The 116617-nt window shown below is 30.1% G+C and overlaps 3 protein-coding genes across 6 annotated transcripts; all 3 read left to right on the plus strand.

Annotated features, from left to right (window-relative positions):
- The first annotated feature begins 5808 nt into the window (after positions 1–5808).
- On the plus strand, positions 5809–21126 carry LOC107451868 (uncharacterized). Its single transcript, XM_016068135.4, has 2 exons — positions 5809–6352; positions 20768–21126. Exons 1-2 carry the CDS (start codon positions 6079–6081, stop codon positions 21067–21069), a joined length of 576 nt encoding a protein of 191 aa, XP_015923621.1. The 5' UTR covers positions 5809–6078; the 3' UTR covers positions 21070–21126.
- A 22535-nt stretch (positions 21127–43661) lies between these two features.
- On the plus strand, positions 43662–96478 carry PAPLA1 (Phosphatidic Acid Phospholipase A1). 4 transcript variants are annotated; one of them, XM_087155010.1, is made up of 18 exons: positions 43752–43935; positions 44181–44413; positions 49281–49634; positions 52176–52439; positions 53895–54076; positions 57886–58026; positions 58391–58547; positions 58654–58795; positions 65652–65860; positions 71130–71335; positions 71413–71496; positions 78198–78346; positions 80111–80246; positions 82136–82147; positions 82222–82312; positions 87279–87461; positions 89878–90007; positions 95931–96478. In XM_087155010.1, exons 3-18 carry the CDS (start codon positions 49298–49300, stop codon positions 96343–96345), a joined length of 2838 nt encoding a protein of 945 aa, XP_087011136.1. In that variant the 5' UTR covers positions 43752–43935; positions 44181–44413; positions 49281–49297; the 3' UTR covers positions 96346–96478. The 4 variants fall into 4 exon arrangements, with proteins under 4 accessions (XP_087011135.1, XP_015923520.2, XP_087011136.1 ...); XM_016068034.4 differs by lacking the exon at positions 44181–44413 and having other exon boundaries at positions 43663–43935; XM_043051591.3 differs by lacking the exons at positions 43752–43935; positions 44181–44413 and adding an exon at positions 46582–46719.
- An 8114-nt stretch (positions 96479–104592) lies between these two features.
- On the plus strand, positions 104593–105810 carry LOC147801879 (zinc finger MYM-type protein 1-like). The gene has a single exon (XM_087154525.1). The coding sequence runs from the start codon at positions 104593–104595 to the stop codon at positions 105808–105810; it is 1218 nt and encodes a 405-aa protein (XP_087010651.1).
- The last annotated feature ends 10807 nt before the right edge of the window (positions 105811–116617 follow it).

The raw sequence follows: 116617 nt of genomic DNA on the forward strand, positions 1-116617 counted from the left end.
CTGCCTCTCTCTCTCTGTCCCTCAGGCTTTTGTCAGTTATTCTCCCAGTAAAGAGGGGTGATTATCCAGCCCCTCCTCAGTTCTCGAGAAAAAAGAATAGCAGTTTGAAAGATAAGTTTCCAAGAAAATCAAGATGTGTTTGAGGGGAAAGGATTTCTATGGGTCTTCGAAAAGTCTTCAATTTCAACCATGTCTAATCGCATCCGGACTCTAGTTTAACAATGTATGAGCAAAGTTAGGAGTAGTGCAGTGCAGTGAAACTACAATTACATAGAATTTACAATATATTTTACTAAATTTTGTTACTAATTCTTAAAAATAAATAAATAGAAAGTCAACTACAAAAATTTTTATTAGGCATTTGTAAATGAATTTTTGACATTTTTTAGAAAAAAAAATTTGACCAGTATATTTTCCCGACGAGACTTTAAATTTTTCCCGATGGGGGGGCTGGCCATGCCCGACGGGGGTGCTCCTGCCCCCCCTGACCCCCTACTGGCGCCGCCCTTGAAATCAAACAATGTATTAGCGCAAATAAATAAACAAAACGAACCCTCTTATATCAAACAATTGGATTTTCGCAGGACTCAATTCGAATGGTTCGAGAGCCTAACTTTTAAGTATGCGAAATAATTAGTGTAGTGTAAGAGTAGACGATATAAAAAGTCAAGAAATTTCACGAAAATGTACTTGCTTTGAATAAACATTTTTCTCTCAACGTATGCAGATTCTTGACCCTTAAAACAATGGGATAGCCGCAATCTGGAAAAAAATGGTCCCAACAATTTAGTCAGAGCAGTTAGAGTCTTCTCATGTTTGCGATTTGCATTTTTTAGTTATACGCAAGGCTGACGATTCTAAGGTTGTTCAGTAATCTTTTAATTTTTTCCTTTTTTTTTTTTTGTGCGTCAGACATAATTTAATACATTTTTTGTCAGTATACCTGACTTAGTAATTACGATTTTTGTCTGACTTGATTTACTTTCTATATTTAGTCATGTAATATTGAAATGCATTTTCCTCACATTTTTAATTTTCAAACTTCGTAGTTTACTTTGATTTTTTGTTAGTTATTTTTAAAAATATTTTTTTCTTTTGATTTTAATTTTCTGTGTAATAATTTATTTTTCAAACACTTTTAAGCTAAATGGGAATTTTTGTTCATTTTTGTGATTAATTTTGTAACCCGTAATTCTTAATAATAAAATAATAAATCATACTAAAAACTATGTAATAATTTTTAATAGTATAACAAATTTTTAAGATTTAGTTTTTGTTTAATTGTAACAATTTTTTTAGAATTCATTTTTATTGGATTTTAGCTTTTACGTTGTTTATGTAAATAATATTTTTGTTAATTGTTTTCTCTATATTTTGTTAGAATAATTTAAATTCCTTAAATATATTTCAATCAATTTATACTTGAAATTTTTTAAATATTTTAAAAGTATATAACATAATTTCGCAATATCATTTGGTTTTTCAAAAGATTTTTTAAAATTTTCATTAATCTCCTTCGCTATCCAGTTATCCAATTTTGTTTCGAATACCTATAATTCGAAAAATAATATTACATTGTTTAGTAAAAGAAAAATAAAATAACCATGTAACCTGAATTATACAATGAAAGTTTGATTATAATTTCACAATTAACGATGTGTTTAGATTATACTTCTGTAAATAAGAAACTTATTTAAATATGGCACCCTGGAAGTTAGTTACATATATATATATATATATATATATATATATATATATATATATATATATATATATATATATATATATATATATATATATATATATATATATATATATATATATATATATACATATATATATATATATATATATATATATATATATATATATATATATATATATATATATATATATATATATATATACATATATATATATATATATATATATATATATATATATATATATATATATATATATATATATATATATATATATATATATATATATTTATTTTACTTTGTGTATTATATTTTTCCTTTATTTTTAAAGTAATTTTTACCTTAGAATAAACCAGAGAAATCACAAGACTTGTTAAAATTCAAAGTCATTTTAAAATAAGATTCAATTTGAGAAATCAATCTCTTTTACGCCCTCTATTTGTTTTAATTTTTTTGACCTTGTGCTTTGTCATTAAAACTAAACTAAAATGATGAAGTTAAGTCTCCTTTTTTTGTATTCTGAAAATTTATATTCACGATTAAATTCAAATCTTCTATGTCAGAATCAAAAAATAAATCACAAATTATTCTTGATTCAATGTGTTTTTGAGGAGCAAAAAGCCATTTTATGTCATTATGATAAAATGTATCTATAAAATGTATTGCTCAGCATTAACAAATTCAAAGGAGTAGAAATTACATAATTCATTAATTAACACCCCGTGTAGTAAATGGTGACTGATGCGCGTTAAATCTGTCGAGTCACAAAGTCCTCCATGTTTCCATAATAAATCAATACCTCTGGGGGTACTGATCCAGGAGTTTCCTTGTCTTCTGGATTGGTTAAAATTACAAGGCTACGGAGTTGAACTTTAGTAGTCATAAACCCGAAAGTAGGGTCAGCTGTACAACGACGTTTATATATATATATAAAATTAATTAATTAATATTTTTAAATTTTAATGCACTTTTTTTCTTTTCAATTTGTTCCCGATTGATAAAAAAAATTTTTTTGTTAACTAATTTGTAGGTGCGAATGTAATAGTTCACACACACATCACAGTCGTCATAAACAACGGAAATAATTTATGCAACTATTACAAATATAAATGCGATTAAATGTTTCGGATTTAAAATAAGAACCATTTTGATTTACAATATTAAAATTATACAACTAATTTTAAAATATTAAGTCGAGCAAATTTTATGACTTTGCATAGGCTCGCCCCTCCAGTCAAAAAAAAGTTGACACGCCACTGATGAGGATTGATTATAAATGGATTCGTAAATGTTATAATTAAGATTCATTTTGCCGAAAGTTATTTGTGTATTAATATATTTCTGTTACTTAGAACTCTCTTTCCTTATTTGGGTTTTCTTTAGTGCTAATTGACGCCCGGTGGCTGAGCGGTAGCGCTTCGCGCTGTCGTGCCACAGGTCCTTGGTTCGATCCTTGGGCCGGGCAAGGCCGACTCAGCCTTTCATCCCTTCAGTGGGTCGATAAAATGAGTACCAAGCATGCTTGGGAACTAACATTGGGGGTTCCGCGTTCGGCTGACCACCTGACCGGAACATATGCTCCTGCACCCCAGAGCCCAAAGGTCAAGAAAACTGAGATGGGCACAGTCGGCCTTGGCCCTCTTAATGGGCTGTCGCGCCACTGAGTTAGTTAGTTAGTTAGTGCTAATTAATTTTCTCTAAAAATTATGGTTTAATTTGAAAGTTTTTTTAGTACCTTTTATTATTTTAAAGATTAATTATATACAATTTAAGAAATCCTCTCTGTACATATACAAATTTCAAATAACTATTTCTTTATAGATTTTTTCTTTTTATTGAGATTGTTTATTCTTTTATATATCGAAAATTATAATCAAGAATAATTTATTATCTAGATTGTTTATAAATTTCTTTGTATATAGAAAATATAACAAAAGGTAATTATAAATCAATTATTTGTTGGTTTTGACCGATTTTTTTTTAGCAGCTGAGTTCCCAAATGTTTGTACGGAGATGCTGACTGCTCCGGATTGGACAAAATATTTTAAAAAACGGTAGAGAAGTACAAACTAAAATTTGCATATCTTCGGTCAATTTTGCTAATTTTTTAAAAGACTCAACACGCCATTGAAGTTCCGTGTAATCTTTTGAATTATTTAAAAGTAGTGGTGAGTAAAAACTCTGAGAATAGAATTGACTAGACCAAGAATCACACATTAAAAGACTACCACTCGATAATATTTATCCGCTGTCCGGAGTAAGTTGGCATCTCTGTTTGTATATTTAATGTCACGGATAATTACTTTTCTTTAAGATTATTTTACCCTATAAAGTAAATTTTTAAATTGCGATACTTACAAGGATGAATTTTTTGAAATTGTTGCATGTAGTAAATTATTATAAAAATCCTTTTTTTTTCTTTCTGAAAATAAGAATATTCGACTATCATTGAATTTTTATTAAGCCTACTTAGCAATGTGATAAACGTAGACTTATAAATTACATTGAATTAAACTTAGTTAAATAAGTTAATAAAAAAGTGCACCATAATAAATCCATTAAATGTTATCCTATAGAAGTCTTGTATCGTAATTGGTGTAGTTTTTACTAATTGATTTATTTTTTTGTTACATATTTTCAACTGCGTCTGCTTGTGCATAGTGCCAGTAAAGTTAAATGATAGCTTACAATAATATTATAGATAATTTTATGATTATTCATAGTTTTAATCAATAATTGATGAAATAGCAGAATACATATTACTATTCTGTATCTTTTGGTGTTTCCGATTTATTTTCTTTTAAAATTTAATTTCTTCGTTTGGATAGCACCTTAAACAAGGCCAAGGCCAAGGCAGTTGATTTTTGAAAATGCCTAAATGCTGAACCTGTATAATTTCCTAAGCAGTGAATGTGCAAGCAATACTGTGGAGAAGTGATGCACTTTAGCGATGAACTACGATGCATGATGGATGAGTGGGGCTTTAGTACGGGAACTTGTTTATTATTTTGGTCTTTTCCTTCTATTGCCCTGCGGTCAGTGTGCAGATGGGTAACCACTTGGATCAGTCTGCGTAGGGTCCGAGGGTGTGCGGTATGGGTCCTCGTTAAACTGTGCTACCGTAAAGTGCTCGACTTCGCGTGCAGGTCGTTGGGCTGCTGAAGCAGGGGTGCCATCCCCTCTGCAGAGGATCAAAATTGTGATGGCATGTCTTCGGATCATCCTCAGGGATGTTTCCCAGACCGTCGCCAATAGCCCATTGTGCAGCTCTAGTGCTACGTAAATGAACTACAACCATCAATTGCCCCTTCGCAGCATCTTTTGATTTCCACAAACATCTTTTTCAAAGTGGAATTCTTTGGAATCTAATAAGATAATGGGAAGAAAGTATAATCTGTTAATAGTTTTTATTTACATTCAAATAGTTATTCGTCAGCGTGTGGTTTTATCTCACTTTGTGTTACTCCTAAAGTGTCCATATTAGGATTCTAAATGTATATATTGAAGACTGTCATTACGAAATACTTTAGTTCATCTCTTTTCATCCGAATAAGAATTTCTGGTAAAATTTTTTTCAATTTGAAAAAGTAACTTTAAAATACTTTTTAAAAGAATGGTTTAAATAATGAAATTAAGTGGTTTTGTAAAGTAAATATTTTTTAGTTATTTTTAATTTAGCTATTGAAACTTAAAAACATAAAATTAAAGCGGCTTTACCGACAGCAGTGATTTATAAGATTAGTAAAGTTTAAGAGTGTAAATAAAATGTTTATCTCCTGATTGTTTATTCAGTCAGCTTTAAATAAAGTTTTTAGAAAAAATACAATTCATTATATTTCTTTATAAAAGAATTCCGCATACGCAAGTTAACAAAATTTGCGCATAATATCTTTATTTTGTTCATTTTTCCCCATCATAACGGTTTTTATATTGCAATCGAACTTCAAACTCAAATACTTTCTCTAAAAACAATTGAATTTTCTGCCACCACTTAAACTTGAATGATCTGAAGAAACTTATCTTTGCACCCTTACAACTCATTCACTGTTAAACCCCCATAAAGAAATATCTGCTTTGAGCAAACACAACTATTGTTGAAGCTGATAACACTCTTCTCATAGTTCTAATCAATACCCACTTAAAATCTTATCGTCTCAACCATTCTTTTATAATTTTTTCCCTCCCTTTTTTAATTGTACTTTCAGGGGCGTTTTTTTCTAGAAAATAACGAAAATTAAAAACATAATATTCTATTCGCAAGCAACTGTTTCGTATATTTGAATCATTATTTAAGAAAATTCAGAAATTTTTATGAAATTTATCTAGCATCAATTGAATGTATGATTGAACATTCAAGAACAATTTAATATACAAGATGTACCATCAGACTTTTCAAAATGCTTATCAAAATTATTTTTGGAGTCACTCAGATTTCACTACGGCTAAATACAATTTGTCCAGTGAGAATGTAGAAAACAGAGGAAAGACTGAAATCTGGAGGCCATTCGAGACTCAGCATTTATCCATAAATAAACTCAATCATTCAACCTCATCAGTGTTCGTCCCAGTTAAGAAGAAGTTTTGTTCGAAATGTTCAGCTGTATTTTACAGTAATTTGCAGCTAATTGCTCATATGCAAGTACATACAGGTAAGTCCATCATTTTAAAGAAAAATTTTTAATTGATTCTATTTTTTGGACAAAAATATCTTCACATATTCTTCGACTTTCCTTTCATCTCCCGAGACTCAATGTGGACATAAATATTCAATGATCTCATCACCATTTTTCTGTAACTCTTATTATTAATTACTCTATATTCCTTAACTCTTTCTTTAACCCTTATTATTTGTAGTAAAAAAAAGTTTTAATTTTCAGTTAGTAACGATACATTTTCTTGCTCATGTGAATAAAAATTTGTATCGGAGTTCACCTATGAATTTAACAATAAAATGCGAATTTGTTTTTTTTTTTCAAATGTAAAACATATATATATATATATATATATATATATATATATATATATATATATATATATATATATATATATATATATATATATATATATATAACGTCGTTGCCGAGTGGAAGGATTAAAACAGGTCATAGGTCGGGAAGGAGGGTACAAAATTTATTTATTAATTATTAGACAAGAGCAGTCATGAGAATGAGTGAAAGTGCACATGAAAAGTTGCGTTCCTCGGTTATATGTTAGGGAAAATCTTGCAAAGTAAAATCCGTAATATGTCTTCATTTAGGGAAAGAGGGAAATCTTAGTAGTTGCAATTGGTTTATGAAATAGATCGAACGTTTCCCACACAAGAGCAAAGGGAAAAATGTCCTGCTTTTAATTAAATGCATACTTGAGACAAAAATAGATTTAAGAACAGGATGTGGCTTTTAAAAGTGTGAGAAAGTATTTCGATTAGAATAATTAATTAGGATGAAGTTTTATAGCAAAGAAACTAACATAAAAAGATTAATTGAAGCTTTTTATGTTACATCCCCCTTCGCCAAAATTGTCTTATTAGAATCCAAAAATTTTGAAATTATCCATTTGCAAAATCTTCCCTATGGTAGAAGTACAAATAAAATAACCAAATTTGTAATGGTAACAATATATAAAAGTAATATAACTTATAAAACATTTACATATGTTCTCATTGTAAAAATTTTAACACAATTAAAAACCAGTAGTAGCTTTATCAGCAAATTTAAAATTTTCATTTTCAACAGTTTTTTTTTTTCTGAATTAACAGCTTTTTCAATTTCAAAAGTATTTTGTTTAAAGATCACAACACAGCTTTTTCACTATAAGAATTCTTCATAATAATACAATTTAAGTTAACTCTTCAATCAAGATGACAAAAATTTATAAACATGTGTTAGAAATGTGTAAGTTAAAATGTAAAACACAAAATACAAAAAGCAGTTTCACAGAAAAAATTTAATTTGAAATTAGATTTGAGTATTGTTTACTGTGTTCGAAAACAAAATAAAAAAAATGACACAGTGGTTGTTATTGTCAAGTCCAAGATTTCAGTATTGTCTTTATTTCACTTTATTTATTATTTACCTTACATATTCATCACTTTAATAGCTAAATATCCGAAAAAAATTTCTTTTTATTTTATTTTTTCTATGTCCAAAATTTGCCTTCTGTAACATTTTTTCTTTTCTTTTTCTTTCTTATTTTTCTTTCTACTTTCTTAATATTTATTTATTTATACTTTTCTTTCTTGGTATTTTTATTGCAATTATTAACCCGGATTTCAGGAAATATGTAAAGACAAATTGCTTTTATAATCAGAAAAGGTGATCAGTCTTCTCAGATTTTGCATTACAACCTGTTTAACACAATCGCTAATTGAAATCCAAAATAAACCTTTCAAATTTAATATGGTATTAAGGTAAATCAGTTTTTAAAATTTGACTGACTTAGCTATTTTCCTTATTTTTAATCTGAAGTGCAAGTTAGGTTTATTTGCAAATTACCTTTAATTTCTTTCTTTTTTTTTTTAATTATTTATATCTTTCTTTCTTTCTTTTTGGACATAATTTTTTTTTTTTCAAAAATTTTAGTTCGGCCATTTTTTAAAGTAATTTCTGTGCAGAGATCTTAATTGATAATTTAATTTGTCACAATTATTAGGGAATTCAAATATTTTCATTTCTATTTTAAACGTGTTTTTGAAGTGTATTTCGTTACTAAATTTTTCAATTTGTGTTTGATCATTTTCCTATATGTATGCAGGAATTAAAGCTCAGAAATAAAGAAACGATTTGTTTATGGAAATTACTGAGCTAGAACAGAGCTATGAACTAATTACCAACGTTGGACTAAAGCATTAATGTTTGGTTACTCTTCAATTTAAATTCTAACAACAAGTATTTTATTCATTTTTCCAAACTATTTGTATTAGTTTTAACATTTTTTGATTTAATTTTTGCCACACCGTAATTGCATTTATATATTAAAATTGAATTTCAATAATTATTGTAGTTGCAGTACGAAGAGAAAAATATTTAAATAGCATTTTCATCTTAATCCTAAACACTACAGTAAAACAAAAACATAAATTAAACTAATCAATAAATCATAGAAGCTTAACACATAAAACAATAAATTTGAAAATAATTTCTCGAAACAATTCTTATGACAATCAATTCACTGAAAATAAATATTTCAAGAAAAAAAATTTCAAAAGTAAACACGATTAATATATAAAAAATAATTTTTCAATTGAAACATCAAGAATGAAAAAAAATTTAAATAATAATCAATAAAAATTCAAAAAATTGTTTTATGAGAATTGTAAAAAAAAATAAACACAAAAGGATACATGAAAAAGTTCGAATTAGTCCAAGATATTTTGAAAATCACAACATCAGAGATGAGAGTGCGTTGAAATTCCGTGAACACAATTCCAAAACCAAAGACGAGAGCTGCTAGGGAAAAAATTTGTTTCTTCGTTAAGATGAATCGTAAATTAACACCAATAGTGACGGAGAAATTGAAGCTTATTTTTCTTTTGAATGTCGAACATCTAAGGAGACCATCGTAAATTATTCCGGGGTGTGAAAACAATTCATCGACGATAAGATCCAGCTCAGCACTTAAGAGTGGTAAAATCAACGCTTTCTCAAAGGGATAGGGTTTCAATAAAACATTTTAATTATCAGGAATTCGATGCAGTTATTCTTTTTAGTCCAAGGAAGGAAATTGAAGCTCAGCTTTCTAGTAGTCTCAGGAACGTAGACAAAATATGCAGCTTAGACATATGGAAAACCGATGATCGTTTTGTTCCACTGTGCGTAGGTATCATTTATAATAAACAAAAAGTTTTGAAGAGTTTATTTTTTTTGATGAAGATACTGGATGAATTAATTATTGCCATAAGTTGAAGAAGAATTTGACTGCTTATTTACTAACTGTTCATTTGAATAAATGATTTGAAGTTATTCCATATTTTTGATGTACCCTCTTCCGAAGTTGATTTATTTATTTTCAAATGAGATATTTAATATCTTTAATGTACCGTACGTACTGTACCCCTTCCCGACCGTACAATCCTGGCGACTTATAACGTCGTTGCCGAGTGGAAGGATTAAAACAGGTCATAGGTCGGGAAGGAGGGTACAAAATTTATTTATTAATTATTAGACAAGAGCAGTCATGAGAATGAGTGAAAGTGCACATGAAAAGTTGCGTTCCTTGGTTATATGTTAGGGAAAATCTTGCAAAGTAAAATCCGTAATATGTCTTCATTTAGGGAAAGAGGGAAATCTTAGTAGTTGCAATTGGTTTATGAAATAGATCGAACGTTTCCCACACAAGAGCAAAGGGAAAAATGTCCTGCTTTTAATTAAATGCATACTTGAGACAAAAATAGATTTAAGAACAGGATGTGGCTTTTAAAAGTGTGAGAAAGTATTTCGATTAGAATAATTAATTAGGATGAAGTTTTATAGCAAAGAAACTAACATAAAAAGATTAATTGAAGCTTTTTATGTTACATATATATATATAGTTCCCTCTTTTTCTCCAATAGATCTCGATAAATGATTAGTCAAAATTTGATACCACTTTTTTTATTTAAATATAAAATTACGTGTTTTAATCTCTTCGAGACGCATTTTCAGGGTAGTGACAATCACGGTGAAGAAGATAAAACTGGTAATCCAACTGTTTTTATTGCAGTTCATTTGTGGGCGGGATAATAATATTTTTCTTTATTAATATCACCAAAACTTATTTCAAATAAAAATCATATAGTTTCACTTTTAACAAACATAGATTGGATGTATTAAATTTAAAGTGAAAGCAAAAATAAGGTTGTCAAATTAGCCATGCCCAAACTTAAGCTACCGCTTTTTATTTTTTCCACCGTGTTTCTGATTCCATACGAATATATTTATGACTCGCCCGCCCCGAAAAGGTTAATGTCTGTCTTTTCGGAACTCCCTGTATATAGATTTCTAGAAAAGAGAAGTTTTATTTTACATATTTTACGTATGTATTTTTGAATGTGTAGTATAGTAAGCGAAATTTACTCAATTTATTTTCAGAAAAATGTTTACCTGACTTTTTTAAGTTGTCGATTTAGATGAGGGTGTCCTTGCTTATTGCACGACATTCTTGACCAGCAATACTCTTTCCCAAAGCACCCTATGCATTTTTAATGGGATTCAGATTTGGTGAACGTGCTGGCTATACGAGGCGTTAAATACCCTCGCACTGTACACATTCGTCGACAGTGTCTGTTCGATGACATGTTGCATTCTCATCAATGAAAACACATTTATCATCGATAGCACTGTGGAACAAGCGAACATGAGGCAGCAGAATATCATTAATGTAGTGTTGGCCAGTCATAGTCCCAGATGGAAGCATATAAAGGGATATACGGCCATTAATCATAATGCCAGCCCATACTATGACACTACATGTAGGATATCGGTCCCTTTCCTGTATGTTAAACGCTTATACGCAGTACCAATCTTACGTCAGATTCGGCGTCTACAATCACACGAGAGACTGAGTCTACTCTCATTTGAGAATAGTACTAAAGCCTCTTCGCTCCAAATGTGATGCTGTAGACACCATTGCAAACGGGCGCTACGGTTACGTTTAGACAATGGCATGTACGCAACGGCATGAAACTGATTTGCTTCCAAACTAGCTGTACAGGAGCGGCTCCTTTTTGTCGGTAGAAGTATGTAAAGTGAGCAAAATAAAAAGGATATCACCCTGATTAACTTTTGTTCTAATGATCCGATTTTCTATGGGTCAATCTTAATGGTTCAAGGGGATGGTCTTAAATATGCTAAATAATTAGTACTAACTATTAATTAAGTTACGAAATCAGACACAAACACGTACTTTATCTGAAGAAATATATATATATTTTTTTACATATTTGGATTCTTAAACATCAAAATATAGGGGTTAGCCGCAATCTGGGAAATATGGCCCCCGTAGTTTAATCAGGAGAGCTATCCAAAGTTCGGACTCCGTAATGTTAATTTCACTTTTGCGTTTTTAGTCATATTTCTTAAAACTAATTGAGCAATTCAAAAAAACATTTTTCTCACATATGAAACCCAATTACCCAAAGATAATTTCATGCAAAAAATAATTTTTAATAATTATTTATTATTTTTTATTATTTAATTTATTTGTGGATGAAAACATTTTGTATAAATTTTTTTATACCATATTAATCTACGTACTTTTCTATTGCAAAATCTAAAGTTTCAACTGTTTTTATTAGGTAGAAGCCGAGAAAAATTAAAATTTGTTATTTTAAAAAAAAATAATTTGGCGACAATGAAGAAATATTTAAGTGGGGCGATTAATATTTAAATGTGGTAAACTTAGGAGAAATTTGACTTACGCGCGAGTGGAGTAAAATTTCATTTTCATATTTGGATTTCTGACCCTCAAAATATAGAGGATAGACAAAATTGGGCCATAAATTTGGGTGCTAGGAAGCTATACATGTTTGGCGTAGTCCCCCCAAAATAGCCAAATAATATTGCTTCAAGGAGGAGAAATTTAAGTTAATCTTTGTTGTCGACAGGAGAGAAATACCTAGCGTTTCACCGTTACTGAGCAACCAAGTTGGCGCAATAAAAAATAATGAAATAAAAATTAGATTCATCATTTCATCTTTTTCAATCATCATTTTCAGTTAGGTCAGGAAAGCTTATCTTTTAATAGTTAACAGTCAAATATCTCAAAGTTTCTAGGCAACAGACATTATTTTTGGGCTAATTTCTGACCAAAACGCAAAATTGTTTTCTTTTTTATCTCCTTCGAAAGTAAAATTTGAACGGATTAATAATTTATTTATGATTTTCCAAGATTTTAGAATTTAAACACGAGAACTTTTCACGTGACATTATTTGTGTTTTCTTACGTCGTTTTTAACTTTTCTTAAGTATGAAGATTTTATACTAAAACCAAATTTCCAAAACGTCATCTCTATATAAAGCTGAATAATATTTTTAACGATTGAACAATATCGGTTAATAGAAATGTGTTCAAATATAAATGCCAATATCATTGTAAAAACAATATCATTGTATTTTAAATTACCCACAATATGAGCATGAATATAAGTTGAAAGTATTCAATATTTAAATTTTTGACTGTTATAGAAAATTTCAATAGAGAATAAATACCATTTCAAAAATCGAACAACACACATAATAGTAGAACAAAATAATCAAAATCTTATTAATCTTTTCACATCCAAACATACCTGAAATAAAACAACCTGCATCAGTTATAAGCCCTGGCACACTTTAAGGAATACACGATTTGTGAGGATAAGCACACTTGGAATTTTAATTGTTCTTTTTAAATTCAATGAGCTTCATATCACCAAAAGTAAGAAAATAACGTTCTTATTAACGGATGATAAAAAACGTATTCCTTAAATAGTTTTCTTTTGGAAAACACATTTTACGATTGAAAATCCAATTGACTGACACTGCCCTCACACACGTTTATTGGAATATGTTTTTTTTTTTTACTCCTGGTGTAAGATTTTTTATTCAGATTTGTTATATGAACACAAATTTTTAGCATTTTTAATCAAAGCTGATTTCTGTCACCGTATTGGAATATTCTATTCAAGCAGCTGTCACACGAATAATCCACACTTCTTTTTTATCTCAATTTTTATCAAGATATTTCAACATTGTTCAATTAATTATTTAAATCGCAAGAATTTCGTAGCCATCCGAAATTATGCTTCTGTTTTCTGCATCAGCCAACAACTACGTTCAGTCGCTGCTTTCGAAATTTTGTTCGCCGATGGGTATGATGAATTGGATGGAACAATTGATGTATGATTGATATGATGAATTGGATTTATCACTTGCAAAAGAGGAATTTATAATTTCTTATAAGTCATTCACAAAATAGGTTATGGGATTTCTCCGGTTCTCACGCTAGGTTAAGAGAAAAACTTAATATTAATTCTAGCATTCTTTAATCTAAATTAGGAACTAAAATGCAGGATGTGAAAAATAAATGTGAGAGCGAGTTTCGTTTTGACAGATAAATTAAGAAGAAAAATTTTAATGAAGAAATTACATAAAAAGTTTTGTTAATATATCTATATACATCGAAGAGCCATTACATTATGACCACTCTGCTAATAACATGTAGGACCACCTTTAGCCCTCAAAATTGCTAGCACCCGCCGTGGCATTGATTCCACAAGGTGCTGACAGGTAGTCTGAGGTATCTGGTACCAAGCGCTCACCAACTGGTCCTGCAATTCCCTCACATTGCGAGGGGGTAGCGTGGCAGCACGAATTTGGTTTTCCAAGTAGGGCCACAAATGCTCTAATGGATTAAGGTCAGGTGAATTTGGGGGCCAAGACATGACTTGAAAGTCACTGGAATGTTCCTCGACGATTCGACCCTTATGACATGGTGCATTATCCTGTTGGTAAACACCATCCCCCGCAGGAAAAACTGCTGCCATGAATGGGTGAACCTGGTCTGCAACTATGCTCAAGTAGCTTACAGACGTCAGGGATTGTTCTATGAGGATTATGGGTCCTAATGTGCCCCATGAAAACATTGTTCCTGGGCGAGAAACCATGAAAACCTGGGCGAGCCCATTGTTATAGATGGAGGGTGGTTATAATGTAATGGCTCTTCGGTGTATATTTGAAGTATAAACAATAAATTGTCACCTGAAACCTGATTACCTGACATGAAACCGATAAGAATACTATAGCATGAATAATCCAAAATGCTGCAATAGAAAACAACAAGCATCTAATACTTCACAAAAGAAAAATAACCATAAAAGAAATAACACAAAAATGGAAACAGTGTCATGAGGGGGATATTTCTGTTGTTGGTTGTAAAATGTCGCCCGCAACTGCCACAGGAAAAATTTTTGATTTCTATCTTATCTTTTCCTCATCGGTTTCATGTCAGGTACTAATTTATTTTGATTTATATTTTCCTCAAATATTCTTCACACTAGCAGCTTGGTTCCATTCAGACTTGCAATTGTATACATTTTACTTTCGCTTTAATTTTCAATCTTGTTGCATTATGTATCTAAATTTGTATTGCATATACACTGATGAAAAAAAAAATTCTACCTCTAAGAAAAAATTATTGTAGATGAAATTTCAGCAATTTGATTGTTTGAGTAACATATTTAATTTATTGTAGTATGTCTACCACTACAAAAATGCTATTCCAATTTCTTAGTATATAAGGCATGTTGACTCGATTCTATGTTGGGGTACCTTTTCATAGATGAAGGCTGACATTGTCGATAACTCCTCTCCCCACATTGATTAAAGTTTCAAGATCACAGGTTAATGCAATTAAGAGAAAATCCATTTCAAATGCGAAATACTGGTACATTAATAACCTGTATAAGAACCAGAATTTTCAATGCAAGCATGCGCTGTGTCATACAGATACCGTATGTCATTTTGTGGGATGGAGTTCCATGCCTGTTGCACTTAGTTAGTCAATACCAGGATAGTTGATGCTGGTTGTGGATGACGCTGAAATTGTTGTCCAATGATGTCCCATACGTGCTCGATTGGTGAAAGATCTGGTGATCTAGCAGGCCAAGGCAGCATGTCGACATTCTGTAGAGTATGTTGTGTGACAACAACAGTATAAGGGCGAGCGTTATCCTGTTAGAAAATACCACCTTGAAAGCTGCCCATGAATAGCAACGAGACAGGTTGAATCACCAGGTTGATGTACAAATTTGCAGTAAAAGCACGTGGAATAACTCTCTTTCTGTCAGACCGTAATTCTTAGTGTAGGTTCAGTGTGTCTAGGTTGAAAACAGGTCTGTAGCAGGCTCTCACCAGGCCTCCTTCTAACTAATATACAGCTATCACTGGCAGATAGACAGAACCGACTTTCATCAGAAAACTCAATAGATCTCCACTCTGTCCTCCAATGAGCTCTAACTCGACACCACTGGTTTGGAGTGAGTGGAATGCATGCTACAGGGCGTCTTGCTCGGAACTGTACTTGAAGTAGACGATTTGTAACAGTTCGTTGAGTCACTGCAGTGTCAACTGTAGCTCGAATTTCTGAGGCAGACGCAGTACAGTACGCCATAGTCATACACGATTGTCTTCTCTCCAAGAAGCGCCGCGTGGCTGCTCAGAACCTGATCTTCTTGAAGCAGTACCTTCCCTTGATCAATGCTGTCAAGAATCACGCACAGTGGATACATTTCATCTCAGTCTTTCTGCAATATCGCGGAAAGAAAATCTACCTTCTCGCAACCCTATTACACGACCACGGGCAAGTCAGTGAGTTGTTGTTAATGGCTTTTTCGTCTTCTTAAAAGCATTCTTGACTGATAACAACTCACTATGTCGAAATTTAACGAAAAATAAAGCTTAAGAGCTGTAGAACACGTATTTAAAGCAACCCTGATTTGCATGTTCACAGTGGCGCTCCAAGTGCCAAACTTATCCACCAAGCGCGAAATTTGAATAGACATCATCTTTTAGTTGTAAAAACAAGCCTGCCAAATATATATATATATATATATATTCAATTACTATCAAAAGTTTAATTAGTTGAAAATCATTAAGCTTTTTCAATAAGTTTATCTATGATGATAGGTGTAGAGCAGTGTTTCCCAACCTTTTTTGTACCATGCCCCACCTAAGCCTTTCTAAAATTCTTATGCCCCCCCCTATGTAACATATACATAATTTTTAATATTAAAAAATCGAATTGTTCACTTAAGAAACTTAGGAAATTGTTAGCGAAACAAAGTAAGTAAATTTTCAGAACATATAATGAAAAATTCAAATTCGGAATAATTTTAATAAAGATTTTTCTATACTAATTTAATATTTTAATTTAGTGAGATTCTTGCCCTTGATGCTTGCTGCACGTAGATTTTATCTTAGGTTCCAATTTGGTTAGCTTCAGTCTCAAGTCTCCCCGTTGTGTTATATACAGACAATTTGTTTGTTTTTTTACCAATAAAATCATTTACAGTACAAAATCCACATTCAGCTAAATATGAAGATGATAGACAATAACAAGTAAAGCGGTATCATTTACTTCACATTTTTGGAGCCAATGAAACTGTTCAAAGGTTTTGTTGTTAATATATTTCTGACATAACTCAATAAGGGTAATGAAGCCAAATATCGTCGCTTTTGTTTGTTCCTTGTTTTATTTGTTCCTTGAGGTTTCTTATTTAATATATTCAGTTTTTCAAAGATATTGGCTAAATAACTCACAAATGCTTTACCATCGACTGTAAACAGGCACTTCATTTCAGGTTTGTCGCTTAAAAAATCCCTAAGTCACATAATATTTATTGACCGCAATTATTTAAGAATTTGCTTTTTTCTTTCGATTTTGTCACCGAAATCTTGCATTGCATTTAAATGGCCCAGAGCAAAAGGTTTAAACTCATATCGAGTCCATTTTTGAATTGCCCCCCTTTACAATCGAATTGCCCCTCGGTGGGGCGTGGGCACCACGTTGGGAAACACTGGTGTAGAGTAAACGGGAAGCACACTTTTTGTTTTTAAAAAACTGTTCGTATATTTAAGTTTTGCATATACATTTATGTATAAATATACATACATATAAAAATAAATCTACATATATACATAAAAGTTGAAATAAACGAGCAGTTTTCTAAAAACAAAAAGTCTACCCCTATGTCTATGATATTGATGAGAGTGATCCCGAAGAACTTGTTAGTATGTTAGGTGTTAAGTGAAATGTTAATTTTGTAAATCTTAGAAACCTTATTTTTTAGACCTTTTTAGGTGTTAATTATTTAGATCTTGATCATTCGAAGGATTACAATGATGATTATTCAGCTCATGTTTATGAAAAATGAAATGATACATCAATTATTAAATTTTTAGATGAATCTTTTAAAACTCTAATATTTCATATTCGCTGTCCCTGACGATTTGCCCAAAACCCCACCCCACTTTACCCCCTGGCGATAATTACAGTCCATCATTCCTGCCACAGCCAAGATGCTCATAAGGGGTAGTATCAAGGCACGGCTATTTATTGCAATGATTATGTATGCTTCTATTTTATGAAACGATATAAAAATTAACACAACAGATTTATTAAAAAAATATTACGAAAAGATTACTTATAAAATAATTTAATTCATTTTTGCAAATGCGTTTTATCGGTAAAATTTTTCCTACTTCATTTAATATTATTGAAAAAGGTTTTTTTTTCTCCTTTTCATTTTGGATAATCATACAAAAGATTATAAAAATAATGAAGTAAATGTTTCATTTGAAATGCTTCAAAAGAAAGTTTTAAGTTATCCGTTACCACGTTTAACCCTATTCAATGTCCAGCATCTCTCAGTTCTTTGTTAATCTTTAATATTTTTCATTCTTTTACAATGACAGCAGAAATAACGTTAAACACTAATTTTAATTTCTCTTTGCAGCATTAGTTTCTTTTACACTTTATAAACGTCAACATTGATTCAAACTCGAAGAGCAGGAAGTATTTATTAAAAATTAAAATAGGATTAATAACAGATTGCTAGCTTAATACATACATACATACATATATACATGCTTGTGTGTGTGCTTTCTTGTTTTCTGCTGAGATATTTTATAAGCAAAATTTTCCAATTAATTTTTTATTTCCAATTTTGAATACTCCTGAGTAAGATGTTCGTTTTTTTCCAATCTTTTTTTGCGAAAGAAGAAAAAAATACCATTGCGTATAAAATTATCCTAAAGAGTAATAAAACAATAAAGAAATTTCGTAGCTCTTTAATAAAAATATGTTTTCAACTCTTATTCAATGCCCAGCAAAAGTATCTTTGCAGATCTTTCAAAAGATTTATTTTATTTACGGTACCTGCAAAAATAAAATTAAACATAAATTTGATGCTGTTTTTTTTTTTCAGTATTCGTTTATTTTGAATTTTACTATAATTAGTTTCTATTCCGACTCGAAAGAAGTTGTATTCTCACAATGCTGTGGGGAAAAAAAGTGCTATAACACTTCTTTTACTTCTCTTTTCATTTTGCGTTCAGTAAATAATCTAGTAGACATACCTAATAAAATACTTTATTTTCGTAACACGGCAACCATAATCAAATATATTTCCTAGAAACCACACACATGAAGATAAATTTTGGATAATAAGAAATCAAGATAAAGCAAATCAAGATAAAACTTAAACTATACATCTTTTGAATGGTCTAAAAATAATGTTGAACCATCTTAAAGCATATTTTTATCTCTTCAGAAAGATTCACCTTCTTCTATAACACAGGGAAGCCGCGAACTTATATTTTGTCGGAAAATTCTCGTTTTGCCGAATGAAATTCTTTACTTGACCGAATCACAAATAAGCGTCTGATGTTATTCTTACATACGATAACAAAACATCAGGAGCGGCTCTAAAAAATTTATAAATAACATAACTGCCAACTTTTTCTGTTTCAACCTCAAGATTCTATTTTGATTGAAAGTAAGATTTGATATTTAATTTTTTGCATTCGTGATCATCAATATTCTTAATTAAAACATCTGATGATCATTGATGTTGTGCTAATAAAATTTAAGAAATTTCTGCTTACAGTTATTGTTATTTCACTACCATTAGAAAAAAAAAATCTTAAGAAAATTGCAAATATTAAGAAATTAGTATGATTTCTTTATCAACAAATAAGCATATTTTTTAAATATATTCTGTGATAAAACTAAGTTTACTGGCAGCTATTGAAATAGATTTGCTATAACTAAAAGTGAAATAGACTTATCAAAACGAACAATGTGATATTCAATTCATTGAACCTAAATTTTTATTTTAACCTGAAGATTTATTTATCGAATTCCAAAAGAAAGTTAGGTTTAAAGCTGTATAAAACGCATTTGACAATAAAATTAATTTTCAATAATGAAAATAAAAGCTAACTTGTTTTTTGATAAAAATTTTTCCACTAATGATTATTGATTTAATGATTTTCTGCTTTATTTTAGTCAATAAATAAAACAATCAGTTAAACATTCGTTAAATAAATACAACAAAAAAAAACTACTCTGCTGCTACGATGAAGACATAATATTTTTACTATCCTATAAACCGAATAACAAATAATTTGGAGAATGGTAGATCTCGTAGCGTACATCGTTCAGAATTTTATATAAGACGACGAAATTTTTGAAATTGATTACACCAAAACTGCATTATATTGGTGCCTAAGATTCATTTATGAAACAATGGAATTCACTAAATGCAAAAATCATTTTTCAAAAAAGATACAATATATATATATATATATATATATATATATATATATATATATATATATATATATATATATATATATATATATATATATATATATATATATATATATATATATATATATATATATATATATATATATATATATATATATATATATATATATATATACACCGAAGAGCCATTACATTATGACCACCCTCCATCTATAACAATGGGCTCGCCCAGGTTTTCTTGGTTTCTCGCCCAGGCACATCAGGGCACATTAGGACCCATAATCCTCACAGAACAATCCCTGACGTCTGTAAGCTACTTGAACATAGTTGCAGACTAGATTCATCCATTCATGGCAACAGTTTTTCCTGCGGGGGATGGTGTTTACCAACAGGATAAAACACCATGTCATAAGGGTCGAATCGTGAAGGAACATTCCAGTGACTTTCAAGTCATGTCTTGGCCCCCAAATTCCCCTGACCTTAATCCAATAGAGCATTTGTGGTCCTACTTGGAAAACCAAATTTGTGCTGCCACGCTACCCCCTCGCAATGTGAGGGAATTGCAGGACCAGTTGGTGAGCGCTTGGTACCAGACACCTCAGACTAACTGTCAGCTCCTTGTGGAATCAATGCCACGGCGGGTGCTAGCAGTTTTGAGGGCTAAGAGTGGTCCTACATCTTATTAGCAGGGTGGTCATAATGCAATGGCTCTTCGGTGTATATATCAAGTGTCCTTCCACTTTTCTCTTATTAATTCTTGAAACATGTATTTTTAGGTTCAAAACCCTTTGCATGTGACGATCCAAATTGCTCCAAGTCTTTCGCCAGAAATGAAGAATTAACAAGGCATCGAAGAATTCATAGTGGTTATAAACCGCACCATTGTAATTCATGTGGAAAATGTTTTGGACGCAAAGATCATTTAAGCAAACATCTAAAAACTCATCTTCAAGTCTCTGAAAAAAAAGTATATGTGTGTCGTATGTGTGGACATCGTTATACAAGATCTGATGCTTTAACTCGACATAGAAGTAATGCGCATGCCATATCCAAAACTGTGGTTAAAATTGAAAATTAATGAAATGAAAAGTTTGTTTGTAAGATCTGATCATTAAAATATGACTTCAAAAATTTATCTTTTTTATGACTGATTTACAAAGCTTAAAGTGCACATAGTGAACAAGAACAACGTTTCGATATTCTTAGTCGGATGGGTCAGATATCTCCCCCTCTATCGTTATTATTCAGAAAAGTTGTATGGAAAGGAATTCAACATTTTTAAAATAATTATTTTTTGCTCGCATTCAATATTTTGAAAATTGATAAACGTGATATTTTATTATTTTGTGCATATTTCTTTATAATTTTATAATACTTATTTATTTACTTTATGAGTAAATTATAAAATGTCAACAAATGAGCCCCTGACCAGCATTTCGTTTGGAAGATAGAACAAAACTGTAACAAGAATAAAGGATTTTGTTGTCTCTCCATCTCTCATCGTTACACTACGGTTTTCAAAGTTTTTTAAATGAATATTCTCCGCAGTAAAGAGACTTAATATGGAGAGGTAAATATATTTCGATCGTGAAAATCGACGTCACTAGGAACATGATGATGAAAAAAGTATTTTATAAATTTTCGACCTACTAACGATATAACTCTACTGAACGCGTTCTTATGACAACAGTAACGGTGAAGAAAGATAATAATTTGTATGCTTTTCTTCTTTGTCTTGCGTTCCTTTTTATAATCGTACTAAAACATCGTTTATTTTAAACTTTTATCAAGTTTTGATTAACTAAAAGTTGAGAATTTCGAAACCCTTTCATTGTAAAATTAATACTTCTTAACACTATTCTTGAGTGCATAATGCTTTATAAACCTTTATTCTGTCAAATGTAAGGGGACAAATTTATATTATAGTCCTTTGCATTACAAATACGTCTTCCGAAGTTTATTTAGAAATATTTATTATGGTAATGGCAGCAAATTGTACTTTGATTACCACTATGAATTTTGTTAGGTGCTATTACTCTGCATCTTTAAATTCATTACCACTATAAATTTTGTCAAGTGCTATTATTTTGCATCTTCGCTTCATTCAAAATAACTTTTTAAGATACAGATACCCAAAATAACTTTTGATCTAACGACCGACGTACAAAGATGCGAGGATAATATTGTTTGAACCTTGAATACACGGGCGTCGCAACCAGGGGAGCTCAAGGGGTCCGATCCATAGAGTCCCCCAATAATTGGGAAGCAAGGGTCCATTATTTTGAACAAATATTTCTGTTTTGTTTCTATACCTTTTAAATGACTCTCTTTTTCTTCTCTTCTCTCTTCCTTTGTTACATACCCAAGTAGCACAGGGATATTGTAACAGCTTTAGTCTACATCGACCGACATTGTCAATATCGGAGAAAATCGACATTGTGTGTACGATATTGTACGATTCCCGTTGATTTTACGTTAAAAGTCTCCTTGTAAAACTTTTCATTTTAAACTTTATTGTGTTCTTTAATCAAAATTAATCATTTAAAAGACAAAAAATGACGTCAAATTCTTATATTTCCAAATTTCAAATATAAATTTTAAGTTATCCGAACAACACCCGGACAATATTTGATATCAATATTGTGATTGCGCTTTTGTAGCGACATCGATCGATATCTCTAAATACTGAAATAAACGATATACTCGCAACCATATATGGCAACGTTACTTTTAAAAAGTAACGAGTAAAAGTACAAGTATTTTTAAAAAAAGTAACGAGTAAAAAGTAAAAAGTTCTTATTTTAAAAAGTAACGAGTAAAAAGTACAAGTAAAAGTACAAGTACTAAACGAAAAAAGTAACGATTTAAAAGCACATTTCTAGGAAATCGAAAATTCAAAGTAACCTAAAATTTTATTGAATAATATTCTTATGTTCTTTAATGTTTTTGCAAAATTGTTGTTATTTATTTAATTATTTTTAATTTTGAAAGTTATGGATATTAATTTATTTTTAAATTCGGAAGAATATTATTATATAATTTTATAATATAATCGTATAATATAATTTTAAAATCAAATATAATTTTTTCAAACTTTTTATGGATTTGCACGAAAAAGAAATTTTATCTATTGATTTTAATTTTTAGTTTCTTATTTTTATTTATTTAAATTACCATTGATTTAAAATTGTTTTACTCTTTAGAAACGCGTTTTAAAAATCACAGTCATAAACAAAGCAAACACGGGGTTTCAGATAACTTTGTGATCTTTGAGCTAGTAAAAAATAATTGAATGTGCAGTATAAGTTGAAACAGAGGATATTTAAACAGGAAATTAGCTGTGAATGCATATCTATTGCACATTAATTTTATAAATTAAAAAAAAACATAAGCATTTTTTTTAATGTAATTTTTTTACTTTTTTTTTTTTTTTAGAAAGCTTACCGAGTTTTAGAAAAAAGTAACGATTTCATTCGATATTTCCGTTACAAATACTTGTACTTTTTCCCTGAAAAAGTAACGAAAGTACAAGTAAAAGTACTAAATTTAAAAAGTAACGAAGTACAAGTAAAAGTACGTACTTTTTACTTGTACCGGCGGTACAAGTAACGAAAGTAAAAGTACTGCCATATATGCTCGCAACCGCAATCGTAGCCCGTTAAGATGCTGTTTATCATTATCCGCTACGCGTGCAGTCTATTTATCTTTTCTCTTCGTTACATTTAAATCTAATTTCGTCTCCTAAGATTTATATCTCAACACATCATGTAAGTGGAATAAAAGTTGTTTTTATTAAGCGAACCCGAAAACTTAAATCAGCTGAAGATGAAGTCGAATTAATGCTCCTAGAGTGAGCGAATTTGTTGAAAGTCCCAGTACTGATCTTGGCAGGTATGTGCTGTTTTTAATATATATAATTATATATTGCAAGGATTACGTCGATTTCCTCTTTTTTCATGTCCAGGCTGCTTAACTTTTTAATCATATCACATTATTCAATTCTCATATTCACGAACAGTGGCGTAGTTTTATAGCATGTTTGGAGGGGATGACATGCTTATATTTATATTTTTTCACACCTGCCGCCAACTTGTAAGTTCGATGAAAAAGATTTTTCAATAATTAAACTAATCAAAAATTTGTGAGCTAACAAATAGATTATATTTGCTTACTTTTTATTTATTAATTTGTCATGGTAGATAGAAATGTTTTATTTTTTTAATTTTTAAATTGAAGATTTAATATGTCAAACGTCTGTAATGTTGCTACTAGTAAGAAGTATTTTTCTCAACGACAGTACAAGTTTGCAGATATATATACATATATATATGTTTAATTATTATTATATATTATGTTTAATTTATTCAATTAATATCTAATGTTTAAATTTAAAAAAAATTGAATCATGAAAATTTTATGTGCCTACATCTGACTTACCGAACCGAATAGCTCATTAATCAAGCATGCGATGCATAATTTCGGAAGGGGTTTCGATTTGTATACATATATTTGCCAGAATTAAGCCAATTTTCTCTTTTTTTTAATGTCCAAGTTGGTTAACTATTAAATTATAACACATTATTCAATTCTGATATTCCCAAAGATACAACAAGTTTGTGACGAGGTAAACGATTTCATATATTTTGCTTTGGCTTTATTGATACAATATCAGAAAGCACTCTGTTTTGCGGATATAATCGTGTGAGCTAATGAAAAGATTATATCTTTTTTTTCCTTTTTTTCCGGTTTTTTAAATAAAATTTCATCCTTTTTTTTTTAAACTGTTGTTTGTTATTTTTTTACTTATTATTCCCCCCCCCCCTTTTTTTCATATGTCTATAATTTTTCTTTGTTTTATTCTACATTTTGAACTTATCTAATGAGCTCTGTTTACTTGCAACTTAAGCGCAATAAATGAAACTTATTGTTTCTCTTAACTTTCTTGTATCTGTTTTCTTGTATTTATTATATATATATATATATATATATATATATATATATATTATTTTTTTTCCAAATATGTAATTTTGAAACCTTTTGCAAAGGCAAAGGTATCTATGCTCTTTTACTTAATTTATGTGGAAGGTTCAGCACCATCTTGGAATTGGCGATGACGTATTGTAAATTAGAATGAAAAGGGAAATAGTATTTTGAAAGCCTCTCAACGGTTACAAACACTATCTTGAGTAATTTTATAGACATAGAATTTTAAAATTTGTAATAAGATTTCTTCATGAGTCATTATCTTGCACTTAAATGGATCAGTTGCTCTTTAAATTAATTACCCTGGTCTTTCCGGTTTTATTTTGCTTAGTTTGTATTCTAAACTCCGAATTAGAACACCATTTTCTTTTAATATGCTCAGGTGAGTGCGAGAATCAGAACGTATCAGCAATATCCACAATATTTCGATTTCACCAAACAAGATCTGATTGGGAGTATAAATGTACTACTCATATTCATTGATTATTGTTTAAATGATGAACTCAAATGTCATAAAATATGATCGATAGATTTAAAAGTTAAACTACTAAAATATGTTTACCTTCAGAGAGTTGTAATTTTAGTTAGAATTTCCTCCCCTTAAATTAGTGTCTACTTTTTAATGCCATTTTATTTTATTTATTTATTTTTTTAGGTAGAAGTGAAGCTATTATGTAAGGCAAAAGCCTAAAAGCATTATTAGTATAAATTTTAATACATTTGTTATAAATTATTAAAAAAAATAGTTATAATCAATTACGAAATTAGTAATCTTTCTGAAAATTGAAAATCACTAAAAATACTTATACAGCATAGATTCCAACTCTACCAGACTTTCCAGTAGACTACTGGAGTTTGCCAGTTTCTCCTGGTCTACTGGTTTAATAAAAATTTTCCTAGTCTCAGGAAATTTTAGAAAATTCCCTAAAATTGAGTAAGTTTTCTAAAAAAATCCATATTTAAATAGAATTTTTGAACTGATTGTTATTGCTTGCATGAATATTTAAATAAGTATTACTAATAAATAATGAAGCGAATATCATTTAGAAAAATCAGTTTAAAACTTTTGTTTTATTCTAAAATGTTCAGTTTGTTCTCATTCAGAACAAAAGAAAATTCAGAAAATTTCTGAAATATCTGTGATGAATTAAATGCCTAGTACTACTCAAAATTATGAGTAAACATAATACATAATATTTCAAGTTCATTTAATATCAATTCTAACTAAAAAAATAATGCATTCTTTCTATTTTGATGGCTATAAAAGTCCCTAAAATCCCCTATGTATAAAGTATTTAGTACGTTGTGAAACAATTATCATGAAATTTATATTATTTTGTAAAATCTACTGGATTTTCTCTTGGCAGCTATGATTGTATGTTTCAAAGTTCAAAAGTTAGCCACTCTTAAAGTCTTCTAATGTTTTTCATGCCGTCTTTTCTCAACTACTAACTATGCATTTAGTTCTGAAATGGCTTAAATGATTAGTAGCATTCTAATGTGTGCATTATAGAGCATGGAAATGAGATATAAAGTAAACAAAATAATTGCAGAACTAAAAAAAGCAAAATATTTGTAAGTGAGTGTTGGTTTAACACCAAACATTTCCCACATAGATTAACTTATATTTGGTGTTCAGATTTTCGGGGATCATTTTTTGAATTTTATTCCAATTGAAAGGCCCAAATCTGAATATTTGTTTGATACTAGTGTGTCTTTTCTTAATGACAAAGGCATAAATGTAAGTGATTTTGTATTTGATTTTATAACTGTCATTGAACAGCCGACCCAATTTTCTGGGTTTACCACTACTAATGTTCAACTACGGAGCGTAGTAATTTTGAACCTAATCCAGAAGACAAGGGAACTCCTAGATCAAGTATTAGGAAAACTTTTGATGGAACTAACCAGCATTTGCATTACATGGAGAGGAAAACCATGAAAACTTCTCACAATAAGCCTGACAGCAAGAGGACTCAAACCCATTATCCATCTACCACTGAGGATATTTTTCATCAGCACTGTGGTCAGCGCAGGTTAGATGTGGAATTTGTATTGACTAGCCGGGTTCCAATCCAGCCGATACTGACCAAATAATTTTTAAAAATTATTCAAAGAAAAACTTTTTTCTATCTATTATATTATAAAATATAATATTTTCCATATGTTATAAACTTACTCATAAAGGGCCGCCAAATAAAAATAAGCCCAGGGCTCCTGAAAACATAAAAACTGCTCTGATTGTATACGAAAGAATTGTCAACCTAGGGATGAGCATAAACGCTGTTAGTAGTACTTGCGTTATGCTTATGTCTACTTTAGTTCATGTAATGTTTTCAATACAACTATTTGTCTTTTAATTTAAAAATATTAAAATTAACCACTGTTCATGTCTTTTTTTTTCAGCTGCTACCTTGAGACTGTTCCAAGAAGTTAGCCGACAAGGAAAAGCTGAAAAATTTGGTGAAGTTCTTGACACCGCCAAAGACTGGGAAGGCAAAAAGACTAAGTTTGCCTCAACTGACGCAGTTTTGTTGTTAGAAACAATCGATTGTATTAAAGATTACAATAAATTATAGAAATTAGTATATTATTCCTTACTGTTTAATAAAAATCATACTTCATTTACACATTTGACAACCGTACAAGCCCAAATAGAGATTTTGGCAAGACTTTTTAATGGACAGTAAGTAAGGACTATAGGTAAATTAGATAATTTTTAAGGACTATAAGTAAATTAGATCGTAGCTTACTCTACCTTGTTTACAATTTTTTAAATCAGAAATCTGGAAAAGTGACTCCGGTTATTTTATTATGATAATATCAATGTAAATATTGCTTTTTTTTAAATCAGTTTTCTTAAAATCGAATCTGATGCTGTGAAGATAAGGAATTTTGTTTCCCATACATGCTATTTTAGTAAAATACAGATTATATAATACTAAAACTTCACAGTAAAAAAGTTTATCGTTTTAAATTAAACATATTGTAATTTTAATCTACATAGTAAAATATAGATGTTGTAGAAATTATTGCACAAATCACTTAAAATATAAAAAATTTCACAGTATAAATGAGTGCTTGTACCCTGAAAAAGAGAAGAGAAAACAATTTAATTTCTAGCTTATTTTCTAGAATAATAGTAAAATATACCTCACTACCAAAGCTTATTAAATGTTATAACATATGAGTTTGTCTTTCTTGGGGAAAAGTAGATAGCTTATATAAAAGCAATGGAGAGAAAAAATTAATAAGCGGTAAACTTTAAAATTCTATAAGTTTTGGTAATAACAAATAATTTAATTTTAAACAAGCTAGAGCGGTTTTGTTTTCAGCTTCTTCCGGGTTACAAACAGGCGCGATTATTTTAAAAAACAAATTTTTATTTTCACGAATAACGTAATTTTGGCGTTTGTCGGCATTCCACAGCATTCGTTTTTTGAATATCGTGTTGACGATGTCGGTCGACATTGTACAACGTTTGTAAATGCTGAGAGATATCAATCGACATCCCCCAACGTTTTTTACAATATCGAACAATATCATTTTGCAATATTGAATATACGTTATAAAAGGGGTCCATTTTTATATAGTAAAATGTTTCGCTACGATATCGTACAATGTTCGAAGCTAAGTTTTTACGATATCGTTTTTGAGATATGTGTAGAGTAACTTATTATATCATATTATTAAAAGAGAAAATTAATTAAAAATAAAGTACACAAGACATGCACTACATAAAAAAATAAAACAGGAGTTTAGAGGACTACAAGAATTGTTATTGTTACACTTTCCTTCAATAAGCCACAAAACGCTCTTTGCACCCATTCTTTTTCTTTATGGAGTTAGCCAAACACGGTACCTCAAGGTAAATTTGATACCTCAAAAATAGCCGCCTCAGTTTACGGTATAGGAAAATGTCCTTCGCATTTTGAAATTGTCTTTATCGAATTTATGTTATTATGTGTTAAACATTGTTAGCCGTGAACTCAAAATTGAGTCGGTTGTTCAACGGCGGTTATAAAAAAATAAAACAAACAATCAAATTGTATTTTCTTGTATTCTTTCTAACTCTTTGCATATTTTCTACACACATTCAAAATTTCGTGTTTCTAAGTCTTATAGATTTTGAGCAGCAAAGCAAAATGTGACGTAAAAAAAAACAATTGAGAGAAAAATTCGCAAAAAATCATTAAAAATTGCAAATAAAAAATATTCAAAATTAATTTAGAAAAAAAAAAACTCTTAAATGTATAGTGGCCCTTCCAGCACGTCAAATTTTTACTCTGCGCTTAAAATGTGTTTCTTTTGTAACTTTTTTCCCTCGTTCAAAAAATATGCGCAATAAAAGATAGGTTCTACATTATAGTCTCATCGCAATCAATATATTTAACAATAAAGTAATATTATCAAATTTTTTAATATTATGTCAATACTCAACAATAAAAAATAATGACAGTTTACTTTAGGTGTATAGAAATGAAATTGAACTTATAAGGGCCCCATCATTTTCAGTAGCTTAGGGCCCCACCAAGCTTAAATCCGGCCCTGGTTTTAGCCATGCAAAGTAGGGGGAAAGCATTGTAACAAATATTGTTTATTCTGTTGTTTGCAAAAGTTAAACTAGTAATTAAAAAAATTTACATAATAATTATTTTTCAATTAATATTGCATAATAATTATAGTCAATTTATAAACAAAGTTTACAAAGACATGCGACGGGGAATTGAAGAAAATTTTTCTATTACTTTTTTAGGACAAATCGGAATATCCCGAAATATGCTTAATAAAGTTAGCCCTGTTAGCCTTTCTTCTTTAGTAGCATTTCTTGTTGCTGTTTTTACGCGTTTAAGAATAGAAAAAGTTCTTTCTGCAGTTGCTGTGGTGATTGGCAACGTAGCCAGTATTGATAACAAGCAATAAATGTTTGGGAAAAAGATACTGTCACATTCTTCCATTGCTGAAAGCGCCGTATCTGGTCTACTAAGGGGTTCACGCCATAACCAGTAAGTGTTGTTCACGCAGGTTCCACTTTGATGCCCATACTTCCATTTCTCCCAGGAGGTTTTCGATGTCAATGAAATCTGCGTAGATTCAGAAATTGCATAAATTAATATGCTGATAAACAATTGATTTCGGGAGAGGACCTAAAGAAAGATGAGTCACAAGGTCAAGTGAAGTTGATGCACTAGCGAAGGTGGTGTACTGCGAAAAAGTTTAATTCGACAGTTTTTGTTTTTCTTTTTGCTGCGAGGCTCAAAGAAAGACCAAAAACTTTGAATCCCAGAATTTCGGGGGGGGGATATGCCCCGATGGTCCCCCCCCCCTTGGCTACGGACCTGGCTAGGGGTTCTTGAAATATGAACCTTTCTCGAGCAATTTCATTTTTTTATTCTTTTTTTTATTTTTCCATTACGCTTTCTTTGCTGGATTTCACACACAGAAAACACCCCATGCATGCCAGAATATCCAAAATGTTACGAAAGAAGTCGAAAAAGAGCAAATAAACTGATTTTCCTGGATTTTTCCAGTTTTTTCCCATTTTCCCAATAAAAAAATTATTTCCTACATGCAGGACCCTCCAGAATATCGAAAAACACATAAAAAAATAATATAGATTAGAAATAATGTAGAACAAAAAAAAAGACATTTTTTTGAAAATTTGTCCGTCCCTGGGATTCGAACCCAGTACCCCTCCCTCCAGCAGCGAACTTGCTTGTCTGGTGACCTACCTTCCAGTCCACGGTGATACGTGAAGCCTACCACAGTTTCGACTCAAGAGCACTCTCCTCTCATCTTCGCAATATACGTTTAGACACTGTGACCCCCCCCCCTAATTGGCCTATAAAAATTCTTTTCAGCAGCCTTGTTTGGACCATAGAACCCTACCAAGGGTCCGAGTTCGAAAATTATACCTTGATATTAAAGGGAGCTAGGGGGTCTTGAAATTTGAACCTTTCTCGAGCCATTTTATTTTTTTATTCTTTTTTTTCTTATTATTCCATTACGCTCTCTTTGCTGGACTTCACACACAGAAAACACCCCATGTATGCTAGAATATACAAAATGTTACAATAGAAGTCGAAAAAGAGCAAATAAATTTATTTTCCTGGATTTTTCCAGTTTTTTCCCTTTTTCCAAATTAAAAAAATTTTCATACATGCAGGAACCTCCAGAATATCGAAAGACACATACAAAGAATTATATAATTTAAAATAAACAAAAAAAAAGAAACTTTTTTGAAAATTTGACCGTCCCTGGGATTCGAACCCAGGATCCCACCCTCCTGCATCGAACTTGCTTGTTTGGAGGCCTACCTTCCTGTCCACGGTGACACGTGAAGCCTACCACAGTTTCGCTTCAAAAGCTCTCTCCTCTCATCTTCGCAATATACCTTTAGGGGCCCACTGTGACACCCCTAATTTGCCTATAAAATTTCTTTTCAGCAGCCTTGTTTGGACCATAGACTATTACCTTGGGTCAGAGTTTGAAAATTATACCTTGATATTAAAGGGAGCTAGGGGGTCTTGAAATTTAAACCTTTCTCGAGTCATTTTATTTTTTTATTCTTTTTTTTTTATTATTCCATTATGCTTTCTTTGCTGCACTTCACACACAAAAACCACCCCATGCATGCTAGAATATACAAAATGTTACAATAGAAGTCGAAAAAGAGCAAATAAATTGATATTCCTGGATTTTTCCAGTTTTTTCCTATTTTCCCAATAAAAAATTTTTTTTCCTACATGCAGGAACCTCCAGAATATCGCAAAGCACATAAAAAAATGATATAATTTAAAGTAAACAAAAAAAAAGAAAATTTTTTAAAAATTTGACCGTCCCTGGGATTCAAACCGAGGACCCCTCCCTCCTGCAGCGAACTTGCTTTTCTGGTGGCCTACCGTCCTGTCCACGGTGATACGTGAAGCCTACCGCAGTTTCGCTTTAAAAGCTCTCCCCTCTCATATTCGCAATATACCTTTAGGGGCCCACTGTGACCCCCCTAAGTAGCCTATAAAAATTCTTTTCAGCAACCATGTTTGGACCATAGTCCCCTACCTAGGGTCCAAATTTGAAAATTATACCTAGATATTAAAGGGAGCTAGGGGGTCCTGAAATTTGAACCTTTCTCGAGCCATTTTATTTTTTTATTCTTTTTTTTTATTATTCCATTACGCTTTCTTTGCTGAACTTCACACACAGAAAACACCCCATGCAGGCTAGAATATACAAAATGTTACAATAGAAGTCGAAAAAGAGCAAATAAATTGATATTCCTGGATTTTTCCAGTTATTTCCTATTTTCCCAATAAAAAATTTTTTTTCCTACATGCAGGAACCTCCAGAATATCGCAAAGCACATAAAAAAATAATATAATTTAAAATAAACAAAAAAAAAGGAAATTTTTTTTTGTTGAAAATTTGACCGTCCCTGGGATTTAAACCCAGGACCCATCCCTCCTGCAGCGAACTTGCTTGACTGGTGGCCTACCTTCCAGTCCACGGTGATACGTCAAGCCTACCACAGTTTCGCTTAAAACGCTCTCTTCTCTCCTCTTCGCAATATACCGTTAGAGGCCCACTGTGACCCCCCTAATTGGCCTATAAAAAAAAATTTAAACAGCCTTGTTTGGACCATAGACCCCTACCTAGGGTCCGAGTTTGAAAATTATACCTTGTTATTAAAGGTAGCTAGTGGGTCTTGAAATTTGAACCTTTCTCGAGCCATTTTATTTTTTCATTCTTTTTTTTTATTATTCCATTACGCTTTCTTTGCTGGACTTCACACAACGAAAACACCCCATGCATACTAGGATATACAAAATGTTACAAAAGAAGTCAAAAAAAAGCAAATAAATTGATTTTTTTGGATTTTTCTATTTTTTCCCCATTTTCCCCATAAAAAAAAATTTTTTCCTACATGCTGGAACTTCCAGAATTTCGAAAAATACATAAAAATAATATAATTTAAAATAAACGAAAAAAAAAGAAATTTTTTTGAAAATTTGACCGTCCCTGGGATTCGAACCCAGTACCCCTCCCTCCTTCAGCAAACTTGCTTGTCTGGTGGCCTACCTTCCTGTCCACGGTGATACATGAAGCTTACCGCATTTTCGCTTCAAAAGCTCTCTCCTCTCATCTTCGCAATATACCTTTAGGGGCCCACTGTGACCCCCCTAATTGGCCTATAAAAATTCTTTTCAGCAGCCTTGTTTTGACCATAGACCCCTACCTAGGATCCGAGTTTGAAAATTATATCTTGATATCAAAGGGAGCTAGGGGGTCTTGAAATTTGAACTTTTCTCGAGCCATTTTATTTTTTCATTCCTTTTTTTTTTATTATTCCATTACGCTTTCTTTGCTGGACTACACACACAGAAAACCCCCCATGCATGCTAGAATATACAAAATGTTAGAATAGAAGTCGAAAAAGAGCAAATAAAATGATTTTCCTGGATTTTTCCAGTTTATTCCCAATTTAAGCAAAAAGAAAAATTTTTCCTACATGCAGGAACCTCCAGAATATCGAAAAACACATAAAAAAATAATATAATTTAAAGTAAACAAAAAGAAAGAAAACTTTTTAAAAATTTCACCGTCCCTGGGATTCGAACCGAGGACCCCTCCCTCCTGCAGCGAACTTGCTTGACTTGTGGCCTACCTTCCAGTCCACGGTGATACGTGAAGCCTACCACAGTTTCGCTTCAAACGCTCTCTCCTCTCATCTTCGCAATATACCGTTAGAGGCCCACTGTGACCCCCCTAATTGGCCTATAAAAAAATTTTTCAACAGCCTTGTTTGGACCATAGACCCCTACCTAGGGTCCGAGTTTGAAAATTATACCTTGTTATTAAAGGTAGCTCGTGGGTCTTGAAATTTGAACCTTTCTCGAGCCATTTTATTTTTTCATTCTTTTTTTTTATTATTCCATTACGCTTTCTTTGCTGGACTTCACACACAGAAAACACCCCATGAATGCTAGAATATACAAAATGTTACAATAGAAGTCGAGAAAGGGCAAATAAAATGATTTTCCTGGATTTTTCCAGTTTTTTCCCAATTTAAGCAAAAAGAAAAATTTTTCCTACATGCAGGAACCTCCAGAATATCGAAAAACACATAAAAAAATGATATAATTTGAAGTAAACAAAAAAAAAAAGAAAACTTTTTAAAAATTTGACCGTCCCTGGGATTCGAACCGAGGACCCCTCCCTCCTGCAGCGAACTTGCTTGTCTGGTCGCCTACCGTTCAGTCCACGGTGATACGTGAAGGCTACCGCAGTTTCGCTTTAAAAGCTCTCTCCTCCCATATTCGCAATATACCTTTAGGGGCCCACTGTGACCCCCCTAACTAGCCTATAAAAATTCTTTTCAGCAACCTTGTTTTGACCATAGTCCCCTACCTATTGTACAAGTTTGAAAATTATACCTTGATATTAAAGGGAGCTAGGGGGTCCTGAAATTTGAACCTTTCTCGAGCCATTTTATTTTTTTATTCTTTTTTTTTATTATTCCATTACGCTTTCTTTGCTGAACTTCACACACAGAAAACACCCCATGCAGGCTAGAATATACAAAATGTTACAATAGAAGTCGAAAAAGAGCAAATAAATTGATATTCCTGGATTTTTCCAGTTATTTCCTATTTTCCCAATAAAAAATTTTTTTTCCTACATGCAGGAACCTCCAGAATATCGCAAAGCACATAAAAAAATAATATAATTTAAAATAAACAAAAAAAAAAGGAAATTTTTTTTTGTTGAAAATTTGACCGTCCCTGGGATTTAAACCCAGGACCCATCCCTCCTGCAGCGAACTTGCTTGACTGGTGGCCTACCTTCCAGTCCACGGTGATACGTCAAGCCTACCACAGTTTCGCTTAAAACGCTCTCTTCTCTCCTCTTCGCAATATACCGTTAGAGGCCCACTGTGACCCCCCTAATTGGCCTATAAAAAAAAATTTAAACAGCCTTGTTTGGACCATAGACCCCTACCTAGGGTCCGAGTTTGAAAATTATACCTTGTTATTAAAGGTAGCTAGTGGGTCTTGAAATTTGAACCTTTCTCGAGCCATTTTATTTTTTCATTCTTTTTTTTTATTATTCCATTACGCTTTCTTTGCTGGACTTCACACAACGAAAACACCCCATGCATGCTAGAATATACAAAATGTTACAAAAGAAGTCAAAAAAAAGCAAATAAATTGATTTTTTTGGATTTTTCTATTTTTTCCCCATTTTCCCCATAAAAAAAATTTTTTTCCTACATGCTGGAACTTCCAGAATTTCGAAAAATACATAAAAAAAATAATATAATTTAAAATAAACGAAAAAAAAAAGAAATTTTTTTGAAAATTTGACCGTCCCTGGGATTCGAACCCAGTACCCCTCCCTCCTTCAGCAAACTTGCTTGTCTGGTGGCCTACCTTCCTGTCCACGGTGATACATGAAGCTTACCACATTTTCGCTTCAAAAGCTCTCTCCTCTCATCTTCGCAATATACCTTTAGGGGCCCACTGTGACCCCCCTAATTGGCCTATAAAAATTCTTTTCAGCAGCCTTGTTTTGACCATAGACCCCTACCTAGGATCCGAGTTTGAAAATTATATCTTGATATTAAAGGGAGCTAGGGGGTCTTGAAATTTGAACTTTTCTCGAGCCATTTTATTTTTTCATTCCTTTTTTTTTATTATTCCATTACGCTTTCTTTGCTGGACTACACACACAGAAAACCCCCCATGCATGCTAGAATATACAAAATGTTAGAATAAAAGTCGAAAAAGAGCAAATAAAATGATTTTCCTGGATTTTTCCAGTTTATTCCCAATTTAAGCAAAAAGAAAAATTTTTCCTACATGCAGGAACCTCCAGAATATCGAAAAACACATAAAAAAATAATATAATTTAAAGTAAACAAAAAGAAAGAAAACTTTTTAAAAATTTCACCGTCCCTGGGATTCGAACCGAGGACCCCTCCCTCCTGCAGCGAACTTGCTTGACTTGTGGCCTACCTTCCAGTCCACGGTGATACGTGAAGCCTACCACAGTTTCGCTTCAAACGCTCTCTCCTCTCATCTTCGCAATATACCGTTAGAGGCCCACTGTGACCCCCCTAATTGGCCTATAAAAAAATTTTTCAACAGCCTTGTTTGGACCATAGACCCCTACCTAGGGTCCGAGTTTGAAAATTATACCTTGTTATTAAAGGTAGCTCGTGGGTCTTGAAATTTGAACCTTTCTCGAGCCATTTTATTTTTTCATTCTTTTTTTTTATTATTCCATTACGCTTTCTTTGCTGGACTTCACACACAGAAAACACCCCATGAATGCTAGAATATACAAAATGTTACAATAGAAGTCGAGAAAGGGCAAATAAAATGATTTTCCTGGATTTTTCCAGTTTTTTCCCAATTTAAGCAAAAAGAAAAAATTTTCCTACATGCAGGAACCTCCAGAATATCGAAAAACACATAAAAAAATGATATAATTTGAAGTAAACAAAAAAAAAAAAGAAAACTTTTTAAAAATTTGACCGTCACTGGGATTCGAACCGAGGACCCCTCCCTCCTGCAGCGAACTTGCTTGTCTGGTCGCCTACCGTTCAGTCCACGGTGATACGTGAAGGCTACCGCAGTTTCGCTTTAAAAGCTCTCTCCTCCCATATTCGCAATATACCTTTAGGGGCCCACTGTGACCCCCCTAACTAGCCTATAAAAATTCTTTTCAGCAACCTTGTTTGGACCATAGTCCCCTACCTATTGTACAAGTTTGAAAATTATACCTTGATATTAAAGGGAGCTAGGGGGTCTTAAAATTTGAACCTTTCTCGAAAAAAAAATTTTTTTATTCTTTTTTTTAATTATTAAATTACGCTTTCTTTGCTGAACATCACACAACGAAAACACCCCATGCATGCTAGAATATACAAAATGTTACAAAAGAAGTCAAAAAAGAGCAAATAAATTGATTTTCATGGATTTTTCCATTTTTTCCCCATTTTCCCCATAAAAAAAATTTTTTTTCCTACATGCAGGAACTTCCAGAATTTCGAAAAATACATAAAAAAATAAATATAATTTAAAATAAACGAAAAAAAAAGAAAATTTTTTGAAAATTTGACCGTCCCTGGGATTCGAACCCAGTACCCCTCCCTCCTTCAGCAAACTTGTTTATCTGGTGGCCTACCTTCCTGTCCACGGTGATACATGAAGTTTACCACAGTTTCGCTTCAAAAGCTCTCTCCTCTCATCTTCGCAATATACCTTTAGGGGCCCACTGTGACCCCCCTAATTGGCTATAAAAATTCTTTTCAGCAGCCTTGTTTGGACCATAGATCCCTACCTAGGATCCGAGTTTGAAAATTATATCTTGATTTTAAAGGGAGATAGGGGGTCTTGAAATTTGAACCTTTCTCGAGCCATTTTATTTTTTCATTCCTTTTTTTTTATTATTCCATTACGGTTTCTTTGCTGGACTACACACACAGAAAACACCCCATGCATGCTAGAATATACAAAATGTTACAATAGAAGTCAAAAAAGAGCAAATAAATTGATTTTCCTGGATTTTTCCGGTTTTTTCCCATTTTCCCAAAAAAGAAAAAAAATTTCTACATGCAGGAACCTCCAGAATATCGAAAAACACATAAAAAAAATAATATAATTTATAATAAACAAAAAAAGAAATTTTTTTGAAAATTTGACCGTCCCTGGGATTTGAACGCAGGACCTCTCCCTCCTGCAGCGAACTTGCTTGACTTGTGGCCTACCTTCCTGTCCACGGTGATACGTGAAGTTTACCACAGTTTCGCTTCAAAAGCTCTCTCCTCTCATCTTCGCAATATACCTTTAGGGGCCCACTGTGACACCCCTAATTGGCCTATAAAATTTCTTTTCAGCAGCCTTGTTTGGACCATAGACTATTACCTTGGGTCAGAGTTTGAAAATTATACCTTGATATTAAAGGGAGCTAGGGGCTCTTGAAATTTAAACCTTTCTCGAGTCATTTTATTTTTTTATTCTTTTTTTTTTTATTATTCCATTACGCTTTCTTTGCTGGACTTCACATACAAAAACCACCCCATGCATGCTAGAATATACAAAATGTTACAATAGAAGTCGAAAAAGAGCAAATAAATTGATATTCCTGGATTTTTCCAGTTTTTTCCTATTTTCCCAATAAAAATTTTTTTTTCCTACATGCAGGAACCTCCAGAGTATCGCAAAGCACATAAAAAAATAATATAATTTAAAATAAACAAAAAAAAAGAAAAATTTTTAAAAATTTGACCGTCCCTGGGATTCAAACCGAGGACCCCTCCCTCCTGCAGCGAACTTGCTTTTCTGGTGGCCTACCGTCCTGTTCACGGTGATACGTGAAGCCTACCGCAGTTTCGCTTTAAAAGCTCTCTCCTCTCATATTCGCAATATACCTTTAGGGGCCCACTGTGACCCCCCTAACTAGCCTATAAAAATTCTTTTCAGCAACCTTGTTTGGACCATAGTCCCCTACCTAGGGTCCAAATTTGAAAATTATACCTAGATATTAAAGGGAGCTAGGGGGTCCTGAAATTTGAACCTTTCTCGAGCCATTTTATTTTTTTATTCTTTTTTTTTATTATTCCATTACGCTTTCTTTGCTGGACTTCACACACAGAAAACACCCCATGCAGGCTAGAATATACAAAATGTTACAATAGAAGTCGAAAAAGAGCAAATAAATTGATATTCCTGGATTTTTCCAGTTATTTCCTATTTTCCCAATAAAATTTTTTTTTTCCTACATGCAGGAACCTCCAGAATATCGCAAAGCACATAAAAAAATAATATAATTTAAAATAAACAAAAAAAAAGGAAATTTTTTTTTTGAAAATTTGACCGTCCCTGGGATTTAAACCCAGGACCCATCCCTCCTGCAGCGAACTTGCTTGACTGGTGGCCTACCTTCCAGTCTACCACAGTTTCGCTTAAAACGCTCTCTTCTCTCCTCTTCGCAATATACCGTTATAGGCCTACTGTGACCCCCCTAATTGGCCTATAAAAAAAATTTTAAACAGCCTTGTTTGGACCATAGACCCCTACCTAGGGTCCGAGTTTGAAAATTATACCTTGTTATTAAAGGTAGCTAGTGGGTCTTGAAATTTGAACCTTTCTCGAGCCATTTTATTTTTTCATTCTTTTTTTTTATTATTCCATTACGCTTTCTTTGCTGGACTTCACACAACGAAAACAACCCATGCATGCTAGAATATACAAAATGTTACAAAAGAAGTCAAAAAAGAGCAAATAAATTGATTTTTTTGGATTTTTTTATTTTTTCCCCATTTTCCCCATAAAATTTTTTTTTTCCTACATGCTGGAACTTCCAGAATTTCGAAAAATACATAAAAAAAATAATATAATTTAAAATAAACGAAAAAAAAAAGAAATTTTTTTGAAAATTTGACCGTCTCTGGGATTCGAACCCAGTACCCCTCCCTCCTTCAGCAAACTTGCTTGTCTGGTGGCCTACCTTCCTGTCCACGGTGATACATGAAGCTTACCACATTTTCGCTTCAAAAGCTCTCTCCTCTCATCTTCGCAATATACCTTTAGGGGCCCACTGTGACCCCCCTAATTGGCCTATAAAAATTCTTTTCAGCAGCCTTGTTTTGACCATAGACCCCTACCTAGGATCCGAGTTTGAAAATTATATCTTGATATTAAAGGGAGCTAGGGGGTCTTGAAATTTGAACTTTTCTCGAGCCATTTTATTTTTTCATTCCTTTTTTTTTATTATTCCATTACGCTTTCTTTGCTGGACTACACACACAGAAAACCCCCCATGCATGCTAGAATATACAAAATGTTAGAATAGAAGTCGAGAAAGAGCAAATAAATTGATTTTCCTGGATTTTTCCAGTTTTTTCCTATTTTCCCAATAAAAAAATTTTTTTTCCTACATGCAGGAACCTCCAGAATATTGAAAAACATTTTAAAAAAATAATTTAATTTAAAATAAACAAGGAAAATTTTTTTTTTTTTTTGAAAATTTGACTGTCCCTGGGATTCAAACCCAGAACCCCTCCCTCCTGCAGCGAACTTGCTTGTCTGTTGGCCTATCTTCCAGTCCACGGTGATACGTGAAGCCTACCACAGTTTCGCTTCAAAAGCTCTCTCATCTACGCAATATACCTTTAGGGGCGCACTGTGACCCCCCTAATTGGCCTATAAAATTTCTTTTCAGCAGCCTTGTTTGGACCATAGACCCCTACCTAGGGTCTGAGTTTGAAAATTATGCCTTAATATTAGAGGAAGCTTGGGGCAAAGCCGTTGTCAGGATATTTTTTCGGGGGGGGGGATATGGTAAGAAACAAGTACAGTTTCAGACAAGGCCGGATTTACGTATAAGCTAAATAAGCCGTAGCTTGGGGCCTCGAGAAGTCGAGGGCCCCCAGATCCTACCTTTTTCCCTCTCTTTTTTTAAAGTTTTATTCTTAGCTGGGGCTCTCAGAAGCCAAAAATGCATTTTTTCCCCTTTTTTTACATTGTCGGTCATAATAAATATAAATAAATGACTGAATAAAACTAGGAACTTCGTTGGGAACGTGTGATCTTTCAAGCAATTTGAGTATTAATAAATTATTTATGAATAAACAATTTTTTAGCGTAAAAGGTAAAAAAGTTTTTTTTTGCTCTTTCATTCGATCATCAGACTATTTAATATCTGTTTCTTAGGATCAGAATTCCCTTTTAATTTTCTTCAAAATTGTACAAATGAAATATTTAATGATTTCATGCGATATGCAGCAGTTTTAAATAGCACTTTAAAATATCTTAATAATGACTGAAACAGTCAATTTAAAAAACAATTAACTAATACTTTTGAATATGAATTTAAATAACTACGCACGTCTGTTTTGCTGTCTCATTTTATATAGCGTTATTTAGAGCAGACAGTTGCGTGTAGGTGTGATGATGGCGTAATAAAAGAGGTATACAAAAAGAGCAAATTTCATTTCAGTTAAAATCATCAATATTATATTTTTGAACTCCTCGAAAAATGTAGTAAAAGAGGTTCACATATTAACGTCGCAAACAAGTTAATATTAAGTAAGAACGAAACAAAAATGATATTGAAATATGTTGAATCACTAATGAGACAGGCGGGATGAAAGACATCGAAACCTATTTGATTGAATAGTAAAACTAGAAGGTGTTTCTAAAATTCTGTTATCTCTCAGGCTTTAATTTTGTTTTCTGTCATAAAATTTATCAGTAATTCAAAATAATAAAATCGTTAGATTTCAATATTGGTTCTGTTTTTTCGTTGATTAAATGTTAAACTTTAACAGATATTTGTCTTTTAAAACATTTCATTCTATAATAAAATAATTATTTCACAATTGTAATAATCTAAAACTAATTGCTAATTGATATAAAGCTATAGTATGTTCCATTAATATGTTGAATGCTCATTTTGGCTGGATGCCCGGGACTGTTGCTCCTTCACATCTTAGCCACTGTACACCATCAGGAGCAGAGTTGATACTTCAAACCCGTATCACATTTATTCTCTCTGATACTTAATAGACCCTTTAATAAATCCTTAAAAATATAAGTCAAAAATTTACATAAATAATGACAATTTTTATTCTTGCACTAAAATTTAACAAATGCACTTAAAACAATTGAAAAGAAAGCAAGAATAATAAAGACATCAATTAAATAATATCAGTTTACGAAAAGTTCTTTTTATTTTTACTAACAGTATTACCACAATATAACGGCCCTCAACTACTCCAGGGGGTGCTAACAAGTAGGGACTACTGGATTGGGTTCAAAATGACAAGGTTATTGAATATTAGTAGTCGTTAACTCGGAATTGGGTCGGCTGTGCAATGACTGTTATAAAATAAACTAATAAATTTGATCGGGATAGCCTCGTTGGTAGGGCGTTGGACTCGTGTTAGTGAGAATGGGAGTTTGAATACAGTTGGCAGTAGAATACCCATGTATAAAATGGTGACTGGTGCATGTTAAATCTGTCGGGATCACAAAGTCCACCAAGCTTTCATAACAAATAAATACCTCTAGGTACTGATCCAGCAGTTACCTTGTCTTCTGGATTGGGTTTAAAATTACAAGGTTACGAAGTTAAACATTGTTAGCCGTGAACTCAAAATTGAGTAGGTTGTTCAACGGCGGTTGTAAAAAAATAAAACTAACAATCAAATTGTATTTTCTAGTATTCTTTCTAACTCTTTGCATATTTTCTACACACATTCAAAATTTCATGTTTCTAAGTCTTATAGATTTTGAGCAGCAAAGCAAAATGTGACGTAAAGAAAAAACAATTGAGAAAAAAATTCGCAAAAAATCATTAAAAATTGCAAATAAAAAATATTCAAAATGAATTTAGAAAAAAAAAAACTTTAAAATGTATAGTGGCCCTTCCAGCACGTCAAATTTTTACTCTGTGCTTAAAATGTGTTTCTTTTGTAGCTTTTTTCCCTCGTTCAAAAAATATGCGCAATAAAAGATAGGTTCTACATTATAGTCTCATCACAATCAATATATTTAACAATAAAGTAATACTATCAATTTTTTTAATAATATGTCAATACTCAACAATAAAAAATAACGACAGTTTACTTTAGGTGTATAGAAATAAAATTGAACTTATAAGGGCCCTATCATTTTCAGTAGCTTAGGACCCACCAAGCTTAAATCCGGTCCTGTGGTCAACCTATCAATTTTGCGTAACTGAGGGGACATTTAGTTTTGTCCTCTCTGTTATATGAGAAACTTTTCATTTTTTTCTCAAAAATATAACATAACATGATTGTACTAATAGACTTTATTGTAAAAACTAAATATTAAGTTAAAAAGTGTTTTGTGTAATGAATAAAGTAAACTTAAAAGAATAATTGTAACACAGGGGACAGTATATATTTGAGATAATTTTTGACTTAAAGAAAAAGAAAAAAAAATTTTTTTGCGGTGATCACAGCATAATTAGACTTAGGAACAGTTTATTTTACAATATAAATCAAACTATATGTAAAATCGTAATATTTTTAAAAACTTATTCTTCTATAAAATGGACAGTTTTTTGGTAGAATAAGTCAAAATCATAAAAACTCTCTACTTATGATAAATTTTACTTTAATCATGCATAACTCCAAAAAATAACTTTTGAATTAATAAATTACAACAAATTTCTTTTAAAATGATACCATCTGACAGCAAATGAAATTGCTTAAACTTTAAAAATTCATTACTGGTTTCAGTTGGCATGGAATTCAACAATATATTTATTTTATGCTTGATGTCGTGATTTTGTCAAACTGTTATACATTAAGAAAAAATTACTTTTATCAATTTATGTGAGTGTGTATTTCGGATCATATATATAGATAGATATAAAAGTTTATTTCACAGTAACAATTTTTTTTAATATGGGCAATTTTTCCTCATGCAACCTAAAAATAACAGTCCAAGTATGGTTCCCCCCTCCCCCAATAGATTTTATCTAGCGACCTAAATGGTTTAAATAAATTATCAAACCGAGCCTGCGTATTAGTAAAATTGCGCTAAACAAAAATGCTAAAAATGCCATTCTAGTAAACCGACCAAAAAACCATTCTAGTATCGACCAATCAAATGCCTCTATTTGTTAAACACTCGAGCAGCCAAGCAACAGCCTAGAATTTATTTCCTATGACAATGGACAGACCTGCCTTAAAAACAGCAGCCGGAAGCGTATATAAAACTTTACTAACACGTTCAACAACAAGTTTGGTGTTTTTGTTTTGTTTGACATTGCCTCAGAATAGTAATCTCTTAAAATTTGCGTCTAAGCATGAATAACAAGGCAAACTCAAATAATGAGTCTTCCTTACTTTTAAAGTATCCTATAAATTTATTTTCAACTAACTTAAATAATGATAATTTGTTACTACCGGTTGGTCGTCAAGAAGGTATTTATTAAGCATTACATTTAATTATTTTGCATTGTGTTCTGAAATAGGTACACTTGTAATAAAATTACAAAGAATATATGGCACATCAATATTTATGATATAAAATTAAATGCAAACTTAAACAAAAAACATAAGTGTTTATTAATTTCAAATAGCTTTATCATTTATAATTGGTAAATTTGATTTTACACATAATTATATTAGTTTGGATAATTTTTATGGACGCTAAATTTTGTTCTTAGATCCCTCTTTTCATGACGTCAACAGAAGTGATATTCCCGCTCCAAGAAAATGACATTGACTAAAAATAAAATTGTTTGCAAAAATTCGTGTATCTTATCTTTGACAACAATTTTGAAGTCAATGCAGAAAACCTCTAAACTCGACCATCTTCCATCACCAACTACTTTACTGTTAAATGGAGAGTGGTCTTACTGTATATATGTCAAATTTCTTCATCTATTGTATTTATATTGTAAATATCTTAATTTTATTTAGTTGAAATAAATACCAATGTAAATTACTATTATAGATTATTTAATTATTTCTAAATCATTGCAATTATTCTAAATCCTTCGTTATTAATATACCCTTCCAATAAATATTAATTTTTTTCGGATGCCAAGTGATTCTGTTTAATGGCGCGTATATATTTATACATATAAGAAAATAAAGAATGAAAGGAATGCGAAGATTTCAAAGAAAAATTATGAATTAAAAGTAATATAATTTCTAATTACTGAATTCTAAATTACTTTTAAAAGAGAAAAAAAATTAAAATCGGAAAATTTAACAACAAAAAGTTGTCTTTTTATCAGCTCACATGATTATTTCAGCAAAATTAGTGCTTTCTAAGATTATATTAATATAGTCAAAGTAAAATACATCAGTACAGGGATGAGATTTTTCCTTATTTTTAGCGGATTTCCGCTTTTTTCACTTTTGTCTCTCGCAGTTCAGCCCTATTATCAAGAACTCCAATTCTCTAAAAATTTTATTTTTTTTAATAAATATTCCACTTTTTCCGAAAATTCAGCCATTGAAATAAAATTATATTTATTTCTGATTTTCAAAGATAAACAGAAAATTCAAACTACATAGCTACAAACCTTTCCGCATTTGTACATATTTTAGCTATTTTTTACGCGCAGAAGGTAAGATTTTCTTAATTTTTACCCGCCCGCCAAATAGCTCGTGTTTTCATAATTCAGACGTCGTTCCTTCCGGCAAGTCTTTTAAAAGTCTTAAGCCCTGAATCTGATAATATCTCGATTCTTATTCATGCGATTTGAATATCAAACATAGCTTTTCGTATTTAACAGTTGCGTGTTGTGATTCTCATTCACTCAATTTGAATATCGTACATTGCGATTCTTATTTACAAGATCTAAAACTCCGATATCGTAATATGTATTTTCTTATTTTTAAAATCGTATATTTAGTTTCATATTCATGTGATTTCAAAATCTATAATCGTGATTCAAATTCACGCGATTTTGATATCCCGGATCGCAATTTGTATTCACGTAATTTTAAGAATGATTATAGCAATTCTTATAATAAGTAATTTTTTTTTCTTGAGTTAGTTACAATAAAGGTGACTGTTTTTATATCGACGATTATTAGTATATGTAGGTGTTACAACATCAGCGAAACTGGAAGCGAATATATTCAAAACTTACATTCTGTGCTTTCAAAGAAGGAAAAGTAGGATTTGTTGGAAGATGGGCTAACGACTAAATATAGCAAACAAAGAAGATATAGCAAACAAAAGCAATCATTTAAGAAATGATTAAATTTTTATTTAGTTATTTATTTATTTTTTTTTTGAAAAAGAGATACTTAACTCAGGATCAAAATCCAAAATTTAAAAAATAATGTTGCTGTTATTTGTGCTATAAAATGCAAAATTCTTATCTAATTAAAAATAATTATCTAAACAGCTCCTGATTATGTAATTTTTCAAACTGAAATAGCAATTTTTGTATGTTAAGGAGTTACTATATATTTCTACTTCACAATTATTGATATGTTTCACAGGGCTCTAGTTAGATTAGATTATAATATGAACATAATGATTCCAATTGTAAAAGAATTTTGCTATAAATCACGTAACAGTTTTTGGTAAAAGAAATGGAATATTAATGTTTCTTCTCAGTAATTTTAATTTGCTAAACCATGTAGTTTTTCAAGTAATAATTGTCTCTTATGTGAACTAAATAAAAATATAATTTCTAGCTTTATTTTTTCAGTTGGTAATTTTTCTTTTTACTAAATGTTAAGTATTGATGTAATCATTTATATAATGATAAATTAGTACACAATTTTACGTCAACACATTGTTATTTATTATGTTTAACTGTCTGGAATTTATTATGAAACGTGTGTAAAATATGTGCGCAAACGTGTGTAATATAAAATTTACTCGTGTAGAAATTCTGCTTTTTTGCCTTTTGGCCAATCTCATCCCTGCAAAAGAGAGAGAGAGATTGATTCATAAATAAAATTTCATCAAGTAAAAATATCACAAAAATTTAAAATGAAACACAAATAGAAGCAAATAAAGGGAGAAAGGATGTCACATAGTTATTATTGACTAATTCTGAAAATGATTTAAAAATATTTTCTTAACTTAGTTACCAGAAAACAAAATAGAAATTAATACATCCCACCTGAAGCATGAATAGAGGTGGAATGTATTTATAAACACATTTTGATGTTAACAACTGCATTTGATTTGTCTGTTTTCTTGGATTACCTCGAAAACTAAATTTAGATAAGGTAATATATTATACTGAATAATTCAAAGTTATGATTAATAAAAGGTTGAATTTTAACACAACATTTTAAATTCAATGGATTTTTTTTGGAAAGTAATTATATTTGTTGAATAATAATAATTATTTAATAAAATATTGGAGGAGATTGTTGGTTAGTTATAAAATACTAGCCATAGATTTGTCCGAATTGGATTTGCACATGGAAAATTTTTTAATATAATTAGCTAAAAGATTTTTATGCAAATACATTCTTTTATTAATTTTAATACACAATTAACTCAATGGTTTTGTGCAGAATTTAATTATATTTGTTAAATATCCTTTGTTTTGACTCAAATTTTGGAAATGCACGTCTTATTTTTTTTGGTATAAATATTACTGCAAATTCTTTTAATTCTATTTGTTTCAAAAAAACCGTTTAAATAAATGTTTTTAAAAACAGAAAATTTCATGTAATTAGTTTATTTATATTAAACTTAAAATCATTACTTTTATCTAATAGGTCAGTGTTTCCCAAAGTAGTCCATATGGACCCCCAGGGATCCATGGTACCATTCAGGGGGTCCGTGAAAAATAAAAACTGATTTAGGGGTCCCTGAACACCATCAGGGAGTCAGCGTGAGGTTTAATATAAAATAATAAAATTGTGATTGTTTTTTATTATTATGGAAATTAAGATAAATAAAATAGTATCTCTTTATTTCTTCACCAGGAAATAGTACTTTATCTACGTGTCTTCTATGTAATAAAACTATAACAAGTGATTCAATGAAACATCCCAAGCATAACAAACAATTGATAAAAATCCATGGTGACAAAAAAGATAAAGATTTAACTATCTTTCAAACAGTCAAAGAAAAATATCTGAAAACACCGTCACTGTAACAACTTATAGGTACAGACCGCAGAAAAAAAAAGATATCACCCTGAATAACTTTCGTTCTAATGATCGGATTTTCACGAACTAAGTGTCAATCTTAATGGTTCCTGTGCGTAACCTCAAATATGCTAATTAATTAGTGCTAACTATTAATTAAGCTACAAAATCAGACACAATAACGTACTTTCTCTGAATAATTTTTTTTTTTTCATATTTGGATTGCTTATCTTCAAAATATTGGAGGTAGCCGTAATATGGGAAATGTGGTCCCCATAGTTTAGTCAGGAGAGCGATTCAAAGTTTGGACCCCTTAATGCTAATTTCGCTTTTTGCGTTTTCAGTCATATTTTAAAAGCTAATGAAGCAATTCAAAAAAAAAATTGCACCCACTCATAAAACTCATTTTCCCAATGATAATTTTATGAAAAAAGTAATTTTTAATAATTATTTTTTATTATTTAATTAAAGTGAGGATGAGAAAATTTTGAATTATAAGGTATGGATTTTTTTATACCATATGAATCTACATATTTTTCAAGTGAAAAATATAAAGTTTCAACTGTTTTTATTTATTAGAAGATGAGAAAAATTAAAATTAATTATTTTAAGAAAAATAATTTGGCGGCAATGAAGAAATGATTAAATGGGGCGATTAATATTAAAATGTTATAAACTTTCGAGGAACTTAACTTAGCTCGCGTAGCATAAAATTTCATTCATATTTTTTTCGCTAATAATCGTTTGCTAATCTTTTTATTTTTTTAAAACTATAAAATACAATGTTTCTTTTTTAGTCGTATAAAAATCTATTTGCAATTTAGTAAAGAATTTTGAATAAAACATTTTATTGAATAAAAAGCATTTTATTCAACGAATGTCGAGTTTTATAAATGCATACTTCTGATAGAATATGATTATACAACGGATTGTGCTTATTTAATGTGATTGGTTTTTGTTTTTGAATTTTTATTTCTCAATAACTGATACAGTTTCAATAATATACTTACGTATGAATAGATTTGGTATAAAATATCCATTCATTTATCCACAGATCGTAATTTTGACCTGAATCAGAGAACGATCGATATCTAATCCAGTACCCCCAGAGGTATTTATTTGTTATGGGAACATGGAGGAATTTTGCGATTTGACAGATTTAACGTGCATCACTCACTTTACTACACGGGGAGTCTTCGGTCGGCAGGGTTTGAACTCTCGGCCGCAAATTCAGTAATGCCGCAAATTCAGGCTTCTGATTATTTTTTTTTTGGTTCTGGTTTTTGATTATGGTAAATACTGCGAATTCAACTATAGAAATACAACTTTTAATTTTGTGCTTAGGAATGTTTGATTATTTTACTAATAAAAAATACAAAAATTTTACTTATTTTTTTCATATTAATAAGTTAATATTGTTTTATGAATAATGGTGAAATATGATTATTTAAATCATTCAAAAAAAAATTTTTATGAAAAAATTTTATAATTAAAAGAACGGATTTCAATTCTTTTATTTAAATCATTGACATCCTGCATGTCATGTATTATTTTGCTTTTTCTGATAATTTATTGTTCAATTTGTTGTTTTATTTTCTTTTGTAAACATCTAATAAATTGTCTTTCAAGTATTATTAATACTACATACATATTATTTTTTCCAATTTTATATTTAACTAAAATAGAAAGCCTTGAAGTCAATATGAAATCATCTGATTCAACTGATACAGGAGAATGCAGAATGTCATCAGCTATTTGTCAGCTAGAGCAGCCTTTAATTTTTGGAGGAGTATCAAAGCCAAATCAAAGAAGCCCTCATGTTTCTACTATTTCTCAAGTCACTCATCTTCCTGAGTCTACCATACCACCAGTTTTAAAACCTTTGGAACACCCAGTTCAAGATAACCCAATTCTTTATTCTCAGATTGAAACTTCTCATATTTCATATGAACCTCAGTTCCCCACACTTTCTAATATCTCTTCACAAGTAACCACTCCACTTACAACAGAATACAAAAGCAGTTCTGAACCATATTTTAGTAAGCATTTGAAACAATAATTTTATACCTCTATCTTGTGTTGTTTTTTTATTTTTATAAGGCTTTAGATTGAGAAGCACTGCATTTTTGTGAGTAGCATAGTTGGAAAAAAATATTAGTTTTTTTTGTTGGATGCATGGCATATATAAATTTTTATTTTAAACCAAAAGATCCACCTTGTAGTAATATCAATACTGAACACTCATGATCAAGCTCTTAAAACAACTCTACTTTAATAATGCTAATTTAAAACTGTTACAAAATTTGAAACATAATAAAAAATAGACAAATAATAAAGCATGTTGTATTCTGAAGAGCAACAAGCGGTCAGCGTGATGTTTTAATTTCTACTGCTGCGATTCGACAGTGACCAGATACTGATATCAGCCCATCTAGTAGGACATTCTGTATCTTTCTGCATAATGCATCACTCAATGCTTCCTGAATTCCCTTGCTTTATTACCCTTTGCTATTTTTTTCCCAACAAAGAAAACATTTTTTTTTTAAATTCATGCCGTACACTTCAAATGAATGCACTTTTTGTTAAGCACATGCTCCATTATTTCCTGAATTACAACTTACTATTAAAAGGTATTGCGCTTTCTTTTCTATTCTTCTAACACAAATTTATTTCGATTTGGAAACTTGTTCAATTGTTTCTGTTCAAAAAATTTGTCTTTTTTAAAGTACAGAGCTATGTAATTCAGTCTACAATGTGTAGATAAAGATAGACTACTCTGAATAAGTATTTTATAATAATATTTAGATTCATAATAATATTCGAAATATTACAATTGTTTATAAATATTTAAATCTAAGAGAATATAATTTAAAAAAATTATAAATATTAATTACTTATACTTTTCATTTAAGTTTTAATTTTCTTTGACTTTATCCATTTTTTAATTCTTTCGCCTGCCTTTCTTTTTGAAGTAATGGGGCAGTTTCTATTTAGATGGTGAATTCTTTTAAAAAAGCTCTTAAACGACAGAATAAACGTATTGCTGTTTTATATTAATTGGGTTATTTCGTTTGCAACGTTGAATCCATTCTTTACATAGTTGCTCATTTACTTTAGGGAACATGTGGAAAATTATATATTTTCCTTTTGTGTTTCTATCAGAATTTTTGTAAGTTGCAATTGAGCAAACTGGCATTTTGTTAATAATTTAAACTTTTTGTAATTCACTTAAAAAAACTGAGGAAAATCATTATAGTTAACAATATCTTGTAACATTATAGTAAATAATGTCTTGGAATATGTTACAAAAGGAAATGCTGCAATATTAGTTAGAGCTAGATAGACCAAACACTATATTTTCCAAGTTAAAATGCAATCCTTGGGCTGCCGTGGTGTCACACGAGAAAATCGGAAGTTTTGCATGGCGAAAGTTTCTTCAAAGGAGTGAACCAGCCCTTCTATTCTCTCTTTAGCATTGTTTATAACAGACTTTCATTGTACTTTCTTTAAAGAAACATATCTATTTTTTAAAGACTGATTCATATTTTTGACTCAAGTTGTAAAAGTAGCTTAAAAAATGCAGGCTAAATAGTGTAATTAGGAAAGCATTCGAGCTTCTAAGTGTTAATTTTACTTTCTGCATTTTGCTCCAGGCATTGTTTCTGATCTTTTTTTTTTATTTTTTTTACACTGAATTGAGTGAAACCAATTTTGAGAATTATCTAAACAGAAAGTATAAGGGTCATCAAGGATATATCGATCTAGAAGCTATGAGGATTTTATTTAGAAACAGTACAAATTATGTATAACTGACATAGCTATTTAAATAAATGTGGCATTGTTTCCTATGTATTTTTTCATATTGAATCAATTAAGACTGTACACACTAGTCCAGGGATGGCGAACCACTGGCACGCCACCGATCGCAATTGTTATTACACTATGAATTGTTATTACACTATGAATTGTTATTACACTATGAAGCATATGTAAAAATTAAATTAAAATTTACCAAAACAAACAAAATAGTAAACAATTATTAATAAAAAAAAATTAACAATTAATGCTAAAAAAACAATTAATAACCATAAGAAACAAGCTAAAAATAAATAACTAGCAAAAAAAATAAATAACAGTCCTGCTTAAACTAACATCTTACAACTTAATATAAGTTATTTGCCATCTAATCTGCAACAACAGAAGTCACACTGATGTTACTTTAAGTTGTTTTAAGACATGGCAAAATGTTTTTTTTTTTTTTCAATGTAAATAAAGAGTTTTGAATTGATAGTATTTAGTAATATTATTTTCTCGCTAATCACAAAGTCAAAATTATTTAAAGGCACGTCTATGACCTCATTAAACAATTTTTAGAAAAATTGGCACTTTGGTGTATTAAGGTTCGCCATCCCTGCACTAGTCAATGGAAAAAATAGTTGAAAATCTATAATTGTTTCTGTGCATAAGAAGTACTTCTTATGACATGTGCTTCTGTACACTTATTACATTGCTGAACATGTAATACATATTTTTTGCTGCAAATTTTTTTTGTTGCTAAATTTTCTAAATTATTTTTTTAGCCTCTGCACCCTTGGTACCTAATAACTACACTGATACTTCTTTATCACAACCTTGTGAGTTTCAAGTTGGATCTAATATTATTCAATCTCAATCCAGTCATGATTTTAGTGGTAATGCTCAAGAAACTGGACAATATTATTCAGAAAGAAGCATTGATCCACTCCAACCTTATTGGTTTTTTAGTGACTTAGTTGAATCAAAGGAAATTTGGTATGGATTTTGCAAAAAGGATTCTGAGAGATTGGAAGAAGCTTATCAGTTAGGTATCACTTTTCTTTGTTCTATATAAGAGACTTATAACTAGCATTATCTATACTTTAAATTAAATTTTACTTTCTTCCATGGTTTGTGTATAAGACTGAAACAAAAAAAAAATGTATTTTCCATTAATTCCCCCCCCCTTTTTTTAATGATTTTTCCCAACTTCCAATTTTTGTATGATTTTTATCAGATTTCCACCATTATTTGATAAAAAAATAAAATTGGATATCGCAGAATTAATGATTCGACTGATAGTCCAAATATTTCCAACAATCTGTCCCCTTAGGCAGATCTACCAAGAGAGGCTTAAAGAAATTTAGCATCTACATGCTTAGTCCTATTGTTCTCTACTGAGGAATTTGAACAATTTACATCTCCTTTTTATCGCAAACCAATTTATTTAATTTTAAGAGATAATAAACTTAACATTTTGCCTTTCTCTAATATATTCTTAATCCAAATTGAAGTTTCTGCCATTGCTATGTTTTCAGTCTCCATTGTAGATAAACTCTTACATTTTGGTTAGGTCGATCTCTAGGAAGTTTGTATCTGATCAATAAAAATTATCATACCATTCATTGAGACTGTCATTTCTATTTGTAGCAAGACCCATATCTTAGAAACAATTTAAATTTAACATACTAATTTTATTTAAATTCAATATATAATTTTCGATGTCATTTGAATAGACTAATAATCCAAACAAAATATTCCATTGTTTAATTCTAGGATTTTCTTGGAATTGCAATGGCAAATTGATTGCATAGCTAAAGTTCAATATGCAATAAAAGCCCAACTTCCTAGTATGTTTCTGTAGGGAAATTTTTGCATCTGATCTTCTACACTCATGTTTAAACAATCTAATTTAGTTAGAACTATACCTGTAGTGATGAATGAGGAAAATTAAATTTAGAAAAGTTTTGACAAATTGAATCAATTTAGAAAACTTTTGATGTATAAAATAACCATTTTCAAAAAATTCAATACCTGGTAACTATTGAATTTTGTCTACAATTTTAACATCAAAATGATTATTTATCATAGCTGTAATTAAATCCAATTCTACTTCAATTTTTCTGAAAATTACAATGTCATCGACATATAAAAGCAGTAATACACTAAATGTAAACATATATGCTTAATTACTCCAGTGAAATTTTACGAAACCAAGTTTAAGTAGAACATTATAGATTTCCAAAAACCTTTCTCTACCGCTTCATTGAAATTCATATAGGGCTCTTTTCATTTTACATAGTATGTGCTAAGGTGTAATCTGTTAACGTATTATTTCTTGATATTTAATCAATTTTAAATTTATTTGTTTCTAATACTAGTGTATTACCAATAACATAACTTTAAACTTATTAAAAATAAATAAATAAAACTCTGCTAAAACTTGTTTTTACTAATGCAATTAAAATCTAAATTAGTGTATTCAGTAAAAACATTAAATTTAGGTTCAGACTCTGTCATACCAACGGATGGTGGTAGGTGTGATGTTTATCTCAATCAAAGGAAAAAGACGTTTGTTTATTTTGATTCTAAGGAACTGCAAGTGAGACGTTGCACTTGGTTTCATCAGCAAGGGTCTTCAATGCGATTCATACCTTATGATGAAAATACATCTGCATGCCTTGAAGTATGTTTCCATTGATAAATTTTTTAATAATTATTCTTTCTTAATCATAATCATCAAAACCCATAGTATTTTGTCAGAATTCCTTTAACCATTGCCTACTGATCAGATAAACTGTAACTGCGAGGAGAATGCATAGTTCATGCTGAAAGCCAGCATAATTGTATGTAAATTAAGATTATCCCATAGTGCATGAAAATCATGATCAACTGACATCAAAAGGTAACACAGAAATGAAACATGATCTGTGAAGGATAACAAAAATCAGAAAATGAGCATTAGAACTAAAGTGCAAGTGACAACTAAACTATTATAATTGCATCTGATTTAAAAATTTATGCAAATCTCAAGTCATAACATAGAAAAGGATTTAAGTATGACTTAGCCCGCATGTTTTTTTAGCATGTTCTCATATTTTTTAGAATGATTTTAAATTTGTGAAAGATTTTAAGAACCAGTATGCTAGTCTTTTAGTTTTTAGCACCAGAACAGGCATACTGGTATATTCCCATCATTAGTAAAACTATTTTGAATTCAATATTAAGGTTTTTGGAGGGAACACTTTAAAATATTTGGTACACTTTCAATTTCTTCCCTATTTAAATTTTGATGTCTTTTTATATGTTTTCATGAAAAATTTGTTAATTGAATTAGGCAATGAATTTAAAGTGTTGCATAGATAACATTTATCATGGTTTCTCCCATGTGTAGACAATCGCATATTTTTATAAATCTTATTTTTCAATCTTCATATATCTTGCTACTGGGTTAAGCTTTCTAGGTCTTGCTACTGATTTCATGAGAGGTGAAACTGTAGGCAAAGTAAATGAGGAAACATGCTCGGTCTTATGGTAGAATTTAAAAGATCAGTTCATGACACATTCAACAAAAGAACAACAGCAAAGTGAGACAGAGAAGTTAATATTTCAGTGGAACATGCTTCATTGCATTAGCAGCATTGATAGAAGTACATCAGAATTCAGTGTCCAAAGAAGAGTGGTTCTTAGTATTATAATTACATAGATTACTTTTCAATTGTCCTACTTGCTGTTAGAAACACAGAATGGCAATTTTCTATTATTGTAGTTGGTGATTATGGATGCAACAGTAATTCATGGATATTGAAGAATTCTATTCTTATTCAACATCTTCAAAATAGAACATTAGAAATATCTGTCAGATGTGTGTATCTAAAAAATTCAATTAACAATGATGTTAAAAAAAATTCAATTAATGATGTTAAAACATTCAATTTTCCTTACTTTTTTGTTGGGGATGAGGATTTCCCATTAGAGAAAAATCTTATGCAGCCTTATCCAGAAAGAAGTTTAAATAGACAGAAGTTTGGCTACAATGCTAGGCTCTCTCGTGCTCAAAAGATATTAATTGTACTTATGGCGAACTTGCATTAAAGTTCCGGGTATTTCATGGGCCAATTGTTGAAATTTCAAGAGTTATAAAAAATTTCCAGGCAGCATGCATTCTCCACAATTTCATGCATGATAGGAAATGCTTGCATGTTGCGGAAGGTGAAAGTTTCCCATTTGGTGGTTCTTGTCTAGAACATCTCGGAGTTCATGTTTCCAACCACAGAGACTATTAGACCCAAGCCAAATCACGAGAAACTACTGACTACTTATGTTTCCACCAGCATAACAACCTGGTGTCCGGATACTTTTGGCCAGATAGTGTATTAATTACACTTAAAATTTCTAATTGATATTTTCGTCTTTGCTCTAGCGGGAATTGTTTTACCTGGCTGCAATATTTTTTTTAAAAAAAGAGGCAAGCCCATCTGTGTCCTCTTTTGTCTGCCTCTTTTTAAAAAAAATTTTTATATCTTCCATACTGTCCTTTATCTTTTTTTCTTTTTGAGGGCTGGTTATCTGTAGTAATGTTGACTACTTTCTCAGAAAGAGTAGTCATTATCATGTGTGTGTCATTTAATGACACATTTATGTCAGAGCTCTTAGAACCACAGTAACTTTTTTCCTGAGGTACAACCTTTTCAACTTCTGATATGGTCTTAGCCTGCAGCATGATGATGTAAAATTGATGGTCCAAAGTAGTGTTCAGGTGCATTACCCCCACTGAAATTGTAGGTAAATTATTTTCCAGTCTAAAGTGGGAGAAATGCAATATTTAGACAAATACAATATTAACTATTTTATTCTTTTGTAAACAAGGATTGCTAAAGATAAAGCACTCTGTAGTTTACCATCCCAAACTTATATGTTTTAATAATATTGCTAACCTTTGAACATTTTTAAATGTTTTATTGTACATTTGGTAAATTTTGTTTGTATAATATTGGATGCATTATACTATATTAATGTTTAAAAAATTACATATAATTTCACAAATTTTAAAAAAGGCAGGCATTTGACTTGGATAAACTGTTCAGAATTATTTTACTTATCTGTTTTGTAGGTGTAAACATCGTCAAGCAGACATTATTGTAAATAATTATATTGTATAAATTAAAAAGTTAGACTATGAGCAATTAATATTTGTTTTAAAAAAATATTTGCGAGACAAGTAATTGCAAGAATTGTAAAGAAAAAAATAGTAAGTTGGTTTTAATTATAATATACAAATTAAAAACAATTACAAAATTGAGACTATGAGTGATTAATTTTCATTTTAAAAGAATATTTGCGAGACAAGTGGTTGCAAAAATGTTAAAGAAATAATAAGTGAGTTTTAATTAAAATATACAATTAAAAAATAATTAAAAAATTTGGAATATTTTATTTAGTATAAAATTTCATGGATTACACTATCATGTATTTTTAGAAATCAATAGAATTTACAAAAAAGCGTTCTATAAAAATTATCAACCTGTTACAGGCTCTGTGGATGTAGATACCAATTTGACTGTATCGCTTCAGGCTTTGAATGTTATATTTCTGTTGAAATAATTTTTGTGTGTGTTGTCATTTAAAGCTTTTTGCTTTTCATCTTCTGAAATAAGCTTCATATTTAATTCTGGATTTTCCTTTATTTTGAGCAAAACAAAATCATGTCCGAAGAGGAGACAAAAATAGCATTGAACTTAGTCGAGAGGTAAGAGTAATTTGTAAGAGTAATTTGCCTCTTAAATGGCAAAAACTCTTCTCTCCCTCAATGATTCTGGAGTCCTATGGGGGAGAAAATTTAACACACCTTCTATATCCCTCTCACTTCCTAAGTGTATGGCGGGCCTTAACGTTTCAATAGCAGTATCGAAAGACTAAGAAATGAAATGAAGCACAATAGCTTTAGACCTCATTAGTTATACCCAATATTGTTTTCAATTGTGAACTAAAAGCTCTTTGAAGGATGTAAAGCGTATGTGACTAAGAAAAAGGTGTATATATTTGAAGTGAGTGACAGGTTACCTAACAATGGCAGAATTTTTTTTTTGTAAGAAAAAAGATAACTTGGCTGCTGGTTGCTAACACCTGTTTGATAAACACTTAAAATTAAAATTATTACACTAAGATTATTCATACCAGAAATAACTAAAAATGTCTTCCATTTTCCTCTATTTTGTATACTATTCCTCATTTAAACTGCAGAAAAAATTTTTATCTCTCAAAAAAATTCTTTTTGTATCTTTAATATTAGCATTATATTTTCCTAATATACTGTATAACATCATTTAAATCTAGCTTTTGCTGTATACACGCACAAATACATTCTATTGACATAAAGTTTTACATTCATACTCTTGTCTTTTTTTTAAAAAAATTTTTTTCTAAAGTAGTACTTTGAAATGAATTTTTAAAAAATTTCATTACACTGAAGTTCCTCTATGTCATTTTATCCAGGAGTTTTATCATAAGTGGATAACATCTGGCTCTCAAGACATGCGATTTGTTATACCTGGGATTATTGGAAGCTTTCTTTTTGAGAAACCTTTAGTGTTGCTACACTATGGTTTTGATGTCAGTGTTTGGAATGCCCCTAATGTAAGTTTAAAAGTTATTAAATCTGAATGCAAATAATGTCTGTTGTTAAAATTTTTATTATTTATAATTGTTTTTAAAAAAGTTTTGAAATTTGAATGCATTTGTATAATTTTTTATTGTATATTGCTAGAATTTTAAAGAAAATTTAAAATTTTAAGGTATTTATTTTAAATTTCTTTATTTTAAGGTAAGTCATGAAATGTTAATCTATTTGTTTTAAAGTTCTGTATATTTTAAGTTTTCTTATATTTGTTTTAAAGTTTCCTCTAAAGAAACTTAAGAGATTTTAATGTATTTGTTACAGGTGTCTAATGATGCATTTATTTAAACTTTTGTGTGTATAATGAAATTTTACTTCTTTCAGGAACCCAAAGGAAGTCCTAAAATTGTAAAGCGAGGACTGCCGGAAGGTGGCTTTCAAATTATGCCAGATGAATCACCCAAAATAGATCACCTACTTTTTATTGTTCAAGGCATTGGTTCCTTTTGTGATCTTCGTTTTAGAACAGTTTCAGAATGTGGTAAAAATTGTTAATATTTTAATAATATTTTAAAAATAATATTTCAATAATATGTAAAGATTCAGATTTTACTTTAATCTTTTTGTGGAATCTAACTTTATTTTAGTGGATGGATTTAGGGACATTGCTAACAAATTGATTAATAGCCACTTTGGAAAAGAAGTAAAACAAGGTTGTGTTGGTAGAGTTGAAATTTTACCTGTGGCATGGCATGCTAAATTACGCACTAGTGATATCGGATTAGATCGGTAATTTCTTTTTAATACTTGTTATATTTGGAGTCAAAATTTATATGATTTACATTTTATTCTCAATATATATATAGTTCTTTTTTTTAACGTTAAACCTATCTGGATTGCTTTACTGTTACATAAAAAAATTTCTGTTATTGTTACACAAAAGATTCATAGAGAAGAAAACTTCTAAGTTTGGTTTTTTACTGAACTATTAAAGGTTAAAGATGAAATAATTATTGTATGTTTTTCTGTCATAAATTGAAATCTGTCCACTTAATACTCTAGCACTCTTAAAATTTTCTTATTCAGTGCAAAGTCCCACATCCTAATGTCAGTTTACCGAAAAGGTCTATTTTCCAGACTCTTATAACCCATCAAATAAACAAATTTAATCTCCTTTTTCCCAAAAAAATGTGCGATTTGTTTAAAAAAAAAAAGTACGCAGGGATGAAAATTCTAAACTTTTATGCTTTTTATGATTTTTGCACAACATTCGATTTTTGTTTGATATTCCTCCAATTTCCACTATAATATGATAAAAAATTTTGACTATTTGATCTATCTTTGACTTGACTGATCTTTGACTTTGATTACAGATGCATTTCACTGCGATGCAAAAAAACCTTTTTTCTCTCGTCTCGGACAAAAAGATTACTATCAGAGAGAATCACACTCTCAGTTTCAGAATGCACAAAACTGAAGTAAATATTTTGGAAAGATCACGGATTTGAAAAGAAATTGTTATAACTAGAGCACATGATAACCAAGGCGGGATTTATGTATAAGCTAGATAGACTGCAGCTTAGGGTCCAGAGAACTGAAGGTGCCTCCAAAATGAATTTTTTTCTTTTTAAGCTTAGCCTGAAGCCGTTAAAAATTTGCGCGAGGGCCTCCAAAATTCCTATATATATATAATGCAAAAATTATAAATACTTTTGTATTAATAAAAGAATTAAAACACTTTTGGTTTCATAAAATGTCTTTGTTAAAGAGTAAGCGTAGAGATATTCTATTTTGGGAATTCAAGGCTGAAAACATACCATTGAATAATAATTAGATTTATATTTGAAAGGAGGAGTTATTTTTAGAATCTTGTCCCTCTTTCACTTCCATATTAGAAAGCATTAAATGATTTTCCATAATGCGTAGAGTTACAAAGGTATGTACGACTGGAACCTAATTACATCATTCTCTGTAGTATTTAATGCAGGACCGAAGGTTTTCGCATGTCTCTTGCTGAATAACGTGTTTCAATAAAAATCTGCCGGAACCATCCAGAGTCTTGTCCACACCCCCTTCCTTGTGGAGTGGAGATGTGAACTGTTATAACCACCAGCATAACTTTAAATAAACCTTTTTATAACTTATTATGGATTTTGACTGCATTTTTAAAGATGAATACACCAATGATAACAGGGATGTAGCCCTGTGTTATATATATATATATATATATATATATATATATATATATATATATATATATATATATATATATATATATATATATATATATATATATATATATGTATACAGTGGTGGCCAAAAGTGTGGACACTTTTTGAAAGTTTCATGTTTTTCAACTTTGTGTGCTTGTAGAATATATTAATTTTCACTTAAATACAAACGTTTATATATCAAATTGAGGGTAATTTAATGTAGAATTTAATAATAAATACAGTATTACAATATCTGTAACACAAAAAAGGTTATGCAAAAAATAGTCAGATCTATCTTAGATTTGCATTTTTTTAAAGTGATACTTACACAATCAATACTTAGTAGAATAACCCTTATTTTTTAAGACAGCTTCACAGCGTCTTTTCATCAAGTGAACGAGTGTTTGGAGTTCATCCTTCGTAATCACACGTTGCGAAGAATCAATTATAGCTTCAATAAGTTGTCTTTTATTGGATGGACGTTTTTTTTGTACAATAATTTTCAAACGTCGCCACAAATTATCAATTGGATTGAGATCAGGGCTGTTTCCTTTCCATGGTAATATATCTATGCCTTTATTTTGAAACCATGCTTTGCATACTTCTGCTGTGTGGCATGGAGCTGAATCCTGCTGAAAAATAAATGGTGCATTGTTGGAGAAGAGATCCCTGATTGAAGGTATCAATTTTGGTTTCAGGGCAGTTTCGATGTAATTTTTGGCATTCAGGATGACATCAATCACTTGAATTTGGCCCACACCATCTGCAGACATACATGCCCAAATCATGACATTTGTTGGATTTTTTGTAATTGCTTCAATGCAATCAGGATGAAGCGCTCACCTACTCTATGTCTCACGTATTTTCTACCATTTCTTCCAAAGAGCGATATTTTACTCTCATCACTCCAGATTACTTGATTCCATTGATTTTCTGACCATTTAATGTGTTCTTTTGCCAACTTAACTCGTTTTTCGCGTTGCTTTTGATTTAAATATGGTTTTTTCTTTGGAATTCCAGCTTGTAGTCCAAATCCTGATAACCTTCTTCTTATTGTTCTTGAACTTACTGCAATGGCATCTGATGACATTTTTCTATCTTGAAGGCATAGCCATTTAATTTTTCTATCGGTAGTAGCACTTGTGCATTTTCTTCGGCCTGATTTGGCATCCTGAGTGCCAAAAAATACATCGAAACTGTCCTGAAACCAAAATTGATACCTTCCATCAGAGATCTCTTCCCCAACAACGCACCGTTTATTTTTCAGTAGGATTCAGCTCCATGCCACACAGCAAAAGTATGCAAAGCATGCTTTCAAAATAAAGGCATAGATATATTACCATGGCCAGGAAGCAGCCCTGATCTCAATCCAATTGGAAATTTGTGGCGACGTTTGAAAATTCTTGTATGAAAAAAACGTCCATCCAATAAAAGACAACTAAGTGAAGCTATAATTGATTCTTGGCACCATGTGATTACGAAAGATGAACTCCAAACACTCGTTCACTCGATGAAAAGACGCTGTGAAGCTGTCTTAAAAATAAGGGTTATCCTACTAAGTATTGATTGTGTAAGTATCACTTTAAAAAAATGCAAATCTAAGATAGATCTTACTTATAGTTGCATAACCTTATTTGCAATACAGATATTGTAATACTGTATTCATTATTAAGTTCTACATTAAATTACCTTCAATTTGATATATAAACGTTTATATTTAAGTGAAAATTAATATATTCTTCGAGCACACAAATTTGAAAAACATGAAACTTTCAAAAAGTGTCCACACTTTTGGCCACCACTGTATATATATATATATTTCGCATTACTTGGCACTGGTCAAAATCTGCAAATCAACAAGATTCCTCCCTAATTTCTTGTTAAATTGTTTCTCTAATTGCTGAATCCTTCCAAGCATTTTTGTTTTAAAATTCCTAGGAGCATCCTCATTAGCAAATATTAAGCAATTATAAATATATAATAATAATTCATGAATATTCGGCAATTTTCTGCAGCTGCCCTATTTCTTATATTAATATAAATTACTTGGAGGTTCCGGTTCTTGCTTGCTCCTTTTTCACCGTTTTTGAATTTTTTTTTTCTTAAATGCTGATCTTTTTCACAGAAATAACGAGAATTTTATAACGTAATTCACAGAAATAATAAGAATTTTGTTTTAAAAAATTTACAGTTATTGTAATTTAATGCAAGAAAATTTTTGTCAATAAGTTAATTGTAATGAAATAGATGATTACCTAGATTTGAATAATAATGATAAACATGGGGGAGGGCAATTAGCCTAATTAATATGCATTGTGTTACTAGGGTATGCTTTTTATCTGCCTTGTAATTTTTTTTTTAATTTTAAAAATGCACGGTCTATTTTTGTGAAAATTAATTAATGCACAATAATGATAGAAGTCCTCACAACCAATTAAGAGACGCTAAGCAATTCATTTGAGATCATAATTTTTTTAAATTTAGTTGAAAATAACTAGTGCCTATTAATAGTAGCCATTTTTAATTACTAATAATTGGATTCATTTTGATAATTATAAGCAGGGATGAGATTCTTCCGCGGATTTCCGCTTTTTTTCAGATTTTTCCATTTTTCCCGCTAATTTCCGCTGAAATTTATTTTTTGCACAAGTTAAAATGTTTTATGAGGAATTTAATTTTCCGCGGAGGGAAATTGTTGAAGTCCCTTTTCCTCACTCTGAAGTTTCTCTAAAAATAATTTCTTTGGGATAAAACTGGTTGACCTTTATACAGGGATGAGATTTTTTTTGTCTCTCAAATTTCAGCCTTTTTATCAAAAACTCCGATTCTCTAAAAGTTTCGTTTTTTTAAATAAATATCCCGTTTTTTTTTAAAATTCAGTCATTGAAGTAAAATAATTATATTTATTTACGATTTTCAAAGATAAACAGAAAATTCAATCTACGCCCTAGCTGCTAACCCTTCCGCATTTTGACTTATTTTAGCTATTTTCTCCGATTTCACGCACAGAAAATAAGATTTTCCGTATTTTTTATCCGTTGGCTGGATAGCTCGTATTTTCGTAATTCAGATCTCGATTTTTATTCACGCGATTTTAATATCAATCATCGATTTTCGTATTTACCTGATTTAAAAGTTGCACATTGCGATTCTTATTTACGCTATTTAAATATCGTATATTATGATTCTTATTTACGACATTTAAAAATCCAATATCGTGTTTTGTATTTATGCATTTTTAAAATCGCGATTTTATTATCAAATCTCGATTTTCGTATTTACCTGATTTAAAAGTTGAACGTTGCGATTCTTATTCAGGCGATTTAAATATTGTACAGTGCGATTCTTACTTACGAGATTTAAAAAATCAATATCGCGATTTGTATTTACGAGCTTTTAAGCAATTCGTATTCACGTGAGCGTAAAATCCAATATCTTGATTCGTTTTTGTGGTTGTAATATCGCGCGATTTAAAAGTTATGCATCGTGATCAAAAAATTAAAAAATCATGATTTGTATTTTCGCATTTTTTAAATTCGATGTAGAGTTTCATATTTACGTGATTTAAAAGTCTCATATCGGGATTTATATTCACATGGTTTACATGTTTAAAAATCGCACTTTTTTGTCAAATTTTTGTATGTATATATATATATATATATATAATATTTTTTTTCTTTTTTGTTTTTTTTGGATTTCCTCTTTTTTACTTTCTGACTACTCTCATCCCTGTATAAGGCAGAGATGTTTGTTTAATTTACACTTGCTCAAAATTCTTTACAGGAATGATTTTTTAGGATATAAAACTATTGCCCTGTATACATTTGATTGATATTCCTTTAAGTGTTTTTTTAAAGTTAAGTTTCACAATTTGATATTCCCTACATTGATGTTTTTCAAAGTTAGTGCAATTGCCCCATATTAACTAAACTGAAGTTTTTCAAAGTGTTAAAGAAAAATTTATTTGTCATAAAAAATTTGATTTATTGAATAAAGAAAATGTTATTTTTTGTTTGATTATCAACTTTGTACCATTAAAAAAAGAAAGAGGAAAAAAATTATCTTTCTTTCTCTGTGATTTAAGTTTCTTTGACTACAAGATTGATTTAGGTAGTTTGACTGAAACAATCCTGATTTATTAAAATTGATGACTGAATGGATAAATAATCAACAATGGATAAACAGTAAATATTCAAAGCAATGAAACGAATAAAAAACACATAAAAATGCACTTAAATTTGCATTAACTATAGTTCAAATCGGAATTTTGAAACAAAACTCACGTTCAAGCCAAAATAAAAATGACCTTTTCAGCATGTCAAATTTTAACTCCATTGTTGCATTTCAACTGACTACAGATCGACTAAATATAGCATTTACCCCTAACAAATAATAATTCTCGAACTAACTTTTGAATATTCAGTTTTTTTATTCTGTCGTTCTTTCTTTTTGGATTTTTTTTTATTAGTTGCCAAATATGATTCTCTACAAAATTAAGAAAAAAAGAATTCAAATATTTCCAGTGCATGCACAGTATGAAAGATTTATTTTAATTGCTCATATTTTGCACAGTTTTAAATAAATTTTTCTCAAATTTTAAAGCAATAATTTTCTAACTAATTTTTATATTGCCCTAAAAATTTTGTTTTATTTTATTGAATATTTTTTAGTTAATTTAGTTAATTTAATTAATTTAGTTAATTTTTAATTTATTTTTTAGTTAATTTATCAATGTTTAATTTATTATTCATATTTCTAACAAAATTATTATAAAAGATTATAATTAACTTCTTTTAATAAAAACTCTCATTTCATATCAATTCTGATGTTTTAAGTGCATGTATGTACACTTCATCAGGTCATAGATATTTTTGTTTTAATAAAAAGTGCATATGGTTGTTCAAAGTATGTCAACTTCATTTGAATTTATATAATTGATGAAGGTTTTTATTAATCATAAGTTTTTGATTACATTCTTCCTACTACAGTGTTAAGTCTCATATCTGGAATCGTCTGAACTTTGACAAATTCGTAAAATAGATTTCTCCGAATAATAGGTCTTTAAGGTAAACAATAATTAAAATATCCTTATCAATAAAAAAAAATTATGTAAAATGAATAACAGCAATTTCAATCAACAATGTACAAATCCACAAGGTTGCCCAATTTTTCAGCTTTTGTTACAGAAACATACGGCAAGAGAACAGATTTCACAGATCAGCAATTTTTTACAAACTTTCTTTAAAATGAACTTTCTAGAAGGGCATTTTTTTATAATTATGCTTTATGTATCACCATATGTTTTTCATGCCTTTTTTTGGATAACTGGTTTGACTTTTATTGTTTTTTTTTCTCAAAGTTATTTAGTTCTGTTAAGAAAAAATTTGAGTGTATTTATGCTTATGTATCTCTTTTTTTTTTTTCCTTTTCAGAACAATGAAAATGATTACTCTACCTAGTATACCTAAGTTACGCCACTTCACAAATGATACTTTAATAGATATCTTACTGTATAGTAGCCCTTCATACTGTCAATCAATTGTGGATACTGTGACGCAAGAACTCAATAATTTGTATGAAGTTTTCGTATCCCGTAATCCAGCATTTTGTGGAAAAGTGTTTGTTGCTGGTCATAGTTTAGGTAAGATGTAAATAGTTTCAAATTTTACGTACACTGAGCAGCCATTTTATAATGATTATCTTTTTAATATCTCTTTTGGCTACTTTTTTTCTTTCAATGCAGTTTTTATTCTTAATATTTACTATGCAAGGAGTTGTTTCCTTGTTTGTGGGATTCCAATAATTTGAGAGTATGGTGCCATAATAGGCATATTTCCTAGCTTTTTAAAATTTCTTAAATTTATTTCTTTTAATTATTCTTAATCAAATTTCAATTAAATTAAAACAATTAGTTAATTTTTATTACATTTTTTAAAAAGCTAATATAAATATTTTATTTACTTAAAAATCAATGTAATGACTAACTTTTTATTTCAATACTATTATAAAAATCATTAATTTACTGCCGTGACTAATTCGAAAATAAAATCTATTTATAATTCTCTATTCTTCGTTTTTCACCACTTAAATGTTTCAGTTACATGGCTATACTATTTTTCACATTTTTGTCATCACATATGATTAGCCATAGCCAAATTGTTTTCAAATTTAATACTTATTACGAGGGGTTGCTTTGTTTTTGGCTATTGTATCTTTCGTTAAATCGCCAACCATGGATCTTTTCCCATGCTCCTAAATGTTCGTTGGGAACAATTAACTTTACTTTTAATTTTGAATTCTTGGCATTGAGACTGGAAGGCTTTGACCTCTCAGCCTCAACCATTGAATTTTTATCTTTACAGAAATTCTTGGTGAAAAGAGAATTTTTCTCTAGATCCCTTAGAGAAGCAGCATGCAAATGAAATTGAAGTTCAACCTGAATATTTGAATGCTGTAAGTTTTTAATCTCTGTGTAAGAAAAATTAGAAATGGAAATTGATTCAGATTCTTATTATTTGATTATTTATTTGCAAACATTGAATAGTTTTCTGTTCTGGGCAACCCATGATCAAAAAAACTTCCATTAAACTGTGCAACTTTTTTAAAAATAGGAGTTCACTAGCCGGCATATGTAAAGCTAGAATTATTAATTTCAAAAATTGACTGTGCAAATATTTTGGGGTGTTCTTGGTTTGAACCTTTAGAAATTTCAATAACTGGTGTAAATGAAATTAAAATTTGAATTATTAGAATAGTGGTTAAAAAGTGAGATACCTTTGATGGTAAATAGGACTCATATACAGGTAATCCAGTATCTCTTCCTACAAAGTCTGTTATTGCGCCTGTTCGATGTAAAGCAAGAAACGTTTCTTGGGCAACGAGGCCCAAAATTGAAGCTGCGCTGCCCTAGCGAAACTTAAAAGTGAAGGGGTTATTGAAGAAATTTCTAATCTAAAATGGCCAGCCCTGGTTGTTCCACTGATTAAATCGTTGGGTGAAGTAGGTTTGTGCAGAAATTATAAAATCATCTTAAGTTGGAAAATGTAAACAAACAGTAGTATCATTTCCTGTTGTGTCTCAGCTAGAAGGAAGTCAATGTTTTTGTATTTAGTTATGTTTCGCTTTGTGTAGAGTTATGTTCTTCTCTTGAAGGATTATGTTTAGATTTGTTGAGTAGTTTTATTTCTTTATATTAAAAGTTTTTATCTTCAATAAACATAGTTGCTCAGTTTTCTGTTAATTGAATTCTTCATTTATAATAGATGTCTGCAATGTCTGAAACTTAATAAGTTAGCTCCCATTTTCTTCAACAAAACAAAGCAATGAGTGCTCATCTTTATCCGATTCCCACACTAAATCACCTCTTTTCAAATCTTAATGGATAAGGTTATTATGCTAAGATAGATTTGTACTTAAAGTACATAGTACTTAAAGTTAGATAGTACTTAAAATTATCGGTTGGTGATGCTTCCGCTGAAGCTCAAACTATTATCACTCATAAAGGTGTCTATAAGGTAAAAGGGATTCAATATGGAATTAACATAGCCCCAGGAATTTTTCAAAATTTAATTGAAGATTTGTTTAGAAATTTAGAAGGAGTTGTTACTTATTTTGATGTGCTCATTCGAGGAAGCTCTGAAGAAGAGTTAGCTACTTGTTTCAAACAAGTACTAGAGCATTTGAAAAGAGCGGATCTTGAAACAAATAAGAAAAATGATTATTTGGGGTAAATGAAGTAGATTTTTTGGGCTACTGTGTCAATGCAAAGGGCATCCATCCTTTCAAAAGTAAAGTAGTATGTTCAAACGTGTGGTGGCTATTAAAACATGATACAGTTGCATTATAAACCAAATCATAACTTCTTGGGCATTGTGCATATCTTTAAAAATAAAGAAAAATCGCAACTTTAGTAGTACTTATACTTCCCCTAATGATAAACATTTAAAGAGTTTTGCTAGCTTTTACTTAAGTTTCAATTTATAGTGAGTGAGGTAAAAGCATAATCAATGGGACTATTCGACTGATTGGACAAACTATTTCCAACATATACACATATAAAATTTGATTAAAAAGTAAAATTTTTTCATCAGAAACACATCATCGGATACGTCGCACAGAATTTTACCATGTCATCGAGCACGGAGTTAACACAAGTGTTTCAAATAACAAGTTATATACCAAATAAATTATTAAAAATCATTCAAATAATTCTTAAATAAATGATAAATTAATGTATGCAATCTTACTTAAAATCAGAAATTATGTATTTTGATAATTTTCATCATAACTTTTCAAAATTGTGCCGTGTACAACTGTGCGCAATTCAAATGCAATACAATCACAAACACATTACATTAATAAATACCTATTTAAAATACTCGAATTTTATACATACCAAGTTATTAAGAGCCTAAATATAATAAAAATAAGTTATCAAAATAAAATATATTGATGAAAAGAATCTGCCTAGGCACAAAATTGTACCATGTAGAACAATTGTAATCACATCCCATCACTTTATCATAATTTGATTTGAAATACCTAAATATAATAAAATCAAATGAATAAACAGCTAAAAATCCTTACAATAATTCAGAATAAATATTAATAATTAAATAAAGTAAAGTAAATCTTGTTTTGCTTAAAATTGTACAACACAAAAAAGTCGTGAACGCACCGCAATTCTTTTTACTAATTTTTTAATTTCTAAAATTTTACCTATCAAATGACAACCAGCTAAAAACCTTTTTAAATGATTTTTAAAAAATTTTTTATAAAAAATAAACAAATGATCTTGTTGCTTAAATGATCTATCTCAAAGGCCAAGTTTATCCTCACTAGTTTATCCTAAGGTCAACTTTATAATTTTTATTCTCAGAAATATAAGACTTCAAAATTGTTGATATTCAAGTACATAATGAGGACGTGGATAAAAGAAGAATGCGGGAACTGCTTTATTAATTCTATATTCAACGTTTATTTTTACAATATTTAGCTGTTTAATCATTAGATTTATTTATAACTGGGTTATTAGAAAAATTGTTATAAAAGAAATAATGCATTCACGATCATTTTCTACTTTAATTTTATTCAAAACGGATTTATTTGTTCACTTTTTATATCTAATTTTTAAAAATTATTTTAAAGGCTTTTAGTTGTTTATCATTTAAATATGGGTAAATGATAAATTATTTATAAATGAGTACCAATAAATTTTAATTATTTAGGTGAATTATTCTGAATTTTAATTCTTTAATATTTCTTAACACTCCATCGGGCGCGTTGATCTGACAGATACAGGCGTGTCAATATCTCTGCTTTTGTCCCCTAAAACATTTTCTTACGACCTTGACCTTATCAGTATCTGTCCATCTGGCCCCCTGCTACTTTGGAATGCAGTAGTGACCAGTTCGGTGTAGGAGTATTTCCTGTTTCTAAGCTTGTTTGAAATTTTGTATCTGTTAGATACACGCGCCCGATAACGTTTGTCTCGTGAAGCTACATGGAAGTATCGAGATTCCCTGAGCGTTTTTGATTTATCTTTTTCCTACGATGAGTGCTAAACGCTTTTTAGATTTGAAAAATCAGAAAGACCTAGAGCTAGTTCATAGTATTTTATTTAGTGATGGAAATGAGGAATTAAATGCCGAAGAATTTGATGAAAGTGATGCTGACGAAGAAGATATTTTAGAAACACGTGAAGTTGATTGTCATGGCAGTAAAAGTGTTTATAATGAATCAGAACTCGATGATGATGTTAATAATGATGATTTTTATGTAGGAAAGGACAATAATACTTAAATGGGCAAAACAGATCGGAAGAAAAATTTGACTTAAATTTAGAATCGGATTCAATTATAATAATTGATTTGTCACTTTTATATTATGTATTATTTGTGCATAACTGTCCTTTTTATACTTTTTCAACAGTTTAACATGTTTAATTAAATGTTTTTTACAGCATTTAACTTTTGTAATAGCATTTGTGATTAATAAATAAAAATTATTATTGAAAATATTAAAAAATATATGAAAATTAAATAAAAATTAAAAATATACATAAAAAACTAATAAAAGGTCCGGGTGTAAAAGCCTGGACCTAAAAAGAGTAAAAATAGGAGATTTAAAGTAATACATATTAACAGAAAACACACAAAACAGAGATGTATCTGACAGATACATCGCGCCCGATGCCGTAAGTTTCGAGACGCGCCCGACGGAGTGTTAACTTTGTCTGGAAAATTTTAATAGTTTAGATCAAGGGATTAAATTTTGAAACATTTGTTAAATTTTGATTTTAAATTATTCCAGCAAATATGTTTAGGATAATTCATGCTGTTTTTTATGCGGTTAAGTGTTTTACATATTTACATCGCTATTATCGCGAAAAATTTGTGTCTTATTATGCTAAATTCTAATCTTCAGTGTTAGTTTTGTGTTTGAATTTTATTTAAAACCCATAACTTGGGGAAAATGTGTAATATCAGAATATATCAATTTGTCTATTATTTGTGTCAATTCAGAGATGGCGCTGCTTTCGCATTGCTTTTGGTAGTTACCTCCTTACCTAAAAGGAGTCATTCTTGACGAGTAAGATTGTCCAGCTTAAGACCATTTGTTTTGTTTTCCTAATTTTTAATAAATCTTATTAAGTTTAATTTTGGAGTTTATTCAAAAAGTCCATTTTCACCAAACCACAAATACTACATTATGCATGTTTTTTTATTTGTTCATCTTAAAGACCTATATCCGTAAAAACTTATTTTCCTGACTTGTTGAAATCTTGATGATTCCGAAAATGGGACTTTCCGTTGTATTAAAAAGTACTTGATAATGAAGTATCAAAATGTATGCATATATATAGTATATACTCATATTTATGAATATTAATTCAATATTAATATTTTTAGGTTCTTTGATTCTTTTTGATATTCTTTCGAACCAAAACTTTAATGATTGCAGCAAAGAAAGTGCAAAACCTGAAGTTCTTGAAAGCTTTGAAAGTAACCAGCAAGACTTAGAAAGCTTTGTAGATATTGAGCATCTTTTAAGAACTTTGAATTTGGAAGAATATTTAGATGCATTTAATGAGGAAAAAATTAGTTTATCAACACTGGTGAGGGTTGACTAAAAAGTTTTTCTCTTAAATATTTAGCTTCAACGAAATTTTAAAGTTCTTCGTCTTTATTTTAGCTCTTTTTATCAGATGAAGATTTGAAGAACATAGGCTTACCTACTGGTCCACGTCGAAAATTGATGAATGCTGTTAAGAAAAATGTATGCTTTTTTATATATATATATATATATTTTTAATATTTTTTTTTAAATATTTTTTTTAAATCATAGCTTTTAATGCATGACATACTTTGCATTTGCTAAAAAATCCAATAATAGCAGTAAAATTTTAATTTTTAAATGTTATTTTAATAATGCTTTTTTTAAAATTTTATATTTATCTCTTAAAATGAGTTTAAACCTTTCAATATGGTTTATTTATTGGATTATATACAATCATATGGTTATAAATTAAGTATCTTAAATTACATTAACATATTTGCTAAATTATTTTTTAATTTTTTCCTATATCTTATGTAGTTAGCTTTTGTGGCATTTGCAAGTTTTGTTTCATTTGTTTAAAATCATTACATATGTTTATGCTTTATTTGAGCATTTCTTTTTTATCTGTTTGACCTTTCACATAAAAAAGCAATATTTTTTTTAGAAATTCTTTGATGAAATTTCAGCTACTGGCTTAATGAAAATTTATATGAAATTGAACACTCAACTATTGTAATGTTACTGTTTAAGAAAAATTTCCTGATATATGTTTACTTTGTTTATATATATTTCTTTTTATATTGTGTGCTACAAATTTATACATACCCTACAATTTCTGTTAAATTTAATTTCTTATGTTCTTCATTAAAACTATTAAAATGTAAATTAAATAAGTTTTGAATTGAAAACTTATTGCGAAATTATGCACACTCATCATGAATAACAGTTTTAATTTTGCTATTTTCTCCTAAAATATTTAATGGCCACATGATCAACCATTTTATTGATTCATTTAGCATATTGCTAGAGAGTCTTTTTAATGTTTCTAAATTTACTTAAATTCAAGCAAAATATTGTTAGTTTTATTTCATTCTTGTTGTCGTATGGATAACAGTTCACTTAATTCATTTTCATCCAACTACTCTAAAATTTCTTGATTTGATTCGAGCAAAGGGAGTAAGCTGATCAATCCATAATTAAACTACATTTTTATGTAGAGCTAGCTGCTAGTGCTTGCACTAGGTATGGATGTGTTGTCTTGTTGCAATACAATTTCAGATTTCCTATTCTTCTTAAAAACATATCATTAATATCAAAAACATATTAAGTTCGTCCTGTTAAGAACTTCTGACAGTAGTCCTTGTTATCCATTTTATGTGAAGTAAAGGCTAAATTTAGTTTACCTTGTTTACTGTAGGCTCCCCAAACCATGATGCTTCCTCAGGAAAAAAAATTTCTTTCGACAAATCTCTCAAACAATATGAGTATCCATCTGGGCATTTTTTAATTAAATTTTTGGTCACTAAAAATAACCTATAATGAAAATTACTATTTTGAGAATAATGCTTTCATTGCAACGAAAATTGATAGTTCAATATTTATTAGTGACTAATAATTATTCATGTTTTTTCTTTTCAAAAATTTAATCTTGTGACTATATGATGTGGTTTCAGACTTCCCCTTTATTGTCAGAGAACTGAATCCTTTAAAATATCTAGATTGAATTCTGTCCATACTTCAAGCATTGATTTATTTGACACTGTTTGAATAAATTTTCTTTCTTCTTGACGAAAAAGTTTTTGAGGATGTCCTGTATATTTATTCAACACTGAGATATACTGTTTAGTTAAAATGTAAATTTCACCGATTAAATGTTTTAGAATGTACATATACTTTAAAGTGCAGTCATCTGACCTTTCTCTGGATCAGACAGCTAAGTTTCAAAGGGCATGAAATAAAATTGAAATTTCAGCATCAAAATTCTTTTGCACCTAATTTCAATATCAAAATAAGAGCAGAATATATATTTTTTGTGACATTTTTTTTTCCAAACTTATTTGATGCAGCTGAAATCAAAATAAATAACTTGCAGTCTCACATGAATTTGTAGTAAGTAATTTTTTTTTTTTAATCTAATAAATTACGAGCAACTTTATGTTCTAAATTTCATCCATTTTTGCTCCGGATAGTCACGTGCTATGAAAAGTGGATACTTTTTTATAATCGTAAGTGTTCGGCACAATGGTTGGACAAAGTGGAAGTGCCAAAACACACCCAAGTGCCGAGTATACACCAAAAGAAACTAATGGTGTCTGTTTGGTGGTATAGCGCGGGTGTTATTCACTATAGTTTTATGAGACCTGGGCAATAGATAACGGGGGATCTCTACTGTGAACACTTCGAAGAAATGATGAGGCAGCTGCAAATTAAGCACCCGAGATTGGTCAACAGGGACAGTCCATTCCTCCTGCAGGACAACGCTTGACTGACCACACATTGCAAGATTGACGTTAGTTAAAATACAGGAACTGGGCTGGGCTTAGAAACCTTTCGTCACCCACTGTACTTGCCAGATCTCGTGCCAACTGATTACCATTCTTTTCGAGCTTTGGACAATTTTTTGCAAGGTAAATTTTTAATTGGCAACATGCGGTGGAAAATGCATTTCGGGATTTCATCGCCAGCTGCTCTTCAGATTTTTTCGCTAGTGGTATTAATAAGCTATTGTTAAAATGGCAATGTTGTATTGATAGTTTAGGTGCATAGTTTGATAAATTATATTATTTCTTGCCCGAGATATAGTAAACCAAACTTTCAGTCTCAAATCGGACGTTTCATACTTAATGACCCTATATTATCAAAATGCATTGTATACAATACTAAAGAGGCTTGTAGATTAAAATATTTTTATATTATTTAGTTTATTTACATTATATCAAAATTATAAAAATATAGTTATATAAGTAGACAATAAGAGGCCTAATTTTTTACTTTGAGCAGCTATAAATATTAGCACTTGAGTATGAAAGTGTATTAAAGGCTAATTCAGAAATATTAGAGCTTAATACACAGATATGATTTATTTTCTATAGTTGCCTTTATGTCTTTATGTTGTCTAGTGTATGGTGCAAAATTTTAAATAATATCCATGGCTAGGACTTACGCCAGTATGGCGACCAATGTTGGTGAAATCAGCAAGTAGGTGACAAAATTGTCTTGAAATGTGTTTTGAAAGTACAAAATGGTAATGAAAAATAGTTTTTTGCATCGAATGCAATGCATTTAAAAATAATTGTTGTACTAGTTTCATTGTTCTACGTGTATGTTAGATTTTAGTTTTAAAATTTTTCAAGCGGAATAATTGAAAGTGTCTGGTAAAAAAAAATTTTCATTTAAATGTTGCTATTTCTAATTTACAGGTTGTACTGTGTTTTGCATTCATGTACTAACAGTATAATTATTCATCAATAAAACATTGTTATTTGCTGTTTTAGAATTTGCTTTATTTAGAATTTTATAATTTTCATATAATTAATTTTCAGTATAATATTTAGCTATTTCTTACATTTTCTGTTTTCTTCATTTATTTAGTCTAAGCATTTTAATCTATATGTTGAATCTGTTTACTAATATTATTCTAGCTTTTTTTTCATTTAATTTTATTAAATACTAAATATTATGGGGTGGTGAACCTAATTAGTTTTGTGGTGTAATAAATGGCAACTACTAATTTTGATATATACCATAACATTAATTATGCAATTGTAAAATTCGATTTTTACCCCACCAAGTAAGTTAGTCTAACATATTAAGTTTTTGGACCTCTAAACGAACACCTAGGTGGTTTTATTGGACCACTAAATTTTCCTTACTGGTGTGAACCCTATGAATGACAGTACTTTTTTGATTTATTAGGATCTTCTGAATTATTTATTCTGTATAAGAAACCTATTACTAATTTTATGCATTTTTACATATTGATTGTTCTTTGTCAGAATCATTACTTATAGAGTTTACACTTATTACTTCGTCGATAAGTGGGAAAGTTCTTAAACAAAAGTGCACTTTCTTCAGTTTTGGAAGGATTTTAAAGATTAAAATTTGTGGTAAAAATTATTAGCTTTACTTTTTCAATGGGATGTAATAGCACATTTTAATTATTATATTTTCAAAGTATAAACATTTCATTTTAGAATTTCATTAATTTTTTTCAAGTTATGTGGGGCATTTATCCTTGATGATCATGTGCAATGGTTTAAAAATCATTTTGCATTCCTTTATCGAGTACAGTAGTGGTCGTAGCTGCAACCAACCCATTTTATGTATGCTCAAAGGAGTTCAAAGAAAAACACAAAATAAAATAACTTCAATCATAGCTCTTTTATTTAGAGTTTTTCCTTGTCGTTTAATTTTATAGTCTTAAGCAAAGTTGTGAACATTTCAGTTTTTAACTAAATACTCTATTCAAAAAAATTTTAAGGGAAAACAAATGTCTTTAAATTATTTTATAAGAAAATTATTTTTTATGACTAAAAGAAAAAACTTGAATAAAGCACAAATGAAAGTACATAATATACTACAGTATAGTAGAAAATACATACTATAGTTTCACTTCTATAATCAACTACCTACTTCAGTGTCTAAACCTCAAGTAAAAGAGAAACACATCTAAAGTGGTCTAAACAATAGGGACAGTTCATTCAACACTGCTCTTCATGTTCCAAACTTGATTTTTTTGAGTCATTACTTTTTTTTAAAAAAATTCTAATAATTCAATTAATGAACTTTCAAGTATCCCATCGTTTTCCAATATTTTAAACTCCATTTTCACCTAAACTGTTTGCACCCTGGGGTTCCCACTAAATTTCCTGACACCTGTCTCTTATATTCCCATTGTTATTTTCTTGTTCAGACTTGTTTCTCTGTCTCTATTGGTTAAGCTACTGTACTCATGTTTGTCTCTTTACTTCTCTACCTTCTTTTGACGTTTAGACTCTGAGGGATGTTCTTGTTTATGAAACTGAAATAATAGTATGATATTTGCTGTACTTTTGTCTGTGTTTTATCCACATTGCTTTTGCTTTAGTTACATATCACTAAGTATTACCCTTTCCTTTGTTGAATATTTTTTTATGATTTAATGCTATGTTATTGAACTTTATGATCATGAAAAATAAGATTTACAAGTCCAAACACTACCTTTAATGATTGTCGATCAGAAATATTGTGTAATTCCTTTTTCAATTTCTTTTTTTTTAGCGCTTGAGCCTGGGACAACAGGACATTATATCTGCCACATTAACAGTAAAAAATACAAGTTTTTCAATGTCATGGAATCATTATAAACTCTGAGCTCGCCCATACAAAATTATTTCTAGATTTTTTTCCTTAAAAAAAATAAGTTATTCCATTGTTTTTATAAGTTGCATGTCTTTTCCAGAAATAGTTTCATTTTTCATTCGTCACTGTATGCTATTGTATTATCATGGTTATTCTCATTAGTTTTGGATAATGAAAACGTTTAAAGCTAAAATATAGTGTAAAATATGCAAATTGAAATAAAAGGTAAAAATAAGCATCAGAAAAAAATAATTGATGCTGATAAAGATTTACAACAAATAAAAAAAAAATTATTAAATATATTTTTATCCAGCAGAAATGCATTTTAACAATGAAACGATATAACAGCATAGGCATTTTTTGTTATAGAAACAAATTCAGTCAGTTTTTTATTCACTAAACTATGTTTATTTTTTGTTTTCTAAATAAAGAGATAAAGAATGTTAAAAAAAAAATACAGTCAGACCTCGATCTAAGGTCATCCGCCTATAAGGTCACTTTTCCAAAGTCCAGGCTCACTGAATAGGAATTCTTTGTGGCAGATTATCAGATATATGGTCAAGTTTTAAAAATCGTTATCGCTTATAAGGTCATTTTTATCTGAGGCGAGGGAAGCTCTTTTCTAACAAAATCCTATTTAACTTCCTTACAAGGCAATTAACCCTCTCGAGTTCTAGAAAAATGTTGCAGCCAAGGAACAAGCTACAATTTCTGAAATTGTTTCACAAGTTGTGGACAGTGATTACAATGACAGTGATCCTGAGACTATAGCTGTAACCTAAGTGGAAGCCTTCAATGCAATAAATGTCATACGAATTTTTCTTACAAACTATGAGGGAGCTGAGGAACATTTTGAGAAGTTACAAAATCTAGAAAACATTGTTCGAAAAATGAAACAAAAACGAGACAGACCTGCATAAATGGTTATTTTAAATAAAGTAAGATGTAATGTATGTATGTACACTTAGAGGAAATTTGTAAACAGCTTTATTTTAAATTAAAAAAATTTCTAAAAATCTAACTTTCTTTAATTCTTTACTAATTCTGTTAAAATTTATTGACTTTAATGAATCTGTTAAAACGTCACCCCAATTATAAGGTCACTTTTTCAATGTCCCTTAGGGTGACCTTATATCGAGGTCTGACTGTATATACCTCAATCGCCTCAATAAAAGGCTTAAAAAAATAAAAACTTAAAATCCCTGGTTTGATAGACATTCTTCTACATTTTTTTCTTATTACATTTTTTTCTTATAACATGCTGTGCTAAAAACTAAACTCTTCGCTTGCTTTCAAATTTTAAGTATATTTCTGGGTTCCATATCCAAAAGCATATTTTTCTTTATGTGTGATTTTCATTAAAAAAAAGGATGGAACTTGTGTTCCCATTTTCTTTTCCCACAAAAAATGGTATTTCTGAATATACCCATATAGTATATTGAAATTGTTATTTTTCTTGTAAAAAAATTGGAATGGTTAATTAAATAAATTTCTGAAACATTTAAATCTTTTACTGTGCATAAATGTAAGGTTTATTTTTATTAAAATCATTTATCCTAGTGTTCTTCTCTTTTACATAGTCTGTTGAACCAGAAACTATTTCTTCAGCCCCTAAAACAAAAAATTGTGAAGTTAGTGCTACAGAAAACATTACTACTGAATGTCATAATAGGATGATATTTCCTCTCCAAAATCTGAACACAGGAGATTCTTCAGTAATTTACCAAAGGTATACTTTAAATATATGAGTTATGCTATAAAATTTTATCTTTAATTTAAGTCCTTTAATAGTTTTTCAGTGATGTCTAATATTTAAATCAAGTTTGTTTTTTAATTCTTGAAATCAGTATGTACTGATTACTTTTCTCTTATATCTCTGATCTAAAATTAAATTTGATCAGAAAAATTTTATGTTAATATTTTTGTTTAAACCAAAGAGGATTTACTTTGAATTCTTGTGTACATTATGCTGAACAGAAGAAGAGAAATATATTTTTTCCATGCACACAAACATTCATTGTTTGTCCTTGCTTAACATGGTTGAGATGGTTAACATGGTTGTCATTGCTTAGCATGGTTAGTTGAGAGAAAACTTCAATATTTCTTTCATAATCTTGAAGATCTTTAGGTTGCGAGGTGGTAGGGAAGGGCTATGTGTGTTATTTTCCATTTTCTGTGGTGTGTCTGAAAGAATTGGTGGTTTTCTGATAAGATTCCGTCAATCAAAGATAAAAAAGCTGATTTTGTTTTTTCTTTGATTTATGAGGGGGAATGCATTGCACATGTATATCAGTGAACAGAAGCTGAAAGAGAAGTAAAAATAAAAATATATCCCTACACTTGATTAAGAAGAAGTAAAAATGATCAAAATATGGCTATTTTTTATTCAGTAATGAAGCAGAAATATAGTCAAGCTGAATTTTATCATTTAAAAAGTAATCAGAATTCAGTAAATTATAGCTCAAAACACACTTGACTGTTCCAGTGGGGGAAAAATTAAAAAACCATCAAGTTTTGCCTGAACTATTACTAAAATTCATAGTTTTGAAATAAAACAAATACATTTTTATTACTGATATAAATTAAGTAATTTTGAAGAGAGTTATAAAACATCTGTTTGAATCCAAATTGAGTAGTTAATTTTTTTAAAGCATTATTTAAACAAGCAGATTAAATAAGAAAAACATTGGTAACATTCAATTAAAAACGCAACAAAGTTATACCACTCTTTATAAGAACATGTTTTAAAAAATAATAAATAAGATTCTTTTTCTTAAATCAGATCCTGTTAAATTTACCATCTTGAATGTAAATTGGGAAACCGAACTACAAAATCATCTGAAAGTAAAATGATGAGTTTGTTCTCTCTAGGTATTGTCAGAGAAAATGAGATTTTTTTAAAAAAAAAAAGTCAAGTAGAGATGCAATTTTACCCCAAAACCCGGCATTGTCACAGAATTCAACACTAATCAAATTGCGGGATTTCACTCTTCAGCTTTTAATATCATAATTTGCACTTGGGCAATAGAGGATTAAAATATCTGATTTTTTTTTCTGCCAGACTGTTATTAGGTTCACCCACAAGATTTTTCTATGTATTATTCTTAATTGTTTCTGGAGTGTTTAATGTCTAAAATCTTGAACCCATTGCTCAGTCTGAAATGTCACAAAAGTACGTGTAAATAGGATTCTTTACTCACATACTTACATTGTTGCACATTTTTATCTATTTTTACATCTCTGAAACAAATTATACCGTTACTATTTCTAGGTTTTAACTTTTTTATTATGATTTTTATTGCATTTCTTTAAAGATCTGTAAACTTTATATTTGTGGCTAAAAGAAGTCTATTTAGACAAAGAACTACACATTTTTGTTTTGAAATTCGAAAGGTATAAAACTTTTTAAGGAAATACATTTAATATTTTTGGTTTTCATTTTATTAACTGAACTTTTTTATGAATTCATTCTTTACAAATAATATCATTACAGGTTACATTTTCACCCTGCTGCCTTTTTTGCCATGGGATCACCAATTTCAATGTTTTTAGCTATTCGAGGTTTTGACACAATCAGTGAAAAGTTTAGCTTCCCAACTTGCCCTGCATTTTTTCACATATTTCATCCGGTAAATTTAATTAAAATTTTAATTTTGTTTTTGTTTTTTTTATCTTTACTGGTAAGGTAGCAATTTAAATTTTTTATTGTCTTAGTATTGTAGAAAGTCTTTACAATACAGACCTTGAAATGTGAGACTTTGCAATAATAAGATTTGGTATTACATAGATCATTTCGCATATCGTTAAACTTGTATATTAAACATGGTAATCTGTGTCTGGAGCAGATAAATATTAATGCTTTTAAATAATTTTTAATTAAAAATGCTTCAAAACACAAAAATACTTATTGCATTCAGGAAAAAAATTTAAATTATCAAGAGTATTTGAAAAAAAAATCAACAAATTTATTTATTTTGGTGTGTTTTAGAGATTGTAAAGTTATTATTGTTTACGGAGAATTGTTGTTTATGGAATTGTGTTATATAGATCTTCTACTACTTACTTTTTTACAGATGCTTGAAATTTTGCTGAACCTTTTGAAAATGGGTTAAATTTATCTAGCTATTAATTTATAAAATTTCTTATTTAATCACATGTTTAGAAGGAAGGAAACATTGGGGTCACTTGTAAACACAACTTGCATGATGGCAACTAATGTTGATACACAGTAAATTTTGAAACATAGTTGCATAAGATGGCACACTTTAAGGAGATGCTTAAAGAGACTCCTAGAGCAATGGGATCTTCCTTGTGGTTTTTATAAGGATCAAATAAATTGTAAGGGCAAAAGCAATGGTTCTTATGACTATTGCATATCTTTAAAAAATCAGCAAATGACAAAGTGCAGAATGATCAATTTTCTAAGAAGGAAAAACTTTCAGAAATAGAAAAACCTGCAAAAATATTTGAATTTAGGTAGTTGTTTAAATAGTTCTTCAAAAACTTCTGAATAACAAATCAGAAGTAAAAAAACCTGCAAAGAAATTAAAAGTAGGTAATTCTACAACAAATTCTTCTGAACAGCAATCAACTTTTAACAGGGAAGAACAAATGCAGCTATTTCTTTCATCAAATATCAGTAAAGCTTCTACTTATTTTTAAATTATATTATTGCTGTTTTTGAAAAAAACTTAATTTTTTTAAATCTAGTGATCCAAACATTCTTTGTTATTGGATTTATAGAAAGACTGTTTCAAAATTTACACGACCAAATGTTATTAAAGGTTCCTCCTGTTATCTAAATTAAAATAATATTGTTATATAAAGATGACAGTTCAAAGTTGCATGAACAGGTAGTTCATATATTAATAAAAAATACCCCCTAGAATTATACGATAGCGTTTCCGGTTATGCGTTGCTATGCAATTCTAAATCTTCAATCTTATCTACCTTCCTCATTTCATTTAATTGCTATCCTAAAACACCCTGTATATCTTATTTCATACAAAAAGTAAAAAAACATTGACTTTTGTCCTTAAGGTTATATTTTTATTTCTTTTAAGTGAGTTTTAATTGCTCTTTTAAGTGAAAAATATTATCCTGAATTTTGCATATAAGTACGATTTGTACTTTTTTGAATTAATTTCCTTTTAAAATAGCACTTGATTTACTTTAAATTAAATTTATTAAAAAATATATTTTAAAATATAGGATTGAATATGTTTTTGCAATCTTGAGATTCTTTTTTACTTTTTTTGTGTCTATTTTTCCTTTCTCAAATCATTTCATCAAATCAATCATATGTACTAACTAATAACTTTACTTGTGTTGTACTTTCATTTGACATAGTTTAAACAGTTGTTGATTTTTTTTATAAATTATTTTATTAAATGATAGAAACATCAAAAAATAAGTTGCTTGTTTTTATGATGAAAATTTTTATGTAACTAAATAGAAATAGCTCTTTCCTGCATTAATTGTTAATTTTTTTCTTTTTCATGTAACTTACCTTTTAAAGTATGATCCTGTAGTAAGTATTTTACTATTTTCTATCTATGTTCTGTAAAATATTTGTTTTTTAATTAATTATCTTAATTTAAATAGGCATTTCGAATTGAACCAATGATTGATCATGGTTTCAAGGAGAAGCCTGCTCTGATACCTCACCATAAAGGACGGAAACGGATGCATTTGGGTATAGTTTGAGATAAGATTTATAATAGTTGAAATAATTTTTTTTTATAGAGATATTTTTTTTCTAACTACATTAAATTATTTTATAGATGGTGCTAAAAAATTCATTTGAATCTTGTCTATTTTATGTTCTTGTCTATCTTAAATTCTAAATATTTTCTATTTTTTTATCTTATTGGCATATTTTTGTTAATTATCATTAAAATATGTTAAGAATAGACCCCATTATGAAAGTTATCCATCTAGTTTCTTCGTAAGATCTTACCAATAGAAGCTGTAGAATTGCTTTTTTTTAAAAATGAAATCTTGTCTTTGATAAAGTGTGGTTGATTTTAGATTGTGATGATGTGAATGTTCTCATCAAATTTTTTACTTTAAATATAAATAAACTAACAAATAACTAATTAGGTGTTTATTGGAAAATTTTAACTTTTTTAAACACTGTTATTAGTTTTAAATATTGATAATTTTGTGAGTATATGATAAGGTCGACAATAAATAAAATTATACATACAACAGTATCTTAAAATAAGAGTGAGCATCACACATATTCCAGCAATATTCCCAAAATATATAATTTTATACTTACTATCTACACAGTGAAAATTAAGTAATCTGATTCTTTTAAGTATGTGACAAACTGGCGGAAAATAAAATATCTTGCTGACTAAGAAATAGTGGATTCAAACTTATTTTTGATAATATAAGCCTTCAGGATTAAACCAGAGTTTCATTTAAGTTATAGAATAGCTTCTGGGCAATTCTATTAAAAGTATACCGAAATTTCAAACTTTAGAAAACTCAACATATTTTATGTAATTTTAAAGCTAAAAAATTTTATTTTAATGTTGTACAACTTCATTTTTATTAGCATTTAATTAATACCTCCGTTTTTGACTAAGAACTCAGAATTTTTCATTTCTTCAAGAATTATGTGGAATAAAGATCTCATTTAAGTAATCTTTTAATATTTAATAAAATATTTTCCTTGTTTAACCTATTTTGATTATGTTTGGTAACATTATACTACAGTTATGTCCAGAAAAATTAATTCTTAAAAGAAATAAATTTGGTAATTTTAGAATTTCAATTGGCAAATTTTTGTTATGTCCATAACAAATATTAAGCAAAAGTAAATTTTTTGTTAAAATGCAGCAATATGTTTTAAAATCTTTTCTGGTCTTTTTACCATTAAATGCCATGAACAATTTTAAAGCATGCAATTTTTTAACAAGTCAAAAGCATGTAATTTCTTAAAAAATTGAGCATGTAAATGTGTTATGAACATAACATATCTACACTGATCATAAATTAAGGAAAAATTACAAAAATAGCTATAACTCTTGCAAAAATAAACTGTTCTCAATGAAATTCAAAAATTTTGACAAATAAGAGTTTCTAGTAAAACAGTAATATACAAATTAGTGGTGCTGCAATAGAGTGATGTTATCTGCAATGAGCATAAAATTGTGTGTATGATCGCAGACCTACAAATTTCAAATGTGTTTCAAGAATTAGAAATTGGAGATAGCCAATTTGTAACAATGACCTCCAGGCATCATTTATCAAAATCACGGCGATGGAGATCTATAAGAAGACTAGAGGCAGAGTAAAGTCAAATTAAATTGGCCAGAAAGCTAAATGTGAGTCCTTTTGTGGTTCATAGACCTGAGCAACAATTTCTAACCATAGGTTCAGCATCCAGAAGGTTCAGATAAGGACGATCAAATGCTACAAAGAGCGCTAATAACTCATCCTCTCTTAGTGCAGACACTGGAAGATTGGTGTTAATGTCTACTGTGCATAGAAGGCTTCACCAATGTGATTTGTTTGTTAGGCGAATAGCCATTTGCGTGCCACTCATCTCACGCCATGGAAGAGAACATTTGAGGTGGGCATGAGAACATGTTCACTGGGCGGCTGTCCAATGGAGAAATGTTCTCTTCACAGATAAGTCCATATTTAGCCTCTAAAGCAATAGTAGGAGTTGTTTGTTTGGGAAGAACATGGTACCCAATGTCAAAAATCCAGGAAAAAGATGCAGACCATTAAGGTTGTGTCTGTGTGTAGGGTAGTATTTCGTTGAGTGGGTGCACGAACTTGCATGTCTTTCCACTGGGAGCCGTGAAGCTCACATATGTAGATATGACACCCTTATGCTTGTGTATGATAACGCAACAGTGCTCAGATCAAACAATTTAGTGCATGGAATGTCCATCTAGATCATTGGACTTTAATCCTATTAAGCATGTTTGGGATGCTTTAGGAGGATGTGTAGCTACTCTCGATCCTCCTCCTCAACCAAATTTCAAATGTATCTGTTTTCATAATACTTAAACATTACTATAAAAAATTTTCCAATATTATATCTTATTAAGTTTTATTAATGAGCATATATCTGTCAACCCCCATTTTCTAAAATTCTGAGGATTTATTACAAGGTTGCAGTATAAATTACACACTGCAGTAGTTAAGAATCAAAAAAAAAAAAAAAATCATGACAAACATTATTTCACGACATAATTATTTATTTTAAAACTAAGCAAAATATAAAAATAAACTTCACTGAATTATAAAAGCAATATATTCTTCCCATCATTGTTTAATATAAATGTATCGTTAATCTTTCGGTAAAATGCAAGTTAATAACATATTTGTTATTAAATAATTTTTATTCTTTATTATAAAAAGCAACAGTTGAATCTATAAAAACATAACAGCTTTTATTTTATGATTATTAAGTAAAAAAAATATCCTAGTCTTTATAGCCATTTATAGCAGTTTTATTCTTTCAATTGTTAGTTTTTGTTTACTTGCAACTATATTTCTGAGCGATAAACCAGGGAATCTTTAAATGCTTTTTTGAAATATTTTATTAAAATCAGCAATAATTAATAACGTGTATATGATATAAACACACACAGTAAAGCTGAATCACACAGGTATGCTCCTTTCTTCAAACTTCTACATACATAACAACAAATAAGTGGACTTTTAGCCCCAACAGATTTAAAGTGCACCTTGCAGCATATACACAACAGTTGTTTTGTTTTCTGTCAGGACCAAACTTCACCCTCCGGTTATTTTGCCAGAGTTTGTCATTTTCCATTTGCAGTGTCCTGCAGCCAATCTCAAAATTGAATTTTTCCTTTCTGGTAGATTAGCTGTTTAATCCAGCAGACAAAGCTAAAATTATACAAGAATAAACATTAAACTTTGCATTGAAAACACTGAATTTAAAACTATTAAGCATGGAATATTTGTTTTAAACTTTCATTATTTAATTTGGAAATGTCTTTAGGAAATTTTGATATCCTTTGTAGTAAAATTCGATTAATTAGATTTCGGTATCCGTACGTGCACCAAAAAATCTCGGTATTGCCACACGAGAATCGAAAAACATTTCATTTATAACTGCTCTCATGTAAAAAATTTATTCTTTCCTTAAAAAAAAAAAAAGATTCTAGTACAAAACCCTTAAGCTCTTTTTATAAGAAGTGAACATTCAAGAATATATTGATATAAAAATATCTCAAATTCAATACCTTTTATTTATTTTATTTTTTTTAAGATAAAGCATTATGACACTTAAGTATCAAAATATTTTTGTACATTGCATAAACTCATTGAGCCAACAAGAAATGTTTAAATTTTTTTAAGCTTCCTGAATAAAAATTTTAACTCCTTTTCATCACTGCTCTTCTCTCAACGCAAACACACTTTGAATGGACCATATTGTTTTTTAATCAAACATTTGCTATCATTTGCGAATCAATATAAATCATGATGTATCAAAACAATGCAAATCAGTCTACAATGTTTAACTCATTATTTTACAATATTTTGAATAGAAAATTTTAATCAAGTAACAATAGTGTTCGTCTTATGAATAAAATTTCAAACATACTAAAATGTAATGGTTTTAAATGAAAAATAGCAGAGTAATTAATTATTATTTTAACATGGCAAACTTGTTTACTGAAATTTTTTTTTTATCTTCATCATTGTTGCAGAGAAATTGTGTTGGATGATAATAGCTAAGTAAAAAATTGCTTTTACGAGCATATTCTTAACTAACTACGAAACTTATTATTTAAAGTTAGACAATACATTTTAACAGAGAAGTCAACCACTATGTACAACCTACTCATTGTGAATAATGAGCACAATCGTAATATTTACTGACTATATTAGATACACAATCTTTAAATTACTTCTTGAATGTTTTAATTAAATGGTCCAGATTATTAAGTACACTGACTGTTTCTAAATAATCATTCTTTGAAGTGATATTACTAGAAATGATACTACTTTTCTAGCTGATTTTTAACTAAAGGAAAAACGCTATCTCTAATACTACTTTAATGTTTTATGTATATATCATTGAAATTTATAAAGTTTGCAAAAAAAAAAACTAAAATTATAAATGCCTTTGAAGTTGAAGCAATTCATTTTAACTGCCAACCACGAACAATATGGTGATGCAAACAATCATTAAGAAGTTAAACTCAATATTTAAAAAAGTTTACCAGTTTTTTTATCGTTTGCATGCCGAATTTACTTTCACTAATATTTTCTTGCGTTTTCTGGCATAAAATTGCATTGACCAAAAATGATATTTTAAGTAATATTTAATTTCTTTTCTTTATAAAATTTTTTTATTAATAATATGGAATACCCGTTCACAGAAAGTGGCGCTGGGCCAATAATAATGAAATAGATAATAATTTTGAAAGTCTGAATGTTGGATCAGATACTATTTAATCTTATATAATATTACCTCTAATATTAGAAACTAGGATTCAGGACACGGCAGTATTATATTGCTTTATTTTACAACTCTTACTCCACTTAGTAAGAATATTTCACTTAATTGTCAGATTTCTTTTAATAAAAGTTTTTTGTTTTCTTAAACCCATAAAAAATTAATATATTTCATTTTTTAAATTATTCACTTATTTTTTCAGAAATAAAAGAAAATGTTACTAAGTTTGCAAATGAATTACGTCAGAAAGTCATGGATACACTTCATAAGACATGGCATTCTTTTAATGAACTTACTGGACTTCAACCTTTTCCACAAGCTATTTTGGAACAAGAAGTTAATTCAATGGTGTCACAAGAAATTCCTGAAATTGCAACATATGATGGTACTATCCGTCACTTTCAATATCTTTTAATGCGACAATTTATAAAATCGGATTTGGATTCTTAATAAAATGTAAATTTCAAATATTTATATCAGTAAAAATCCCTTTTTTTTTTGTTGTTGTCCCGCAGTGGACTGATCGTTAAGATACGGTTCCCAGCAGATCACCGAAGTCAAGCATCGCTGGCTACGGTCAGTGTGCGGGTGGGTGACCACTTGGATCAGTCTGCGTAGGGACCGAGGGTGTGCGGTATTGGTCCTCGTTAAACTGTTCTACCGTAAAGTGCTCAACTTCGCATGCAGGTCGTCGAGCTACCGAAGCAGGGGTGCCATCCCATCTGCAGAGGATCAAAATTGTGATGGCGTGTCTTCGGATCATCCTCAGGGATGTTTCCTAGACCGTCGCCAATAACCCATTGTGCAGCTCTAGTGTGACGTAAATGGACTATGATAGAAATATAATAACTGAAATGATAATAATAAAAAATAGTGTTTTAAAAACTTTTTTTTTTTCTAAAATTTCTTTAGAACTTTGTTTTATACATACAAATAATTTTTAACGTTTCATTTAGAAATTGAACATTACAATCGAACTTAATAATTATGTAATTATTTATGCATAATAGTACAAGAAAATATTAATTTGTAAAAAGCGCTTTAAAAAAAGTTTTTAACACTTTGTTTTACGCGTATTATGAATTTCTAAACAACCATTTCAATAAATATTTTAAGTAAGATTTGTACATTGTAGTCAATTTATTTAATATCTGTCTTAAGCAAAACATATCTATCTTCAAATTTATAAATTGATTTAAATCAATCTGAGTATGAAGTTTTGATAGAATTCGGACTTTCTGTGCAGTAAATGAAATTCAAAAATACTATCTCGCGATACATCGTTATATCGCGATGCAAAACTGACGATGCATTATTTCTAATATCGCCCCGTCCTACTGGTGGTATATGTATATTCAATGATAAACAATCATACTATTTTTAAGGTCGTTAATTTTTGCTTTGTTAAAAGAGTGGGAACCCTGTTAAAGCAACTATTGAGATTTTTTAATTTAACCCAATTCATGAATTTGCTTATTTTCCAAACATGAAGGTCTGTCACACTCTTAACAGTTTTGCCTATATTAAATAATTAATCTGCAATTATTTCAGATTAGTGATATCAGACGCAAGATTAATAATATTTTAATGTCTTTTTATTTCCCTTTACTGATATTTACTGATGGCAAATTGGTAACTTATATGTAAACATTTTTGCCCTAATCACTAATTTTTTATCAGCAAACTTAGTAATACATTAGTAGAAAATTAATATTACTTTTAATTATTATATTATAGTTTTAATTGTTATACTGTAGTACTTTAAATTCATTAAAAAAGGAAAAAACTGATGCCATTATAGTACAAATTAAGATTCAATATTTATTTGGTACTATACTTCAGATATTATTTCTATATTTTGAATTATATGGGGTTTTAAGAATATAAAATAGTTTTAGTATTTAATATATCGAGATTTTCAAAACTATGTGGAAGTATGTGGTAAAAACAGCCACAATGGCCTGGGATTTACAATGAAATTAGCAGAAGTAAAGCATATTAATAAGTAATTAATTAAATGAATATATCATAACTCAAGGGTCAGAATATTATATTAAATGTATCAGGATTTTAAAAACTGCATAGAAATTGGTAAGTGTAACCATTAAAAGAACTTTCGAAATGTCACTTGCATTTGTGATGAAATCAATGAAAGTAAAGGAAGTCAAAAGGTGATTACTAAAATTTGTGTATCGCAGTAGCATGTTAAAATTATTGGGGATTTTTAAAACCATGCGGAACTCCCACCCAATAACCGCTGGAAAAGCAATTTAAACGCAACTTAGATTTACAATAGAATGTGTGCAAATTCAGTTCATCAAAAGTGTGATTCAAAATTTTCCAAGTCCCACAGTGGACTGATTGTAAAGTCATGATCCTCGGTAGAACACCAAAGTCAATCTTCAGTGGTTATGGTCAGTAAGCTGTAGGGTGACCACTTAGATCAACTTACGTTAGGACCAAGGGTGTGCAGCTTCTGTCCTGATCTTAACCTTCTTGTTTACTGTTAAACTGTTCTACTGTAAACTGCTCGACCTTACGCTCAGGGCGTAAACTTACAACCCCCCTTTTAAAGGTTTTTATGTGAGCATAGCTTAGATTTATCCCCTCTTCATTTTAGTGAACTCTTGTGCCACCTATCTCTACATTTAATTACTGAATCCATCTTATCAACAGATAAAAGCCAAGAACAAATCCCTTCAACCTCATCTTTGTGTTTGCATTTCTTTAACTTTTTGATTTATGTCAAACATATTTGATTGATTACAGATTATTTCTAAGATAAAAACTTCTTCTTGTAGAAAGCACTTCTCATGTTTCACCAATTGGAAATTTAAATGGTGGAAGAAGAATAGATTATGTTCTCCAGGAAAAACCTCTAGAAGCTCTTAATGACTATGTGTGGGCTCTTACTAGTCATGCAACATATTGGTTTGTAATATATGTATTTATATATATTTCTTTATGTATCATAAAAAAATAGTTGACTCGTATTGTGGTCAAACTGTTTTGAAGGTTTTTAGCCAATGAGAAAAAAGTGTATCACTTGATCAATACCCCAAACAACTAATCAGATATTTATGTGTATCCAACGACTGAATTCAACCAATAATATCGTTTTTAATTTGATTTCGCATTTTGTGACTACAACTTGACTACACTCTATCCTTTTCAGATCTTTGTTTACATGCAAAACACATCTTAATCCAGCTATATTATCTTATTATTTATTGAATTTTGATTGTTTTGTTGAAGTTATAATTATTCATTTTGTTATTATTTTTCACTTTGTTATTTATTGTCCTCTTTAGTGAAAAATGACAATCATACTCAGCACAGTCGCTGCGGTGTTACTGCGTATGGACATAGAAGAATTTATGTGAAAAACAGAAGATATTATGAAGGTAACAGACAATGCATCAATGATAGGGGCAGGGAAGCTAAAAATACTGTTTCACGGTGAAGTTAAACAAATAATGCAAGTACTGAGCAGCGCAGGCAACTTATTACTGATCGCCGTAGAAGAACTCTAACATCTCGGATAAATCACCATACGGAATTAAACGAGTGTTAGTATCTTGGTTAATGTCATAGTGACGATTGCCCACCATTCTTAATTGGTGGCACGACAGTGAAATGTAATCACTGTGATGCTTTATCATTTCAAAATGAACATTGCAAAGTGAAACATAATTATTGTCATCAGGGTAAAATTAAGCCTAATCCATCTCCTCGTTATCCTAAAGCACTAAAAGAAATACTGTTAGGTAATACTTCTGATGCATTACATTTTTGTCAAAATATCCAGTCATATAATAACTTACCAACTGAAAGTGTAACTGCTGAATTAGCTGCAGTAAAACTGGCAGTGATGGTTGTATTCCATCTTCAGTAGATTTTATTATGTGTCCCAAGCATCACCATGAGTGTCAAAAATTATACAAATTATTACATCCTATGGTTTTCCCACTACTCTTTCCGTCAGGGAATCCTAGCTATTCTGTAAATATGCATAACAATGTTTCTTCTTCCCAAAAAATAACAGTAGTGCAGCATTTGGATTGCAGTTGCGTGTCACCCATGATTTTAACATCTTTACTATAGCAGGTAGATTATCACAGCAATATGTAATTCATGGGTATATAATAAATGAGTGAAATCATCTACATTATGTTTGCGCACATCAGGACCAGTTTCGCCAAGAAAGTGTACAAGGATTAATTGATCACATCGAGTGTAGTGCTGCGAACACATCTGATTATATAAGACATGGTAAAGTTATGGTACTACAATTAACACTTGAAGAAAGTCCTTGCTCAATGCAAATATTTTCAAGATGCCATGGCTTTATCCTAAGAAAATGGACACCCAGATTTATTTATAAAATTAACTGCCAATTCTCAATGGGCTGAACTACAGTTGTTTCTTACGACACTTCCCTGAGGCTATATTGCCAGTGACATTCCCCCTATAGTTGTTCATGCTTTTGTTCTCCGAATTGACACATTAATATTTTATTTTATAACCGTCTGACAGTCTACCCAATTCTTTGGTCTTACGACTATCAATGTTCAACTCTATAGTGTTGTAATTTTGAACCCAATCTAGAAGACAAGGGAACTCCTGGATTAAGTATTGGGAGAAATTTGCCTTCGTGGGTGACTTTTTGATGGAACTAACCTGCATTTGTATTACATGGAGAGGAAAACCTTCCATGGTTAGCCTGACAGCAAAGGGACTCTAACCCATGATCCATCTACCATTGAAGATATTTTACATCAGCACTATGGTCGTTGCAAGCCGGACGCGGAATTCATATTGACCAGCCATCGCTGGGATTCGAACCTGGTTCACCTCATTGGTAGGTGAACGCTCCTTGACGCATTTATGAAGGACATTTTTCTGGAGTGTTGTTTTGGTAAAATAATGGGATATATACGCATAATATTGAATTTCAAAAGAGAGGTTTACTCCATGCTCACTGTCTTCATCTGAAATCCTTGAGACAAACTACTTACATCAGAGTCTGGTGATAAATTCTTCCGTACTGAGATTCCACACTAAGCAATTTTTTTTAATTGGCATGGAAAAGTCATGAAGCACATGCTTCATGGGCCACATGGACAAGCTACTCCATGTTATTTCTACGGTTGTGTGCGTGAAAGAAATTTTCATATGCTAACGTAACGGATATATGCGGAAAAAATTATAAAGTTGAGAAAAGTTTAGATGAAGTTTGTCATTTCAGGATGTCTAAGCAATTGTGAATATGTTTTCCACATCTTTTATTGACATGTACTCATGTTAATGGTAAATATTTCTGGGATAATTTTTTTACCCAAAATGTGTGAGGGGACAGATAAACATTCATGCTTACAAGAACCTAACTGATTTTGGCCTTCTTTCATTCCAAGTTGAAATGCCAACTTTTCTCCAAATGAACAATAATCAATAGCTCAAAATATGAACAACAATGTGCATTATTGTGTCTTGGCTCAATTTTCCTGACTCTCAAAAAAAAATTTTTTTCATTGACGTACCTGGAGGGACCGGAAAGACTTCTCTTTACGAATGCTTATACCATCAGCAGCAGCTTAGAGACAAGAACATATTATGTGTTGCTTAGACAGGGATAGAACTATACTATTTGAACTGCTCATAGGGTTTTCAGGCTACCCATTAAAATGCCTGTTGCTGAGCAACTGGTTCCTCTCTATTTAGATAGAAAACAATGAAAAGTATAGTTGAAACACATTTCATTATTTGGCTTTCATGAGACCCTTCTGTTACTTTAAGCCTGATAAAGTTCACTCACTGAGATTGCGGAAATCTGATCTTCCATTTGTTGGAAAATGTGTTTTAATTGGAGTAGATATTAGATAAATTCTACCTATTTTTAAACGTACTGGGAAATATCAAATTATATGTGGTACTGTAAAATCTCTTGGATAGTGGTCTTTTTATTAATCATTTCAATCTTACATGGAACATGTGAGCAACAGCCCAAACATTTGAAGATTGATTATTGGGAATGGTGAGCTGGATTGTGTGAATTTCTCTCTGTGAGGATTTAATCATTTTTGGTTGTCAAGTTAATGCTGATGCAGTTAGAGAAGGTGTTTTGTTAGCTGCCCTTGACAATCTGGTAAATCATTTGAATATGTCTGTTCTGAACAGATTGCTGGGTGAGATAGTTGAATGTTATTCTTTTGACTAAGCAAGATCTTTGGACAGGGAGGACCCTGATGATGAAGCAATTTTGTTAAGATATCAACCAGAGTATCTTTCAAGAATAACTGTAACTGGACTACCACTGCATAAACTGTGCCTCAAAGAAGGTGCAATTGTGATGTTAGTGAGAAATTTGTGCATAGCATATGGTTTGTGTAATAGCACAAGACTAATTGTAAAATAAATTACTAGATTAGTTTTATTTTGTACCATCACGACTGGTGATAGAGCTGGGAACGCTGTGCATCTCAAGAGTAACATTCAACACTAAGAACAGTAAAGAATTTCCCTTTGTCCTTCATCAAACACAGTTTCCTGTTTGCTTGGCATTTGTTATGACCATTGATAAATGAAAGGGTCCAACCTTTAGTAAAGTTGGTATTTTTATCGATCAAAGTAGACTCATTTTGGCCATTGGCAATTATTTGTGGCTCTATCTAGATGCCCTACAAAATCAGGTTCAAAAGTTAAGATAATAGGTGCGCAAAATGATTCTGAAAAAGTGGCGTTGAAAAATGTGGTCTATAAAAAAATTTTATAACTTTAAAACGTTTGTTAAAGTTCATTCATAATGTATGCTCTTAAATACTAATTGTATTCTTTGAATTATTTCATTATTAGGTTTTTGACCTTGAAAATATGTATATTACTTACTTGCTATTTTCTAATTTTAGAAGAATTATTAATGAAAGCATTTGTTATAGTTCACTCACCATGCTATGTTTTTAGATACTTGTCTTTGTAATGTTTTTTTTTTCTATTTAAATAAGTATCTTACATTTTTCCCATTAAAGCAGAATTTTCAATGTATGAATTTAATTGAATTGAAATATTTAATTGAAATTAAATTTGCTTGCAAAGCAAACAAAAATAATTCTGTAGCAATTATTGAGGAATAGCAAGTGTAGGTGAGCAGGGGATGGAGCCCTCTAGCAAGTTCATACAATTTCGGAAATCTTCAAAGAAACTATTACTTTATTTATATCATTAAGGAACTATTAAACATTACTATAATAATATTATGTTTTCCAAATTTATATTTTCCAGAATTTAATTGAAAATACACTTGATAAACTGAAAATTTGCTTGGGGAATAATAAAATAAGCTACTGCAATTTCAGAATACAGTTTAAGAAAAATTCTACCTGATTTTTTTTCCCTGAGATTATTATAATTGAGTGGAGTGAAAAATGTTTTAAATTGTTTTTCTGCTCAATTCAAAATGGTTAACATTAAAAATGTTGTCCCACGTGTCCTAATTAAATCTTTGCAAAATTTAAAATTTATGTAATTACATCTTCATATGCTTTTGGTAGATCTAAGTTCGGGATTAGAATTAAAAACAGTTTTTGTTTTCTTACTAGTATATACTTCTTTTTTTCCCTCAGTTAATGAACTGTAAAATATGGATTAAGCCAATTTTAATTTATACCCAATTATCTAATGGGAATAAAAATAATTCCTAATTTGAATATCTTGCAATTTGCTTTCATTTTAAAAAACAACAACAGACTGAGATAGGGAATTTTTCAAGCATGAAAAATATGATTGGTTCCTGTATTGTTTCTTTAAAAAAATTACAAAGTTTGTGTGTATCCTTATAAATTTAATAGTTACATACATATGCAGGTTTCTACTGACAATGCTATACTTTCTTACAAAAAGATTGGAGCATCAACCACATTTCAGCATTAATAAACACTTTACAACTTGCTATTTATGTAGGTCATAGAATAAAAATCATGGTGTTATTTCTTTATTTATTTAAGAGATTTGTGTGTGATGTTTAAAGTTTATTCAGTGGCACAGTAAGAGAGGGACTGGTACAATTACCCCTAGTAGGAAGGAAAAACGTTAATATCTACAATTTCTATAATATTTTTATCTCCTTAAACCTTTTTTTCTCATTAAAGCCATATTATTTTATTATCTTCAGAGGTTGCATAAAATTTTTAAAACAAAAGTTTTTTTTTTTTGTTAGTCAATAAATTTTATCAGATAATATTTAGGTTGGAAATGTGTGCTGTTATTTAAATTAAATATTAAAGAAGAATATTAAAAAAAATTTGTCTTAATCTTCCTTATTTCGCAATTTTATTTTTTAATAATATTATGAACATGTTTTTTAAAAGGTTCTAAAAGTTTAAAATGAAATCAATCAATAAATTTTTACTTTTGAGAAATGATCTTTGGCATTAATTTGACTGTACAGAATTTAAATGATTTTAAAAGTTATATTAAAAGCAGAAAAATAATTTTATATTCTTTCTTATCCTAAAATATTCCATTAAATATTTTCAGCTCTCGGACTCATTCTCGGTTAAGAAATATATATCGTATATTTTATGGAGATTATAGAGTAAAAATATTTATAATAGAACCCCGCTTATTCACAAGATTATACATGCTAAACATAGAATCAGTTGCAAGAAATGAACTTCATCACTAGTAAAAAGAAAATGGGCATTGTGCTTTGTAGAATAAATGTGTGTGTTTTGGTATTTCATACTCTTAAGAATCTTTCATGCTTAAAAGCTTTATTTCCAATAATATTAGGTTTTATTGAATTATTTCATAAGTAATTAATTTAATCTAAAAAGGTTTCTTTATTTGTATTTTACAGGGACTCAGAAGATACTGTTTTAATGATTTTGCAAGAAATATATGCTATTCAAGGAATTAAAGTTTCTCCCCTCGGTGAAAGTTTTATAACGGAAAGTGGTCCAGAAAGCTTGCCACCTGTTCAAACTTATAATCCATTTCCTAGAGAGATTTTAGAGAATACATTATATCCATCAGCCTTACCGAATAAGGATCATTCACTACCTTCAGACACTACCAGTAATGTAAATATTAATGTTTCATCTAATGTAGTACCTACAGCTGAAGGTGATAATTATTCTAACCTTACTTCTGCTTCATCTAATATGACTTCTACTTTTAAAAGTGCAAATTATTCTGAACCGACACCCCCTGTGCAGCCTCTTGGCCCCCCTCCTCTTTCTGGTTTTGTTAAAAGATCAGCCTTTTCAAAATGATTTTAAATGAAAGAGCTAAAAATGTATGTGTATCTGTTACTTTTTGAAAAGTTTATAATTTATGTAAATTTCTATGCATATTTATTCATAATGTGTGTTTTTAAGGTAAAAATAAAAATATATTTTATGCCTATATTACACAGTTTTCATAGTTTGATTAAACTTGATCAATAATGTATCATGATTTTTATTTGCTTTTTAAATTTCGTGTTTTCGTAAAATTTCTATTTTTACATCTATAACTGAGTTAGTTCCATCTCGTACTATAAGAAGAATGTCAATATAGGTATTTTCTTAGTCTTCTATTCTATTGCCTGTTTTTTTTTGTTTTGTTTTTTTTCACTGACACAGTGCTCACTTAACTAAAACAAAGAATATATATCGGGGAAGAAAGCTACCTTCGATAGAGATAATGTAAACCAGAACTCCCCCCCTGCTGCGGAGCTTAGTGTGGTCCCTGTGTATAAAAAAAAAAAAAACATTTTGGGGCCCTGCAGAGATTTTTGAAATTTGTTTTCATTCTCCTCTCCCCCCCAACCACTACTGGGTTTGGGGTGGAGATGAAAAGTTTGCTCTTTTTATTTATTGATAGTTTGTTCTGCATTTTTTCTCTATTTATAAACAGTGCTGTACTGTTAATTAAGATATTTTTTTCGTACTGCATTTATATGGTCCATTTTGATTAAATCTGCTAACATATTTTGAGATAGAAAGAAATAATAAATTGGCTGGAGACAGTGTACTTAACCATGCGTGTTTAGTTGTCCAACAACCGGTTCACAGGTGACATACCTACTGACTATTACTTTGTCTTTTATGAGTTGTATCTTAGTACATATGATGCTCTGCTATATCTGAGTATGTTACTCGCCCTTCTAAGTTTTTCTGGTATAGCGTACCGCACCGAGCAGTTCAACTTGTTAGTTACATTAGTTCAAGGAGCTGCACTTCTTCTCTTTTATATATCTTTCATCTAAAGTACTCAGTATAACTATGAGTTAAGGTAATACATGGGTTTTAAAATATTTAGTTATGTTGAAAATATTTGTTAGGTAAACTAATGTCTAAAATTTAAAATTTTGTAGTTTCTAATGTTTTGAACAAACGTCTTCAAAGACACAAGTTGAATCTAAATCATTTTTGAGATGTTGAACATGAAATTTTTTTAAAATCGTTAATGTGGCTCTTTTAAGCTGTATCGTATAGTTATTGTAATTAAATTAAATAAAGAAAATTTACTCGTCTTAAATTTAAACAAATAATATTTTAGTTATAATTAAACCATTTTAGCATTTACAATTAAACCAACTTTTTCCTTCGAGCTGATTCCTTCGAGTGTACGGCTATCTGGTTTCATTGTACATCTCAAGGTTGTTTCGAAGAAATCACACTTAGTGATGTCGGGATCAAATATGAAACTTTTGGTGAAGCTTACGTTGGCCTGTATCTGACCCTCCAAACTACCCATAGGAACAAGTTGAGGGCTGGTTGGCGTCAGATGAGCCTCTGATGGATTTCCAACAAGGGAGTCAGAAAAATGCTAATGTTAGGTTGTGTTGTACCGAGAGGACTTTCAAATTCCAGAAGTTGTCCTGATATGCACCCAGCGTTAGGTTTCCGAAATAAACATATATCGAAAGAAATTATGATAGTATTTGAAACCCAGCGATTGGCTTCAAAATGAAGGAGTTCGTATTTGACTTTTTTATATCACATTTGCAAGAAGCTTTATTGTTGCAAAGATATACAGAACAAATTTCAGCTGTTCCAGTACAATTTTGTGCCCAGTCACTAAGGAAGTCCATTGCGTCACCTCTGTTTATGTCAGTTTCTGAACAATAGAAAGAGGACATATTACCTCTATTGGTTGTAGGTCTATCCATGAATTGAGTTGGAGATCTAAATGTTTCGTCCTGTTGAAGTAGTAAAGACCTCGACGACACTACACAATTTTGGCAGGATGTTCTTTTGCAAGCGTTGGATGGCAAGTCCAAATTCTCAACCTCTCTTGAGCTGATATTAATGAATTTTTGTTTTGCTTCATTACTTAACCTGCACACCTGAACATCGTGTGCAATTACCGAAGCAGATGTGAAAAAGATCAGCAGAATGACTGAACTATTATAAAGTTCTAGTAATTAAGAGTGTGTTTTTTTTTAATTTTTTTACTCATTCAGTACTAATTAAAATTTTTGTTTCAAGAAATGACAAAATATCATTTAACTTATTTTAGTATAAATGAACTCATTTAATTTTATACATTAAAAACTATTCCTTATTTGCTCTAAATATATATATTTAATTTCGATTATTTTTAGTATTTATGATTTAGTATCGATACTCATTATCATCTGATTCAGTTGATTTCAAGATTTGTGCTCATTTTAATTAATTATGTACCATCAAGAATGGTATAGTACAATATACCTCCTTTATTCATACATATTGCCATATAAATGTAAATTATTTATATATTTTTTTGAAGTAAAATTTACAAATATATAATTGAGAGGAAAAAAAAGATTTTCTTTTTCTTATTTAGTATTATTATTACCAAAGTTTCTTTTGTTCTCTTTATTCCCTACTTATTTAGTTAGATACATAATCGTCTCCAATTGTTTAGTCAACGTAACAAAATTTTATAGTGCCTGCGCAAAACATTGTATTGACACAACGAAACAATAAGCGACTAGATCAATTCCTCAAAAGGGGCCGCGGATTCCCATCCAAGAAATGATCCGAAATATCTGTATGAACATTGACTGAAAAAAAACAAGGAATAAAGAGAGGAAGTATTAAAAAAAACTAAGCTAATAATTTATATAACAGGGTGCGTTGCGTTTTAAAAAGTGCTTAAAGGTGCTTATTTTCGTTTTTTAAAAGCCCTTAAAGATGCTTTTTTCCATGGATGTTTTTCAAAAGTGCTTAATTTTCCTCTTTCCGAAATGTGATATTTTTCTTTACCATGTTGATGTTCGCCACAAATTATGCGAAAAGACATTGTCCTATTCAACGCTTTCACAATTTATTCAACCCCAATCTATTTCGGCGTACCGTCGGTCTGTAGTGTTTGAAAACACCATTTGTTTTAGATGTTTGATGAAATACTTGAGGGTCCGCACTTGCGTATACTGAGCTGGAATCAGTGGTAAGGTTTTTTGTCTCTCATGTGCAACTCTGCTGCATTTTGCAAGAGATTCTCAATTTCAGACTTTATTTTCCGCCCTCTGTAATAAAATCAAAAAATCTCTCGAATTTTTGCTGATTACGGAGGCCAACTAAACACTGTCAATTTTTTTTCTTTCTAATAGCCATAGAAAATTTCATTTCTCTCTTTTAATTTAATCGTTGGTGATGCGCCATCGTCTACGTCACTGGCAAGCAAAAAAACCGGATAAAACCATCAATTGTCAAAAACTTGCCAACCCTGTCTAATTATGATCTTTTTTCAAAGTGCTAAAAAAATATTTTTTGAGTGCTTGAAAAGTACTTAAAAGGTGCTTATTTTTTGTTGAAAAATTTGACTACGCACCCTGATATAACAGATACGTAATTTTACGTAACATAAAAAGCTTCAACTAATCTTTTTATGTTTTTCTGTGAATCCTTATCTTAATTTGTTATTCAAAACGAAACGTTCTTTCTCACACTTTAAAATTCACATCCTGTCTCTAAATCTATTTTTAATGCAAGTGCCCGTGGCAGAATTGAAGCGACATTGTCGCAGAACGTTCTTTCTACATAATTTTTCGAAAAAAAATTTTTTTTTTCTTCCTGCAGAATATTTTTTTAAAGATTTATTTCTTGTGTATCTTAGAGGGGGAAAGAAATAATCGTGATTTTTCTATTCTCATTTTGGATTGAAAAAAAAGTTCGTAATAACTGGCTTCAGCTAGAATATAAAATAAGAAAATTAAGAAATCGCGAAAGTTTTAACAGATAATTCGCTCTAGAAATGATGTTCTTTCTTTCACGTTTTTTTTTTTCTTTAAAGAGTTCTCTTTCATTTTTTTCTTTTTCTTATTTGAGTATCTGTTTGTTTAAAGAGTCTTATTCGCTTGATTTTGTCTTTAATTTGGAGTTACTGAACGGATTTGCGACTTTTTTATTTATGTACCAATTTTAATTTATGATCGTTTAATTTATTTGCAAATTTTAATTTTTGTAATGATTTTCAACATTAGAAAGAGAAATAATTAGTTCATTTTTCCGAATACAAAATGCGAGAAAGCGCCTATAATATTAGAATTAAAATAATATTACTCCTACAGTTAAAATTTTTATACGTTTTATTCTGTACTTTCCTCTGTAAACACAATGTTACTTTAGCAATTGTTATTATTAGCATGGTGCGTAGCGTTTTTAAAAAGTGATTAAAGGTGGTTATTTCGATTTTCATTTTTTAAAAGCCCTTAAAGGTGTTTTTAAAAAGTGCTTCATTTTCTCTTTCGAAAATTAGATTTTTTTTCTCTACCATGTCGATCTTTGCCACGTATTATGTAAAAGCGAAGTTTTAGCATTGTTCTATTCAACGTTTTCACAATTCATTCAAACACAATGCATTTCGGCTTACCGTCGGTTCGTAGCGTATTCAGGGGTCTGATTAGAAGAAATTTGCGTTAACGGACCCTTTACGAAATATCTTTTCATAAAAACTGACCCTTCACAAAATAATATATCTTCTAATCTGACCCTTCACAAATTTATCTTCAATATTGTTTTGTTAATCGAGTAAACCCTTCCCGGGGGGAGGGGGGAAAGACGGTTCGAAACGAACTAAGTTTCCTAAGTTTAAATTCCAAATGTAATATTCTAAGAAAATATTTCTATTTTTACAAACATCGTGTGCACATTCTTATTGATATTAAATGATAATTATTTTTTTTGTAAATAAATAATTGATTAATTTATATATATTCATAAAATTAATTAATAGAATATTATGTAAATAAAAATTAATTTCTGGCAATTTTTTAAATAAAATATTATAAATGTAAGAATTTTTTAAGTTCACTTAATGCGTAACACATTAAAAGTGATACATAACTAAGTTGTGTTATTTAAAATATGTCAATTGAAATTATTAAAAATGTGAGTGATTTTGTTTCCATTATGCGTCCGAAATGAATATTTTGTGTTAAGCAGTATAGGCTAAATACCAAATATTTGTGTGTTGCATCTCTAATTTATTAGCAGCAATTGTTCAGCAGAATCTTGTATCTATTTACAATTTAAAAAGTTATTGAAGAAGTTTTTAGCAATTTTTGCAATAACAGGACCCTGGTTGAAAAAATGTGACTTAACGCTTATTTTATTTTCACAAATTATGAGTAGTTTTTTCACAATTTTACAAAAACAGGACCTTTCACAAAATGTCTGGACAGACCCCTGGTGTTAAAGCGCCTATCATTTTACATGTTTGATGAAATACTTGCGAGTCCGCATGTACGTATACTGAGCTGGGTTCGGTGATGTTTCAACTTATATTTCTCAGTCTAGCATTTCTTTGCTTAGAAAGGATTGCAATATCCAGTGTTCTGGAAATAGAGATTCCAAGCCATTGTCCAACATTTCTTCACCAACAATTTTGAGTCTTTCCTCAAACTAGAGTGTGAAAAGGGGTAGGTAAGCATTTACTCAGTGGGAGTGACTCAGCAGGAAGTTACGATACGAAAGAGGGCACGTCAATTGCTTTTGTAGATTTAAAATAGTCTGCTTATACTTGGTTTAAAATAGTGTAAAAAATATATGCTTGCGTAAATATTTTTACACGGAAAAATGCAGCTTTAACAAGGAACTTCTTTTGTATGGGAGATATTGGACATGTGAAGATTCAAACTTCTGAAAAAGTTGGGGAAAAAAATTTTTCCTACTAAACAAAGAGCAATCTATTTTCTATCATTTATTTATTTTATTCGTATGTAAATTGAAACCGCTCTGTAACTAGACTCTGAAAAAAAAAATAATTAACATTTTAAATTATTTCCTCTATTACTTAAAAAAAAAGGAAGAAAGAAAATAAAAACGTTCTAGTCAAAAGAGTTCCCTCATCTCAGTGGCGTACCTAGGGGGGGGGGTGCGGTCCGCACCACGTGGCACTTACCTTGGGGCGGCATTTTTTATATTTACTTATTAGTTGTAAAAAGCAACTTATTCATTTCATATTTATTTTCTTTCTTGAATAATAAATGATTATTATAAGTTTAATATTTGGTTTATATAAATTATGATTAACTATATGATTTCGAATATTATTCCTCGGTGTATATAAATGCATTTTAGTGTAAATTTTGAATTCTAATTCAAGAACAAGATAATAATTTTATTTTATTGTATTCATTAAAATTCGTTGAACTCGTAAAAGGATCTTTACGATTTTGTTCGGCAATTTTTCCTAACTAAAATTTTTTGATATCAGTTTATAAATGTCACTTCTTTTGAAAAGTTTATATGATTACTTTGAAGTGATATATCAATATTTTTTTAAATCATCGATTATTCTTTTGAAAAGCAGGGAAGGCGGAAGACCTAGCAGACCGCCGGTCTGCTAGGTCTGCAAAGCATTAGGGCGCCGGCATAAGAACTATCTTTTTCAAACAACAAAATCTAAACGAGACAAAACAAAAATACTGACGAAGTTACAATTTCAGGAATCGCAAATAGATAAATATACTCAGTCCGTTTTGAAGAATTGTATTTGGAATGATAAATTGCTTATAAACCATTTTGTTCATTCGCGATTCAATCTTTTAACAGTGAAGAGTGAAACAAATTATTAGGGTGCCAGTGCATTTGGAGAGTTTATTATAGGTAAGTATATTATATTACGTATTATAGATATAGATGTTATTCTAAATGCTATTCAAAGTAGTAAAATGACTTTGCCGTTTTCTATACATAATATACTATTTATTTCGACAAGTTATATTTTTATTATATATCCCTAGGATGAAACGAGTAAAAGAAAGTGGTGCGTCATTTAGGAAGAGAAGAGAGGAAATACAGACTAAAAATACTGGAGCACTACTCAAATATATCTCCCATAAGTCAACTTCTAGTTCTTTTAGTATTGTTGCCTCAAATACGGGCGAAGAAGCAGCCCTCGAAGGCGAAAAACATTTTCCAATGTTGTTCAAGAGGAAAGACCTGCTTCACACACTGGCGAAGAAGTAGAAAGTTCATCAAGTTCTGATGAAGAATCTGCTGCACAAATTATTCCGTCTATTTCTATGAAAGATATTGGATTATGGCCTAACAAAATTGACGACAATACAAGAGTATTTCTGGTACGTCAAGGTCCCTTTGCAATTCAAAATTTGGACGCCGACTTCAGCGAAGGAATAAAACGTCCTAATAATACAATCAAAGCCAAAGGTGAAACAAGAAAACTGAGTCAGGACTGGTTTTTTCAAATTTTGCCTAATGGCGAAAAGCTCTTAAGATCGTGGATGGTATATTCACCATCGAAGAAAAGTATTTATTGTTTCTGCTGCAAACTGTTTGATAATCTTTGTCAAGCAGGTTTTAATACGGAAAATGGTTTTAACAAATGGTGGAAACTTAATCCCAAAATTAGTTAACATGAGGTGAGTCCACTGCACATTCGATCATATTCCAAATGGAAGGAATTAGAAATAAGACTTGGACGTGGCGCAACTATTGACGAACTACAACAACAGAATATTGATAAAGAAATAAAAAAATGGAAGGAAATTCTAACAAGAATACTTGATATAATTAGATTCTTAGCAAAACAAAATTTGGCGTTTCGAGGACATCGTGAGAGTGTTCATCAGGAAAACATCGATTCAATGGAAAATAGAGGAAATTTTCTTGAGCTTGTTGACTTATTGGCTAAGTACGACCCAGTATTACGAGAACACGTAGTAAAAATTAAGATGGGTAATAAATATAGTATCTCTTATTTGTCGCCGAAGATCCAGAACGAATTCATAGAGCTATTGGGAGGCGCAGTCAGAAAAACAATTATGGATCAAATAAAGCAGGCTAAATACTTTTGTATTATATTTGACCTGACATTTCACACAAAGATCAAACCAGTCAAATTATTAGATATGTAGTTATTGATGGTAGCGAAGTTAAAGTTGTAGAATCGTTTATTGACTTCGTAGAAACTAAAGGAAAAACTGCTGGTGAAATACACAGATATGATTTTAACGAAATTAGAAAATGACGGTTTAGATATAAAAAAATTGCAGAGGACAGGCTTACGATAATGCTGCCGTCATGGCAGGAAAGCACAGCAGTGTTCAAACTCGTATTAAAGAAATAAATCCAAATGCAGAATTTGTAGCATGTACAAATCATTCTTTAAACCTGGCATGTTTACACGCAGCTTCTACAGCTATCAATTCCATCACATTTTTTGGAACTATCGAACAGTTGTTTTCTTCTTCCACTCATAGATGGAATGTTTTACTTTCTGTCACTGGTCAAGGTGTTAAACGCAGTGTAGAAACTCGCTGGAGCGCTAGAGCTGCCGCGGTAACTATAGTAAAAAAATATTTTTTTTACATTTTAAGCGCTTTGGAAAAATTGACATCTGAAGAAGAAAATAGTAAAACGAGATCAGATGCTGGAGTATTACTCAATTCTATGCAATCTTTTTCTTTTCTATGTTACCTTCATTTATGGGAACCCGTCCTTTTGGAAATTAATGACGCTCAAAAATACCTGCAAATAAAAGGGTTAAATGTCCACCAATGCCATATAAAACTAAATTCTTTGCAAACACATTTCATGGAACAAAGAGATACGCTAGTACAAAACGCTGTTATAGCAGCCAAAATAATTTGTGAAGAGTTGGAGATATCGACTGAGCGTCGAGTTAGAAGGAGAAAAAATATGAGTGGGGAAAATTCGCGAGACGTGGGGCTATCCTTAGAAGAAGAAGTACGAAGAGAAATGTTTTCATCTATGGACAGAATTATAAAGGAAATAAAAGAACGCTTCGATCAGTTGCATGGCCATGTAAGAAAATTTTCGTGTATAATACCGTGTAACCTACTAAATGAAAAATTTGAATGTCAAATAAATGACTTGATTGACATTGATAAAGAACAGTTCCATATTAAAAGAAAAAGGATCCAGGTTTTTATGACTGTACCTGCACTAAAAGAAGAGGCAAAACATTGGAAAAACGGGGAGAAGGGCCCTCTTGATCTGCTAAAATTTATTCAGCAGTATAGGTTGGAAAATTCTGTTCCCAACATTGTAATTTTGATAAGAATTTTTTTAACAATTTCAATCAGTGTCGCTAGTTGCGAAAGAAGCTTCTCAAAATTGAAGTTGATAAAAAATTATCTTCGTTCTACAATGAGTCAATTAAGACTACAAAATCTTGCAATATTGTCAATAGAACAAGAAATTACAAATAATATAAATTTTGAGAGCATTATACACGATTTTTCTAGTATGAAAGCTAGAAGAGTAGATATTATATAAATATGTTTACGAGTGCATACAAATATGTCTAAAAAAATTTACTCTGTGTATTAATTAATATTGATTAAATAACTTAATAATTTATTTATGTGTATTAATTTATAAAAACCACTATTTGATTGACTTATAATAGAAAGGGCGGCAAACTGGAGATCGCCCCGGGCGGCAAAAGTTCTAGGTACGCTACTGCCTCATCTCAATTTGCGAATCTGAATCATACTAATCATATCATTGTATAATAACAATATCAAAAATACGAAAGATTTGAAAACTGCTATTACAGATTTATATCGTTTTTTTTATATCATTTGAATTGGTTTAACGATTGCCAGGGCACTCTATTCCTTAACGTTGAGTTGTTCGCATGCAATATAGGAAAAAAAAACGAGTTTTTTTTATTTATTATTTCACTGTTTCAACGTGTTAGCTGACAAATTCTAAACAAGCAGACAAAATTCTCCGGTAAAAATTAAATATTCTTTAAGCTCGTTAAATTCATAATTCAAATATAGAAGTAGAAACGTGTGCTAAAAATAAATATGCAGGCTAACATAGGTTATTGAAAATTAAAGATACTTAAACCACTAAGAAATAATTTTAAATATATGCTTTTTCGTATTCGTCCAAATGGAATTTCAATTTCAAGGCGCTTTAATTTATTAAACTTCTTCACTACAACAGTATGCTACCAACGATTAATAATATTAATTGTTAAAAAGAAAATTTAAGCACGAAATTTTAATTCTAAATTTTTATTATATATACACTGCTCAAAACAATTGAAGGATATTGAGGTTGTGGGTTGATTTTGCACCCGGAGAATTGTTTGAATGATTGATACATTATCGACACTCATAGGCTATATGGGATAAAAATGAATTTTATTGAGCATTTGCGTACAAAAGAAAAAAAACACACTTTGAGCATATGAGTAAAACAAATAAAAAAAGGTGTTTCCTTAAAAGAAAATCGTTTTTAATATTGATTTTGCTTGTTGAGGGTCATGTTTTTACTTCTTAATGTCAGTAATTTAAAAAAAATTATTCATTCACATAACTGTTATTCATGAGAAATGTTTAGACAAAGGAATTCGTTCGTGAATCTCGCAAATTTCATAAGATTTGGTATAATTATAATAACTCCAATATTATAATTCATTTAGCTTCAGAAGTTTGAATTTACCAATTAATATATTATTAAGTTATTTAGTTTAAATTTACCAATTCTTTCATGTTTATATATATATATTTTCATTTATAAATTTTCACTTCAAAATGTATGTATTTAAAAAATTTATGACTTCTCAGTCTTTAGACCAGGGTATAAATATATAAAAAAAATTATCAATGACGAAAGTATCGAAACTTTAATTTTTTCACATCAAAATTTTAAAATAAAGGTTTAAAAAGTATAATAGTAGAAGAGGAAGATGTGGACAGTAAGGATTTTTGATCTGAAAACGAAAACTTCATGAAAAAGATATTTATTACATAAAATGTGGTATATGTACAGAATGGATGTAAATTAAATATCGGAGGTTGGAAACAAATTTAACTGTTTTAAAGCTCAAGTGTTATCTGAATTTTTAACTGCGCAAAAATTAAACAAATTTGGGGGGAAAATTGTATCTAATAATATCTAATTCACAACTGGCCATTCAAATTGCTACACCAGGAAGCCGACGCACCACGAACGTAAAATTTGCATGTGGATAAAGCATGTTGTGGTATGCAAATGATTAGCTTATCTGTGCATTCATGCAAAGCAGGCGGCTGTAGCGACGCCTACAACGTGTATAATAATAGAAGAGATTTGACAGTAAGTTTCTCACACAGAAATTGAATTTGAGCTTTGTTCTTGAGTAAAAAAGTTTTTGTTATGCCTTGTGTAAGAAGGTTGTTGTTGTTGTTGTTAATTTACGTCGCACTAGAGCTGCACAATGGGCTAGTGGCGACGGTCTGGGAATTGTGTAAGAAGGAGAAATGCCTACCAGCACGTGTCTGAGTTTGATCGAGGTCGAATTGTGGCCAACCGGGATTGCGGTTTATCATACCGAAGTATTGCTGCTCGCGTTGGTCGAGATCTCACGACGGTTAGCAGAATATGGAATCGATAGGTTCATGGCGGTCATATGGAAGGCCGTGCAGGATCTCAGTGGCCCCCCATTACTTACAGCCGAGAAGACAGACATGTTATCCACATGGCCTTAAGGGATCGTACACTTGCGTCACAAACCCCGAGTCAACAAATTGGATCATTTGCAAGACAACAAGTGTCTGCACGAACAGTTCGACGACGTTTGCAACAGCATGGACTGTCAGCACGGCGACCATGACTTCGGCTACCCTTGACGCTGCACCACAGGCAAGAGCGCTTCCGAAGGTGTGATCAACGACGAACCTGGATTCAGGAATGGCATGACGTCGTCTTTTCTGACGAATCCAGGTTCTGTAAACAGCATAATGATGGCCGCATCCGTGTTTGGCGACATTGTGGAGAGCGCCCATTGACAGCTTGCATTCGACATCGTCATACTGGCCCATCATCTCGAGTAATGGCATGGAGTGCCATTGAATACACGTCTCGATCACCTCTTGTTCGCATTGCTGGCACTTTAAACAGCAACCGTTACATTTCTGATGTGTTAGGGCCTGTTGCTCTGCCTTATCTCCGAGGCCTCCATAACGCTACGTTTCAGCAGGACAATGCACGACCGCATGTTGCCCGCACTGTCCTGACCTTACGTAACACAGAACATGTTCGCCTGTTGTCCTGGCCAGAACGTTCTCCTGATCTCTCACCAATTGAAAACGTCTAGTCAATGGTTGCCGAAAACTTTCCCACCACCACCTGTCTGACACTACGGTCGATTAATTTTGGCATAATGTTGAAGTTGCATATAATGCTGTACCCGCCCATGCTATACAATCTCTGTTCGACTCGATGCCCAGGAGAATAACTGCCGTTATTGCTACCAGGGGAGGCTGCTCTGAGTACTGATTCCTCAGGATTCTGAAAATGTAATCACTTGTTCTTCCAGCTATAATGTATGTGCCCAATAAATATCAATCTGTTATTTGCATTCCCTCCTGGTGTAACAATTTTAATAGTCAGTTGTGTACGATCCAATTTCGAGAATGAATGTGTTAGTCGAACCACAATATTATCACAGAAAGCTTAATGTTACCATGTTCACGGTGGCTGTTATACTTAATTTCCTACTTTTAAATTATTCTTACTGTGCATGTATTTTATTTCAATTTTCAAAATCAGCTGTTTACTTGAAAAATAGTGCGAACAGCGCCGTTCATAAGGGTGAGAGAACACCGCCCAGGGCTGCCAAAAATTCAGATTTGATGGTTAATGGTTATATATTACAAATTTTTCTTTACATGTGCTAATTTTCTTTACATGTGCTAAATTATAATTCATACGAATTATAATTTATATTTCTAAATGTATCTAATTTCATTTCAGTTAATCTTCCTTTGTATCAGGAGTGTAATTTTTAAAATAGTAACATGGAACTTTTAGTCAACTCAAATCATAGAAATTAATTGCATTAAAAACTTGAACTATTGCCGATTTGTGAGTGTGTGGAGCGGCAATCCTTAAGAACTGCTGTAGTTCAAAAATATAAAATGTAGGGTTGGCATGACTTAAAAATATTTAATTAAGAAAATTATCTGTTTGAATCGTTTTTACATCATGGATTTATCTAAAAACTATTATTTATACAGTACTGCCTTATCTGATATGTATATACCTTTTAGGCTGACTTTAACCTAAATATCATTTTTTATTTTTATGTAAAATAAAACTAAGGACCTTTCTCTTTCAAAAACCATTTGAATTTGTTTCTACGCCAATTAAAACAGAAAACATCGATATTAGTTATTAAATTAATAACTATCTCTTTTTTTTTTTTACTTTTTTCTCATATAACTAATTTTTCGATTATTTTCTTTCATTTTAAATGAAAATTCTCTGAAATATTTTTGTTCAAAATACTTGAAATTTAGAAAGAATATTTCTACACATAATGTCTTAGGAATAGACTACGGACTAGTAAACGATTTTTTTTTCTTCTGTATTACAGCTAAAGTAAAAATAATTAATCGGCATTTTTGGCCTTATTTGCCGAATAAGTTTCTATGTTTGCTGTAAAATATCTAAATATTAATATTATGTCTAATCCTTAGTCTATTCTCGATTGCAGATTAATAAATTTTAACAAAGTTATGTGTTTTTTTAAAAAAGTTCAATTTTTTAGTCCATTCTCCCACATATTTCTTTTTAATTTTCGTTCTTTTGTATTCATACCATGTTTTAGTGTTAAAGACTTAACCCATTATATAAATAATACATATATAAATCTAAATAAAAAATTTCTACATAAAAAATTTCTAAATGAAAAATTTCAAAATTTTCACTCCGAATGTATTCAGGTACCTTAAGTCTGTGATAATAAAACATTGATATCAAATCTCATTAATAATGAATGTTTTATTCTTAGATTTCAGGAATAAGTTAATAAATTAAGAAACAAAATATTCTTTCTCTCTCTCTCTCTTTAAGAGCGTAAATGTAGATTAGAAAGTAACTTCTAAAGTATAATTCTTCTTTATTCATTTCATATCATTTTCATATTTTAATGTGCTCATTGTAATATGTAAAATAATTTGTTGTTGTACTATTACCAAAAATGATACCGTCATTCTTTGTGCAGCGGGGGCTACTTTGTGCAAATTCGAATTTGGCATTTTTCAAGTGCTGCTATTCAGTATTATGTTTATTTCACGTTAAAAATGTGTGGAATTTGAAGATAGAAGTCTCTTCTATTACTACAAACATTTTTTCGAATTTTAAAACAATCTCAGAGTGTGTTTCGTTCATCCAATGTCAACAACTTTCCGAGGACGTCGGATGTCGAAAAGTGTGCGTGGAAACTTTAGCTGTGAAATGCAAAGACGTTGATAAAAAAATTGTCGTAAGTGCAAAATTTTTTATTTATATATTAATAAACAATTATATCATGTTAGAGTTTAAAAAATTTGAAAATTAATAACAAATAAATGGAAAATGAAAAAAAATGCATTTTGGGGCTACTTTGTGCAAAGTTTCATTCGTTTTTTTTTCCGACAGAAAAATGGTCAGACGTTATAAAAAAAATACCTGGAACGAGAAACTACCGTGATTACACTTTAGAAAAGCTGCAACAATGTTTGCAAGCAGTTGTTGGTGGTATGTCGATTGCAGAAGCTTCTCGGAAGTACAAAATCCACAGAAATACTATCTCTAATAAAATTCACAAGAAACACGTGAAACTTCCTGGTAAACTATTATTTTTCTTCTACAAAGATTTTTCTAGTGACTTAATCAAACGAATTAACACATAAAAATATATTTTATAGGACATCGGGTAATTTTGACAGAAACTGAAGAACAAGTTCTGTCATGTTCATTCAAGGATGTTATGTTCAAATTTAACAATATTATAAATGTTAATGAATATGTAATAATTATTATTTTTAAAATTTCATCCATTTCAATGTTTAAAAATGTATATGGTTTTCGTTTGTTTAAACTCAAATGTTTTGAAATAAACATTCTTTTTAAGAAAAAAATTCTTCAAAAAAATGGTTTTTTGACGCTGAAAATTATTTTCAAACTAATATCTTTACATATCTTGATGTTTTTGTCTTTAAAAATGTCAACAATTAACTTTTTTAACAATTTTATATCAATATTTTACTAAAAACATAATTATTAAACTGAATTCCTATCGCTGCACAAAGTAGCCCCATTTGGGGGCTACTTTGTGCAAGGTATGTTTTGACTTATTACTCGTAAATATTACATACAAATAATGCCAATATTTATCAAATTCACTCGTCTGAGTCCAGTTATGAATATAATATCGATAAATTTTACTAAAGTTTGAATTAACATAGTTTTTTTACATGTCAAAGTTCAAAAACTGCGAAATCCTGCACAAAGTAGCCCCGAATGACGGTACTTCAATTATACCCATTTAATCTTATACACATTTATTTCAATACAAGTAAGAAATTCTGAAACTTATGAATTATGTAGTTAGGGTTAGGACTGGGCGATGTTAAGATTTCAGCATCGTGATGCATCGCCACTCAAACATCGTGATGTTTCGATACATAGCGATGTCACATTACTATTTCACATTTGGTTTTGCCAAATTTTGCATTCTTGCACACCTTTACTTTTTTTTTTATTTGATGCTACTGTAAAGTAAGACTAAATCTAAAATTTTAAATATATATATTAGATTTTTAGAATTTAAACTTTGTGTGTTTGTGGAAAAAGGAGAGTAAGATTTCAAGGGGGATATTCAGAAAAAATTTATAAAAGTGAAAATCTGCCAAAATGCATCAAATTTACATTATACGAACTATATTCATTTTATAGGTATTTAATATCAATAAAGTTATATAATCAATAAGAGAAAAAAGTAAAGATAGGAGTAAATTAAATATATGACTTTATATCCGGGTACATCAATGTTTAGTAAATTGATTATTTTCTTATTTTGTATTAAAATAATTCGATAGACTGTCTTTGTCAATTTAAATAAAACACATCTTTTCAAACTTTTCTGAAAACAATCGGAAGTTTTTAAAGTAAAGAAAGAGGGTATTGAATAAATAGTTAACTAGTGAAACGAATAATTCATTAAAATTTTACATGCAGCTTAAAAAAAATGAGAAATTATCTTTAAGGATGAATTAAAAAAAAAAAGAATAGTATTTCAACCTTAGCCAACAAAAATTATTGTTAATTTTCAATATTCTTAAAGATGGTTAGGTATCTTAGACAAAAACACATTAAAAAATTTTTACATTAAGAAATAATTTTTCTAGAAAATAAAATTAGAAGAAATTGGTGCATTTTTTCAGCTCTCATATTGTAATAAATTTATCTTAACATGGATATTTTAGCAATTAATATTTGATATTTGTGGATAGAGTGCAGTGCATGAAAAAAAAATTACTGTTGACTTCATAATTGGATTTCAAAAAGTCTGATTTTTTTTAAATTTATTTTTCAGAAACTATTCAACTAATTTCTTTTAACTTTTTTATTTTAAAATAAAAAGTTATATTTTTAAAAAAAAATTTTATACCTTACAATTCAAACTTTTTTCGACTATTACTAATAAAAAAATTTATTAAAATCATTTTTACATAAAATTATCTTTGGATAAACGAATTATGTCAGCCAACTGTAAAAATAAAATAGATACAATTATAAAAATAAAATTTTAAATGTGCATTGAGCCAACAATTTAAAAATCTTTATAAACAGAAAAATAAAAAACGTAATAGAAAAAGATTTTAAAAAAAATATATATGGATTGAGAAAGCTAGAAAACTTAGAACAGCCGATGCGCATAACCTCTTGACCTTTCATTCTCCAGAATTTCTTGAAGAATATCTTTCAACAATTTATTGAAGGTAGTAACCTTCAATAATTGAGGAAATTGAGAAAAACCAGTATAAAAACAAAATTTCCTGAAAAAGGATATTATGGAAATTATTATGGCTTCAATATTGTAAAAATCAATTATTTGAAAATTTCTTTTCAAAATTATTGATGACCTAATGTATTATTATGTTGATAAACTATATTTCGTGGAAATAAAATTTAACTGCACACTCTTATTAAAATTGTTATAAATAAGAAAGATCAAAAAGCAGTCATGTCGAAAAAGAAAATGCTAAAGAAATAAAAACGAAACGACTGTCTTAAAAAGAAAATGTGCGTTTGAGAAGTTGTCGGTTCAAAACCTCGTTTGCAAAGATTTTTTGCAAAAATATTAGATTTTTTTTTTTAAATATTTTCTAACAATAATAATAATCATTTTTTAATAATTGAAAACGTGGTCATTATGCAAAATTGCAGCTTTATATGAAATTATTAATGAAAACATTTTATCCATATTGAGGGAATGCAGTTCTTCAGATTTAACAACAAAAAAATAAATAGGTAAAAAAGTAAATAAATAAAAAGTCTTATCGAAACAGACGATCGTTTCTTCAACAAGACAAAAATGATCTCAAAGTATTGTCAAGTAACAAAACATAAATAATCCTCCGAGAATCACTTTCTTTTCTTGGATTTACACGAAATGAAGAAAGCACCTTTTCATCTTTCATTGGCGATGAGTTATAGTCACATAGGAAATCATCGTGTGAGCACATCGTTACTTGATGCTTCGCGAAGGAAGAAACATAGGGGAAAATATCGTCACGACAATCGATGTCACCGCATGATCGAGGGAAAATGCTCATCGCGCGTGCTTGCGAACATCGATGTTGGAGAGGGAGAATCGTGCTTCGCGGCATCGGGAAACATCGATGTCAACCTGGCATCGGAAAACATCGTGCTAAGTTGGTTACATTTCTTTGCAATCCATTAATATTTTCAGTTTGATAAAAAAAAAATAACTGACTTATTTATTCAGTTATTAGTTCGCAATAATTAAATAATAAAACTTTTTTTTTTATTATTAGTGGTGTTATTAAGAATTAAATTGCAGTATTATTGATAGATAATATTTCGTGTTATTTATACATAGTGTCAGAGTTTTGATCGTTAAACGCGAAAACAATTATTAAAGAAAAATTTTATTGAAATAAAAAATAAGCCAACGTTCAATAGATACTTTGTTTAAAAAAAAATTTTTTTTTCCAACCATGATAAAATGCATCGATGTTCCGCCCTCGCCCAGAGCCGCTAAAACCCTCAGTTCAAAAATATATCATTTTTATCACAAAACATATTTATAATGAAACTACATAAATTATTATTGTTAAGCCTTTAATGTGATTGCTCTCCAATATTTTTCATTTTCAAATGGTTATAAATTTAATTTGTTTAAGTATTGTCTGAAAAATTTAGGATAATCCCATCAATCTTTCATTAAAAAAAAGTTTAGAAAGATTGTGGTGGTGCCATCTACAGAAGTGTTATTGAAATCCAAGAATTTTTAAAACGTTATGTATTTGTTTCGTGTAAATTTGTAACTAAATGCATTTAATGAGGAAAAAGAATGCAAAAAAGATATATATTTAAATAATTCTATTTATGTTAGCTATTATGTTATGATAATTATGTCTAATTTATTTAATTATTATTTGAAAAATTTATGATAATCCCATCAATCTTTTATAAAAAAAAAAGTTTAGAAAGATTGTGGTGGTGCCATCTACAGAAGTGTTATTGAAATCTAAGAATTTTTAAGACGTTATGTATTTGCTTCGTGTAAATTTGTAACTAAATGTTTTGAACTAGGGAAAAGAATGCAAAAAGGATATATTTTAAATAATTCTAATTATGTTAGTAAACTTCATGCAAAAAATCCCTCTTTTTGTTGATGATTTTAATCAAGTCTATTTCGCATTGAAGTTAAAAGTATAGGTCTAAAATTTTTTAAAGCTTTTGAATTCAACACTTTGTTATGAGCTCATACAAAAAATTTACATACACTCAATAAATAGGACCTCAAATCAAACATTATTGCTTAAACAAATTGGGTCACTTGTTTTATATTGGTCACACTAATTGCGTCACATGTATGCGTTAGTCATATTTTATTTTCATGAAATATTTCTTATATATTTTTCATTAAGTAATCAGTAAATACATTATGGTGTCAATGAAAAATCAGTGAACAAAAGAGGAAAGCAATCTTAATACTGTGAGCTGTAAATATATATTAATTACTGCCTTTTCTCTATATTTTATTAAAGGATTGTCAAATACTAAGGATTGTAAAAATATATTTGCTTTTAAAAACTATACTTAATTTATTTGGATTTCTGCTCACAATTGTTCCAATTTAACATCTTAATCAACAGTCATTATACATTTTAACATCGAATAAAGATTATAGGTAAAAAATTAAGCATAGATTCTTATAGAGCTTTTTATTCTTATATTTTTCTTTGTTTGTTATATATTTTTTTCTTCCTTTCAGCATAATGTTTTTTAATATCTATGTTATGGATTTCAGGTAAATACAAGGTAAACAACAATATTTTGGTAAAACATCAAATTAGTATAATAATAATTAATCAACATAAGTTGTAAGCAAATATTTTAAAAGTATTTTTAGCTAGTTTTTATGTAATAAATATGCGAATTGATTAATATTCAAATTGAATATTATTGTGAATTTCCTCATGTTCTTAGAAATTAAAATCTCTAACTTAAATTTATCAAGAATGATTGCGGAACCAAACAAATAAAAACTTTGCATGGAGGCTCAGTTCAAATTTGAGATTTTAAAATGTATATATATATTATTGCAAAATTACTTTTGATTGTTTGGAAAAGATTTATCATAATTTTTGCTTACAATTGTATAATTCGTGCTTACAATTCTGTAATTTTTGCTTTTATTTCTTTACTGCTACAAAATCTTAATCAAAAAAGATTTGATATTGTTCAGTTTCTTTGACAAACAAATATTAATCTACTTGATTTTTTTTTTTTCTTTTTTCTTTTTTTTTTCTTTGCTGCTGCTGCTTTTAGGCAATTTGCCCCGGATCCTGAAGCAATCTGAAATCAACTTCGTGAGCAGTTCCTGATACTTTGAAAGCCAGAGCAAGCAGGGGGGAAGCTATGTTGGAGAGCGTGCAGAGTATGGATCTCCTTATTTAGTCTAGCAAAAACTAGTAGCAGTAGAATTACACGCCTTTTGTCGATAAATTGCCGATGAAAAATAGGTCTTTATTTGCTTCAATTTCTCAATACTTTTGGAACAATT

This window comes from Parasteatoda tepidariorum, chromosome 11 (genome assembly GCF_982258835.1).
Source record: "Parasteatoda tepidariorum strain Cologne lab strain chromosome 11, Ptep-v5.0, whole genome shotgun sequence".
Lineage (NCBI taxonomy): Eukaryota > Metazoa > Arthropoda > Arachnida > Araneae > Theridiidae > Parasteatoda > Parasteatoda tepidariorum.

Bases quoted from the DNA above. Each gene is read 5' to 3' on its own strand.
- PAPLA1 (XM_016068034.4), top strand. From the start codon at position 43,818: ATGAATAACAAGGCAAACTCAAATAATGAGTCTTCCTTACTTTTAAAG. The intron at 71,336-71,412 runs GTGAGGGTTGAC...TCTTTATTTTAG, and splicing joins AAATTAGTTTATCAACACTG to CTCTTTTTATCAGATGAAGA. The intron at 78,347-80,110 runs GTATACTTTAAA...ATATCATTACAG, and splicing joins TCTTCAGTAATTTACCAAAG to GTTACATTTTCACCCTGCTG.
- LOC107451868 (XM_016068135.4), top strand. From the start codon at position 6,079: ATGTACCATCAGACTTTTCAAAATGCTTATCAAAATTATTTTTGGAGT. The intron at 6,353-20,767 runs GTAAGTCCATCA...ATGTATTTTTAG, and splicing joins TCATATGCAAGTACATACAG to GTTCAAAACCCTTTGCATGT.
- LOC147801879 (XM_087154525.1), top strand. From the start codon at position 104,593: ATGGCAGGAAAGCACAGCAGTGTTCAAACTCGTATTAAAGAAATAAAT.